General features: G+C 47.7%; 3 protein-coding genes across 6 annotated transcripts; 1 reads left to right on the top strand and 2 right to left on the bottom strand.

The window, feature by feature from the left end:
* The first annotated feature begins 44,529 nt into the window (after nucleotides 1-44,529).
* On the top strand, nucleotides 44,530-73,088 carry CTSB (cathepsin B). The gene is made up of 10 exons (XM_082842991.1): nucleotides 44,530-44,637; nucleotides 65,646-65,796; nucleotides 66,757-66,842; nucleotides 67,763-67,877; nucleotides 69,445-69,563; nucleotides 70,314-70,399; nucleotides 70,689-70,832; nucleotides 71,163-71,279; nucleotides 72,298-72,426; nucleotides 72,761-73,088. Exons 2-10 carry the CDS (start codon nucleotides 65,671-65,673, stop codon nucleotides 72,844-72,846), a joined length of 1,008 nt encoding a protein of 335 aa, XP_082699117.1. The 5' UTR covers nucleotides 44,530-44,637; nucleotides 65,646-65,670; the 3' UTR covers nucleotides 72,847-73,088.
* Nucleotides 73,089-73,172: 84 nt separating this feature from the next.
* On the bottom strand, nucleotides 73,173-115,063 carry FDFT1 (farnesyl-diphosphate farnesyltransferase 1). 4 transcript variants are annotated; one of them, XM_082842990.1, is made up of 10 exons: nucleotides 114,944-115,063; nucleotides 104,259-104,356; nucleotides 103,272-103,455; nucleotides 98,368-98,496; nucleotides 94,201-94,392; nucleotides 88,873-89,049; nucleotides 87,601-87,753; nucleotides 75,656-78,016; nucleotides 74,429-74,519; nucleotides 73,173-73,503 (listed from the first exon to the last, which is right to left on the bottom strand). In XM_082842990.1, exons 1-8 carry the CDS (start codon nucleotides 115,040-115,042, stop codon nucleotides 77,795-77,797), a joined length of 1,254 nt encoding a protein of 417 aa, XP_082699116.1. In that variant the 5' UTR covers nucleotides 115,043-115,063; the 3' UTR covers nucleotides 73,173-73,503; nucleotides 74,429-74,519; nucleotides 75,656-77,794. The 4 variants fall into 4 exon arrangements, with proteins under 4 accessions (XP_082699116.1, XP_082699113.1, XP_082699115.1 ...); XM_082842987.1 differs by lacking the exon at nucleotides 114,944-115,063 and having other exon boundaries at nucleotides 104,259-104,692; XM_082842989.1 differs by lacking the exon at nucleotides 114,944-115,063 and having other exon boundaries at nucleotides 74,435-74,519; nucleotides 104,259-104,692.
* Nucleotides 115,064-121,836: 6,773 nt separating this feature from the next.
* On the bottom strand, nucleotides 121,837-136,488 carry NEIL2 (nei like DNA glycosylase 2). The gene is made up of 5 exons (XM_082842031.1): nucleotides 136,356-136,488; nucleotides 134,373-134,512; nucleotides 128,304-128,638; nucleotides 123,909-124,108; nucleotides 121,837-122,206 (listed from the first exon to the last, which is right to left on the bottom strand). Exons 2-5 carry the CDS (start codon nucleotides 134,508-134,510, stop codon nucleotides 121,845-121,847), a joined length of 1,035 nt encoding a protein of 344 aa, XP_082698157.1. The 5' UTR covers nucleotides 134,511-134,512; nucleotides 136,356-136,488; the 3' UTR covers nucleotides 121,837-121,844.
* Between the last annotated feature and the right edge of the window lie 6,391 nt (nucleotides 136,489-142,879).

Here is a 142,879-nt window from a genome sequence, read left to right as displayed (position 1 = left end):
TGCGAACGTGCACTCGCATGCCATCACCTAAGTTAGCTCACGTGACTGGTGTACAGTGTCACGGGGCGTGCCTCCTCTACAAGTGGTTGTGCTTTTGTGTACTTTACTGTACAGGACTCTATAGAGTACAGTAGTACAGTATCTTTATTTCAAACCCAGGATGTCTGGAAGCAAGAGTAAAAGCAGCAGGGATGTACCTGGTACTACTGTACTTTTCAAGGTACTGTATTGTAAGAGAAACAATTAAAACAGTTTTAAACATTAAAAATGTTTATTTTTTGTGTTTTTTAATGTATTTTTTGTGTGAAAAGTATTATAAACCTATTACAGTACAGTACTATATAGCCGCTTGTGTTAGTTGGGTACCTAGGCTAACTTTGTGGGACTTACAAACAAATTGGACTTAAGAACTCACTCTTGGAAGGGAACTCGTTCGTATGTAGGGAACTGACCGTATGGGCAAGAGTGCTGGTCAACAGGAACTGTCACCCCTTGCTGGGAGCAGTGAAAATTGAAACAACCTTTTTTGGGGGGAGATCGGACTCCACGGTTCAAAACACGTTAAAACCATGACCCCCAAATACTGCAGTTCTTCTCCCTGACCCTCCCTTCTGCTTCCAAACCTCTTCGTGACCCAGCTCCTAATCCCAGCTCCACATTAAAGCTTCACTCCTGCTTCTGGCCCAGTTTGGCATTTGGTTTTCCCGCTGTTTGATATTTAACCCTAGATTCTTTTATAGAATTCCGCCGTGGACCCCAGTGTATGACTCTTCCCAGTCTAGACAGGCTGTGCTTGGACTTGTGCAAGTTGTGGCCCTCACATCCAAGCTCAGGGCCCCGTCACACGGCTGTCACTGGGGTCAGGAGGCCGATGTGCGGTAAATCAGCAAGTAAAAAAGTCTGAGGGTTTGGGGTTTCAATCTGACTGGAGAATAGAAGGCTCAGACTATTTCTAAGGAAAAAGCCAGCAGATTCATCAACTAGTGCTGGGAATATTAGGCTTATACACACACCCAGCCCATAAACCCCTCAAGCCCGCCCTTAATGTCTAATTTCCCCTTCTTAACCTTATTACACCTGGAGGCTCATGTTGGGGGCTAAGCAGGGCATAAATGTGACTTTCTCTGTCTCCCGTCTCCCTAAGGATGCATACAGGGGCCTGGGCCCCAGGAGAACACAAGGGATACCCCCACCTCGTCCACCGAGAGGGCGCTTGCCAAGCTCCCGTGGATGTGACCCGTGGCTGGGCCCGCATTCCTCAAGTCCAGAGACGTGGGTTCTTCCCTTCCCAGCTGTGCCGCCTGGGGCAAGTCATTTAACCTTTGCAGGCTTCAGTTTCTCACCTGTAGCAGATGTGAGGAGCCCTGCCCCTCCCGCCCAAGTGGGAGGACCAGACGTCATCAGGACGGGCCACCTTCACGCTCTGCACAGCCTGACAACATCTCCAGGCTTCCAAGCAGAGTCTCTCAGGCTCCAGCTTCTCCTTCTGAGCCCTGGATGCGGGGAGGTGGAGCCGTGTATTCCTCTGGCCTCAGGTTCGTCGCTGCTGGTCTCCCATGTGCCCGTCTCCAGGCTTTTACTTCACAAATAGCAGTAAGGACTCAACACAGGCATTGTGAGCAGCCTGATGTATCAGTGGCACCGAGACCATGAACGTTGGACACAGCAGCAAGGAACACGGGGCAGGGAGACATGGTCTAGGATTATAAAATAATTATAATGCCAGAGGGATCTGAGACACGTCTCCAGACCATGAGGTACTTGAGGGCAGAAGTGAGCACTTAACCGTGTTCCGTTTCCTTTAGGACGAGCAGAGTCCCTGGCACTCAGTAACCTATTGCAGAAGCCGCAGCGTAGAGGCTGACAGGGCTGGTAGAGGCACCCAGAGTGCCTGGTAGACAGAGCGGAGGAAGGTTCACACACCTGTTGGACGCACCCCTCAAGCTTGGCCACTTTGCATCCTCCCTTCCAGGCCACAGTGATAATGTGGGCCCCTGGGGTTACTCTCATTACTCTGATTGGCTGCTGCTGTTCCCAGGTGATGCTGGGCACCGGGCATCCCCAGCTACGCCGCGGTCATGGCTGTGACCCCTGCTCCTAGGTCCTCCTTGCTGTCCGCCCGCTCATTGCTCAGAGCTGCTGGCCCAACCCAGCCGCAGGCACCGCCGTGACGACTGGCTTCTCAGGACGTGGCTTCTCGGGACGGGCGGGCTGAGGGCTGCAGAGAAGCTGTCAGCTGGAGTATTATTGTCCAGATGTGGGAGGCCACTTATCTGGGACGCCCACACGGGGAAATGAGATAGTTTGCGGCACTTTTCCCACCAATAGTCTTATCTTGACTGGAAAGAAGATTGCGTTTGTGTGTGAAGACGTGTGTGTGTGATTTGACAAATTTCCGTGGATGCCTGTTTGAGTGATTTTCACTCCATGACTTCTGACCATATGGATTACGTTTGTGTGATTTTATGACTTGAATACAAAGTATGAGTCTCTGAAGTGTGTCTGTGTTTGGTGTGTCGGAAGAGAGGCCGATGGCACAAAGGGATGGAGAAGTGGGAGAGTAGTGAGAAACAGCGTCAGGGAAAACATTGAAAAGATGAAAACAACCGGTTTTGGTGAAAGGATGAAGATATAGGTATTGTTATCATTTTTTTTAATTGATATATCGTTGATGTGCAGTATTATGTTGGCTTTTGGTGTACTACCTAATGATTTGACATTTGCATATATTATGAAATGATCACCGCAATGAGTCTGGTAATCCTCTGTCCTCATACAAAATGCGCGGGCTTTCTCTAGTTGCAGTGAGCAGGGGCTACACTTCGTTGCAGTGTATGGGCTTCTTATTGCAGTGGCTTCTCTTGTTGCGGAGCATGGGCTCTAGGCGTACGGGCTCAGTAGTTGTGGCGCACGGGCTTAGTTGCTCTGCAGCATGTGGGATCTTCCCGGACCAGGGCTCGAACCCGTGTCTCCTGCATTGGCAGGCAGATTCTTAACCACTGCGCCACCAGGGAAGTCCTGGTATTACAATATTAATGGCCATATTCCTTATGCTGTATATTAACATCCCTATGACTTATTTATTATGTAACTCAAGGTTTGTACCTCTTATTCCCCTACACCTGTTTTCACACACACCACCCACTACCCTCCCTTCTGACAACCACCTGTTTATTTTCTGTATCTATGAGTCTTTTTGTTCTGTTTCTTTGTTTTGTTTTTTAGATTCCACATGTAAGTGAGATAATGTGGTATTTGCCCTATTCTGTCTGACTTATTTCACTCAGCATAATATACTCTGGATCCATTCATGTTGTTGCAAATGGCAAGGTTTCATTTTTTATGGCTGAGTAATACTCCATCGCGCATATATATGTGTGTGTGTGTGTGTGTGTGTGTGTGTGTACCACATCTTCTTTATTCGTTCATCTATCAATAGACACTGAGGTTGCTTCCATATCTTAGTTATTGTAAATAATGCTGCAATAAACATTGGAGTACATATATCTTTTCAAATTAATGTTTTTGTTTTCGGTGTGTAAATACCTAGAAGTGGGATTACTAGATCATACAGTAGTTATATTTTTAACTTTTTGAGGAAACTCCATACTGTTTTCCGTAGTGACTATACCAATTTACAATCCCACCAACAGTGCACAAATGTTCCCTTTTTCTCCACATCCTTGTCAACACTTGTTATTTGTTGTCTTTTTGATGATAGCCATTCTGACAGGTGTGAAGTGGTATCTCGTTGTTTTGATCTGCATTTCCCTGATAATAAGTGATGTTGAGCACCTTTCTGTGTATCTGTTGGCCATCTGTATGTCTTCTTTGGAAAAATGTCTATTCAGGTACTCTGCTCAGTTTTTAGTTGGGTTGTTTGGGGTTATTTTCTATAGAGTTGTATGACTTCTTTGTATATTTTGAATATCAACCCCTTATGAAATATATGATTTGCAAAGATCTTCTCCCATTCAGTAGGCTACCTTTTCAACTGTTAATAGTTTCCTTCACCGTGCAAAAGTTATTTTCTTTTTTTTGGCTGCGTTGGCTCTTTGGTGCTGCGCGTGGGCTTTCTCTAGTTGTGGTGAGCGGAGGCTACACTTCGTTGCGGTGCATGGGCTTCTCTTGTTGCGGAGCACAGGCTCTAGGCACGCAGGCTTCAGTAGTTGTGGCACACGGGCTCAGTAGTTGTGGCTCACGGGCTCTAGAGCACAGGCTCAGTAGTTGCGGTGCACAGGCTTAGTTGCTCAGTGGCATGTGGGATCTTCCCGGACCAGGGCTCGAACCCATGTACCCTGCATTGGCAGGCAGATTCTTAACCACTGTGCCACCAGGGAAGCCCTAAATTTATTTTTTAATCCTGTTTAGGACTGTGTTTATTGAATCTAAGGCTACTTGTCTTTCATTAATTCTGGAAAATTCTTAGATACTACCCCTTCCAATATTGCCTCTTCAAATAATGCATTTTTTGCATTCCCTCCTTGTGCTTTAGTTTAGGTGCAAGTGAGGTATGGAGAGTGAAGCAGGAAATTCAAAAACGTCTGCATTATTGAACTAGTTACCACTGTGACCAACTGGGACTCAATCCTGCAGCAGATTCTTTAGAGAACTTTATAGCATATACCCCCAATTGTTTCAACAAAGGACAGTTTAATTGAGACATTTATTTACTTACTCCCATCCTCCATTGACTGAAGGCTGCTACTGGAAGTGTTAACACCTTCAAACTTCCAGCCTGTGCTTACGTGTAAACTGAGTAGGCTTTTGCAGTGTTGGTGAAAGCCCAGGTTCAGAACAGAGAAGTGGCACATGGTTGAGAAAGGATGTTGGCACTGGGCTTGGAATTATCCACCACCACTGCTCTAAATCAGGTGGGTCCAGGGACTAGCGCAGGGCACCACCAACATCATCTTCAGATTTATAGTTAAACTTCTCATTCCATCTTTCATGCCTCTTAAACTCACTTTTATATTTTCCATCTCTTTTTTGTTCTGGACCTCATTTGTCGAAGTTTCCTCAGACCTGTTTTCTCATTTGCTAATTTTCTCTTTAGCCATATCTAAACTGCTATTCTTCTGTATATAGTATGTTTTAATGGTTTCTAGTTCTTCTTTCATCTCTAAGATATTTATTTTCTTTTAGATTGTCCCATTATCCCACTCTCTTGGGTGGTAATCCTGCTGTTTCTCTATCGAGGTAGGTGATTTTCCTGTGTTTTGTAATTTATTACTATGAAACTATTTTCTGTGAGGATTCACCCTACCCCATACCCTGTCTCTCCACTCTACTGTGGGAACCAATACACTCTGAGAAGAGGATGGTTCCTCCAAGTAGAATTTTATTTCATTCTGCCAAATGCTCCAGGGATACCATAAACTTGGGACCAATTTTTTTTTATCGTGGTAAAGTATACATAATATAAAATTTACCATTTTAATCATTTTTAAGTGTACAGTTTAATGGCATTAAGTACATTCACATGGTTGTAAAGATATCATCACCCTCCATCTCCCAGAACTTTTTTATCATCCCAAACTGAAGCTCTGTCCCCATCAAACACTAACTCCCTACTCTCCCCTCCCCTCTGCTGCTGGTAAACACCATTCTATTAGTTTGACTCTATGTCTCTATGAATTTGACTACTCTAGGTACCTCACAGAAGTAGGATCGCACAGTATCTGTCTTTTATGTGACTGACTTATTTCACTCAGTGTAATGTCTTCAAGGTTCATCCACATTGTATCACGTGTCAGAATTTCATTCCTTGTACAGCTAAGACTAATACAATGTTATACATAGATTATATCTCAATTTTTTAAATAAATAAACAGAATTTGTTCCTTTTTAAGGCTGGATGCTATTCCACTGTATGTATATGCCACATTCTGTTTATCCATTCATCCATGGATGGTAGTTGAGTTGCTGGGAACTGATTTTTAAGTGAATTTCTCAGCTGGAGTTTGGGTTATCCTGGGAGATGTTTTGCCACCTAGAGCCCCAGGCACACAAAGTCTCCCTCACCAGTGGGCAGGCGATTTCTAGTCCCCCCTTTCACTGAGCAGGGGTCTCAGGTCCAGCTCCCCTTTTTCACAGGCCTGGGGCCCCATCACCTGTCCCTGTGAGAATGTTGAAACCCAAGCCTTTAGCCAATCAGATCCATTTCCTGGTCAGAATCCACCCACCCAGACTCCAGGGCCCACAGCACCAGCTTTCACACCAACACTCTGGCTTTCAATTCCCTCTTCACCCCCAGAAACTTGGGGTTTCCCTTTCTTGCTTTGAAGAAGTGGTTTTCAACCTTGGCTTATAAGAGAATCAACTGGGGACATTTTAAAAATCTCAGGACACAACCAGACCAATCACATTCAGATCTCTGGTAGTGAAAAGTGAGTTTATGTAAATAAAAATATACTGTGTAAATAAACTACAAGAGGTAGCCAAACATGTAAAAAATTATGAAGGTGAACCTGAATTGTCAAAATATGGTGATCCCTGCAGACTTTGTTTTTGTTTTCGTTTTTTGGCGGTACGCGGGCGTCTCACTGTTGTGGCCTCTCCCGTTGCGGAGCACAGGCTCCGGATGCGCAGGCTCAGCGGCCATGGCTCATGGGCCCAGCCGCTCTGTGGCATGTGGGATCTTCCCCGACCGGGGCACGAACCCGTGTCCCCTGTGTCGGCAGGCGGACTCTCAACCACTGTGCCACCAGGGAAGCCCAGCCCTGCTCACTTTGTTAGGCGACTTCTGGGTTATAGTCCCAACTGTGGGAAGCTGTGGTCTGTGATCATCCCTAGGCTGCAACGTTAATCTGGAGAGAGTACTGACTGTCAGTTGTAACCACCTCCTTCAGCCTCCTACATGAGATCTTACGTGCAAATCCCAGATTCGGTGCCAGTAACATTCTGACGTTTTACACCACATCTCCTTATGGAGACTGGACCATTCTTCAGCAACAACGAAGAAATGAGTCTGTCCAGTATCAAACCAGCAAATGCATGTATCATCTTCATCTCGTCACCTCTACTGAAGAGCGCCATTCATCTTTAGCCCATACATGAGTCTTTGGTTGCTATTCAATTATTTGCATCAACTGCGGTAAACCTGTTAATTATAATAATAGCAGCCAGCAAGTATTAACAACTTTTGCTATTTAAGCTGCTCTGCTGCCATCAGTGCCAAAAACCTGGACCCCAAATTTTACATTCTTATTTTTTATTGTCCTTACATACATGTAATTATACAATACACCGTGAATATATAACTTTACCATATAATATAGTACAATAAACATATACTATATAATAATCATTACTATTATTATAACCTATACTAAACGAAGAGATAAGTGCAGAAAAACACTCCATTATTACCTCCTCCAAGATTTAATTGATGTTGGCACTTTTTCATATCAGCTTCAGATTTCTTTAAAGGAAAAAAATCATTATTACATACAGAGCTGAAACCCTTACCACACTCTCCATCTCTACCCTCCCCAGAGGTAAGTTCTATCTTGAAGGTATGCTTGTCATTTGAAGGCATATTTTATACTTTTTCTGCATGTGCTTATATTCATGAATAACATATGAATTGCATGCTTTTACACTTTTTTACACACTATAAACTGTTGGAATCAAGGGACGACTCGTTGCCCGGCGCACATGCACTGCCTACAAATTCCGGTAGATGTCGCTAGCGCTCCAGTCATGGGGATCCGGTTTCTCCGCTCTCAGTGCCGGGCTTGGGATTTCCTTCTGCGCAAGTTTCAACTCTCGTTTGCAGTTGGAAGCTGTCTACAGGTAAGATACCGGAGCGGCACAACCGTAAGCAGTGAGACCTCCGATGATTTCTTTCAGTTCTTTCCCTAGAGGGAAGGCCTGTGAGCTCTGGGGTGCGCAGAATGCTTTCAGCAGCGCCAACCTGGGCAGGCACGTTGGGTCCCTGGGCCTCGGTGCCAAACCCCCCTCACCACCCCCTCACCCCACCCCGAGAATCAGTGGTAGCAAATCGCTGCATCTCCCTGAGGCACTCCGGTCCTTTGATAGAGGCTCCCTGGGGGCTGCTCTGGGCAGAGGAAGGAAAGATTCCCTAATGCACGAGGACATAGGGGAACTGGCCGCCTGCAGCCCGGTGTTCGCCATCCCAGAGGTGATGAGCTCTGGGGGGGGGTCCTTCCGGCTCGAATCCACCTCCCACCCTCCCCAGGTGCTGTGTAGCAGCCCCCAGCGACTCGCAGGCCCGGGCCGTGACCATCTCCCATCGTGGTTACACGGGTTTCTATTTATCATTTTCTTTTTGAAGTGGCTGTGGCTTGAGTCCCAGGAAGGTTTAGCTAAGATGAAACCTTCTCAGTGGCGGCTTCAGGGTCAGAGCACAGAGGTTGACAAAATGTTTGGAGCGTGAACAGGCCTTGGCTTTTCCTGAAACCACCGCCCAGATTAACCCCGGGTACCGCCCCACCCCATCCACAGCAGGGCCCTGAACACGGAAGAGACAAATCGGACTACATGCTGGATCTGGTTCATTTACTTTAACCTTTGCTTTCCGCTGCTTTGGTTCACTGAAAAGATACTGTGTATACATAATGGCCTGCCTCGGGGAACCCTGCCCCTCTGCCTGAATATTGAATCAAAGTGCCTTTGTTCAGGGAAGCATCAGGACACTGTTCCACCTGGGGCTGGCAGCAAGAAGGAAGAAATTAACACATCCCCTCCCCGAGGCTGGCAATTCCAGATGATATTTGCAAAACTTACTGGCCTTTTAACTTTAACTTCCTCATCTCCTCCCCGTCTCTGTGCTATAAAAGAAACTGACATCCAAACCCCGGTAAGATGGTTATTTGGAGACTTTAGTCTGCCATCTTCTCGGTCCCCCTTGCCTCGACACCTCGGCTCCGATTTATTGGCCTGTCGAGCGGCGAGCAGAGCGAGCTTGGACTCGGTAACAAATGCCCGAATCTACTTCCCCACATGCTAAAATCTGCCAACAGATACAGCAAATTGCGATGAAACAAGAAAAAGTCCAGGGAAGGAAGTGCTGCCAGTTTGACATCTTCCCAGGAGTTACTGTGGCCAGTGGTCTGCCCAGCACACGTCCGTGCGTCCTAACAACTGTTTGGCCTAGAGGCAGGGGCTTGGACCAGCAGTAAGGCCCTGAGCCCTGGAAGCCTGGGCCCCTGTGGGATCTCCTGAGGACCCCCTCCTGCTGGCCCTTCACTGACCTGCCCCCTCTCTGGCCTCAGGGCCCTGGGGGAAGCCTGCCCAGGCCGTGGGAGTTTGGCTACCATTATCCGGCCCTTATCTGGGCCCACTTAGTTCAATGACCAGGAGCCGACCTGAGGGTCACGCCTGTCTCCAGGGAGCCAGTGCTATCTCGGTGACCTGCAGAAACCCTGGCGTGAGCTCATGTTTTCTGACGACAGAGAGGACCCCGCCGTATCGCTGCCCTGCATCCCCACCCCCAGCGTCTGGCAGGAGCCCGGCGGAGGCTCCATGGCTCCTCACTGAAATAGCAACGTTGATAACTGGGGCAGACAGAAACACATTGATGAATTTCCATTGAGAAAAGTGCCCCCTCCCATCCTCCCCGCTGTGTTCCCGAGGTCCCACTCCGGGGGACATTCGGGGCTCACAGGCGGGACCTTCTTCACAAGGGTCCTCAAAATTGTCCTCACCCCTACCACTGCCACCATGAAGTTGTGCGGTGACCCCAAACCCCTAGAAAAAGGATGTATCCAAGAATTCCTGCTGAAACGTACTTGTTCCTCGTTTAGGATAAGTAAGGATAGAAACTTTGTTTTCACCCGTCTGTATGTTCCAAACTCTGACACCACCCAGCACGCAGTGGGCTGCTCAGTACTGAGAGACTGGGTTTGATTGGACTGGGTAGGGCTGGAAGAACACAGGACTAGGAAGCAGGGTGCTGCCCCCTGCCCCCGGACTCCCTGGGAACTTGGGTAAGTTAGTTTCCTCTCTGGTCCACACAGAGTTACTTTACACCGACTTAAAACCTTTGTTACAGGAGCATTTAGTGCATTTACATCTAATGGGATTACTAACATATCTGAGTTTACATCTACCACTTCTTTTGTGATTTTCTTTTGTCTTGGCTACTCTAAGTTTGTTTTTCTCTCTCTTCTGGGCATCACTTGACTTGATTAATTTTATCATTCCTTTTTTTTTTTTTCTTCCTCTACCACCTTGGAAGTTATAAGCCCTATTTTTATCATGATTACCCTGAAAATCACAGCATGCAGAGTTAACTACTTATCAAAGTGTAAAGTTGAACAATATGTTTATTCCACTCCCAGACAGTATAACAACCTATAACACTTTAATTCCACTAACCCGCCAGCTGGCGTGCTATTGCTATATATGTCCGGTTTCCCAGTTCTTCTTTCAAATTAGTATTTTGGTTTGATACAGTGTATGTTCATTTACATTTACCCATATTTTCACTCACCTGCTTGGATCTCTATTATTGCAGCTCAGTCCTTCCATCTGGGATTGTTTTACTGTCAGCCTGTAGAATTCCCCTACATGGGTCTAATATTGAAAAATTCCTCTGGTCTTATTTATCTGAAAATGTCTTAATTTTGCTCTTATTCCTAAAAAAAATTGTACTGTATAGACTTCTAGATCAGCAGTTATTTTCTTTCAGCACATTGAAAATATTGGATTACCTCCTAGATTCCATTATTACTGGTGTGATCATCTCTGTTTTTTCTCCCTCTGGTGATATTTAAGATTTTTTTTTCTTTGTCTCTGGTTTTCTGCAGTTTTAGTAAGATGTGTCTAGTGTGGATATATGTTTTCTTTATCCACCTAGGGATTTATTCTGTTACACTTGAACCTGTGGATTGGGACCTGTTACCAATTCTGGGAATTCCTTAACTATTGTTTCTTCAAAGATTGTCTCTCTTCTATTCTCTCTTGTCTCCTTCTGAGACTCCAGCTATACATATGTTAGACCCTCTTATTCTATCTTCTATATGGCTCACCCTTTCTTCTCCATTTTCCATTGTTTTGTCTCCCTGTGTTTCATTCCAGATGATTTCTTCTGGCTAATTTCCTGTTCTTCTACTTAGTTGTGTCTAATGGACTGTTATTTCCAGCCACTGAACTTTTAATTTTTGGTTAGTGTATGTTTCATTCATAAACATTCTGTTTGGTTCTTTTAAGATCTGTTATGTCACTTTGGAAAATTTCCTGCAGATATTTTCAAGCTTCCCTTTTATTTCTTTAAGTGTATTTAGTATACTTTTTGTGGGGATACACTTGGAATATTCAGACAGAGAGGAGAGCGACGTGTTTGTATATCTGTTTCTATTATCTGTTATTTATGCTGGTTCTCCTCATGGTACCTTGTTTTCTTTTGGTGCCAGTTTATCTTCTATTGTGAGCTGCTCATTGTACTTGAAAAAATATTTATAGCAATAATTTAAGATCTGGGGTCAAACTACCATTCTCCAAAGAGGATTTTGCTTGCTTCTGTCAGGTATGTAGGGACTATGCACCTCCAGAGCTGCCTTAAACTAAGTTCAAAGCTTAAGGTTCCTTGGACCACCCAGACAATGGGAATGCAATTTCTAACCCCCAGTAGGATGACTGTACATCAAGTTCACCCTTACTCTAGGGATGTAGCCCTTTGTGATGCCAGCATATTGCGGGAGAAATTTTCTATTAGACTTTCCAACTTACATGGGCTTGGACTTTTATTTCTGTCCTCTATCATCCAACCCATGAGACTGTCAAAGGAAAGTCCAGATTTTCCAGGATCAGCAAATGCCCTCAAGGCAAAAGTTGTTTCCAGATTCTGCTTACATCTCTAGGTACTTGTTTATACTTCAGTTTTGACCTGATAATTTGTTGCTGTTATAGCCATACTTAAATGCTTTTAAGACTTTTTTTTTTCATTCCAGAATTTGTTGTTTTCGGGGGGGGGGGGTGGTATTTGGCCCAAATAACTTATCAATAATTTGCTATGGCCTGATGTCTTGAACTTATTTAACATTCATTTAATGAACGGTGGTTTCCGTCAACCAAAGAACATTCTGTCTGTCTCAGAGGACTATTTAAAGACAGTTAACTACGTACATCTTTGAAAGGACAGTTTTTGTGATTTTGTTCAAGATGTTTAAAACTAAAAGTAGTGTATCTTAATCTTTAACTTAACTGGATAATATGATTCCCATAGTTTTTCATGGTATTTGATGTACGTCAGTGTTTGCTACCTATTGCCACGTAACAAATGATCACAATCTTAGGGACTTAAAAAAAAATGACATGTATTTATTATCTCACAGTGTCTGTATATTGAAGTCCAGGAATGGCTGACCTGAGTCCTCTGCTTCAGCTTCTCTCAGAAGGCTGCAATCAAGAGGTCAGTCAGGGGCTTCCCTGGTGGCGCAGTGGTTGAGAGTCCGCCTGCCGATGCAGGGGACACGGGTTCGTGCCCCGGTCCGGGAAGATCCCACATCCTTTAGATACAAGGGTACCTTGAGCAAGTCAGGTAACCTCTCTGAGCCTCCGTTTCTGCATCTGTGCTGAGATCCTTGTCCCACCCACCTCCCAGGGGAGGACCTCCTGCTAGATGGTAAATTTGAGCTCCTTGTAGCTAAAGCATTTTATAACGCGGGTTATGTTCCCCTCCTGTTCCCCAGCTCCTCCCTGCCAACCCAGGCAGCCGGCACGACCCTCCGGGGACCTCCACAGACTGCATGGAGGATGCTGGCCAAATCCGAGTCCCATCCCCATTTTCAACGCGATAAGTGTCCCCTCTCGTGGCACCCGCTCCACCCTTAGACGTACTGAACTGCCCCGGGAGCCTGTTTCAGGGTTCACGTCCTACCCGTTCATTCACTGAACTGACACTCTGGATGTCCACTGGGTGTCTGTCCCCGTGTTAGGCCTCTGCCACCAATGGAAGACACAGCTCACAGGGCCGCAGTGGTCAGGGCAACCAAGTGAAGAAGTGCAGGGTCTCTAGAGCACGGGGGAGGGTGTTCCACCACCTCGCCAGCCAGAAGAGGAGGAGAGGCAGTGCTGCCCGGGCCCAGGAGGGTGGCAAGGGCCTGTGAGGGGACCGGTCTGTGCTGTAGGAGACGGGGGAGGGCCCGGGGGTGGAGCTGGCCCACTCTCTGAAAGGGGGCCAGCCCCCTCCCCCTCCCAGGGACCACGGCCCTCTCCAGTGACAAGGATGGTGGATGCTCAGAGCAGGGACAGCAACGCTGAGACGCCACCAGCTGAAAATCTGAGACCCAGGCTCCCTGTCAGGTGAAACGTTCAGGATTGGTCCCCCCAGATAGGCTTTTTTTTTTCCTTTTCCTCTTATCTGTGTCAGTACCCACACACGTTCCCCCGTTCCCCTCGGCTGAGAACCAGGTCCAGCGACCTCTGAGTCTTTCCTTCCTCGGCACGGCCTCCCCCCTGCACCCCCCATCTCAGCCGTGTGTCTGCAGCCACATCCGACACCCGGGTGTCCCTGAGGACAGGCAGATGTGTGGGGAGACCTTGGGGAGATCAAGGGTGAGGATGGGAGAGGAAAACAGGAAGGTGGAGGTGATAAGGAGAGAGTCTCAAGGGAAATGGAAAAACAAACTTGAAAACAGCAGGTTTGGGGAAATCCTGGCCTGAAGAGTAGCAGTCCCTGGTCATCAGAATGACAGCAGAGCTGGCCCAGGAACACTCTTTGGTGCAGGACAGGGAAGGAAGACCCTGACCCCTTCATTTACTCGATATAACATTTATGGGGACTTCCCTGGTGGTCCAGTGGTTAAGAAGCCACTGCAGGGGGCATGGATTCGATCCCTCACATGCTGCATAGCACAGCCAAAATATATATATATATATATATGACATTTATAGGCAGCCTGTTATGTTTTGCACAAACACAAATGTGGCAGGTCCCCATGGGCTGAGGTGTCTTTTCCTGAACATGCCAGGTACACGCCCGCCACAGGGCCTTTGCACTTGCTTTTCCCTCTGCCTGGAATGCTCTTCCACAGATAGTCACATCACTCCTTCCCTCATCTTCCTCAGGTCTTCAGTAAAATATCACCTTCTCGGTGATGCCTTCCTGACATCTGATCTAAAATTGCAGTGAGGCTCCCTTCCCCCCAAAAAGTCCCTATCCTTATTTTCCCGGGCCTGACCCTAACAGCTGTGGAGCTTGCAGCAAGAGTAAAACGGTGGTCCCCCAAATATAGCCCCTCCTTTCTCTTCCCACCCCCATTTCCACCTGGCCCCTCAAGATCTTCACCCACACATGTGAGCATCCCAGCTGTGTCCCCAGCAAGCAGCCACCTCCCGATCACGACGCGGACTTGGGGGTACACACACCTGTGTTCCATTCTACCTGCTAAGATCAGACCTCAGGGAGAGCCATACAAGCCCTGGATGTGGACTCTGCGCCATTTGGGCAGGAACTTTTGAGATTCTGGGTAACCAGGGTGTGCTCTAAAAAGGGGGTTCAGGCTCCCAGGGGTGCATCTCCTTGGCTTGGCAAGCTCCTCCCCCTGGAGGAGACCGGGCAGGCTTCTAAAGTGTGGGGCTTAGGGCAGGGGTCCTTCTAGCTCAGTCTAGGGATGGGACTGTCCCTTCCTTGCTTTGTTTTTCTCCATTTGATACAGTATATATTTTACTTGTTTATTTGGCTTATTTTCTGGTTCCCTCCAGTAAAATGTAAGCCCCAAAGAAGGCAAGGATCTGTTTTGTTTGTTTGTTTATTAATTTTTTTTATTTTTATTTTTTGGCTGTGTTGGGTCTTTGCTGCTGCGTGCGGGCTTTCTCTAGTTGTGGTGAGCAGGGGCTACTCTTCCTTGCAGTGCGCGGGCTTCTCATTGCAGTGACTTCTCTTGTTGCTGAGCGTGGGCTCCAGGCGCATGGGCTTCAGTAGTCGTGGCACATGGGCTCAGTAGTTGTGGCTCACGGGCTTAGTTGCTCCACAGCATGTGGGTTCTTCCCGGACCGGGGATCGAACCCATGAGCCCTGCATCAGCAGGCGGATTTTTAACGACTGCGCCACCAGGGAAGTCTGGCAGGGATCTGTTTTGATCACTGTTATATTCTCTGTTCTTACAATAGTATCTGTCACGTAATGAGCGTTCAATAAATATTTCTTGAATAAATAATGGATTAGGGGGGTATGAGATACCAGGATAGAAGCCAGGCTGGGGGTCTTCATAAAGTTCCTGTGTCCTACAGAGGGCTTCTGGCATCAAGGGTGATGTGATGCAGGTTGCCAAATTCCTTCTTTTCAAGTTTACAAACTCTGGAGAGGAAATTATGAGTTTTGCTGTTAGAGGGTAGTTTAAAAATTCGGTGGCTTGTTTTTAATTTTGTGCGTGATATTTACTTCAGTACATACATACTCAGTGGATGTGTTTTGTGACAAAGACTCTCTCCTTGACCAAACATTACAGTCAGGCTCCTCTGAGCCCTCCTCTCAACTGTGTCTCGACCTTGGCCCCCATCCTGTCCCCAGGCCGCTTGACTCAGTTTAGCAAGAATCCCCCCACCCTTGATAACTGATCACCCTGATATCTGATCAAGTTCCTCATGCCCCACCCTTGCTATCTAAGTCCTTGTCCTGTCTTTAGCAAGAATCCTGTTAGATCAGTTTAGCAAGACTCTCCCCTACCCTTGACATTTCCTCTTAGTAATTTTCCATCCATTACCCCCACTCTGCTCCTTGACTAGAAATCCCCGCTTGTCTTTTTTTTTTTTTTTTGGCCACGCTGCATGGCTTGCAGGATCTTAGTTCCCGACCAGGGATAGAACCCGTGCCCCCTGCAGTGGAAGTGTGGATTCCCCCCAACTTGTCCTTGTTGTAGTAGGAGTTGAACCCCATCTCTTCCTCCTACTGCCAGAGTCATAACCCCCTTTGCAATAGTCTTGAATAAAGTATTTTTTACCATTTTTTTCATTTTTTAAAATTGAAGTATAGTTGATTTACAATGTTGTGTTAGTTTTTCTTACCATTTTCACAAGTATCAGAATAATCTCTCTTTATAGGTAGGAATACAAAAATCTATCAGACAGGGTCCCAGCCTCAAAGAGTTCCAGTCAAGGTGGGAAATCAGTTGCCTAAACCAATAGTCAAATGCAAGATAATAAATATGGAAATAAAGTATGGTCAAGCTGTCGTCAACACCCAGATGAGAAAGCAGTTAACACTGCCTGTGCGAATCAGAGAGTCCTTCAGACAGGAGTGACATGGGCTGGGCTTTGCAGGGTGAGTAGGAGTTCGTGCTTTCTGGAAGCTCAATAACTAGCTTCAGAAGCATAATTTTTTTTCAGAAGTATAACTTTTGCACATTAAAAGATTGTTAAGGGACTTCCCTGGTGGCTCAGTGGATAAGAGTCCATGCTCACAATGCAGGGGGCCCAGGTTTGATCCCTGGTCGGGGAACTAGACCCCACATGCATGCCACAACTAAGAGTTTGCACGCCGCAACGAAGGAGCTGGCGAGCCACAATTAAGGAGCCCGCCTGCTGCAACTAAGACCTGATGCAAACAAATAAATTAAAAAAAAAAGATGGTTCATAGATATGATCTTATGTTTGTAAAATACATGTACTTTCACAGAAAAAATTATAAGTAGAGGAATGTACTGATTAAAATTAATAGTAGTTATATCAGGGTAGTGGTTTAATGGGTGATTCTTACTTTTTCTTGAAATGTTTTGTACAGAACAGCACACATATCACCCTTCTAATTAGAAGAACATTAAGATAATTAACAAACCGTGTCCACACGTCCAATATGAGCTTTTGGTCCTGGAGCTCGGGTGGCAGAGACTTGTCAAAGGCTCAGGGAGCAAAAGCAGAGCCTGTGTGGATGTGCAGATTTCAGGCCAAGGGAGCTGAGCTGCCTTCCAGGGGGAAACACTAGTGGGAAATTATGGGAATGTTCTGGGGGAACAGCGAGGCCACCTGTTGGAGGAGTAGGCTGAGCCAGAAGATGGGGTCTGGGATTGCGGGGGCGGGGGGGGGGCGGGCTTTGATCCCTTACCTACAGGCTCAGGGGGCTCCACAGCAGAGCTTGGAGGGTGTGAGCCAATCAAGGAAGCTCTGTTTTCGACCGTGAGCCTCTCCTGCCCCACGTGCCCTAGGTCAAGATTCTCCCATGGGGCACAGCTGTGTCTGGGTCCCAAGTCCCTTGACTGCACGCCTTGGGTCACTCAGCGGCAGACACCTGCGTGTACAGAAAACGGAGGCGTTTCATGAAAAAGAGGAAGGAGTGGGGAGGAACCGGAGGGGACAGGAATTCCCAGGAGGCCTGCGGGGAAGGCGAAGACTGAAACCCGCGCGCCGCGTGCATCTGTGAAAATGCTGCAGGTGCGGACGGGAGGCCGCCCCCACCCCGACAGACTCAGCACAGGGCTCCCCACAAGTCTCAGCCCTGGGCACACACAGAGCCCACTCCGGGGACGGGAAAAGGGGAAAACCTTAAGTCACGGCAGCAGAAGCAACGGAGGTGGCCCTAGCTGGCTTGTGTGTCGCCGTCCGTCCTCCACGGGGAGAAGGCCGCCCCCACCCCGGCCTCGGGTGGTTTCCACCCGACCCAGCGGATCGGGACCAAAGCGGGGCTCTGCCCACCGCTCCGCGCCCGGAAGCCCCCTCCTTTTCTCCGGGCGGTGGCGACTGTTCCCAGGTGAGCCGCTGGGTGGCGCTGTCGGCAGTAACGGAGGATGCCGCGGGCTCGCAGCGGCTGGAGAGGCGGCCTGGGGCTGGGCGTGGATCCTGGAGCTCCGCCGGGAAGACCGAGGCTCGTGGGGTTCCAGGGACCCACCCGCAGTCTGAATTCGAAACGAATACAAACCCCGGACGCCAGCTCTTGGCTGGCTTCAGCGTGAGGCTCCAGAAGAGGGTCTGTCCAATCTACATACGACGAGAGGGCACGAACGGCGGTGGCCTGTTTGCAGTCTCGGGGAAACTGGTCCCTTGAGATTATAGGATTTACTCGGGTTTCTCTGGCTCCGGAGTCCAGTAAGTACACTTGTTTCTCATTTCGTTTATTGTTCGGTGAACAGTGTATGTTTGTTCAATAAATAAAAATGGGAAGGCGGGATCCACAGGGAAAAGAGAGAAGATAAGGTACACCTGAAGCAGGTAAACTGTGTGAGAGGTCACAGCCATGTGATGCTGAGGCTGCCCTGGGAATGACTCCACCAGGTCTCTCTGGGCTGGAGAAGGAGTCCTGCCTCCCTCACTCCCCGCCTGACCCTCGGTCAGTTTCCCTGTAAAATGGGCACACTGACCAATGCCCTGCCCATCTCAAAGGGGAAAAGGACACTAGGCAAGGACAGACTTTTAAATCGTTGTGTGCTCAGTAAGTGTAAAGAATTATTAATATCCTCACCCCAGTCATCATTACTGGCAGATCGTTGCCCTGTGATCCACAAAACCTCCCTGAGGCAGCAGAGCAAAGACCACCAAACCCACATCCCGGCTGCTTCGGCTTTACACAGACGTCAGTTTGGTGATAAGATTAAGCTCTGGTGTTTGCACTTTGCAGCCACATTTCCTGGTAATTTGTATGTCCGTAGTTTGAGGGGATTTCAACCTGGAGCCATATAGGGGCTGGGATCAAAAAAGTGGGAAGGGGTGCCCAGACGCAGTGACCTCTCCAGATACATGGACCCTCTTTCAGAGGTTACGATGCCGTAAGATGCCCGCCAACCTCACCGCACCCCCGTCCTCTGCATGTGACCCTGTTGGCTGCATTTGCCCAGGTCCTTATAGTTCCCCTGTACCACCACCACCACTTGATGTGGGCAGCAAGCTATAAAAGTCAGAAGGAGAACTAGGCAGGGCGCACTGTCGCTGTGCAAATAATTTACATGTTTGTAGCACTCTCTAGACTTTGCATTTCACTCACTCAGAAGAAGACAAATGGCCCCATTTCAAAAATGGGCAAAAGGCTTGGATACACGTTTCACAAAAGAAGGTATATGAATGGCCGATAAGAACATGAAAAAGTGTTTAACATCACTAGTCATCAGCAAATTAAAACCATGATAAGATACAGCTGCCTACCCACTGGCCTGTTAAACTAAAGGATGACCACAGCAGGTGCTGGTGAGGGTGCGGAGGGGCTGGAACTCACACACTGCTGGTGGGAGTGTAAAAAGGTATAACCACTTAGAAAACCAGTTTGACAGTTGCTTGAAAAATCCAGCGTACACCTACAGGCGATCTAGCCATTCCGCTTTTAGGTATTTACCCAGCAGGAATTAAAATACTGATTCACACAAAGACTTGCACTCAAGTGTTCATTGCAGCTTTCTTTATAATAGCCAAGAAATGGAAACAACCCAAACTTCCATCCGTGGTGAGTGAATAAAACAAACTGTGGTCTATTCAATGGAATACTACTCAGTAATAAAAAAAAAAAAAGTGAGCATGTACCTACAGAGACAAATCGACATAAAAGAAGCCAGACAAGGGACTTCCCTGGTGGTGCAGTGGTTAAGAATCCGCCTGCCAGTGCAGCGGACACGGGTTCGAGCCCTGGTCCGGGAAGATCCCACATGCCCCGGAGCAACTAAGTCCGTGAGCCACAACTACTGAGCCTGTGCTCCGGACCCCGTGCTCCGCAACAAGAGAAGCCACCACAATGAGAAGCCTGCACACCGCAACTAGAGAAAGCCCGTGCGCAGCAACGAAGACCCAGTGCAGCCAAAAATAAATAAATAAATTTATTTAAAAAAAAAAAAAAGCCAGACAAAAAGGACCCCATACTATATGATTCCACGTATATAAAATTCTAGAAAATGTAGTTGAATCCATAGTTAGAGCCAGTGGTTGCCTGGGGCCGGGGGTGGTGTACAGAGAAAAGCAGCAGGGAGGGGTTACACAGGGGCACAAGAAAACTTTGGGGAGTGATGGATGTTTTCATTATTTTGATTAATGTGATGGTTTCATTGTGCATATTCATGGGTCAAAATTTATCAAAGTGTATACGTTAAATACATGCAGTTTATTGTATGCCAATTGTACCTCAGTAAAGCTGTTAATATTGTTTAATTTTTAAAAAGGAACAAACTCACAGGGAACTCCACTGTACAGTAGAAACTAACACAACATTGTAAAACAACTATACCTCAATTTAAAAAAGTGTTTTTAAAAAGGAACAAACTATCGATACACATAATAACATGGATGATTTTCAAAATCATTATGTTGAATGCAAGGAACCAGACATAAAAGAGAATGCACCGTGTGGTTCCAGGAATCTAAAATTCTCAAAAATGAAAATGCTCAGTAACAAACAGCTTATCAGTGGTTGTCTGGGGTCAAGGGGGAAAGTAGGGATGAATTACAAAGGGGCACAAGGAAACTTTGGGGGCATGGAAGTATGTTCCCCGACCAGGGATGGAACCTGTGTCTCCTGCATTGGAAGTGTGGAGTCTTAAGCACTGGACCGCCAGGGAAGTCCGAAGGTAGGCATGTGTTGAAACTCATCAGCCTTATGGGTGATATGGAAAGCGTTTAGTGGTCTGGATAGAAGATCAAACCAGCCACAACATTCCCTTATTGCTGTTTGATAGCCTAATCCAGAGCGAGGCCCTAACTCTCTTCATTTCTTTGAAGGCTGACAGGTGAGGAGGCTGCCAAAGAAAAGTGAAGCTAGCAGAGACGGGTTCATGAGGTTGAAGGAAAGAAGCCGTCTCCACCACGTGAAAGTGCAGAGTGACGCAGCAAGTGCTGATGGAGAAGCTGTAGAACCCAAGAGATCCAGCTCAGAACATTCATGAAGGTGGCTGTGTAATAAGGAAGACCCTTTGTATTCTCTTACACGTTCATCACTAAAAGGGTGTTTCCCAGAAGCTTAAATGATACATAATGGCCCATCTCTGGGAACCCTGCCCCCCAGGTGGTGAGCATTCAGCTAAACTACCTGTGTTTAGCTCCCAGGAAACATCCTGACCAAGCCCACATGTGAATGGCTGCAGGAAGGAAGAAATTAACCTATCCCCTGTGGAGGCTGACTGAACCAGGACTTTACTCCCACCCCTTTCAGTATAAAAGAAGTCTGAACTCTCACTAGGGGAAGATGGCTCCTTGGGACACGAGTCTACCATCTTCTGAAGCCAGCCAGGAGCCTTGCTGCTTGTGGCCCGCGGGCCCCAGATTGGGGGATATTCTGGTAAGGCCCGGGCAGCTGCTGGGAACACTTGTCCTGAGACTCTTTCCTTCAAAATTCCTGGAAGCAGCACTGGCTGCCCCTTGGCAAATGGAGCAGGGAATTGACATCTGGGAGCTGACAGGCTCAATACAATAGGGTAAGTCACTCTGGTGTACAGCCAGAAATTCTATTTCCTCTGTTTTGGGCTTTTTTTTTCTCCAGAATAAGCCAATTTGCTTTGTATTTGAGTGGGGTACCCTGTTGGAGAGAGGAATGAGTTGCTAGCCTTGTACCTGATCTGTGAACCAGTTCGTTTGTTTCTTTGGATGCTACTAGCATTTGTGTGTGCCATTTGTGTTTTGTTTGTCTGGTATTTCTGTCTTTAAAAATTGGGGAATGTTTCAACTAACCCTAAAGAAAGTCCTCTGGGGTGCATTTTGGATAAGTGGTCTGATTACAGCTATGAACCCATGACTGACAGGAAGATGACATTTTATTGTAACAATGTGTGACTACAGTACCTGTTAGGGTCTCCAGGAGTGGCTTAGGCAGGGTTATCTTGGGACCCTGTGCACCATGTACTGTCACCCTTGCTGTGTTAATTACATCGTTTGTGGCCTCCTGTATCATTGGCCTGGCCAAGGAGTCACATTGCATGAGGGTTGGGTTGATGGTTCTTGTGACATGTAAAACCCCGAGACAAAACTTGAGGGTTCTTTTAGGGTTTTCTGTTTGTTCTTTGGGTTTCTCATTTCATTTTGTTTTGGTACCATTTCTGCATTTACAGACTGATGTCACATTGAGGAAAAGAACCAAAAAAACCTGTCTGCTCTTGTCCAAAAGTGGGACATTCCCAGGGAAAAGAGAAAGTTTCCACTTGGTTCCTAAAATCACCAAAAGCCCCATCCCAGAATTCAGCCCAGTTGGTTGATGCCAAGGCAAAAAGGCATCCTTTTAATGAATGGTTAGAGATGATCAATTGCTATTTATGGTTTCACGGTGGCCTTTGAGTGGCTCTATAGTTGTTCTGTGAAGACGTGAGGAAGAATGATGAAATCCTTTATGAGAAAGCATTTGTGCTCTTATATCAGGGTGGGAAAATGTCAGACAGTTGTCACCTTATGGTAAAAGAAACCCAAGGGAAAATCTGTCATACAGGAAGAAAGGAAAGGGAACAACGTTTAGGATATGGTGCCCCAACCTCTGGCCAAGCTGGCTGTCCCAGCTGCTCTAGCTGTTATGCCAATATACCCACCCCTCCCACTGCCTCTCATTCCCATCCAGCCCCAATTCCTGACACTGGGGCTCAGGAAGCTGTGGTACTGGCTCCCCCTCCTTGTAGGAATCAATTAGAAAATCCTGTGTTAGTTCCTGGGACACAGGGACCTGGCCTGGTATCGTGATCTAAGACCCAATAGGGCACCCAGCGTGGGCCAGGAGCCGCTCCCAGGGCAGGGCGGTTTCCTTTCCATCATTGTCCTATAGGGGCCTAAATGCAGTGTGAGCTTGGAGTCCATAACAGCTACACTAAAGAACAGATTTTCAGTGTAGATGAAATGCCTTATATTGGAAGAAGGTGCCACCTAGGAATTTCATAGCTAGAGAGGAGAAGTCAATGCCTGGCTTCAAAGATTCTAAGGACAGGCAGACTCTCTTGTTAGGCTCATGCAGCTGGTGACTTTAAGCTGAAACCAATGCTCATATACCATTCCCAAATTCCTAGGACCCTTAAGAATTATGCTAAATCTACTCTGCCTGTGCTCTATAAATGGAATGACAAGGCCTGGATGACATGACATCTGTTTACAGCATGGTTTACTGACTATTTTAAGCTCATGTTGAGACCTACTGTTCAGAGTAAAAGATTCCTTTCAAAATATTACTGCTCATTGACAATGCACCTGGTCACCCATCATCTGATGGAGACGGACAGTAACATTAATGTTGTTTTTATGCCTGTTGACACAATGCCTGCAGACTATGGACTGAGGAGTCTTTTTGACTTTCAAGTCTTACTATTTAAGAAATACACTTCATAAGGCTATAGCTGCCATAGATAGAGATTCCTCTATCTATGGGCAAAGTTCATTGAAAACCTTCTGGAAAGGATTCACCATTCTAGATGCCATTAAGAACATCCATGATTCATGGGAAGAGGTCCAAATATCAACATGAACAGGAGTGTGGAAGAAGCTGAGTCCAGCCTTCATGGATGGCTTGGAGGGGTTCAAGACTTCAGTGGAGAAAGTCACTGCAGATGTGATAGAAAACGTAGGAGAACTAGAATTAGAGGTGCAGCCTAAGGATGTGACTAAATTGCTACAATCTCATGATAAACCTTGAATGGGTGAGGATTTGCTTTTTTTAAAAAATTAATTTATTTTTGGCTGAGTTGGGTCTTTGTTGCTGTGCGCACGGGCTTTCTCCAGTTGCAGCGAGTAGGGGCTACTCTTCGTTGTGGTGTGCGGGCTTCTCATTGCAGTGGCTTCTCTTGTTGGAGAGCACAGGCTCTAGGCGCACGGGCTTCAGTAGTTGTGGCACGCGGACTCAGTAGTTGTAGCTCGCGGGGTCTAGAGCACAGGCTCAGTAGTTGTGGCTCATGGGCTTAGCTGCTCTGCGGCATGTGGGATCTTCCCGGACCGGGGATCGAACCCGTGTCCCCTGCATTGGGAGGTGGATTGTCAACCACTGTGCCACCCGGAAAGCCCCGAGGATTTGCTTCTTATAGATGAGCAAAGAAAGTGTTTTCTTGAGATGGCATCTGTGAAGATTGTTGAAACAACAGCAAAGGATTTAGGATATGACATCAACTTAGTTGATAAAGCAGTGGCAGGGTTTGAGAGGATTGACTCCAATTTTGAACGAAGTCCTACTTTGGGTAAAATGCTATCAAACAGCATTGCCTGCTACAGAGAAATCATTCATGAAAGGAAGAGGCAATGGATGAGGCACACTTCACTGTGGTCTTACTTTAAGCAGTTGTCACGGCCACCCCAGCCTTGAGCACCCACCACCCTGATCAGTCAGCAGCACCCACATTGAGGCGAGACCCTCCACCAGCAGAAAGATTGTGATTTGCTGAAGACTCAGATGAGGGTTAGCATTTTTTTAGCAAGAACGTATTTTTTAGTTAGGGTATGTACATTGTTTTATTTTATTATTATTATTTTCTCTTCTGCCTGAGCCGCACGGCTTGTGGGATCTTGGTTCCCCAACCAGGGCTTGAACTCAGGGCCCCGGCAGTGAGAGCACAGAATCCTCACCACTGGACCGCCAGGGAACTCCCTGTACATTGTTTTAGACTTAATGCTGTTGCACACATAACAGACTGCAGTATAGCATAAACATAACTTTTATGCACCGGGATACACATTCATGGGACTCGCTTTATTGCAGTATTCGCTCTATGGTGGTGGCCAGGAACCAAACCCACAGTACCCTGAAGTATGCCTGTACTGGTTTTGGTGTAATCGGTTGCTCACACTGTAGTTAGCAATGGGCAGAAGCACTAAACCTGAGACCCAGGGCTGAGTTTCAGTTCCTGCTCTTCCCCTGGTTCTGTGTCACTCTACACTTTGAGCCTGGTTATCGTCCTAGTCCATTCAGAATCAATAACAAGGATACCGTAGATTGGGTAGCTTACCCAACATTTACTTCTCACATTTCTGGAGGCTGGAACCCCAAGACCAAGGTGCCAGCAGATCCAGCGTCTGGGTGAGAGCTGCCTTGTCACTGTGTCCTCACGTGCTGGAGAGAGAGTTCTGATCTTTCTCCTGTGAGGACACTCAACCCATCATGCGGGCCCCAATCTCATAATTTTATATAAACTTAATTATCTCCCAAAGACCCCCACCACCTAATACATCCAATGGGGGTAAGGACTTCAACGTATGAATTTGGGGGGTGGAGGGAGGAACATAAGAGTTGTCTTTTAAAAAATAGCATGAAAATACTACTTGCCTCACAAGTTTGTTTAAAGGGTCAAGCGTGTACGGAGCACCCAGTGCCGGGCAAGGCCCAGAGAAGAGTCAATAAATAAATACCAGCGTCTTCTCTGACCACACTTTTCCCACCCCTTTGTCCCACTTGACAATGGACCATCCCCTCCGTCAAATGGACTTGGAGCGCCTGCCCGCAGGGTTGCTGCAGGAATCATATGGGAGTGTGTTTGGAGAAGCTTCGTAAACCAAAGCAGCACGTGAGGGCTGTCATTAGCGGGTCAGGGCCTGTCTCAGGACAGTGTGTGCTGTGGGTTCCTCTAGGGAGGCTCAAATCGGGGCGCCCCAGGAGTCACTGCACTCACGTGGACGGATGGAGAGCGGCGGAGAGACTTGTCCACACTGCTGACCTCAGGCCCACACGTTACCTGTGGCCAAAGAGTTGGGGCGTTTTAAAGCTCAGACTCCAAGGTAGAGAAAGGCATGTGACTCCACAGTCAGGAGACGCTGAGGTCACTGCATGGGCCAAAGATACAGAGAGGAAGCAAAAGTGCCAAAAATAAAAGACCCTTCCTAACCACTTCCGAAGAAAGCAGCAGAGTTTTGCTGCGCTGTGAGGTTTGCGCCCTGCCCTGAGCCGTCCAGGGGCTCTGCCCTCGGGTCTTCCTGAAATGGGAGCCGGGCTGGGCAGGCTCAGGTCCGGTAAGCGCGCAACCCTCTGAAATCATGTCCTGGCAGCAGGCGAGGAAGTACGCAAACAGGGAGGGAAAGAGGAAAGAAAACAACCATGACTTGGTCAAATCATGCCACAGGTCCCTGTGTGCAGAGTTTGGCTCTCTGAAAATGTTGTCTCAAAATCTTATTTTCCTTTTTCCCCACCTGTATTCCTTTATTCCCAAATACCTGGACAAAGCCATAAATGAATACATTTGTAAAGCAGGCTATACAGCCACGAAACTGAGTGCAGAACAGCTATATAAATCAATATGGGTCAGCGTTAGGCGTATAACATTGAACCAAAAAATATGTCCCAAAACTCGGATGTATGCCATTCTAATAAACCTCAAAATAAATAGGACTGAACAGTTACCATTTACAGATTCATAATTCACAGCAGTACTATTTTTTAAAAGGTAAAATAGTGATAGAAGTTCAACTTTGAATATTTATTATCTCTGAGAGGGAGGAGGTAGATAGGGAAAAAGTATACAGGTGATGCACTTTCATGGCTAACACTGTTATTGGGTGGGTAGCGGGGTCACAAACTCACGTCATTATCGTGTTCCACCACCTACGTGTTTCACGTACTCTCTTAAAATCTGGATTCCTTCTATGCAATTTTCCTATAATATTTTCCACAGAAGTGAATATAAACATATTAAAGAATTTTGAAAACTTAAAAGGGAGAAAATCTTCCACAGTCCTACTATTTCAGCTTTCCCTCTGCAGTGGGTCTCCTTTTTACCCGATCATAATCACACTGTACATAATTCTGCTTTCTGTTCTTAATTTGGAAAACTGTTTATAATAGTACCTGAAGATCTTCAAAGTCATCCTTCTTCATGGCCACATAGTGGAATATCTATACTTAATGAAAATTCCAAGAATATCAATGACTTCTGTATAGTATACTTAAATTTAAAAGAAAATAAATATGCTGTTGTATGAGTCTCCTAGGGCTGCCATATCAAATTACCACAAACTGGACTGAAAACAGTAGAAATTTATTCATTCACAGTTCTGGAGATCAGAAGTCCAAAATCAAGGTGTCAGCGGGTCCATGCTCCCGTCAAAGGATCTAGGAAAGAATCCTTCCTTGTTTCTCTCGTAGCTTCTGGTGATTCCTGGCAGTCTTGGATTCCTCAGCTTGTAGCTGGCCACTCTCATCTCTGCCTCTGTCTTCTTATCTTCATATCCCCTTCTTCTCAGTGTGTCTCTGTGTGTCCTCCTCTTCTTTTTTTTTTTTCCTGGCTGTCTGGTGCGGCTGTGTGGTACGGTCGGGATCTTAGCTCCCCGACCAGGGATCGAACCCAGGCCCACAGCAGTGAAAGCACCGAGTCCTAACCACTGGACCACCAGGAAATTCCCTTCCTCTTCTTATAAAGACACCCGTCATTGGATTTGGGGGGCGGCAACCGTAATCCAGTAGGATCTCAACCTAATTACATCTGCAGAGACCCTCCTTCCAAATAAGGTCACACTCTGAGGTTCTGGAAGGACATGAATTTTGGGAGATACTATTTGACCCACTCCAGCTGCCTTCTTCAAAACTCTGAAATGCCAAACACTGGCTTTTAAACAAGGTGTCAATGGGCTGCCACAAGCCAACCAACCCAAGTGCGCTGGCTGTTGCCTCTTAATCATATCGTAGAAAGTTGGCACCAGAAGAGACCTTGGAAATCTGTCCAAACTTCTCATTTCATCTATGAGGAATTTGAGAGTCAGTGGAAAGGTGATTCATCCCAGGAGACTCCAGTTTCCAGGTATAGTCAAGGAGTCTGCCTCAGGCCAATGTTAACTGGGCCCAGAATAAACTCCAGCCTCCATCTCAAAGAGCTATTTCAGGATTGTGTTATTTACCTACTGCCAAGTAACATTAGCACACCATTCCTTAAAACACATCTACTATCGCACAGCTGCTGTGGGTCAGGAATCTGGACACAGCTTTGCTGTCCTCTCCTCAGGGTCTCTCACAAGGCTGTAGTTGGCCAAGGTTGAGGTCTTGTCTGAAGACTCAGCTCAGGGAGGATCGGCTTCCAAACTCACTTCTGTGGTTGTCAGCAGGATTCAGTTCCTTTGGGGCTGTTGGACTGATGAGGGCCTTAGATCCTAGCTGGCTTTTGGCTGGAAGCCACCCTCAGTTTCTTGACTTAAGCAATAGAAATTAATTTTTTCACAGTTCTGGAGCCTGGAACTCTGAGATCAAGGTGTCAGAAATGTTGGTTTCTTCTGACGCCTCTCTCCTTGGCTTCCGGATGGTCACTAAATTAGGTTCCTGAACCCAATTCTAATGGGGGTGGCGGTGGTCCCCCATACCAACAAACAATCCTCAGACACCACCAGGGTATCTTACAATTCAACTCAATTCTAACATGTCTACCCAGAGATAGCATCAGATCCCACAGGTTAAGGATTCAATCCTACAAGACTGCCCCTCTCCCCCACTTCAGACACAGTTAATTTGCTAGAGCAGCTCACAGAACTCAGAGAAACATCTTACTTACTAGAGGGCTGGCTTGTTGCAAAAGAATGTAACTCAAGAACAGCCAGGTGGAAGAGGTGCACAGGGCAAGGTATATAGGAAGAGATGGGGCACTTCCATGCCCTCTCCAGGCACACGGCTCTCCCTGAATTTCCTCGTGTGCACCAACCCAGCTTTCCAAACTCCATCCCTTTGCGTTTTTTGGATACTTCATTACATAGGCATGGTTGATTAAATCATTAGTGACGGCAGCTGATCCAACCTCCAGCCCCACCCACCTCCCCAGGGGTTGGGGGCAAGACTGAATGTTCCAACCCTCTAGTCACTTGGTTGGTCTCCCTGGCAGCCAGCCCCCATCCTTAGGTGGGATCCAAAAGTCACCTCATTCACATTTATCACTCTCAACCCTTAGGAAGTTCTGAGGGTTTGGGGAGCTGTGAGTCAGGGACAGAGACCAAATATATGTGAGGAATATATTTTGGTCATCTGGGTGACCAAATATGTAGTTTTTATATATCACAGTGTCACAGTCTCCTTTTCACCGTGTGCTCATGTGGTCTTTTCCCCTCTGAGTCCTCTGCCTGGTCTCTACATTTTTTCTTCTTATAAGGACAGCAGTGAGATTGGATGAGGGCCCACCCTAAAGGCCTCATTCTAACTCAGTCACCCCTTTGAAGACCTTATCTCCAAATATGGTCACACGCTGAGATATCGGGGCTTCAACAGATGAATTTGGGAAGGGGCACAATTCAGCCCATAGCGGGGACCTGGCCTCATTTTGCAGCCCTTACCACCCCTGGCTCTCACCAGAACCCCGGCCCCAGCGTCTGCCTGACAGGATGGCTGGACCAGCAGCCCTGGAGCTCAGGGAAGACCCTTCCCCTGGGGGAGAGTCCAGCGTACTCTGGAAGTCAGCCCCAGTGCCCGGGGCCCGCAGGGGACACCTCTGGACAGCTGTTTATCCTCACCCACAAATTCCCACTCACTCGTAGGGGCCGCTCCCCTCACACCCCGGCCCTCCCTGAACTGCTGCTGAATGCGGCCCCCAGCTCCGTGCAGCTCGCTGGCCCACCAGGGACCCTCACCCCGCAGGTCTGTGCGGCAAGCGATTGTGTAGAGCTCCTTGGAATGCATTCTTCATGGGATTCCCCAAGGACACACCCTCCTGGTCTCCCTTCTCTTTACCACCAAGAACTAGCTCACTGCTTGAGGACTAGTAAGGGCACCACTGCATCCAGACTGACTCATCCCTTTTTTTTTTGCGGTACGCGGGCCTCTCACTGCTGTGGCCTCTCCCATTGTGGAGCACAGGCTCTGGACACGCAGGCTCAGCGGCCATGGCTCACGGGCCCAGCCGCTCTGCAGCATGTGGGATCTTCCCAGACCGGGGCACGAACCCGTGTCTCCTGCATCGGCAGGCGGACTCTCAACCACTGCGCCACCAGGGAAGCCCCCTCCCCTTTTTTTTTTCATTCCTTTTTTTGACTGCACTGCATGGCATGTGGGATCTTAGCTCCCCAATCAGGGATCGAACCCACGCCCCCTGTGTTGGAAGCACAGAGCCTTAACCACTGGACCACCAGGGAAGTCCCTAGACGGGCTCATCCCTGAGATCAAATGTCCCAGCCTTGCTGTGAGGACAAAAATGTGTTCATCAAGAAATTATGATATATATATATGTAACTGAATCACTTTGCTGTACACCTGAAACTACGACATTGCAAGTGAAGTATACTTCAACTTTAAAAAATGGTTAGAATTTTGTTTTAATTAAAAAATAAAAAGAAATTATGAACAACAAGGTCCTACTATATAGCACAGGGAACTATATTCAGTAACCTGTGATAAACCATAATGGAAAAGAATCTGAAAAATAATGTACATACATATGTATAACTGAATCACTTCGCTGTACAGCAGAAATTAACACAACATTGTACATCAACTATACTTCAATAAAATAAATTTAAGAAAAAAAAAAAGGACGTTATGGAACCAAAGCAGGGAGGATGGCGCCATCATTAGAGGAAAATCCTGCAGGTCCCATAGGTGCTGCCCGGCCAGACAGCCTTCAGAACTGCATTCTGCTGCCCGAGAGAATGTCTCCATCCCATAGGTGCTGCCCGGCCAGACAGCCTTCAGAACTGCATTCTGCTACCCGAAAGAATGTCTCCATCACTCTGATGACAGTTTTCTTTCTCTGTGTGGGCGATGAGAACCACTCACTTCTATGGCCAGAATCTTCCAGAACTGAGCAGAAGTTATCCCTTTCTTTAAGGCTTACATGCTCTATTTCTCCCAACTCCTCACCACCCTCTTAGTTTCTCCCCAACACTGAGGCCAAGTATTAGTTACCACTCCGTCATAATCCCTGAATTGTTTTTTCTTCTGATAGAGAAATAGTTCTCTGAGCCAGACTCTTCTCAAAAACGGGAAAAGGACCTCAGAGCCGCCAGCTCAGGGAAGCCTCTGATGGACTCTGACGTGACAAAGACAGTGTATGAAATGCAGAAGGGGGCCCACGACGTGGTTGTGTACCTTTGTGCATTCACCTCCTCATGTCTGTGAATGGCTCCCCCCAGGGTCGTGCAGTGAACAGTCTGCACAGCTGTTCAGTGTATCCTGGAGAAAGATAAGATACAGCAAGAAGGATGCAGATGTGGCCAGCGGACAATGGCCCCCACGTGGGGCTGGCAAAGTGCACTAAGGCTGACAGAGGAGCCCTTTCAGCTTTACTAGGATAGAGAAGAGGAACGAGGAGGCCTTGGGCTGGCAAAGCACAGAAGGAGGTGAAGGCCTTTAACTCCTTCCTCCTTTCATTTTCACCAAAGCGCGTGAAGCTCAGAGGGGAGGGGCAAAGCAAGCATCAGGTGGCCTCTGATGTGCAAGGTTAGCGATGTGCACCTTGCCCTTGTTCGTGCAGGGGCTGGCGCCGCGGAGGACTCCGGACTCAGGAGTGAGTCCGGCACAACTGGCCTCCCTGGGTGAGGCCTCACCTCCACACTTTCTGTCACAGTGAGAAGCAAGTTTCTGGACAGTAAGAGACAGAGACCAAATGGCTTTGTGTTCCCTTTATTTCCTGACCTCCCGACTCTCCCTGGGCCACAGGGTGAACCTTGATGGGCGCCCAGGACCTGCAGCCAAACTCAGGGGCAGCACACTGGGGAGTGGCTTGGAGCCCCTCTGTCCTTCCCCTGGGGCAGGAAGGGGGCCCACAGAGATGCACTGCCGTAATTCTGCTGCATCTGTGATACTGAAGGGCAAGTGTCCTGGGTTTGAACTGTCCAACAGAAACAATAAAATGCCAGTGAACTTTGTAGACCCAGAGGGGCTCCTGCAAGAGATCCTGCCGGCAGGAGGCAAGGTGTTCCCCCTTCTCTGCCTGGCACGTTTGCTGGGAAAGGGGAACGCAAACCGTGTGAGGGTCCAGACTAGACAGGGGTCCAGCTTAGCTCCGTCTGCCCCCGAGGAAAGAAGCTTATTGCACAGTGAGTGCCGCGGCCTGGGGCCGGGGTGGGTGAGCGGCCAGGGGGCTCCCGGGGCGAGTCCAAGGACTTATTCAGAGGAGGGCCTGGGATGAGCACCACGTGCAGGGACAGAAACAGGGTCCTGGAAAGGGACAGAGGTGAGCAGGGCACCATCCCTCCCTCCCGGGGCTCCCAGTGTACTTACCCTGAATGACCACAAGCCATTAGCTCCAGTAGCTCAGGAGGGTGAGGTCCTTCCCGCCACGGGATCAATAAACGCTACAGGGAAGAATTGCGTTTATTCTTAGCCTGGAACTCAGGTGGAAATAAAGAGGGGGAGACCATTGGAAGCAGAGGGTGCTGCGAAGACAAATTCCAAGTTCCAAAGGCACAACAGGGAAAGAGCGTATGTAGAAATTCTTCGAAACAGGAGCTGTGCTGGGTCTACCATCACCCCAGCCCTTCCCCTGCTGAGTCCTCTCCCCCAGGCCCCTGGCCACACCCAGCCCTCCTCAAGATGTGCCTGCCTCGTCCCTCGGCCCAAAGCTTTGTTCCTGCTGTTCCCTGCCTGGAGGGATCTGGGGCCTCTGCTCCCCAAGTCCCTTCCTCCTGTTCAGACTCTACTGTCTTTCAAAGTCTAACTCCGAGGCCACTTTGGTAAAGCTGTCCCAGATTCTCTCAGTCAGAACCCCAGTCCTGCTCTCTTTCTCCCCCTCCTTTGCCGGACACGGACGTGTGTGTGTGTGTGTGTGTGTGTGTGTGTGTGTGTGTGTGTGTGTGGTGTGTGATGTGTGTGTTTGTGGTGTGTGTGTACACGTGTGTACTTGTGTGTGTTGAAGTACACAGTTCATCTGGCTCCCCAGTAAAATGCCACCAGCCGGTTGGGCTGCGCTCTGGGGCCCCCCTGCCTTCTGCCCGCCACCTTCTCCCGGCACCTGGCTCTAGGAGGGCCCTTGGTGGCGCTGGTTACTGCTCCCGACTGATTTGCTGAATCGCAGCCAGACGAGCAGATTCCGTGTCCCGGCTTCAGTGCTGACTGGCTCTGGGTCCTTGGCCAGGTTACCTCACTGTTCTGCCTCCGTTTCCTCATCTGTTAAAAGATCTCACAGGGTCGATGTAAAGACTGAATGACATTGTGCACTGCAAGTGCACGTAGACCCTTATGATCTTTCTTTTGGCCCTGTCTCGCTGCTTGCAGGATCTTACTTCTCTGATCAGGGATTGAACCCAGGCCCTTGGTAGTGAAAATGCGGAGTCCTAACCACTGGACTGCCAGGGAATTCCTTACTATTATCATTTATATTTACTTGTTATGTATGTATAACATATATTTTAAAATCTGTCTTGGCGAATTCCAAAGTCCCTTTCCCCTGGAACCCAGAGATAAGAATTTGCTTCAAGGACTGCCGTTGAGCAGAAGAGGCTGGCCTGTCCTTGGGCTCACAGCGACCTGGGAGTGTTCTGGAAAGACAAAGGCATACCTGTCATCCTCTTTGCAGCTCAAACCACAGGTCAGGCTTTTAGAAATCCATAAAATATTTAAGGCAAGGCCTTTGTTACACCATAGCTGGTCAACATTACTATAAATAAATGAACATTATCATTCATCACAATAAAGGGGATGAGAGACAGGTGACTTGATTGTGTAGCCCTAACCCAACCCTAATGCAGAGAAGGGAGAAAGTCAAGTGATTTAATGAAGAGTCTGGACATTAGGAATTTGAGAAAAAAGACTCTTGCCTTTAGAGAAACCATCCATGAGCGCACTGCTTGTGGAGAAAATGGCCCTTGGGTCTTGGTGGGGAGGGCTGTCCCCCATCCCACCCCAGGCACTGCACTGTTGTGGGTGGGGTCCATACTGGTGGCCATGCTTTCAGGGAGATAGTGGTAAATGGTAAGAAACCTGACCAGGATGAGGTCAGGTCTGGGAACCGAATCCCAAGAGCATGAGCTGATGGAATCGAGGCCATTTGGCCCAAATCAAAGGATGTGGCGGCCTCACCTGGGCAGAAAGTGATACTTGAACCTGGGGGGGGGGGGGGGCGGGGCGAGTAAGACAGAGATCTAACTCCGTATTCAGATGTCAGGGAGACCTGGCGAGGTAGCAAGCATCCTAGCACCCTCGCTGTTCAGGCACAAGGCTAGTGACCACCAGCCAGCGTTCAAGTTACCTATAGAAAGTACTACTGCCTTGTAACCTTTGGCAGTGGATGTATGGGCTATTGTAAACAGTTGACCTCCGGGAGAACAGAGAGCCTGTCGAGACCCTCTCTGTATTCCCAACATCCAGGACAGTACCTGGCACGTACAAGGCCCTCAGTCACGTTGAGGTGCCTTTCAATTTTAAGATTACTTAGACTTTTTCAAGGATGACAAAAATAAATAATAATGCTACCGGACTTCCCTGGTGGTCCAACGGTTAGGACTCCACGCTTCCACTGCAGGGGGCATGGGTTCCATCCCTGGTTGGGGATCCCACATGCCATGCAATGTGGCCAAAAAAAAAAAAAAATGCTACTAAGAGAGACCTCACCAAAAAGGCTCCACTAATGTGGATGTAGAAATATCCTCTAAACACGCTTTCTTCATTTATGCAGCAAACACCCCATCACAAAAGGCACAAGAGGTCGGTTGTAACCACCAGCATGTTTTTGACCTGGGAGTAACACATTTTCCACATATTCAGAACCAGCGACAATTTCTCTACTAGTAAGACTAGCCCAAGGGAAGTCCCTGAGGGTAGACTGTAAAGCAGTGCTGAGCAGGCTTTTCACGTTTCCTCTCTTCTTGCCATTAATTAGTTTTTACTATTAAGCTCTGTGAAAAATACTACTGTCACCCCCTGCATAATTATCAAAAGCACAAAAACATTCCAGAATTAGGAGCAGGGAGAAAGAGGCTGGGGGAAGAAATGGCAGGGTCTCATAATAATGAGGATCTGTGGAGGCCACTACTTGGCTAGAAGCTTTCCCTGGTGTTACGGGCTGAATCGTGTGTTCCCCCTGCCGCCCAATATTCATATGTTGAAGCCCTAATCCCCAGTGCTTTTTTTTTTTTTTTTAATTTATTTATTTTTGGCTGTGTTGGGTCTTTGTTTCTGTGCGAGGGCTTTCTCTAGTTGCAGCGAGTGGGGGCCACTCTTCATCGTGGTGCGCGGGCCTTTCACTGTTGTGGCCTCTCCCGTTGCGGAGCACAGGCTCCAGACGCGCAGGCTCAGCGGCCATGGCTCACGGGCCCAGTTGCTCCACGGCATGTGGGATCCTCCCAGACCAGGGCTCGAACCCGTGTCCCCTGCATCGGCAGGTGGACTCTCAACCACTGCGCCACCAGGGAAGCCCTCCCCAGTACTTCTGAATGTGACTGTGTTTGGAGATAGAGCCCTTAAAGACGTGATTAACTTAAAATGAAGCCAGGCCTTGAGGATAGGCCCTAATCCAACCTGACCTGTGTACTTATAAGAAGGTGAAATTGGAACACAGAGAGACACCAGTGGTGCTCAAGCACAGAGGAGGGACCACCACAGGGCTGAGAGAGATGGCGGCCATCTGCAAGTCCAGGATGGAGGCCTCAGAAGAAACCAACCCTGCTGACGCCTTGATCTCAGACCTCCAGCCTCCAGAACTGTGAGAACACAAACTTCTGTTGTTGAAGCCCCCGAGTCTGTGGTTCTCTGTTGCAGTAGGCTGAGCAGACGAATGTACCTGGGATACTCCCTTTCACCCTTATAACCACTCTGATTATGTTGCAGAAGAAATCGAGGCTCACGGACATCAGTTAACCTGTCCCAGTTCGCACCGTGAGTGAGTGGCAGAGCCTGGATCTGGCATGAGGTTTGTGGGCTGCAAAACTCACATTCTGGGCTTCTTCCCTGAAGAGTAGGCCCCGCTCACCACAACTAGAGAAAGACCGTGCGCAGCAACGAAGACCCAATGCAGCCACAGAAAAAAAAAAAGAAAAAGAAAAGTGAACCCTAATATAAACCGTGGACTCTGAGTGATAATGATGTTCAAATGTAGATTCATCACTGTAGCTAATGTACCATCTGGTGGGGGATGGCGGTAGCGGGGGAAGCTGTATGCTTGCTGGGGGCAGGGAATATATGGGAAATCTCTGTACCTTCCCATCAATTTTGCTGTGAACCTCAACAGGCTCTAAAAAATTGTCTATTAAAAAAACAACTGAGGCGTTCCCTGGTGGTCCAGTGGTTAGGACTTGGCGCTCTCACTGCCGTGGCCCTGGGTTCAATCCCTGGTCGGGGAACTAAGATCCCGCAAGCCCTGTGGCACGGCCAAAAATAAAAAATAAAAAATAAATTTAAAAAACCTGAAGAAATCTTCAGGGCAACCTTGGTAGGTGTGTCTGGAACATGTTCCCTTGCCTGGGAGGGCTTCTGCAGCATGAGTGCCTCACTCGTGCCAACTACGAAGGAGCTGCACCTCCACGCCCCTCCCAACGCTGGGCTCCCCTGGGGCACCTGGAACCCGGGAGGCCAGGACAACGTGGAGGCTCCACTCGCGCACAACCCCACAGCAGTCCGGCCCTGACCCGCTTTGTTCAGCTGAGCAAGATTGGGATTTGCAAAAGGAACTCGCCTGGAGAAATGAAATTAAAAAGAGAGAGCACAGCTGAACCCAGAACTCCGACCGATACAGGAAGGATCCTGAGCTAGGCCAGGGTGGGACAGATGAGACCTTGTGGGGTGGATGAACGTCAGCAAGGACCCCGACATCAGAGAAGCGGGGAGGCAACTGTACGTGAGGCAGGGAAGGAGAGGAGAGGTCGGGGCGACGTGAAATCCAGCACGGCGGGGTCGGCAAAGAACATCTTATGGAAGGAGATGCCTCGGGTTCTGGATGGCTTTCTGCAAGGTACAGCCCTCTTCCACCTCATGGCCTCCAGCTGCCCATCCTCGCGGTCTGTTCCTAAATCTCCAGGAGGGTTTACTAAACTCACCAGGTTCAGTGTGAGCTTCAGAACTGGAACAAGGGTGGTGGATCTTCCCTGGCGGTCCAGTGGTTAAGACCTCGTGCTTCCACTGCAGGGGGTGAGGGTTTGATCCCTGGTCAGGTCACTAAGATCCCCCGTGCCTCACAGTGTGGCCAAAATAAATACATAAATAAAATAATAAAGAAGTTGAACGAGGGTGGAGTTTTACGTCTTCAGAAAGCAAGCACGCCCTCCTCCCTCAGTATCCTCCTTCACCTGGAGATTTGCAACATCTAGGGACACCTTTAACATCCAAAGACCGTCAAAATGGAAGTTTTCCATTCATTTTACCTGAATCTAAAGGGAGGGGAGGTCCGAGGTGAAAACCTAAAGTGCAAGAAAATAGAAAAGCGTAAAAAGGAGCAAGGATATTTTTGCTAACAGAGCACAGATATTTTTGCCTTTATTAACTCAGGCTTGTCTCAGACACACAGACCCTGGTTCCCCTCCTGCCCCTGGGCTTGAGCTGATGTGCCTGTTCATGACAACGGCTGGCTGCAGGCTCGAGCTCAGCCTGTCCTCCTGCCCTCGGCTTCCTCAGGGACCTCTGGCCCAGCGCTACCAGCAGATTGCTGACAGCTAGAAGCCGGCCTCCTACAGGTCACATTCGCTCTGCTGGCACAAGGCACCATTCTTCTTTTTTTTTTAAACTTTATTTTTGGCTGCGTTGGGTCTTTGTTGCTGTGCACAGGCTTTCTCTAGTTGTGGCGAGCGGGGGCTACTCTTTGTTGCGGTGTGCGGGCTTCTTATTGTGGTGGCTTCTCTTGTTGCAGAGCACGGGCTCTAGGCATGTGGGCTTCAGTAGTTGTGGCACACGGGCTTCAGTAGTTGTGGCACACGGGCTCAGTAGTTGTGGCACACAGGCTCAGTAGTTGCAGCACACGGGCTGAGTAGTTGTGGCTCGCGGGCTCTAGAGCGCAGGCTTAGTTGTTGTGGCTCACGGGCTCAGTTGCTCTGCGGCATGTGGGATCTTCCCGGACCAGGGCTCGAACCCGTGTCTGCTGCATTGGCAGGTGGATTCTTAACCACTGCGCCACCAGGGAAGCCCAGGAGGCACCATTCTTTTATGGGTTCACGAGCCTGTTACCCCAGCCACGAGCATGTGTGAAGCTCCTGCTCCAGGACTGAAGGCCACTCCTGGCTGAACGGAAGGCAGAAAACTGGGATTCAGGCTGGACCCTGGCCCCAGTGGATGCTCAAGCCCTTCTCAGCTCTTGTTGCAAATTCACCAACTTCCCCCACCTACTCCCTGATGACTAATCCACTACTTCCCTTCACACACACGCAAATTAGATGACTAACAATCAGAAGATACTTTATTCATCCAGTCACAGACCAATGCCAATTAGAGGAGGTTTTCTCACCTCCACAGAACCCAACATAAATAGACTAAATAGATGAGGATGGGAGCTCACACAGGCAGACATCTGGAGAAAACAAAGGATTTCATATCTCACCATGCATTTCTTTTCTTTCTTTTCTTTTTTTTTTTGAATTTTTTTGACTGTGCTGGGCAGCATGTGGGATCTTAGCTCCCTGACCAGGGATCGAACCCGTGCCCCCTGCAGTGGGAGCATGGAGTCTTAACCACTGGACCGCCAGGGAAGTCTCCTCACCATGGACTTCTAAAATCTAAAGAACATCCTCAAGCAAAAGAAGAATTCATGAGAAATAAAAGATCTTCTCTGAAGATTAGTTGATTTTTGAAAAGTACTTATTGGCCATCTACAGCAAACAAGCCTTCTGAAATCGATAGAGAAATTACACCATCCGTCCATGATGACCTCACTGGTCTCTAAAATGAGCCAGAGCAATGACTGTGCATTTAAATGGGAACAGTTTACTCTTTACCTTCCCTTAGCAAAAAGAATCTCATACTCAGAAACGATTTCTGCTGGTGTACGGTAATAAAACTTTTCTCCCATTTGAGCCCCAAATGATGGAGCACTCCGAATTGGGGTACTTCCCTATTGTCACTCTTCCTGATGACTTTGCTGATTGTATGTTCTGTATTCACTGCTGACGGCATGGAGCTGCTTTTTCACAGAGAGCTAAGTCAACAGATCTGTCTCTAGGGGAAGCTTAGTACCTACGACAGAAACAAGTCTGACACATTCCAGGAGACCCCCAAGTATGGGACCCAAAGCAGACTTGTCAATTCTCTGTAACTCAGACCCCTTTGCGAGCTCCTAGGCAGCCTTGGAGTGGGTCCGAGGGGACACATTTTGCTAAAAGTGGTGCCGGTGACCTGAGAAGAAGAGACAGGAAACACATGGGCTGAGTCAGGAGACTTAAGTGCACGTGACTTTGGCAAATGGCCCAGCCTCTCCTGGGTTTTCTCATCTGGAAGAAGCCTACCTCAGAGGGCGGCTAAGAGGCTCCAAGTGGGAAAGATTATGAGGGTGAGACTGCTTTGCAAACTGTAAAGAGCTATATGAGTACAAACATACTCACATGTGTGGTCAGCACTCTTGATCTGGAGTGTGTTTCCTGTGCTGGGCGCTTGGTGCCTTACATGTATTAACTCCCTGCCACGGACTGAATCGTGTCCCCCCAGATTTCACATGTTGAAGCCCTAACCCCCAGTGAGATGGTATTTGGAGATGGGGTCTTTGGGAATTAGCTAGGTTCAGCTGAGGTCCTGAGAGTGCCCTTATCAGAAGAGACTCCAGAGAGCTTGCTTCCTCTCTCGCTCTACTTTTAATTAAAAAAAGAAAAGAACCCCCATTGCTTCAAATCCTTGCCAACATTTGGTATCGTCCATGTTTTAAGACCAGAACTTTCTATATATCTTGCTCTGGCCATTAGAAAGTGGGAGGAGCTTTGTAAACTTGAAGAGTGTATTTGTGGGTGTTACCAAACCAAACTTGGTTCCGCTCACCCAGATGTGCAGCAAAGCCAATATATTGACACCGGGTTGTGGTGAAGGAAAGTACAGCATTTATGGCAGGGCCAAGCAAGGGGAATGGACAGCTCACGCTCAAAAGACCTGGACTCCCCACTGGCTTTTAGGGAAGGGTTTTTAAAGACAAAGTGAGAGGGAGGGTCTGGGGTACATGATCAACTCATGGACATCCTTGTAATTAGTTGGTGAGGCGGTAACAAGGTGATTTCAATTATCAGTTTTCTGGCTCCAGCCGGTCTGGCGTCTAAGTGCTGCTGGTGGTCCGAATGTAGTTAGCATCTTCCACCTGATGGGGGGGTTTTGTCTCTGCAAAACAACTCAAGGATATGGTTCAGGATATTATCTATAGTCCTTGAGGAGGAACTAAAGGTCCTTGACTCTGTTTTATGGCTAAACTATTATTATTTTGTCTTGTTTCACTGTTTTCCTTTGTTTCTGCATTTTTAAATTTCTCTGATTAAATCTGCTGTTTGGAACTTGAGGAAGACCTAGGAAGTTAAAGGTTTTTTACAAACAAGAGGTGGGGAACATGGGGGGAGTTTATCACCGGGAAGGCCCCATAGTGTCCTGCTCGGTTTCATGGGCACTGTGGTTGGTGCACTACACAGAATCTAACTTAAATTATCCCCTCATAACAACCTGTTTAGAGGCTGGGAAAAGTGAAGAAACTTTGGAACTAGAAATCAAACCCAGGTTTTTCTGGCTCTGTTTTTTTTTTTTTTTTTCCTACCCTGGCTAGGACCAGTGGGAAAAAAGAGTGTTGATAAGGGAGATTGTAAGCAGATAGGGTAGGGGGTCCTGGAGAAAGGGAGCCAGGAATGGTTTTCTTGATACAAGAGAACCCATTTTGGCCTAAGCCCTTTTGTGATCTAAGCCTGGCCACAATGCTTGCCCTTGAGTAGGTCTCAGTAATTAATGATTTTAAGGGAACAAAGGAACGCAGGAGCAGAGAAAGGGCAGTCAAATAGTGCAGTGATAAAGCAGAGTCCTAGTTTCTCCTCAAGGGGTATACATAATAATATATCCTTTTAAAAAATTTATCTCTTGTGGCTGAATGGCATGTGGGATCTTAGTTCCCCGACCAGGGAAGTCCCACCAATATATCTTAGAGTTCTGCGGGAAAAAGGTCCCTACCCAGGTGGAGGACAGAATGATGACGTTGACCCTCCCGACTTCAGTCAGCTTAGCCCCAATTCTGTGCTAATGGTCCTCTGCTCAAGCCCCTTCATTAATATGTATGTACCCTTAGCTTAAACCTTCCCCAGTTTTGCTGTTTGGGGAGACACTGCTTTGGGAAAGATCCCCAGTGTTCTCCTTCCTTGCTGCAAGTAATAATACATCCTTCTCTTTGTGATCTTTGACTTGGTTGTGTCTGTTGGCTCAACATCCACCAAGAGGTGAACCCAGCTTTCAGGGAACAAGATCTCTGTGCAGGAGACTATTGTCAACTCTTCCCATTGGTCAGAGCCCTCCAGGAAGCTCAGAAGATTCTGGTTCATGGTAGAATCCAGTGCTTCTGGCCCTGTAGGCTTGAGTGAACTGGGGGCAGGGCATAATGGGGGAAAGAAATCCTCCTTCAAATACTTCCTTCCTTCCACCTGCTAGAGGTCTCAGGAGATCATGCTCTCAGGCTCATAAAAGGCCTAAAGTAAGAATTAGGGGCCCAAGGAGACCTTCAAAAGGTCTTATCTGTGGGACTTCCCTGGTTGTCCAGTGGCTAAGACTCTGCGCTCCCAATGCAAGGGGCCTGGGTTCTATCCCCAGTCAGGGAACTAGATCCCACATGCATGCTGCAACTAAGGAGCTGGTGAGCCACAACTAAGGAGCCCACCTGCTGCAACTAAGATCCCACACAACCAAATAAATAAATAAATATTAAAAAAAAGAAGGTAGAGAGAGGATTCGCTCTTATCAGTTGTCACTCTTTGGGTTAACACCTGGGAGGAAGAACTAGCTGATGCCCAAACCGTCAGACTCCACTGTCAGCTACTAAAGAGCCCAGCAAATATCGACAAACCATCCATTAAAAATCTCTCCACCACCAGCCTAACTCCTCTGGATTTAGAAGCTGGCAGAAAGAGGTCAGAGGAAAATGAATTTACAAGTGTTTACAAAAGAGCGAGAAACAGATCAGGTATTTCTTCAGAAAAGGGACTTTTTAAAGGACAGCCAGAAAAAGTGGGGGGGGAGGGTTGTTTCTACTTTAGCCTTTTCCAGTACTTCCTTAATCAACCCTCTTTTTAAATTTTTTTTGTAATAGTTTTATCGAGATATAACTGACATACCAAAATATTTACTCATTTAAAAGTGTACAATTCAATGTTTTTTTTTTTACTATGGTCATAGGGTACATATATATCCATCACCACAATCAATTTTAGAGCACTTTTATTACTCAAGAAGTCCCATACCTTTTAGCTATCACCTCCCAAATCTCCCATCTCCCTGTCTGCCCCCCAAGCCTGAGACAATCACTAATCTACTTTCAATCTCTATAGATTTGCCTCTTCTGGACATTTCATATAAATGGGATCATATAATATGTGGTCTTTGTGACTGGTTTCTTTCACTTAGCATAAATGTTTTCAAGGCTTATCCATGCCGTAGTATGTACCAATATTTCATTCCTTTTTATAAATGAGTACCATTCCGTTAATATGGGCATATGGCGTATTGTGTATCAATTTATCAGTGGATGGGCACTGGGTTCTACCCTTTGTTTATTGTGAATAATGCTGCAATGAACATCTGAATCCAAGTTTTTGTGAGGATATGTTTTTATCTCTTTTGGTTGTATACCTAGGCCTCTTTTCCAGAAGCTCAACAGGCAAACATCTTCTGCACATACAGGCCAAGGCCCTTCTGTACATTCTGAGAGCTATTCCCTGGTCCCAAACCTGGCAAGTTAAGCCAAAATTCTATTAACCTTCAAAGTCCATTTCATTCATTTATGAATTCACTCAGTGAACAAGTGTTCATTCTCTACTAGGTGCCAAGCACGCTACTATGTGCTGGGGACGCAGAGGGAACAACACAGGCAAAATCCTGGTCCTCTTGGAGCTTAAGAACCAGTGAGAGCAAAGAGGGAAGTAACATAGATCCTGTGGCATGTTGCTTCCTCCACGAAGCACTCCTGGATCTCCCAGGAATGGTTCAATTCTACTCTAGTAGTACCTGTTTATTTTTCTTTTGCTCTATTTCAAAAGGGATTTCTATCTCTATAATGGCACCCATCCAAAATCCCGTAAAATAGAGAATGCATAAAAAGCACTTGGCACTCCTCTTGTCATGCTATAAAGAAGAGAGAGGGAGAGAGATTTATCATGATCATGGGCTTGTCCTCCTACTTTGTGCCTCTTCCGAGCACTATTATGGAATTCAAGAATGACTGATGTCATATGAAGGTGACTTGGCAAAACACTGACTTGCAGTCTGGAGTCCAAGGCTGGAGTCTCTTGATCCCCTGCTTACAACTGCTGTTGTAAGTTCCTTGGATATTGCACACACTTGAGGATGCAGCAACCATGTGTGGACTGAGTCTTTTTTCCTTCCACTCTTACCCCTAACTGGGACCAAACAGGTGCGACCACGTGTCCGGAGCCTCTCTGAAGGGCCCTGGCATGCACAGGGACTGTGTCACAGCTCATGGCCAGGCATCTGCAGGACACAGCAGACATCCAGGGCCTCCTGGAGTTGGCCAGATCTACAGCTTTCTTACTACAGGAGCACCAGGATAAAATACCAGACTTTTCTGAGCCCGTTGAATAATACTGGGATCATACCAACCTCGCAAGATTGTCATGCGTGTTAGAAACATCCAGGGGACTTCCCTGGTGGCGCAGTGGTTAAGAATCCACCTGCCAATGTAGTGGACACAGGTTCTAGCCCTGGTCCGGGAAGATCCCACATGCCACGGAGCAACTAAGCCCGTGCGCCACAACTACTGAGCCTGCGCTCTAGAGCCCGTGAGGCACAACTACTGAGCCCGCGTGCCACAACTAATGAAGCCCACGCGCCTAGAGCCCGTGCTCCACAACATGAGAAGCCACCGCAATGAGAAACCCTCACACTGCAATGAAGAGTAGCCCCCGCTCGCAGCAAGCAGAGAAAGCCCGCGCGCAGCAACGAAGACCCAACACAGCCCCAAAGTAAATAAATAAATAAATTTATTTTAAAAAAACATCCGGGGAATCATGGAACCAAGTGGGACTTGAGCCCCTCCATCAGCCTCCATAGGGACCCCCACCCCCAAGTAAACTTCAGGTACAACAGTGTGCTTGCTGTGTACGACCTCTTCAGGACCGGCCTCCTGGCAACCACTCTTCCAAACAGATTTTTGCCTCTCAGGTGCTTCTCTATAGAAATCCTGATGCAGCTCCTGAAATTAGTACTCAGTGGTAATTAACTACTACCTTTTTTTTTCTTACATAGCTGGACGATCTGATAGGCACAGTCTCAGAATAGTAAAGCTAACAGCCTTTTAAGGCTCTTCTGGGAAGCCTGCTGTCTCGATACCCCCATCTCTGGCAGTTGTTTCTGGATCAACGAAATAAGAAACAGCTGTCCCCTCCCTTAAGTAGGAATTCGGGCTTTGGCTTTGATGCGCTGCGTCTCGGTCGGGTGGGCCCCGGGGAATCTCTCCAGGCGGAGTGAGGCCCCGAGGGCCGCCTCCAGCACCCTTCCGCTCCGCACGGGTCCCAGCGCGCAGGGTGGAAGCCGGCGGCACTCAGAACCCCTCTTCCCAGGCGGCTGGAGGCCCGGGAGCCGGGCGGGCGCGGCGGCGGGGCGCCGGCGGTCACGTGGTGAGTCAGCCGGGCGCGGGGCGGGGCGGGGCGCCGGCGGTCACGTGAGGAGTCAGTCGAGCGCGGGGCGGGGCCGGGCGTTCTACTTAGCGCGGGGGCGACCCTGAGGAGCTACAGCTGCTGCTCAGGCACCGGCACCACCACCAGCGCCGGCCAGGGCGGTCTCACGCTGCAGGCCCAGGCCCTCTGCGGCGGCGGCGGAGCGCGGTGAGTGAGTGCGTGCGGGCGGGTCGGGGGGATGGGGAGACCGGCGTCCCTGGCCGGCGGAAAGGGGGACCCTCGGGCAGTCGCAGCCGGGCGAGCCGGGGCGGCACGGCGTCCTCCCGGACGTCGTTGTGGTGAGAAAAGCAAAAATGAATCCCAGCGCGGGTAGCCGGTGCTCCTCCCCCATTCCCACCCACTCCGGCTGGGAGGCTCGTGTTCCCCCCCCCGCAGCCCCCAGTCCCCGAGTCGTGTTCTGACCCCAGGCCGGGTCATCCGGACCCCACGGTCCGCCGTCTTCAGGGCCGGGGAGGGCCGGGCGGTGGGATCCGAGGGAGGAGCCTGCGAGGAAGAGCTTGGCCCGGGCCCCGCTGACTTCGGCGGCAGCTCGGCTCCCCAGCCCCTTTTGAGCTAATGGGCCTCAGTTTCCTCGGTAAATTGCTGGGATGATAATATTTACCTGCATCAGTTTTAGGTGTATTCTTTTTCTAAAGGGTTTGCCCGGGCAGTTTCTTGCACACAATCACACCCAAGTCCGGGGACCCCCAGAAGAGAGAAATTGGAAAACAGGAACCTGGAACTGGGTGGAGGAAGGTGGGACCCACAGAAAGAGTTAAATCCACAGATGGGAGGAGAAACTAAGCAGAGGGGGGGACAGGAGGCTGTAGGACCCGGGGTGCCAGCCCCGGGAGTGTGGGGGGAGGGAGAGGCTGGGCCCACCCCTGGTTTGCTAAGGAAGGGAGCCGGTCTGGGCCCAGGGTGCTGCGGGAGAGGCGAAGGCAGGGCAGAGCCCCGGGGGCATCGCCTATCGCTCAGCTGATGACCGTGGAGGCCTCGGAGAGGGAGCGTTGTGGGGTGACCGAGTTTGGGGGTCCGCCGGCTGTCCAGGTAGATGTGAATTGGATTTGTCTTCTTCGTGGGCCTCGGTCAACCCCTTCCCCCGGCACTGAGGAAGCCAGTAGGCTGGCACGGGGAGAAGGACAGTAGCTCAGGCTCCACATTCCCTCCCTCTGACCCAGGAGAGACTCGTACCCAGTGCGGGGAGGAGGGGTTCAAAGGGAGGCCTAGAACCTTTGGTTACCTTTGGAAAAACTGACCCTCAGATGCCTCACTAGAGGCGAATGCAGCTGAGGTGCGTTCATCTAATTGAATCTATAGATGCAGGGTGATATGAGGAAGAGCCTTAGCAGGGCGTCTGCTTTGGTAAAGGCTACTTTCCTTTTCTTTCGTAACATCCTTAACTTCCTGGAGGATTGTTTCCTGTTGGCACTGGGGATGGTGACTTAGCGCCTTTGAGCTTCATAGAGAAAGGGGCTGTGCTGCCCCCAACCTGTGTGGCTTTCCCAACGAGTTGAAGGCACCCTGGAGAATGGATTCACTCAAACCTTTGGGGGCATTTTTGTCCCAGAGCTGGGGTGCAGCCAAGTGGAAGGGTGCAGATCCCTTATCTGGGGGCGTCCCAGGCCCAGGGGAAGGCGACTTGCGCCAGACAGCCCTGGCTCCACTTGAGCTCCCCTGCTGCTGGGTCTGGAGAGCCTGTTTCTGAACTGGCCAGGCAGTGAGTGTGGAAGCCCTTTAGCTCCAGGAAGCACCTGCCTGTGTGCTGCCGATTCAGCAGCCTGAGCTGCGGCCCTCCTTGTAGATGGGCTCTTTCTTTCCCCAGCTGCCGGCGCTGGGAGTTGGAGTAGGACGTGGTATACATTTTAGGGCTGAGATACCTTGTGTTACCATTGGCAGCTGGATTGGGAAGTGAAGGAAGAGTGCTTTCAGGTGAGCCTTGGGATGTCTCTTGGGTGGTTTTCTTAAATGTGGTGATGAGTTGGGGTTGTATTGAATATCCCTGTGCTTGGGAGAGAAGAACTGAAACGTTTCAGGGTGAGGACCCACAGTGTCTGCCGCCTGTTTTGGGCAGTTTAGCATAAGGAAAGCGTTGGAAATATGTGAGGCTGAACTATATGAAATGGTAGTTTTTGTACATCAAGGAGGATTGCAGTCAGGCACTTGGATATGGTTCAGCCTCACGTGTAGAGGTGGTCAGGATTGACGGTAAATTGACGAATCTAGTTGAAGCACACGCAGCTGTGTGTTGGACTCACTGGGTTTTGGGAGGCTGTCGGCATTCCACCCCTTGTCCCGTGTCTTCATTTTTCTTGGTTCACGCTCAGCGCACACTCCAGAGCTGCCTCAGCAAGGGTGCCTGGGAGATGACTCCCGAGTCCCTCCATGCCTGGTATGTTCACATCCCAACCTAGTTTGGGTAGGAGGGGGATCTAGGGATCAAACACCATTAAACATTTAGACTTCAGTCCCGTTTTAAAGCGCAGGCCTCATCCCCACCTGCTTTTTGCAGCACCCACAGCTTCTTATCTCAGAGGGTGTGTGTGTGTGTGTGTGTGTGTGTGTGTGTGTGTGTGTGTGTGTGTGTGTGTGTGTGTGTGTGTGTGTGTGTGTGTGTGTGTGTGTGTGTGTGTGTGTGGTCGGTCTTAGAGTCAGTGCCTTCCCTGCTGGTCATGGCCCCCAGCAGCTTCCAGCTTCTTCACTCTGCAAATCTGTTACTGGTGTCTGAGGGACCTTGTAACTCTTATCTGCTCTTCTCTTTATGATTCTCCTGCCTGGTTGGGTTTTTTTCTCCTTGTTCTTTTAATACTTTGTATCAATTTGTGAATAATGTTATTGAAATTAACACACTTTAATTATACTGCATGTGTCCTTTTTCCACTTGTGTCTGTGAGATTGCTTTAGGTTAATACATAGCAGGTCCAGTTCATTCATCTGAAATGCACCGTGTATTTATTTCCTGAGGGACAGTTAGTTTTGCTTTTTCACTGTTCTCAGCACTGCAGTATCCTTGTGTCTGTCAGACACTTGCAAGAGTTTCTCTAGGGCAGAAGCAGAAGTCAGTAAGTTGCTGGGTCCTAAGGTGTGTGCACCTTCCATTTTTCTAGATACTGACAGTGCTGTCCAATGAGGTTTTACCAGCGTATATTCCCAGTGGCCTTGAGGGTTTTTGTCTTTCATATTTACCAACACCAGACATTATCGGACTTTAATTTCTGCCAGTCTGGTGCGTTTGAAATGCTGTCCTTGTTTTGATTTGCATGACTGGGAAGTCAAATTTAATTCTTTGCTCTAGGAAATCATTGATGAGGTTTTTCTATTTTTGTTGTTGATCAGTGATAGTTTGTGGGTTTTAATGTGTTTGTCCACAGCTAGAACTTAAGAAGGCTTCTTTTGATCCTAACCTAGGTATCTGGACTTGTCTGCAATTAGATAATATTTTCTGATTTTTTAACTTTGAGGATGCGTGTGGGTTTTGGGTACTGGAAGTCTGACTCTTCCACTTCACAGGTGAGAAAACTGAGGCATCTGCGAGTTTGTGACATGACAGGTGTCACACAGATAATTGTGGAGGAATCTCTACAATTCTATCTCTTGGCAGTTCTGTCCCTACCCAGGTACACCATCCAGAGCTTGCCTTGGGTCTTTTCTTAAGCTTCAGTTCCCCTCACCTGGGAAACAAAAACCTTAATCAAGACCAGAGGCCCTTTTCCATCACTACCATCTTATGAATGCTGGGTGCTGGGAAGGATGGTGCCTGCAGTCTTGACTGTATTACCTGTCTCTACGGGGCAAATCACTCACTTAGTCTGGTCATCAAGATAACCTAGAGTTACCAGCACGGATGCGGCAAGGAGGATGGGACAGATACCATCTAGATAGTGAACTGATCCAGTATAGAGCAGTGTGAAACCAGCTACTCTGCCGAGAGACCCAGCGGGGCTGAGCTTCTCCGTGACCCCCTGACCTGCTGACCTGGACTGGGGCAGGATGTGCTCACTGGAACAAACCAGTCACATGGCCTCTGGGCTTGCGCAAGACCTGGGAAGGTGATGCTGCCCAAGGGGTTCAGCTGCTCCAGGGTACAGGCCTTGTCACACATCAGCTGGGAGCAATCAGCCCCCCCCCCTCTCCAAATACTTAGCCCTGCAGGTATTTGGGGGGTACTTTGTTCTGGTGGTCAAGATAGCAGGATAAACCATCATCTGAGTAGGGGGATCCTGATTTTTCTTCCACACTGGGATACAGCCGAGAATAGAAAGAATTACCCTGCGATGGCAGGAGTTAACCGGCCTGTGCACAGGGAGCTGTATGTTCGCGCTGCTGGCGCTGGTGCGTGAGGGATTGTTTTCTGGTGGCAGTAGGGCTGTCCACACCCAGCCAGGCTGCAGGGAAGATGTCTCCTTCCATCTCCCAGCAGCCTGGTGAGGGGAATGTATCTTCCCAGGGCCCCAGGGGAGGAAACCCAGACCAAGCCGGAGAGGCGAGGCCGTTCTGTTGCTTGTTCTTGTGTCTGCCAATCCCCCCCAGCAGTGCCCAGCCAGCAGGGAGATGCACTCCAGCCTGGGATTGAATTAGGGAGCTGCTGTGTTCCCGCGGGCTGGAGAGGCATGGCACACTCATCTCATTTGAATCTCCAGGGATTTCTGAAAGCTTTCATGAAGTAGCCCCAAGGTCCTTCAGGATCCAGGCAGCACGCCCGTTTTAGAAGCTGAGACACAGGGATGAAGCACCTCTTCAGCATCACACTAAGTCAGGGTCAGCGTCGGGGAGCAATCCAGCAAGCAAAAGCCTCCAGAACTTTCCAGAACTTGGCCCAAATGGTCATGTTTCTAAAACTACAAAATGTTTTGACCGCTGAGGGCCTTCTTGGGGGATCCATGGTTTTAGGCCTAGGAGAGTAACTTTCTAAGTGTGCAGGTTATGAGCTGCTGTGGATGACCTTAAGCAGTGTCCCATTTGTGGGCAGTGTAGCCGCGCGGTTTCCAGGCACCATGGGAGAGCAGCTCGAGGAGGCCTCCCTGCTGAGCCTGGTGGGAATCAGTCACTTATTTCAGGCAGACAACCGGCAGACGGGGAGCAGGGGAGTCCCTGTGAGTGTCCGAAAGGGTTCAGGTGCCGGAGGCAGGTGGGGCCTTCTCGCAGCTCCTGGAGCCTGCAGTGACGCGCTGGGTGCCTTTTCTGGGCCACACAGCGCTTGCTTGGGCGCATTTAGCTGTGGGGAGCCGGGCTGTAGGGGCTGGAGAGCCAGCGATGCCTGGCCATCTGTCTCCTTAAAGCTGTGAGGATGAAGACTGGCAGCTGTTTTTGTTTGGTTTTGGTTTTGATTTAAAGATTATAAGCCAGAAAGCAGCTTCACATGTTTCCATTAGGAACCAAGACGTAAAACAGAAAGACCACGTCAAGGCTGTGCTTCGGACTCAAGGAGAGGTCCTGGGTGTCCTTCGGGTCGATCAGAGCACATCTGAGGTCGGGTCGCTTGTACCGCTCCAACATGGAGGTGTAAGTGGGCGGCTGACATGGAGGGGAAGCGCAGGCCTGCCTGCTTCTGTGTGGGTGAGCTGAAATGGCCCAGGCTCCCGGAGCCAGTGCCGCGGTGACAGCAAGGGGCAAGAGCAGCCTTTGTGGAAGAGAAACACAAGCTGTAGCAAGGTCCCACTGAACCTTCACAACCCTCCAGCCCTTCCACCTTCCCCCCGCCTAGAGCCACTTTGCTGACATGTAAGAAACAGCCTTAATTTGTGGCTATTGGCAAAATGAAGGCACTCAGTTCTTTAGAGCCAACAGTGAAAGGGGTCAGCAGTATTTAAGCGGCAGCAGTGGGTAAGGGAGAGCAGAGGACCTGATGAAAGACTGTGGCTGGACATGCATCCATCTTCTTCTGGATTGGTCAGAAGATTGCAGCTGGCTGATTTGGAAATTTCAGGTACATGTCCTGTCTCCTTAGATCAGATTTAGAAACCAGTCTACAGAGGATTCTTAACTGTGTAAGAAGGCTGTTTTAAAAATCAAGCTTGCCGTATGATTATCTCAAAACATGCAGAGAAAGCTTTGGACAAAATTCAACACCCATTTATGATAAAAGCCCTGCAGAAGTAGGCATAGGGGGAACTTTATTCAACATTAAAAAAGGACATATATAACAAACCCACAGCCAATATCGTCCACAATGGTGAAAAAATGAAACCATTTGCACTAAGATCAGGAACAAGACAAGGTTGCCCACTCCCACCAATCTTTTTTTTTATATGGCATTTTTTCTACATCTTTATTGCAGTGTAATTGCTTTACAATGGTGTGTTAGTTTCTGCTTCACAACAAAATGAATCAGTTATATATATATATTTTTTTATATATATATATATATATATATATGTTCCCATATCTCTTCCCGCTTGCATCTCCCTCCCTCCCACCCTCCCTATCCCACCCCTCGAGGCGGTCACCAAGTACTGAGCTGATCTCCGTGTGCTATGCGGCTGCTTCCCACTAGCTATCTACCTTACGTTTGGTAGTGTGTATGTGTCCATGCCTCTCTCTCACTTTGTCACAGCTTACCCTTCCCCCTCCCCACATCAAGTCCATTCTCTAGGAGGTCTGTGTCTTTATTCCTGTCTTACCCCTAGGTTCTTCATGACCTTTTTTTTCCCCTGAAATTCCATATATATGTGTTAGCATACGGTATTTGTCTTTCTCTTTCTGACTTACTTCACTCTGTATGACAGACTCTAGGTCTATCCAGCTCATTACAAACAGCTCAGTTTCGTTTCTTTTTATGCCTGAGTAATATTCCATTGTATATATGTGCCACATCTTCTTTGTCCATTCATCCGATGATGGACACTTAGGTTGTTTCCATCTCTGGGCTATTGTAAATAGAGCTGCAGTGAACATTTTGGCACATGACTCTTTTCGAATTACGGTTTTCTCGGGGTATATGCCCAGTAGTGTCATTGCTGGGTCATATGGTAGTTCTATTTGTTGTTTTTAAAGGAACCTCCATACCGTTCTCCACGGTGGCTGTATCAATTTACATTCCCACCAGCAGTGCAAGAGGGTTCCCTTCTCTCCCCACCCTCTCCAGCGTTTATTGTGTCTAGATTTTTTGATGATGGCCATCCTGACTGGTGTGAGATGATATCTCATTGTAGTTTTGATTTGCATTTCTCTGATGATTAAGGATGTTGAGCATTCTTTCATGTGTTTGTTGGCAGTCTGTATATCTTCTCTGGAGAAATGTCTATTTAGGTCCTCTGCCCATTTTTGGAGTGGGTTGATTGGTTTTTTGTTATTGAGCTGCATGAGCTGCTTATACATTTTGGAGGTTAATCCTTTGTCAGTTGCTTCATTTGCAAATATTTTCTCCCATTCTGAGGGTTGTCTTTTGGTCTTGGTTACGGTTTCCTTTGCTGTGCAAAAGCTTTGAAGTTTCATTCGGTCCCATTTGTTTATTATTGTTTATATTTCCATTTCTCTAGGAGGTGGGTCAAAAAGGATCCTGCTGTGATTTATGTCATAGAGTGTCCTGCCTATGTTTTCCTCTAAGAGTTTGATGGTTTCTGGCCTTACGTTTAGGCCTTTAATCCATTTTGCACTTATTTTTGTGTATGGTGTTAGGGAGTGATGTAATCTCATACTTTTACACGTACCTGTCCAGTTTTCCCAGCACCACTTACTGAAGAGGCTGTCCTTTCTCCCCTGTACATTCCTGCCTCCTTTATTAAAAGTAAGGTGACCATATGTGCGTGGGTTTATGTCTGGGCTTTCTATCCTGTTCCTTTGATCTGTCTTTCTGTTTTTGTGCCAGTACCATACTGTCGTGATTATGGTAGCTTTGTAGTATAGTCTGAAGTCAGGGAGCCTGATTCCTCCTGCTCCGTTTTTCGTTCTCAAGAGTGCTTTGGCTGTTCGGGGTCTTTTGTGTTTCCACACAAATTGTGAAATTTTTTGTTCTGGTTCTGCGAAAAATGCCAGTGGTAGTTTGATAGGGATTGCATTGAAGCTGTAGATTGCTTTGGGTAGTAGAGTCATTTTCACAATGTGGATTCTTCCAATCCAAGAACATGGTATATCTCTCCATCTGTTTGTATCACCTTTAATTTCTTTCATCAGTGTCTTATAATTTTCTGCATACAGGTCTTTTGTCTCCTCAGGTAGGTTTATTCCTAGATATCTTATTCTTTTGGTTGCAGTGGTAAATGGGAGTGTTTCCTTGATTCCACCGTCAGATTTTTCGTCATTAGTGTATAGGAATGCCAGAGGTTTCTGTGCATTAATTTTGTATCCTGCTACTTTACCAAATTCTTTGATTAGCTCTAGTGGTTTTCTGGTAGCATCTTTAGGGTTCTCTGTGTATAGGATCATGTCATCTGCAGAAAGTGACAGCTTTACTTGTTCTTTCCCGATTTGGATTCCTTTTATTTCCTTTTTTCTCTGATTGCTGTGGCTAAAACTTCCAAAAACTATGCTGAATAAGCGTGGTGAGAGTGGGCAAAGTTGTCTTGTTCCTGATCTTGGTGGAAATGCTTTGAGGTTTTCACCGTTGAGGACGATGTTGGCTGTGGGTTTGTCATATATGGCCTTTATTATGTTGAGGAAAGTTCCCTCTGTGCCTACTTTCTGCAGGGTTTTTATCATAAGTGGGTGTTGAGTTTTGTCGAAAGCTTTCTGTGCCTCTGTTGAGATGATCATATGGTTTTCCTCCTTCAGTTTGTTAATACGGTGTATCACGTTGATTGATTTGCGTGTATTGAAGAATCCTTGCATTCCTGGAATAAACCCCACTTGGTCATGGTGTATGATCCTTTTAATGTGCTGTTGGATTCTGTTTGCTAGTATTTTGCTGAGGACTTTTGCATCTGCGTTCGTCAGTGATAGTGGCCTGTAGTTTTCTTTCTTTGTGACATCCTTGTCTGGTTGTGGTATCAAGGTGATGGTGGCCTCGTAGAAGGAGTTTGGGCCTCTTTCTCCCTCTGCTATATTTTGGAAGAGTTTGAGAAGGATAGGTGTTAGGTCTTCTCTGAATGTTTGATAGAATTCGCCTTTGAAGCACTCTCGTCCTGGGCTTTTGTTTGTTGGAAGATTTTTAATCACAGTTTCAGTTTCAGTGCTTGTGATTGGTCTGTTCATATTTTCTATTTCTTCTTGATTCAGTGTTGGCAGTTTGTGCATTTCTAAGAATTTGTCTATTTCTTCCACTTTGTCCATTTTATTGGTATAGAGTTGCTTGTAGTAATCTCTCATGATCTTTTGTTTTTCTGCAGTGTCAGTTTTCACTTCTGCTTTTTCATTTCAAATTCTGTTGATTTGAGTCTTCTCCCTTTTTTTCTTGATGATTCTGGCTAATGGTTTATTTATTTTGTTTATCTTCTTAAATAGTCAGCTTTTAGTTTTATTGATTTTTGCTATCATTTCCTTCATTTGTTTTTCATTTATTTCTGATCTGATTTTTTTTTTTTTCCTTCTGCTACTCTTGGGGGTTTTTTGTTTTTCTTTCTCTACTTGCTTTAGTTGCAAGTTTAGGTTGTTATTCGAAATGTTTCCTGTTTCTTAAGGTGGGATTGTTTTGCTATAAACTTCCCTCTTAGAACTGCTTTTGCTGCATTCCATCGGTTTTGGGTCGTCCTGTCTCCTTTGTCATTTGTTTCTAGGTATTTTTTTATTTCCTCTTTGATTTCTTCAGTGATCACTTTGTTATCATGTAGTGTATTGTTTAACTTCCATGTGTTTGTGTTTTCTATAGATCTTTTCCTGTAATTGATATCTAGTGTCATAGCGTTGTGGTCGGAAAAGATACTTGATACAATTTCAATTTTCTTAAATTTACGAAGGCTTGATTTGTGACCCAAGATATCTATCCTGGAGAATGTTCCATGAGCACTTGAGTGAAATGTGTATTCTGTTGTTTTTGGATGGAATGTCCTAAAAATATCAATTAAGTATCTTGTGTAATGTATCATATAAAGGTTGTGTTTCCTTATTTAGTTTCCGTTTGAGTGATCTGTCCATTGGTGAAAGTGGGGTGTTAAAGTCCCCTACTATGAATGTGTTACTGTCAATCTCCGTTTTTTAGGCTGTTAGTATTTGCCTTATGTATTCAGGTGCTCCTATGTTGGGGGCATAAATATTTACAATTGTTATGTCTTCTTCTTGGCTCGATCCCTTGATCATTATGTAGTGTCCTTCTTTGTCTCTTCTAATAGTTTTTATTTTAAAGTCCATTGTGTCTGATATGAGTATTGCTACTCCAGCTTTCTTTTGGTTTCCATTTGCATGGAATATCTTTTTCCATCCCCTTACTTTCAGTCTGTATGTGTCTCTGGGTCTGAAGTGGGTCTCTTGTAGACAGCATATATATGGGTCTTGTTTTTGTATCCATTCAGCCAATCTGTGTCTTTTGGTGGGAGCATTTAGTCCATTTACATTTAAGGTAATTATCGATATGTATGTTCCTATTCCCATTTTGTAAATTGTTTTGGGTTCGTTATTATAGGTCTTTTCCTTCTCTTGTGTTTCTTGCCTAGAGAAGTTCCTTTAGCATTTGTTGTAAAGCTGGTTTGGCAGTGCTGATCTCTCTCAGCTTTTGCTTGTCTGTAAAGGTTTTAATTTCTCCATCTAATCTGAATGAGATCCTTGTTGGGTAGGGTAATCTTGGTTGCAGGTTTTTGTCCTTCATCACTTTCAATATGTCCTGCCAGTTCCTTGTGGCTTGCAGAGTTTCTGCTGAAAGATCAGCTGTTAACCTTATGGGGATTCCCTTGTGTGTTATTTGTTGTTTCTCCCTTGCTGCTTTTAATATGTTTTCTTTGTATTTAATTTTTGACAGTTTGATTAATATGTGTCTTGGCGTATTTCTTCTTGGATTTATCCTGTATGGGACTCTCTGTCCTTCCTGGACTTGATTAACTATTTCCTTTCGCATATTAGGGAAGTTTTGCACTATAATCTCGCCAGATATTTTCTCAGTCTCTTTCTTTTTCTCTTCTTTTTTGGAACCCCTATAATTCGAATGTTGGTGCGTTTAATGTTGTCCCAGAGGTCTCTGAGACTGTCCTCAGTTCTTTTCATTCTTTTTTCTTTATTCTGCTCTGCAGTAGTTATTTCCACTATTTTGTCTTCCAGGTCCCTTATCCGTTCTTCTGCCTCAGTTATTCTGCTATTGATCCCATGTAGAGTATTTTTAATTTCATTTACTGTGTTGTTCATCGTTGCTTGTTTCATCTTTAGTTCTAGGTCCTTGTTAAATGTTTCTTGCATTTTGTCTATTTCCAAGATTTTGGATCATCTTTACTATCATTATTCTGAATTCTTTTTCAGGTAGACTGCGTATTTCCTCTTCATTTGTTAGGTTTGGTGGGTTTTTATCTTGCTCCTTCATCTGTTGTGTGTTTTTCTGTCTTCTCATTTTGCTTATCTTACTGTGTTTGGGGTGTCCTTTTTGCAGGCTGCAGGTTCGTCGTTCCCATTGTTTTTGGTGTCTGTCCCCAGTGGCTAAGGTTGGTTCAGTGGGTTGTGTAGGCTTCCTGGTGGATGGGACTAGTGCCTGTGTTCTGGTGGATGAGGCTGGATCTTGTCTTTCTGGTGGGCAGGTCCACATATGGTGGTGTGTTTGGGGGTGTCTGTGGACTTATTACGATTTTAGGCAGGCTCTCTGCTAACATGTGCGGTTGTGTTCCTGTTTTGCTAGTTGTTTGGCATAGGGTGTCCAGCACTGTAGCTTGCTGGTCGTTGAGTGAAGCTGGGTGCTGGTGTTGAGATGGATATCTGTGGGAGATTTTTGCCATTTGATATTATGTGGAGCTGGGAGGTCTCTTGTGGACCAGTGTCCTGAAGTTGGCTCTCCCACCTCAGAGGCACAGCACTGACTCCTGGCTGCTGCACCAAGAGACTTTCATCCACATGGCTCAGAATAAGAGGGAGAAAAAGTAGGAAAACAGAATTAGTAGAAGTAGAAAGAAAAAAAGGAAGGAAGGAAGAAAGGAAAGAAGGAAGAAAGGAAGGAAAGGAAGGAGGAAGGAAGGAAAGGAGGGAGGGAGGAACAGAGGGACGGAGGGAGGAAGGAAAGAAGGAAGGAGTTAAGGAAGGAAAGAAGAAAGGAAGAAGATAAAGTAAAATTAAATAAAATATAAAGTTATTAAAATAAATGAATAGTTATTAAGGAAAAAATTAAAAACAAAAAACGGACAGGTAGAACCCTAGCAAATGGTGGAAGCAATGCTATACAGACAAAATCTCACACAGAAGCATACACATACACACTCACAAAAAGAGGAAAAGGGCAAAAAATCATAAATCTTCCTCTCAGAGTCCACCTCCTTAATTTGGGATGATTCGTTGTCTATTCAGGTATTCCACAGATGCAGGGTACTTCAAGTTGATTGTGGAGGTTTAATCCGCTGCTTCTGAGGCTGCTGGGAGAGATTGCCCTTCCTCTTCTTTGTTCTCACAGCTCCCAGGGGCTCAGCTTTGGATTTGGCCCCACTTCTGTGTGTAGGTCGCCAGAGGGCGTCTGTTCTTCGCTCAGACAGGGCGGGGTTAAAGGAGCCGCTGATTCGGGGCCTCTGGCTCACTCAGGCCTGGGGCAGGGAGGGGTACGGTTGCTGGGTGAGCCTGTGGTGGCAGAGGCCGGAGTGACGTTGCACCAGCCTGAGGCGCGCTGTGCGTTCTCCCTGGGAAGTTGTCTCTGCATCCTGGGACCCTGGCAGTGGCGGGCTGCACAGGCTCCCGGGAGGGGAGGTGTGGAGAGTGACCTGTGCTCGCACACAGGTTTCTTGGTGGCGGCTGCAGCAGCCTTAGCGTCTCCTGCCTGTCTCTGGGGTCCACGCTTTTAGCCGCGGCTCGCACCCGTCTCTGGGGTCCGCGCTTTTAGCCGCCGCTCGCACCCGTCTCTGGGGTCTGCGCTTTTAGCCGCGGCTCGCACCCGTCTGTAGCGCTCCTTTAAGCGGCGCTCTTAATCCCCTCTCCTCACGCACCAGGAAACAAAGAGGGAAGAAAAAGTCTCTTGCCTCTTCGGCAGCTCCAGACGTTTTCCCGGACTCCGTTCTGGCTAGCCGTGGTGCACTAGCCCCTTCAGGCTGTGTTCACGCCGCCAACCGCAGTCCTCTCCCTGCCGTCCGAAGCCGAGCCTCAGCTCGCAGCCCCGCCTGCCACGGTGGGTGAGCAGACAAGCCTCTCGGCCTGGTGAGTGCCGGTCGGCACAGATCCTCTGTGTGGGAATCTCCCCGCGTTGCCCTCCGCACCCCTGTTGCTGCGCTCTCCTCCGCGGCTCCGAAGCTCCCCCCCTCCTCTACCCGCAGTCTTCGCCTGTGAAGGAGCTTCCTAGTGTGTGGAAACCTTTCCTCCTTCACAGCTCCCTCCCACTGGTGCAGGTCCTGTCCCTATCCTTTTGTCTCTGTTTTTTACTTTTTCTTTTACCCTACCCAGGTACATGGGGAGCTTCTTGCCTTTTGGGAGGTCTGAGGTCTTCTGCCAGCGCTCAGTAGGTGTTCTGTAGGAGTTGTTCCCCATGTAGATGTATTTCTGGTGTATCTGTGGGAAGGAAGGTGGTCTCCGCGTCTTACTCTTCTGCTATCTTCCCCTCCCTCACCATTCTTATTCAACATAGTTTTGGAAGTTTTAGCCGCAGCAATCAGAGAAGACAAGGAAATAAAAGGAATCCAAATCGGAAAAGAAATAAAGCTGTCACTGTCTGCAGATGACATGATAATATACATAGAGAATCCTAAAGATGCTACCAGAAAACTACTAGAGCTAATCAATGAATTTGGTAAAGTAGCAGGTTGCAAAATTAATGCACAGAAATGTCTGGCATTCTTATACAATAATGATGAAAAATCTGAAAGTAAAATCAAGAAAACACTCCTATTTACCATTGCAACAATAAGAATAAAATATTTAGTAATAAATCTACCTAAGGAGACAAAAGACATGTATGCAGAAAATTATAAGAAACTGATGAAAGAAATTAAAGATGATACAAATAGATGGAGAGATATACATGTTCTTGGATTGGAAGAATCAACATTGTGAAAATGACTCTACTACCCAAAGCAATCTACAGCTTCAATGCAATCCCTATCAAACTACCACTGGCATTTTTCGCAGAACCAGAACAAAAAATTTCACAATTTGTATGGAAACACAAAAGACCCCGAATAGCCAAAGCAATCTTGAGAACGAAAAACGGAGCTGGAGGAATCATGCTCCCTGACTTCAGACTATACTACAAAGCTACAGTAATCAAGACAGTATGGTACTGGCACAAAAACAGAAAGATCAGTGGAACAGGATAGAAAGCCCAGAGATAAACCCTCGCACATATGGTCACTTTATCTTTGATAAAGGATGCAGGAATGTACAGTGGAGAAAGGACAGCGTTTTCAATAATTGGTGCTGGGTAAACTGGACAGGTACATGTGAAAGTATGAGATTAGATCACTCCCTAACACCATACACAAAAATAAGCTCAAAATAGATTAAAGCCCTAAATGTAAGGCCAGAAATTATCAAACCCTTAGAGGAAAACATAGGCAGAACACTCTATGACATAAATCACAGCAAGGTCCTTTTTGACCCACCTCCTAGAAAAATAGAAATAAAACCAAAAATAAACAAATGGGACCTAATGAAACTTCACAGCTTTTGCACAGCAAAGGAAACCATAAACAAGACCAAAAGACAACCCTCAGAATGGGAGAAAATATTTGCAAATGAAGCAACTGACAAAGGATTAACCTCCAAAATGTATAAGCAGCTCATGCAGCTCAATAACAAAAAACCAATCAACCCACTCCAAAAATGGGCAGAGGACCTAAATAGACATTTCTCCAGAGAAGATATACAGACTGCCAACAAACACATGAAAGAATGCTCAACGTCCTTAATCATCAGAGAAATGCAAATCAAAACTACAATGAACTATCATCTCACACCAGCCAGAATGGCCATCATCAAAAAATCTAGACACAATAAACGCTGGAGAGGGTGGGGAGAGAAGGGAACCCTCTTGCACTGCTGGTGGGAATGTGAATTGGTACAGCCACTATGGAGAACAGTATGGAGGTTCCTTAAAAAACTACAAATAGAACTACCATATGACCCAGCAATGCCACTACTGGGCATATACCCTGAGAAAACCATAATTCAAAAATTGTCATGTATCAAAATGTTTATTGCAGCTCTACTTACGGTAGCACAGAGATGGAAACAATCTAAGTGTTCATCATTGGATGAATGGATAAAGAAGATGTGGCACATATATACAATGAAATATTACTCAGGCATAAAAAGAAACGAAATTGAGTTATTTGTAATGAGGTAGATAGATCTAGAATCTGTCATACAGAATGAAGTAAATCAGAAAAAGAAAGATAAATACTGTATGCCCACACATATATATGGAATTTAAGAAAAAAAATGTAACGAAGAACCTAGGGGTGAGACAGGAATAAAGACACAGACCTACTAGAGAATGGACTTGAGGATATGGGGAGGGGGAAGGGTAAGCTGTGACAAAGCGAGAGAGAGGCATGGACATATATACACTACCAAACGTAAGGTAGATAGCTAGTGGGAAGCAGCCGCATAGCACAGGGAGATCAGCTCTGTGCTTTTTGACCACCTAGAGGGGTGGGATAGGGAGGGTGAGAGGGAGGGAGACGCAAGAGGGAAGAGATATGGGAACATATGTGTATGTATAAGTGATTCACTTTGTTATAAAGCAGAAACTAGCACACTATTGTAAAGCAATTATACTCTAATAGAGTTGTAAAAAAAAAAAAAAAAAGCTTGGCTGTGTGTCCCTGGGATGTCAGGATGCCTGTGTTCATTTCCCTCCTTCCTGAGCCCCAAGGCCCATGGTGGTCCCAGGACTGGATTCAGCGTGGTGTGGGGAGCAGCTCTGTTCCTAGGGGAGGCTCACAGCATCACCTGGACGCAGGCCCTAGTTTGCCCAGGACAACATTCTGCGAAGCTCGAGCGGAATGTGCTTTCATATAAACAGTCAAGTGCTCTAAGGATTTGGAGTGGAAAGAAGTGACAGAGCTCCCCCCCCCTTTTTTTTTTTTTTGCTCTCACTGTTGTGGCCTCTCCCGTTGCGGAGCACAGGCTCTGGACACGCAGGCTCAGCGGCCATGGCTCACGGGCCCCGCCGCTCCACGGCATGTGGGATCCTCCTGGACTGGGGCACGAAGCCGTGTCCCCTGCATCGGCAGGCGGACTCTCGACCACTGTGCCACCAGGGAAGCCCGAGAGCCCCTTTTTTAAAGCCAGAGAGTAGCTTGGAAAAGGGCCAGGGGGTGTAATGGATCCCAAGGTCTTCCCAGGAAGTAAGCTGACTGAGGGCTGCAAGTCACATCTGCCCACAGCCGCCCTTCCTCCTGTCCACACCCTGATGGGGATCTGGTGACTTGCAGGTGTCCTAATCCTGTTTGGGGCCCTCTTCCCTCACAGTAAGGACTTTCTGTTCTTTCTCTCTGGTTTTTAAGGGGAGAAGAACCGCCACAGAATTGAGAAAAGGGAAGTGTTTGTTCAAAAGAGGGGAAGTGGAAGCTGGTGGTGTTTCATGCTGAGACCACGAGTGGGATCGTGACTGGCTTTGTAACAGCATAGCTCATGCTTTAAACCATTTGTACTTAGTTTGTCCTGTTTCAGGATGCATGTGGATGTGGACAGAAAGCAAGAGGTGGTGTTCACTGGAATGCAGGGGCATCTGTCTGTCCCCACAGGAGGAGAAATCTGATTCCGTATTCTCTGGCATCTCAGCAACCTCCGGACCCTTAGACGGAGAGGTCCGTTGGGAGATTGATTGGAGTTAAAATCTCAGTTTTAATTGGGGCTCTTTGTGATGTGGAGGTATTTTGGGCGGGTTTGAGTGAACTGGACTTGTCTGGCATGGACTGCAAGTGGGGAGAGGAGAGGAGACAGGGAGGAGGAGAAGGGTGGGGCCTCTGCTGCCTTCTGACTGGCAGGCACCCTCCTTTCACTCTGGACTTCCACCCGGGGACACGAGTGCTCACCAGCTCCATTTCACAGGTGGTGAGACTGAGGCTCAGTGAAGGCGGGTACACAGTTGTGAAGTAAGCGGAATCCAGCCCCACTCTCATCCTCTCCAGCGGCTCCAGCGGCTGTTGACCACTTGAACTCCAGCCCAGATGCTCTCCTGTGATGCTGTGGCCCCGGCGGGCGGGCTGCGGCTGCAGGGAAGGCCCCAGGACCAGACTGGAGTGGTGATTCATACTGCACCCTGACCCCAGGCTCACGGGCCCGGTTCTCACTGAGGCCAGGGATGAGCAGGGAGAACAGTTGGCAGGAGCCGTGGAGCAGGAAAGGAGGGTGGACCGTGGGGCAGTTGTCAGCACGGCAACTGAGAACCAAATGGGAGCTGCCCACGTTCCCCGCCCCCGCGAAACCAGAGAATCCTTTCGTCTTTTTTTTGGCTGTGCCACGCAGCTTGCGGGATACCAGTTCCCGGACCAGGGGTGGCCAGGGATCGAACCCAGGCCCTCGGCAGTGAAAGCGCCAAGAGCTAACCACCGGACCGCCAGGGAATTCTAGAAACCAGAGATCTGTGCCGTCCGGTTGCGTGGAGGGGTCCCACGCTCCACGTGAGCGGCCGGCTAAGTCCGCAGGGGGCCCTGGGGACGCTCCTGTTTGACACACGGGGAGTGTTCTGCGCGGATGGCCTCTGATTTCCTGAGGACCCTGCCATGTTCCTGACACCTGGACAGGTAGTGGTGAGAGCCTAGGGTGGCGACCCTTCCAGGTGCGATTCTGACGGGCCCATCAGCCAGGCCTCCCCCTGCCTGGTGGGTCCAGACGCCCTCTTGTGGGGAGCACACTTCCCATCTTGGGGCAGTGTTAAGATGCCAGGGGTAAGTCAGGGTGTCGATATAAAGGAACCCTCTGCTTTGCGTCTCTGCCCAGAAGACTTTTAAAACAGGCCCCGGACAGCTCTGTCGCCCCTCCTGCCACACGCGGACACGGCAAGACGTTTCCTAACAGTTCGGAGGCTCCTGACACAGGGTCACGTGAGCACCAGCTTCCCCATGAGTCACTGAAAATGGGAAGGTTAAGCATTCTGAGCAGGAAGCCACTGGGGAGAAGGCATCTGATTGGAAACAGAGCGTTTGGGGGCTCATCAGAACAAGTGTTCTTTCAGGTGGGTGGCTCCGGGTCTTTGGTAGCACCAGCTATTATTCTTCCTTAAAAAAAAAAAAAAACCCACAGATATAACTTGCTCATTTTAAAAATATATATATATATATGTAACATGCTCGTTTAAAAAAAAAGGCGGCTATATAGTGAAAATCAGTTTCTTGGGACTTGTGTATGTTTTTCTCAATGTTTTGCACGAATGACAGGGATAAACATGTACGTGGCTTGATGGGCTCACACTTGCCATGACTCACCTGCTGCTTTGCTTCCCTTCACTTACTGTCTGTCTTGGTCTTTTTTATCAGTACAGTGTGATTCACTTCAACTAGTTCATTTCTTAATGGCTGCTTTTGTATTCTGTTATTTAAGCATTTACCACAGCTGTGACAGTTAATGTTATTAGTTGCTTTCTTTCCGGTCTTCTGCGAACACCAAGAATGTTTAGTGAACACCCGTATACCGGTATCTTTCGTCTTGAGGCTTGTGGGATACATTTCTAAATGTCAAACTGCTGAGTCAAAGGGCATGCAGTTAGGAGAATTGATAGAGTTTGGGTCATACCTACCACTGGGTATTCATCAGCGTTAGCGTCTGTTTTCTCTACACGTCTAACCCCAGCTGAAAACTTTCCACCCCTGCCACCTTTGCCAGTCTGAAAGATACATACCTCTTTGTTGAGCATCTTAAAGTATCTGTTGGCCTTCTATAGTATTTTCTGTACATTTACTGTATATGTCCTCTGGCCATTTTTCTATTATGCTTTTTCTGTTCTGATTTTTTGAGTCCTTTGCGTATTAGGGAAACAGAACCCTAAGTATTTGTAAGGACTGGTTTTTGTCCATTTGTCACTTTATATTTTGTTTTTTTCTAGAAGAGAGGCTTTATTTTCATGTAATCATTTTCCCCTTTAAGATTCTATTTTATGTCGATCTTAGGCATTTCTCACGCCAATGTTACATTTTTAAAAGTGCCCTTATTTTCTTCATACAACTTCTGTTCTTATTCAAGATCTTTGTTTCATGTAGCACTTTTTGTATAGTAAGGACTTGAGGCTAAAGATTGAGTCTTTTGGGGTTTTTTCCCCAAAATGCACAGCCAGTTGTGCAGGCATCATCCACCAAGATGTGCTGTTTCCTCCCTCATAGGATGTGCTTCCAAATGGCCCGTTTAGTTGATGCAGCTCTTCCTGGGCTGGCGTCACCCAGGGTTTATCATACGTTTCCCACCCCAGACCTTCAGGCCTCCATCACTGTTCTTCTCCAGAACCGTCTGGCTATCTTCACACATGGATTCCTCCAAGTTAATTGTTGCTTAAGCAACAATTAAGTTAGGTTTTCCCTTGAATATAAGTCACTGTGTGGAAGGCAGCATATTCAGTGCTGTCACCTACGTCATCTTCATGTACCCCTCACAAAAACCTGTGACCCGAGGTGACCCAGTGACCCTGCTGTTCCAGCCCGAGGTCAGGGACAGGAGATCCCAGCACGCGCACGCGCGCATACACACACACACACTCTCTCACTCTCTCTCTCACTCGCTTACTGAGTGGGCATCTCACGAGGCCCTGCAGTGCCGTGGCGCCCAGGTCACATTTCTTGCTCTCATCAGAGCTTCTTGCCTAAGAGTGTGCCTCAGAGGCTGAGCTGGAAGTTGGCAGTCTCCTGACCTGCAGGCCAATCCAAGAGCTAAGGCCTTGGTGGTGATGGGATGGCTTCCCTTCTCGGGAGCCCCGTCTCTGAAACTGGAAGCAGAGCCCTTGGCTGACTGGAAAAGCCACGGACAGTTCCGGGAGACCTGTGCCACCGGCCAAACCAGCTGTTTCCCAGCTCTCGAGACGGCACGCGCGGGGCTGGAGGTGGGCTTGTGTTTGCTTGTTAGGTGTCCAGAACGTGGCTCATGAGATCGATCTTCTCTCGCGTATTTGTCATCCCACTGGTCTTCCACTTGAGACATGATCACGGGGAAAGGCTGTTTATTCCTTGGGAGCACAAACTTGGGAGAAGTCACAAACTTTGTTCCAGGAACCCATGGAGAGGCAGGTTGACCACAGTGGGGAGGGCACTGGATTCGACTTTGCCTGAAGGTCCGGGTTTGTCCATTTGTTTGGGATGGACTTGTTGAAACTGCTTGTCGCCTGGGCCCTGGGGTGGGTTCTGACAGATAGCAGAGCGGCCTCGGCCCCAACCTCCCAGCTCACGAGATAGTTGATCCACAAACCATGTAGGGACCAGCATCATTTCAGACTGTGAGCCCTGCCCTGGCCCTGCAGCAGCTCTAGAGACCGGGTGACGTGGTGTCCTGCCGGCATCCAAGGGGGCCTCACACACACAGCACAGCCCTTTCTTGGCTCTCTCTCTCGTGCATGCTCCCAGCCACCTGGAGGAGAAGCACACAGTCTGTCTCAGCCATTCAGGCCATTACAACAGAATGCTACAGACGGTGGCTTCCAAACAAACTTACTGCTCACAGTTCTGGAGACTGGGAGCCCCAGATGAGAGGCCAGCATCGGCCAGTGAGGACCCCCTGCCTGGTCAGACTTCCCCTGTGTCCTCACATGGAGGAAGGGGGGCCAGCGAGCTCTGTAGGAGCTCTTTCATAATAAGGGCACTAATCCCATTCATGAGGGCTCCACCCTCATGAGCTCATCATTCCCCAAAGGCCCCACGTCCTAACACCATCACCTTGGGGGGTAGGATTTCAACTTGAATTTGGGGGCGTGGGACACAAACATGAGTCCATTTCACAGTCCTGGATGCTATAGGCAGGGGCTGGGACTTTGAGACAAGGCCTGAGAGCACATGGTCACCGAGGCTTGAAGGCTGTCTGCTGACACCTCAGTTCCAGAAGAGGAAACTGAGGAGCACAAGGGGGCAGCTGGTAGAGCCAGGACGGAATGGGATCTCTTTGACCACTGGGTTGTTTGTGGCCCCAGAACAGTGCTACCTGAGGTGACACCTTGTGTGTGTCAAGCACTTGAACTGAGGGAAGAAGCATCCTGATGTCTCATGTCCTTTCCTTTCCAGGTTAATCTAGGATCCAGTTTCCAAAATGTGGCGGCTCCTGGCCACACTCAGCTGCCTGGTGGTGTTGACCAGTGCCTGGAGCAATGTGCATTTCCCGCCTCTGTCAGATGAGCTGGTCAACTTTGTTAACAAGCAGAACACTACGTGGAAGGTGGGCTGGGGGCCCCTTCTGTGTACTCTGACTCCTGAGGGAGGGGCTGCAGCTGTGGCCCACGGGACAGTGTGTCCTAGACAGTTGATCTGATTCATAGACCTGGCCGCTGAGGCCCATGCGCACCGCCCTGTCCCCTTCCCTGGTGTATGTGTTGTCTGTGTGTGAGAGTGTGTGAAGGTGCATGGGGGAAAACCAGCTCTGGAAGAGTTCACCACTGGGTAGACACTGTAACCCCACTGTGGTAGGTGTCACAGCCCATCAGTACCACCAACTCCGTGATTCTGCCCAGCCCTGAGGCCCGAGGCTACAGGAACAGAGGGATGAGGGATAAGCCATGTTCAGGGCATTGGAGGGTCTCTCGTGACGTCAGCAAATGGTACAGCTTGGGGGAGATCCCCACTGGTCTGAGAGCTGCCCACTGCCCGTGCGGTCACTCTGGGCCACTCCCCGCCTGCTCTGCAGATGCCTGTCTTAATCTGTTCAGACTGCTGTAACGAAAGCGCAGAGGTCAGTGCCTGTAAACCGGAATGTGTTGCTTGCAGTTCTGGAGGCTGGAGGTCCAAGATCAGGGTGTTGGCACGGTCGGGTTCTGGGGGGGGGCCCTCTTCCGGGTTGCAGGTGGCTGACCTCTTGTGCCCTCACTTAGCCTGAGGGGTAAGCTAGCTCTCTGGAGTCGCCTTATAAAAGGGCATGTCCACCCTCATGACCTAAGCACCTCCAAAGGCCCCACTTCTTAACACCATCACGTTGGGGCTAGGTTGCCACATGAATTTGGGGGGGACACATTTGTTCTGTAGCAGTGCCCCAACCCCCTTGCTCTGCGGAGGTGGAGGGGCCCCCGGCCTTGTCAGGGCTTGTGTGGGTGGTGTGCGTGCTCCACCCCGTCTCTGGAAACAACCCCACCCCGCTGCCGCCCCCTGTTGGTGGGTGACTGCTGTGGGTGCGGCTGTCTTCCAGGCTGGACACAACTTCCACAACGTGGACCTGAGCTACGTGAAGAAGCTGTGTGGCACCTTCCTGGGCGGGCCCAAGCTGCCCCAGAGGTGAGTGCCCACTACTGGGGAGGACGCACAGCTACACCAGCACTGCTGCCATGGGAGCAGAGATGCTTGGCACAGAGGGAAGGGGGAGGCAAGAAGGCTTCCCTGGCATCTGTAGGCCTCACTGCCCCCAGAGCTGCAGGGACTCTGCCTGAGGTACAGGGGCTAGCCACCGATGCCAGAGTTTCCTACGGTGCTTCTCCAGGTGTCCCAGCTGCAGTGGGAAAGGCCCCAGGTCTGGGTCTCCAACATCTGAATGGACCCAATCTTGAATAATTTAAGGAAAATCTAAGAAAAGCCATATGATCTGCTGTTAATGTTTTGTTTTGTTTTTTTTTCTGGAAAAGTCTGCAGTTTCTATTTTCATGTAGATATTACTCTTGAAGGAAGTGTTAGAAAAACCTAACAGTGAGGATGGGATAGTTACGTTATGGGGACCATTACACAGTTGTGAAGGTATTTTAAAAATGATGAACCTGGGCAGATGTTTGATTCGGGGTCGGGTTGGGGAAGCAAGAGATACAATTATCTGGACCCTGTGGCGAAAACTCTTCAAAGATATCCATAAAATGGGTGTAGAAAGAAACGTACAGAAGAGTAAGTTACGTGGAGCAGTAGAACCTATTTTGTTTTAGAAATTCCAAGGGGGGAATTCCCTGGTGGTCCGGTGGTTAGGACTCCACGCTCTCACTGCTGAGGGCCCGGGTTCGATCCCTGGTTGGGGAACTAAGATCCTGCAAGCTGCACGGCACAGCCCAAAAAAAAAAAAAATTGTGTTTAAATAAATAAAATTCCAAGGGGACACCCTTGCATACGCCCTCCTTTGCATGTCCTTGTGCCTGGCCCCTTCTAGGTGATCTTTGCGGGGATAGGAGAGTGGGTTCTAAGGTGACAGCTTGTGACGGAGACCTTCCTTTTTCCAGAGCTGCCTTTGCTGAGGGCATGATTCTGCCTGAAAGCTTCGATGCCCGGGAACAGTGGCCAAACTGCCCGACCATCAGAGAGATCAGAGACCAGGGTTCCTGCGGCTCCTGCTGGGTGAGTACCCTGCTGGCCGGGAGGGCTGGGGCCAGGGGACAGGTTGGGGTGGGAGAGACCAGGGGAGTTGAGGTTAGACCAGCTGTGACTAGGCAAGTCACAGAAGGTTCCCAAGTCTCAATCTCCACCAGTATAAAAACAAGAAGGATCCCTAAGGTCGTGAATCATTGCAGGACCAGGCGGAAGAATCAGTACATGCAGAATGCCCTGTACAGGGCGTGTCCCACGTATGGGTTGTGAAGCAGTTTTTATTTCTGTTTGACACACTGTCCCAGGCCATCAGCAAATACCATTAACTTTGAAGAAGCATCCCATCTGTATCAATGACTACCTTAATTGTGTTTGTTTGGGTAAAATACACGACATAAATTTAACCATCTTAATCATTAAATGTACCACCCAGTGGCGTTGGGTCCATTCGGGTTGCTGTGCAGGTATCGCCACCTCTGTCCACAGAGCCCTTCATTGTGCAAAACTGAGACTCTGTCCCCACGAAACACTGACTCCCATTCCCCTCTCCCCAACCCTCAACAACCACTCTTCTGCTTTCTGTCTCTTGTGGTTTTTTCTTTTTTTAAATCAGTGTATTCCAGGGTAACTCGCAGGGTGGGATTGGGAGGAGGGGTTGAGTGGGGACGGCAGTCCGGAGGCACGTGCAGTCACATTCTGCACTGCTGAGGAGCCCCTGGGACATTTTTTTTTTTTTTTGCGGTACGCGGGCCCCTCACTGCTGTGGCCTCTCCCGTTGCGGAGCACAGGCTCCAGATGCGCAGGCTCAGCGGCCATGGCTCACGGGCCCAGCCGCTCCGCGGCATGTGGGATCCTCCCGGACCGGGGCACGAACCCGCGTCCCCTGCACCAGCAGGCGGACTCTCAACCACTGTGCCACCAGGGAAGCCCCTCCCTGGGACAGTTTTATAGCTCACCCAGGGTATGGGGGGGTAGGTAGGTACTTGGAAAGGGAAAGTACATTCTTAAGATTCATGAATGGGTAACTGGTCTGTTTCGTGGGTACCAGGAATATGTCAGCGAAGGTTTTCATCATTGTTTGGGGACTAACAGAACATAGAGGCTACCAGGCCCTAGTGATTATTAAAATCTAGTAAATACTAAAACCTTTGATGACACAGAAGTGATTGACTGCACCATGCATTCCTGGGTAGGGTCAGCAGAAGAATCGGAGGAACTGTAAGGGCCCAAGGGGGAATCGGTCACGCTAACAGCTCTGTGCTCCACCCCCCCCCCTTTTTTTTTTGGTCTCTCACTATTTTAACTAGTCTGGGTACCTCATATGTAAGTAGATTCATACAGTATTCGTCCTTTGTACAAGCTATATTTTTATGTCAGAAACCAAAGACCGCATGTTTCAGCAGCGAACTGAATGCCCAGGTAGAGGTTTGGGGTGGACTTGTCTCTTGATTTAATGCCCAGCTTGAGTACCAGGCCCCTCCGCTGACGTGGAGAGGGACCAGCCACCAGGAAGGCACGGGGTGCCTGACGTCGCCCCCCGGGTGGAGGCTGGAGGGCCCGCAGTGCAGGATGGGGCTCAGTGTGCCGGTTCTTGCAGGCGTTCGGGGCGGTGGAAGCCATCTCTGACCGGCTCTGCATCCGCAGCAATGGACGTGTCAACGTGGAGGTGTCCGCCGAGGACATGCTGACCTGCTGTGGCGACGAGTGTGGGGAGGGGTGAGTCGGAGGCCCTCGAAGCCGCCCAGCAGACCTGCGGGTGGGCGCTGGCCGGGGGGCTCCCTGCGGGTGGGAGCGCCGCTCCCTCAGGCGGGATGACGCCTCTGCTGAGACACGATGGGGACCCGGGGCGTCGGAAACCAGGCCGGCCGCGCAGAGCTGGGTGTGGGCCATGGGGGCCAGACACAGGTTCTCCGCACAGGCGGCTTAGCTTCTGGGTTTTGTCGTGCTGGTTCCCTTCCTGCTTGAGGAAATGTAGTGGTCTCTGGGGCCTGTCTCCTCTGTAATTAAGGGTGGTGGGCTCCCAGATAAGCCACGTTCGTAACCAGATCCTGTCTTCTGCCAACTCTGCCCTTGCTTCTGCAACAGTGGTTCTCAGATGCGGCTGCGGATTAGCAATACCTGGGAGTTTAAAAAAAAAATGCCCAGGTCTCACCCCACAGCAATGAAATGGGAATCCCTGGCATTGGTGTTCTGTAAGAGCCCCAGGGGATTCTAACGTACTGCCCTTCGAGAACCGCTGTCTAGACAGAAGACAGAGCCTGGTGTGGACGTGATTATGAAAGTACTTCCTGTCTGCTGGGGGCGAGTCCCTGCAACAAGTGGCTGTCGGGAGGATGAATGGGGCATTTGGGGGTCTGGGAGAACTGTCGCGCCAGTTGCCAAAGGCAGTGGTGGTGCACTGGGCTGTGGTCTGGGAGCAGCGAGAACCACTCTCACCATAAGTTTAACCAGTGGTTCTTTTCTCAGCTGTAATGGCGGCTTCCCCGCTGGAGCCTGGAACTTCTGGACGAAACAAGGCCTGGTGTCCGGGGGCCTCTATAACTCACATGTGGGTGAGTGTCTGCCCTCAGCCCCCATCTGGCCAGATAGATTTTATATGCAGGAATAATAGTGGTCTCATTTTCCCCTATAAAGTAGAGGTTAAGGGTTGAGGGCAGGAATGCTGGGCTGAAAATCCAGGTCGAAAAGACAAGGCAGCCTTGTGTATGGCAGTTAGCAACAGGAGGACAGGGTCAGTGCTGCAGACTTGAGGCTTCTGTTCCCGCGAGCCGTCGCCCCGATTCTTCACTCTGGCCTCGACGGGCCTCGTCCTGACACCCACCTTTGTCCTTGGCCCTCCAGGCTGCAGGCCCTACTCCATCCCCCCCTGCGAGCACCACGTGAACGGCTCCCGGCCCCCGTGCACGGGGGAGGGCGACACCCCCAAGTGCAGCAAGATCTGTGAGCCCGGCTACACCCCATCCTACAAAGAAGACAAGCACTTTGGTAAGCGGGGCGGGCGCCCCCAGTGCACCGGCCGGGGGAAGCCAAGGAGGGAAGACCAGGGCTTTGGGGTCTTAGGTCAGGAACACAGAATGGGGCCTATCTTACGGGAGGGAGCAGCACACTGCATTCTGCGCGTTTCCACCCTGAAGTCTGCGGGAATGGTGTCTTAGAACTCCAGCCTAGGAAGGAAGAGACCAAAGGTCTCATTTCATGGGGGAGTAGTCTGCCCTAGAATCCTTCTGGGTGCTGCCTGCCCTGGTTCCAGGGTCTCAGGCCCCGTGCGACCCTCTGTGGGAGGCGCCCTGCCTGACTTGGCCGGTCTCTTTGCAGGATGCAGTTCCTACAGCGTCTCCGGTAGCGAGAAGGAGATCATGGCGGAGATCTACAAAAACGGCCCAGTTGAGGGGGCCTTCTCCGTGTATTCGGACTTCCTGCTGTACAAGTCTGGTGGGTCTCGACCCCTGGTGGCAGCTGGAGGGGGAGGGAGGGCTGGGTTCCCGGCTGGCAGGACCTCCTAGGGGGAGGTGGGCCTCCAGGGGGAGGTGGGGCCACACGCCCCTGGCTGCTCCTTGGCTGGTGGTAGAGCTCTCCGCAGCGGAAAGGCCAGCTCACATCTCTCCTTGGGGAGCCTTTCCATCCCCGCCTCCATTGCTTCCTCATCGCATTCACGTTGGCCTTGGCAGAGTCTAAGCGTCATGCCCAGCACCCAGTGGATGAGGAAAGAGGGAGCACCTTGCTGTGGGGATTCAAACGGCTGGGGACAGGATGGTCCCCGCCTGAGAGCTTAGAAATCCCCCATTCCAGACGAACAGTCTGTGCTGAGGGCTTCTGTCTCATTTTATATGCTGCTAGATCGAAAACTCCAAAGCTCTCCAATCTTATAGAAAAAAAACCAAGGTGCCTGGCAAGAAAAATGATAAAGTTGGTAGTTCTTAACAGTCTCCACCAGTATTATATGAGAGGACGCATCTCCAATTCGACGAAGTGATTCACCAGTGAGGCGGTAGCCTGGGGGTCCTCAGAGCACCTTAGCCAGCATCTTTCTGGGTCATCAGCACTGCCAGCCCAGCCCCTCTCCCACAGCACCTCTGCAGGGTGTGCCCCAGAGCAGCAGTGAAGCTAAGCCACGGAACCCTTTCGACACATCATTACGTGAAGTCACTGTATGTAACACAGTTAACTGTTGGTATTTTTATTAGAATTTACAACTTTAGTTTTAAAGGGAACCAACGAACACATTTGATTGGCCTCCATCTTAATATTTACCTCCTATATAGTGTGTTTGTTAGGCTTTCAAAATAAGTAATTCCAAAATGTTGTGGGAACCCCTGGAGCCTTCTTGTGGAACGCCAGGGCTGGTCCTTTCCTCCGGCCCCGTCCGTCCTGCCCGGGGTGACCAGTGAGCTGGAGGGGTGCTGTGGCAGATGGGGCGGCTGCCCGGCCTGACTGCTGTCTCCTTTCCCAGGGGTGTACCAGCACGTCACAGGAGAGATGATGGGAGGCCACGCCATCCGCATCCTGGGCTGGGGAGTGGAGAACGGCACCCCCTACTGGCTGGTCGGCAACTCCTGGAACACTGACTGGGGTGACAATGGTGAGTGCAGCCCCTTCCTGCTGAGAGCAGGGCCCCCTGAGCAGGGCACAGCGGGCGTCCTGTCCTGCTCCGACAGCTGCGCAGGTGCCAGGGAGCCGGGGCTTCCACGAGGGCAGCCTCTGATCCCGGGAGGGTGTGTGCTGGGCCTGGGTCCCCACGGCACCAGGTGCAGGGGCCGGATGCGGGCTGAACGGAAGCCGGCAGAGCACCTTGTGGGCCGGCTGGTGACAGCTTTGGGGCTGGTTTGTGACTTCCGTTTCCCCGTTTTTCAGGGGTGGGTCTGGATATGTCGGCAAAAGCCAAGCACTCTCTAAAGGCGTCTTCTGCTCTCTAGGCTTCTTTAAAATCCTCAGAGGAGAGGATCACTGTGGAATCGAATCGGAAATTGTGGCTGGAATCCCATGCACTCGTCAGTACTAGAAGATGTAACTCCTGTGGGCCTGTCTGCCGGCCCTGGGGCAGTTTTTCCCTAAATACCGCCATTCAGACTGGGGATGAGATGCAGGGGTAGGAATGTCTGAGTTTTAGCCAGGGCCTGAAGGACTGGGTCAGGCCGAGCCTCATGTCTGCCATCTGCACTGTCTTCCAAGGAGACGCAGCCAAGGCCAGCCCAGCGGACGGGCTGCTGTCACGACGCAAGCACTTAGGCAAGTAAGCCTCTGCTGTAGACCAGCTGTGTAGTGCCTGCTGCCCCCGCCTCTGCGTCACCAGGGAGCAGGACAGACCGGATGGGTTTGTAGTTTCTGGATCCGGAATAGGTTGAGAAGAGATAGTGGGGGCAGCCCTTTGGAGAAAGCCACGTTCTCCCAGGGCCCCTGCGTTTGTCGAGGTCTGCAGCGATGCTAACCCTCGCTGGTCTTGTCCTTGGCATGATTCTTAGGTTTTCTGTTGTGTGCTCCTCGGCTGATCAGGTGGATGAGAGTCTGCTGCTGGTTGGAAGAGCTGTACTAGTGGTACAGATTGTCTCCTTCAAACTCAGTGGTTGAGATTTCTCTTACCTGCTGCTCTCTGATAGCCCTCTGATACCACAGTCTGGGGAGAAGCCGGCTTTTACTGTTTTGAAATCACTGTTTCACCCTGTTAATATAACAAAGAAAAGAATAAAATGCCTCTTCTTCAATGTGAAGTCTGCGTCCTGGTGGCATCTCGAAGATTGTTTGTCACTGTCTGTAGACATTTAGCTGCTGTCTCTCCTCATGGATCTGGGTGCCCTTGAACCTCTAACCAGGGATATCTTCTTGCCTGGGTTGAGTGGAACAAAATAAATACCTAATTTTTAACTTCACTGCTGCAGCCATACCTTCAAAACCACAGCACCTCCTCTCTTCTTACTTTCCTGTCATTCTCATCAACCCTTTTCTATAAATCTACCACCCCACACTGCCCCAACCCTCGATGAACTCTGTGCCTGCTTAATTAAAGAGGCAAGAACTCTTACCTCTTTTTTTATTTTACCAACCGCACACCAGCAGTGACCTGAGGGTTCCTGCAGGCGTGGTGTGCTGGTGGTGTAACCAGTCCTGCTGGAAGACCAGCTCCTGCCTCTTGGGACGCTTGTTAAGAACTGCTGCTTTGCATCATCCTAATTACCCGTACCCCAGTTAGTTCTCCAGGGAACAGGAGACTGAATCTCCACCTCTACCCGCACCCCGGCCTGTCAATACCCCAAGTCATCTCCCTTCCACAACTGGGAGTGGAACCAGCTCTTTCCAGAAGCACAGGAGGTTTAACTTCTGATGTGCCCCAGAAATTAGGATCAGAACTACCTCAGATACGCTCTTGAACACCTGGTGAACATCACTGCAGGAAAAACTGGTGAAACTCATAGTACTTACAGAATGTTTAACAAGGGTTAAAGCTACAAATTCTTCATTGCAGTATCTGTACAGTTTCAGCTAGGATACATTCATAAGCTCAGTGAAGTTCTGACATTTTCTACCCGCTCCCAAATGCGCTGAATAATCCTGTTCACTACTTTCTCCAATTCGCACCCCTTACCCACCTGCACCTCCATCCTCACCCGAATGCCAGCAGAGATACACTAAGTGAACCGACCTGGACCTCGGGGCATCTTCGTGCTTGGCTTGAGGAGTCTGTTAGAAAATAGAAAGCAATGTTTACGATTGGGATTGACGTCACTACTTCAGTACACACTACCCCACTACCACCACCTCACTGCCTCAGTTCAGTAGGGGGGAAGTTTTTCTTGGGTGCCCCCAAACAAGATGACAGTTGGAAGTGACAGTGCCTTTTCGTTCTTTACATGGAGAAGGGCGTATTTTTGTTCAGATTTAGAAGGGTGAGCAAAGGTAGTCCAACCTTCCCCGTTCCTTTAATAGGCATCAGAAACTGTACTTGGGAGCCTCGGGAGTGGTCCATGGACCAACAGCATTGCCATCTCTGAGGTTCTTGCAAGAAATGCACAATTTGGGGACAGACCTGAATCTGCATCTGTAGTTAACCAAGACTCCAGGTGACACGTTCACTATGGTTTGAGGAACGCCTTAGAGCAGTGGGGGTCTCCTGACCAGCAACATTTGTGTCACCAGGGAACTTGTTAAAAACATAGGTTTAGGGGCACCTCCCCAGATCCACTGAGAAATCTAGCAATCTGGAACCTTCAAGCAGTTCACTAAAGTTTAAGAACCAGCCTTAGAGCTCTGTTTCCAAAACTAAGAATAACCTAGGGCTTCCCTGGTGGTTAAGAATCCGCCTGCCAATGCAGGGGACACAGGTTCGAGCCCTGGTCCGGGAAGATCCCACATGCCGCGGAATGGCTGGGCCCGTGCGCCACAACTGCTGAGCCTGCGCTCTACAGCCTGTGCCCTGCAACAAGAAGCCACCACAATGAGAAGCCTACACGCAGCAACGAAGACCCAATGCAGCCAAAAATAAATTAAAAAAAAAATAATCTAGAATGCCTGTTAATTAACAAATGTCTAGCCACCCCTCCTCCTCCCCCTACACCCGCGGCCACAGAGAAGGGGCTCAGTAGATAGAAGAGTGGCGCTTGCAGGTAGTTGTTTCCCAGGGCAGGGTGTGGGTGTGTGTGCAGGTCTCAGCTAGGGCTCCAGAGAAAGTTCCCCAAATGGGGTTAGGCTGTGTTAAGTTTCTTGATTTAAAGCCCTGGATTCAGATAGGTCAGATATTCCTCTGAGGAAAACTTAAAATCTCCCACTGTATGAGTCACGTAGACTATGCCAGGGATGCTGTACATTTAATTACTTACCTTAAAAGTGTGGAGTAGACGGTGGGGTTGCCAGATTAAGCAAGTAAAAATACAGGATGCCAGGGCTTCCCTGGTGGCGCAGTGGTTGAGAGTCCTCCTGCCGATGCAGGGGACACGGGTTCGTGCCCCAGTCCAGGAAGATCCCACATGCCGTGGAGCGGCTGGGCGCGTGAGCCATGGCCGCTGAGCCTGCGCATCCGGAGCCTGTACTCTGCAATGGGAGAGGCCACAACAGTGAGAGGCCCGCGTACCGCAAAAAGAAAAAAAAAAAAAAAAATACAGGATGCCAAATCAGATTTGAATTTCAGAAGTCATTTTTTAGTATAAATATGTCCTGTGCAGTATTTGGGACATAATTATACTAAAAAACCATTTTATCCGAAATTCAAGTTTAACTGGGTATCCTGTATTATCTGGCAATTGCAGTAGAGAAAACATTTAGAAGGGAAATGTTCTTCCAAAGGAGTGGGCATGCGAGCTAAGACCTTTATAGCTTTACAGCTGGGAGGGACCTAAAAGATCATACAAACCACCAGAAGCTCAGAAAGCCCCACAGCTGAGCCAGGAGAGAAGCTTCCAACGCATCCACCTCAGACCAAGGCTCTTTCCAGCGGGTTGTCCCGTGTCCTACGTGAACTGCAGCAGAACTAATAGATTTCAACACACAAATCTTAACACCTACCTTGGAATCGCAAACCAAGTTTTGATGCTTAAATTACTCACTGCTGAGTCTGGCTTACAGCTGGGCTCTAAGTGGTAAGTGACTTTGGCTTCAATGTGGTGACTGGTTCATCCAGGACTGAGTCTCAAATGAACCAAAAGAGTCCACGGTCAGGCGGCGGCCCACACGAGAAGAATCAGTGTGGGTACGTGTGTCACAGTGCAAACCCAACGTTACTGCTGGAACATAGCTCCTTCAGTGACTAAGTCACACACAGCTGCAGCAAAAGAGGACTGACAATACACTACACACCAAGAGCACAGCTTCGGGAAAGTACTGTAATGCCCTGCGACAGGGATTCTCGGCCCGAGGGGCTTTTTCAAACACCCCTCTGAGCTGAGACTCTCAGGGAGTCACTGGGTGGGCACAGCCCAAACGTCGGCGATGCTGGGGGGAAGAGGGAGGTGGACCACCGTGCTGGGGGAACTGGGCTAAGTGCCACTTGGCTTTCAAGCCAATCACCCGGAAACATCTGCCTTTCTTGAGAAACAAACAGAAAAAAACCCCAAAGCTGAAAATACCCTCCGAATGCAATAAAATTTCTGAATGCAGCTAAGAGAATTAGCTAGAAGTAGAGCAGGCTGGTGGAGGTGATGCCCTTGCTCCCTTCCCAGCAGGCGCAGCGCAGGGTGGGGAGGCCGGGTCCCTGCTTCCCAGTGGCAGCAGTGGCCACCGTCCCTCAACCAGTAACTCCAGCCTGGAGTTCCGTACCTGCCACGCTCACCCAGGCTTCGAGTGAACTGCCCTTGACAAATGCCGAGTAATTCAGTTCTTTATTATAAACGTCTCAAAAACGTCAGCCTGAGCTGGAAACCAGCCTGCTACGATGGGACCAAAGGCAATCCTGAAACCTCAACTTTTAAATGAGGAAATAATGCTAACCCCACCCAGAAGTTACTTCCTAGCCTTCACGTGCAGAAGACAGTCTGCATCCTTAGGAAACGGGGGAATATTCCTAGAACTCTAAACATTCACATCTACTACATTCAAGTCCACTGAAGAAAACAAAAGGATGAGAAAAACAGGAACAGAACAGAAAGAAAATGCACTTCACTTTCTACTAGGATAGGTATTCAAAGGTTGCTTCAAATTAAATACATTTAATTCTAGCCCGTATTCACATTAAGTATGATCTCTCTGCAGGCCTGGATGCAGCCCTGACTGTGACCCACAGCAGTGGACGCTCAGCCCTCAGTCACCCCGCCCAGGTGGGCACAGGTGAACACAGGTGGCCAAGGCTGAAGTGTCCTTTCCCTTTAATCTTATCTTCACCACATGTCACAGTTTCTAAAGTTCTAGGCCCACAGAGTTCCTTGAGGAATTAAAGCAGGAGGGGAAAAAGGGGGGAAGCCCACATCCATCCCTGAAGAGAAGGTCAGTCCATTCCCCAGGGTGTTCTGTCTCCCGACCAAGCCCAGTCAGCGTTCTCCGGTCTGAACATAGTCCTCTGTGACCTGGGACAGGGTGCTCAGATACTGCCAGCTCAGGGCCGCCAGGAGCATGACAAACGACAGGTAAATGGGTGAGTAGTGGCTCCGAGAGATGAGCTGACAGTTGGGAAGATTCTGTGACCTGATCGTGGAGATGATCTGCCTTGTTTTAGTAGAACATGGGTCGGAGTTGGGGATTCTGTGATAAATCTGTGGAAGAAAGAGAAGAAAATAGTAAGTCCTAGGAACTTTATAAACATCTGTGTTCACTTCTTACCACAACCTGAAACAGGTAGGCATTTTATGCCCATTTTACCAATGAGAAAAACTGAGGCTCAGAGAACACAAAAGCAATAACCCAAAGCCACTCCACTAATAAGGCAGGACGTCAGCGGGGCCTGTGTGATCCCACGGGCCATCCCGGAGCAGCAGGGTGGCCCCCGAGAGCCCCACCCTCGGAACCTCGCAGAGCCAGTGACGTCCACGTTGCTCGCTGAGGCTACAGCAGAGCCACGCGGAGGAGGAAACACCCTGCACAGACCGGGCACGGGCACTCAGGAGAACGCGATGGACTCTGAGGTGTGCGCAGCAGGCGAGAACAAAGCAGGGCCCCCGAGAGTCACCCTGGAGGCCTCCCCGTCCTTGCACACCCTCCCCTCCGAAAGCTCCAGAATCCCCGCTGAACCCAGGCCTCCTCCCCAGGCCTGCAAACACTGCTCCTGCTTAGGTTAGGCCCTCCCACCGGAGCTTCCAAATCGAGCTCCTGCCTCTGTGCTCGAACCCTAAAGCCACTCACCTGCCCCACCACGCTGTCACCAAAGAGACATACAACCCCTTCGGCGTGACAGCCTCGGGGGTTCCCTATCCCCGGCCGCGCGAGGCCTGAGCTCCTGAGCGTGCACCTGGCCCTGGCCAGGCCCCCGCGCATGCCAGCAACAGTTGCCGGTGATCATCTTCCGTGTGCGATGCTGCTGTTTCTGTTCCCTCCCCACTCACACCATTCCCTCTGCCCCCGGGAACGCTCCTCCCACGTGCCGTCGCCGGGCTGAGTCCCACCTCCACCCAAGTCTCGGCCTAGGTAGCTGTCTTCCATGTCACGCGGCCCGAATGCCTGGGTCGGGCCGAGGGCCCCCTCGGGTATATACTCTCACCCCGTCGCCCACGCCGGGCCACCATCTGCGCGTCGCCCTAAATGGACCGAAGGCCTGAAGGCACCGTGGCTTACTTGCCTTTCCATCTCCGGCCCAGCCCTGTGCCCGGCACAGAGCAGGCCCTCGATCAACGTTTCCTGCCTCAAACCAACCGACCCAGAGGTCATTAAGGTGGGAAGCGATAGGGACCTGAGCCCAGACGGAGGCAAAGTGGATGAAGAGGACAGAGCAAGCATCTGTAAAATTATCATCTTCAATTTTTCCATTACACAATGGGTACGCTTTTCCCACAAACGTTCTCTTATATTCTTGCCCCCGTAACCCCAAAAAGCACAGCTACAATTTAGTATAGCGAGGAAATCAAAGAACATGCTGACAGGAACACGCCAATGACATCTAACATCTAACGCGGTACTACGAAGCACAGCTACAGAGAGAAGACCACACGGAGAGAAACTATACTGTCTTCTCAAAACACTGTAGATGATGGAATTATGCTTACAAAAATAGGCAAAACAAAAATAAAGAAATCAAAATTCCCTTACATTATCCCCCCTCGCTTTGTACTTATCAGCCTATACATATAAACGTACAAACAGTCACATATTAATACATACATTAATGTAATATGATATAGTGGTGTAGTTGATTCCTGGGTTTATTCCAGGAATGCAAGGATTCTTCAATATATGCAAATCAATCAACGTGACAGACCATATTAACAAACTGAAGGAGAAAAACCATATGATCATCTCAATAGAGGCACAGAAAGCTTTCGACAAAATTCAACACCCATTTATGATAAAAACCCTTCAGAAAGTAGGCACAGAGAGAACTGTCCTCAACATAATAAAGGCCATATATGACAGACCCACAGCCAACATCGTCCTCAATGGTGAAAAACTGAAAGCATTTCCAGTAAGATCAGGAACAAGACAAGGTTGCCCACTCTCACCACTCTTATTCAACACAGTTTTGGAAGTTTTAGCCACAGCAATCAGAGAAAAAAAGGAAATAAAACGAATCCAAGTCGGAAAAGAAGAAGTAAAGCTGTCACTGTTTGCACATGACATGATACTATACAGAGAGAATCCTAAAGATGCTACCAAAAAACTACTAGAGCTTATCAATGAATTTGGAAAAGTAGCAGCATAAAAAATTAATGCACAGAAATCTCTGGCATTCCTATACACTAATGATGAAAAATCTGAAGGTGAAAGCAAGGAAACACTCCCATTTACCACTGGAACAAAAAGAATAAAATATCTAGGAATAAACCTACCTAAGGAGACAAAAGACGTGTATGCAGAAAATTATGACACTGATGAAAGAAATTAAAGATGATACAAACAGATGGAGAGACATAACATGTTCTTGGATTGGAAGAATCAACATGGTGAAAATGACTCTACTACCCAAAGCAATCTACAGATTCAATGCAATCCCTATCAAACTACCACTGGCATTTTTCACAGAAGTAGAACAAAAATTTTCACAGTTTGTATGGAAAAACAACAGACCCCGAAGAGCCAAAGCAATCTTGAGATCGAAAAACGGAGCTGGAGGAATCAGGCTCCCTGGCTTCAGACTATACTACAAAGCTACAGTAATCAAGACAGTATGGTACTGGCACAGAAACAGAAAGATAGATCAATGGAACAGGAAAGAAAGCACACAGATAAACCCACGAACATACGGTCACCTTATCTTTGATACAGGAGGCAGGAATGTAGAGTGGAGAAAGGACCGCCTCTTCAGTAAGTGGTGCTGGGAGAACGGGACAGGTACATGTAAAAAGTTTGAGATTAGATCACTCCCTAACACCATACACAAAAATAAGCTCAAAATGGATTAAAGGCCTAGATGTAAGGCCAGAAACTATCAAACTCTTAGAGGAAAACATAGGCAGCACACTATGACATAAATCACAGCAAGATCCTTTTTGACCCACCTCCTAGAGAAATGGAAATAAAAACAAAAATAAACAAATGAGACCTAATGAAATTTCAAAGCTTTTGCATGAAAAAGGAAACGATGAACAAGACCAAAAGACAACCCTCAGAATGGGAGAAAATATTTGCAAGTGAAGCAACTGACAAAGGATTAATCTCCACAATTTACAAGCAACTCATGCAGCTCAATAACACAAAAACAAACAACCCAATCCAAAAATGGGCAGAAGACCTCAATACACATTTCTCCAAAGATATACAGACTGCCAACAAACACATGAAAGAATGCTCAACATCACTAATCATTAGAGAAATGCAAATCAAAACTACAATGAGATATCATCTCACACCAGTCAGAATGGCCATCGTCAAAAAATCTAGACACAATAAACGCTGGAGAGGGTGGGGAGAGAAGGGAACCCTCTTGCACTGCTGGTGGGAATGTAAATTGATACAGCCACCGTGGAGAACGGTATGGAGGTTCCTTTAAAAACTACAAATAGAACTACCATATGACCCAGCAATGCCACTACTGGGCATATACCCTGAGAAAACCATAATTCGAAAAGAGTCCTGTACCAAAATGTTCACTGCAGCTCTATTTACAATAGCCCGGAGACGGAAACAACCTAAGTGTCCATCATCGGATGAATGGATAAAGAAGATGTGGCACATACATACAATGGAATATTACTCAGCCATAAAAAGAAATGAAATTGAGCTATTTGTAATGAGGTGTATAGACCTAGAGTCTGTCATACAGAGTGAAGTCAGTCAGAAAGGGAAAGACAAATACCATATGCTAACACATATATATGGAATTTAAGAAAAAAAAAATGTCATGAAGAACCTAGGTGTAAGACAGGAATAAAGCCACAGACCTACTAGAGAACGGACTTGAGGATATGGGGAGGGGGAAGGGTGAGATGTGATAAAGCAAGGAGAGGCATGGACATATATACACTACCAAACGTAAGGGAGGTAGCTAGTAGGAAGCAGCCGCATAGCACAGGGAGATGAGCTCGGTGCTTTGTCACCGCCTGGAGGGGTGGGATAGGGAGGGCGGGAGGGAGGGAGACGCAAGAGGGAAGAGATATGGAAACATAAGTATATGTATACCTGATTCACTTAGTTATAAAGCAGAAACTAACACACCATTGTAAAGCAATTATACCTCAATAAAGATGTTAAAATAATCTCTGAAAAAAAATAGGTTATCAACAAGGACCTACTGTATAGCACAGGGAACTCTTCTCAGTATTCTGTAATAACCTATATAGGACAAGAATCTAAAAGAATGGATATATGTATCTGTATAAATGAATCACTTTGCTGTACACCTGAAGTTAACACAACATTGTAAATCAACTATAATCCAATATAAAATTTAAAAATATTTTAATTAAAAAAAAAACACTTATTGCACGATGTAAAAAAAACCAAAAAACAATCCTATAGTTGTTTATAGTTTAGTTTTATAGTTTAATTATTTTATTCTTTGTCCTCCCCCACCCCGCAACTTCTATCTTAGCAGGCTTGAAATAACTAAATCTACTTTACCACAGAGTAGTGCTTTTATAGGAAATAACCCAATAGTTTACTTCTGTACCTGCCTCATCAGTATCAGCTGGGAATACCCTGTAATCGTGACATTTTATTAACCTCTGCTGTAAAAGCAGGAGAAAGAATACTCATGGTATTTTTCTGTGGAAATGGTGGTTAGAATAAGGGGTGTTGTAGGGGTGTGAGGGGAAAAGAAGAGAGAGTTAATGAAACAGAGTAAAAAAAGAAAAAAAAGAAAAAATTGTAGATGATGGAATTATGCTTATAAAAATAGGCAAAACAAAAATAAAGAAATCAAAATTCCCTTACATTATTCCCCCTCGCTTTGTCCTTATTAGCCTATACATATAAATGTACAAACCGTCACATATTAATACATACATTAATGTAATATGATATACTGGTGTAGTTCCTTTTATACCTCTTGCTACACCCATATAAGCCTCTATACAAACACAAAATGTCATAGAGATGTATTATATATTATACGTACTATATACGATTATATATGATATACAAATATATATCATTCTATATTATCCATACCAAGTTATACATACACACAATTTTATTTAAATTGTATACCTATTTTAAATTTTATTTAAATTGTAAACCTATTAAATTAATAGGTTACAAACATATTGTTCTATAATTTGACTTCCTTCACTCACACGATTTTTTATGGACATTTTTTAACGCTAGAACCCACAAAATAATGTCATTCTTTTTTTAAACACAAGCTGCATAGTATGAATGTACTACAATTTAATCACTTCATTCCCAACAAGGCATGAGGACAAAATGCTCCAATAAGCACTGCTGCACATTTTCTGGTTATTTTTTTGTAGGTAAAGTTCTAGAAGTGCTCGGTCAGAGGGGAATGCGCACAAAATTGTGACAAGTATGAAAGCATAACCGGAACAGCCAGGACGTGGAGATTCCTGAGGCGGGTTAGGGAGAACAGAGGAGGACATGCAACAGCCTCCAGGCTACCTGGATTCCACGATTAGGTGAAAGGTAATGTCATCAGACAGCAAAAAGAAGTTAATGACCAAGGCCAGAGCTGGGGGAGCTGGAGAGCCCTTATGTGGTGAGGAAACACGAAAATCAAGAACGAACCCCAGGAAACACCAGCACCAGGAGCCAGAGGAGAAAGGAGCAGGCAGAGGGGTAAGAGGTTGAACTGGGGTCAAGTGTCACAGAAGCCAAAAAAGGAAAGGGCTTCAAGGAGAGAGACCCACAGTGGATACAGTGGGATCAGCGAAGAGTAAAGAAAGTGCTCATGAGATCTGTGCGCGGGGCGGGGGCGGCGGGGGGATCATCAAATCACTTAGGTAAGAAAAGTTCTAATGACAAAGGTAGGAAACAAAAGTTACAATGAAGTAGGCTGAGAAAAAAAAGGGAATCAATAACATTAAGAACACCTGCCCTGGGACTTCCCTGGTGGTGCAGTGGTTAATACTCCACGCTCCCAATGCAGGGGGCCCAGGTTCAATACCTGGTCCGGGAACTAGATCCCCCATGCATGCCACAACTAAGAGCCCCTTGAGCCACAACTAAGGAGCCCACCTGCCGCAACTAAGACCTGACTCAACCAATTAAATAAATAAATATTTTTTAAAAAATGAAGAAGAAGAACACCTGCCCTTTCAAGAAGCTTAGCTGTGAAGGAAAGGAGAGGGAGCGGGGAGGCAGAGAGCTGAAGCCCAGGAGGAGTTGGGATGTGCCTGCTGTCTGCAGGGACTGACCTGAGCGCAGATATACACCGAGAGGCAGGGGCGGGGGAGAAAGGCGGAGGAGCTCAGGCAAGAGGGCAGGAGGGAAAGAGTGCTTGGATGGGGTCAGGACACAGACAAAAATGCAGCGAGTTCAGACATCCGATCGCAAGTTCACAGCATCCAATCCTGAGCTCACAGCATCCAAACCCAAATTCACAGCATCCGGTTCCGTACTTGCTCACAGGGTTAAATGCACAGCTGACTGAGAACGAGGCGGGGAGCTAGAGCCGTGCTCTGCAAACTGTGTTCACAGGCGCCACCTGGGCCTCCTGCTATGGGCACATTCTGACTCAAGGACTGAACCGCTCACATGCCGGCAGGGGATGCAGAAGCCGGGGGGAGGACCACACTCTGAGTCACAAGGACCCACAGGGACCGAGAGTAGGGCGCCGCTCTACACCGACCACAGCCAAACGGGAAGCCCCACCCGCTTGAAAAAGTTGGGCCTTGCCAAGGAATCATCTTTGGCAGAGAAGGAAATAAATGTTTCTGGCTGTTTGCCAGAGCATTTGTTTCTGCCCCGGAATAGCTGGTTAGCTTCTCACCAGCTGCCAGGTAGCCAGACTGGTTTCCAGCTGGGGCTGCTCCAGAGGATGAGGGCCTGAGGGGCAGCCCCCCTGCTCAGAGGATCCGGGCTTCACTCCACCTCGTCCTTTACACCTTAGAGTTGCAAGAGGAGAACTCTGAAGTCCCCTGCAGGTGCGTTCCTGCTACAACCAGGGACCTGAGGGGTAAATGTCTTCCCGTCTTACTGCAAAGGACAGATGTGGTCAGTGAGGAGATGCAGGAGTAGAGTTAATGTCTGGCCACCAGCAAAAAGCCTGACAACTTGTGGACTTCATACAAAAAGTCTTCATTTGAAATTGTATTGACGGAATGTCCTTGGGCTCCCCTGGTGGTGCAGTGGTTAAGAATCCACCTGCCAAATGCAGGGGATACGGGTTTGAGCCCTGGTCCGGGAAGATCCCACATGCCAAAGAGCAACTAAGCCCATGTGCCACAAGTACTGAGCCTGCGCTCTAGAGCCCGAGAGCCACAACTACTGAGCCCACATGCCACAACTACTGAAGCCCATGCTCCGCAACAAGAGAAGCCAGCACAATGAGAAGCCCCCGCTCTCCCTAACTAGAGAAAGCCTGCGTGAAGCAATGAAGACCCAATGCAGCCAAAAAAAAAAAAGTCCTTAAGGCTGATATTAAAACCATTATCACATTCTATTACTTGAGACTTAGAAATTTTCAGTTTTTTGAGTCAAATCAAATTAGTATTTCCTCCAAAATACCCTGAGTTTCACTATAGTAGTTTTATAGACTTTTTAAAAAAATATTCATTTATTTATTTGGCTGCGCCGGGTCTTAGTTGCGGCATGCGGGATCTTCGCTGCCACGTGTGGGATCTTCGCTGCGGCATGCAGGATCTTTTGGTTGCGGCATGCGTGTGGGATATAGTTCCCTGACCAGGGATCGAACCCAGGCCCCCTGCATTGGGACCGTGGAGTCTTAACCACTGGACCACCAGGGAAGTCCCTAGAGTAATTTTAAACAAAATAATTCATGCCCTAGATCAGAGGTCAACAAACTTTTCCTTAAAGGTCCAAGCAAGTATTTTCAGCTTTGTGGGCCCCCTCTGTTACAGCCACTCAGCTCTGCTGCTGTAGAGCCCTGAGAAGCCGCGGACAATACGGAAACAAATGGGCATGGCTATGTCCTAATAAAAAGGCATTTACAAAATCAGGGGGTCAGCCAGCCCTGCTTTAAATTAAACTGTGAATCACAACTAGATTTAATTCCAGTAGTTAGGAAATTCCAGTAGTATTAGGAAAATACCTAATAAAATCTGAAGTTTAATATAGTATGGAACTGCCTACCAGTTTTTTTAAACATCGTTTTCTAAAATCAGTGATCAGAATAAAACTGCAAAACTAAAATATTCTCTGAACTACAAACCATACAGAATGTTTCTAATTTACATAAAATGGAGAAACAGCGCCTAAAAAAGGCACTGTTCAGTTTAGAAAGGGTAATTCAAGCCCTCAGAATCGTGGTGAACAGTGTAGGCTCCGAAGCCAGCCAGACCTGGGTCCAAATTCTGGCCCCAGCCGTGGGGTTAGGGCCTCAAATTTCCTTGACGTTAATAGTATCCACCTATTTGGCTGCTGTGCCAGGCACAGAGTACGCCCCAAGTAAGTGCTGGCTAAACAGTGAACCCCAATTTCCCAAGTCTCGTCAGTAGCAGTTTTTTAGTCAATGGCTGAACATAGTCATCTAGTCAGTAAAAGAATTTTAGGATTTTTTAAAAATCTGATTTTTCTCTTATATCTTCTATAGGTGCCTCGGGCAGAAATGCTGAGGTGCAAAACTTGGCAGGTGCGAGACAGGGAGGAAATACAAGGAGAAGGTGCAATATGCAATGGGAATCAGAGGAAAGAGTTGTTTTGTAGAATTCTGTTTAGATGAAACTGCTGCTACAAATCTCACCCTGTCAAAGCGTAACCGGGGGACTGGAAGGGTCAGAAAACTAGGCGCAGCAGTGATCTGCGGGGAGGGAGACCTTATGTTTTCATCTCCTTCTGCAGTATTTCAGTCTTCACCAAGAACCAACCTAAGGATCTCGGGTGTCTACGCACCAGATGGTAGTAGCCACTCACACCCCAGCGTGACAATCAAAAATGTCTCCACACATTGCCAAGTGTCCCCCAGGGGAGGGGGAAGCCAGATCACCTCCATTTGAGAAGCCTTACTCCAGGGCCTGGCAAGTAAGAGTTCTAGCCTCTAAGAAAAAGTTCTTCTGAACCAAGTCATGGATTACACCCTCCAGAGTTGGAGATTTGACTAGAACAAGCATGTTGTTTTACAGGATGGTTTTGGGCATCTGAAATGGGATCTGCATTAGAAAATTTAGAAATAGTTGCAGCTTGATGGTTTTCCTTTGCTGAATTCCCCACAATGGTTTTCCAACTGAGGTCCCTGCCATAGTGGAAAGTACTGGACCGGGTGTCGGGAGTGTGGCCTGGGGTCCTGGATCCACTCAGTCAGACGCTGCGTCAGCAGCCACAGCCTTGGCTTCACACGCCTCAGCCGTGAGACAAGAAGCCTGGTTGGCCTCTAACTTCATCTTCCAGCTCAAAAAATATGATTCTCCTGGGAGCTCCATCCTAAGGCCTGGCTTCCTTTAACCCCTCTGACCAGGGTACCGGGCAGCTCCCAACACTCGGCGCTCTGTGCCTATTCTTCCAAATAAAGGACACCAACCCGTCCAACACCAATGCCGTTAACACTGTGAGCTGTTAAGATCATCTAATATCCAAATACGAAATGTTTAAATAGTGATATTATTAAATGAAAGCCCACCTCTTCCATGTACTGGTGTATTATAGCTTTTACAGCGGGCATGTTGGTGGCATCCATCATCAGGGTGACTGCTTGCCCTTTTCGTATCTTCACCACCCCTTTGAATACCTGCTGATTATTATAACAGGCGGCCAAAGTGGCAATGGCCATGACCTACAGATAAGGAGAGAGAGAGGAAACACTAATTCATCTCATTTCATGAAAAGAAGTGAGAAACTGCACGGTAAGCAATCATCATGAGAAGGGAAGAGAACCTTCGGTAGAAAGTGCCGAAGGGCTAAGATGCAACTAACCAAGAGAAAAGACCCATAAAGAAAGCATGTCATGACCTCTCCCTTTCCCATGTTTCCCCTTCTCAGCAAAACACAGAATCAAGTACCCTTTGCAGTCTTGAGTAATTCTATAGTTTAGTCACGATATTTCCTTTTTATTTGGAAAAAACAAACACAAGCCAATGTAACGTTTTCCATGCTGGGGCAATGGGTTATTAGATCTGAAAAATAGATATTCCAAAATAATATCTGGAAAGGTTTTTCTATTTTGTTTTTTCTCCCCATTTTTCCTACAATGAACATAATCATTATACATTAAAAAAAAAAAGTAGCATGGGGGTGTGGCAGGGGACAAAAGAAAGGGGGCCGTGTAGTTTCCCACGCTCAAAGGTAAATTATTTCTAGGATAGATGGAAACATAAGTCTGGCATAAAGAATTTAGTTCCATCAACTGGTCAGACTGGTCATTAGAACAAGACGAAACCATGCTTCCAAATCAGTTAAATCTTATAACTTTCTTCATTTTATTTGAGTTAAAAATGGAAATAACTGGTAAAGGCATTTTAAAAGTATAAGCTCCTAGGTCCACAGGACCAGGTTCTGTTATCCCAAGATCTGGAAAAGGAGAGCCAAAATTAGGTGCTTAAATAAGACTTTTTAGTAACAGCTTCACCTGTGTTTCACCCAGCACTCCTCATAAATCTGACTCAAAGCCCTAGATTTAATTGTGAAGATAAACATCAAACTAGCTCGTTTAGAAAAAAGGGTTCTAGAAGGTTCTGGAAAGAAGCAGGTTTACCCTCAAGGCTGACCTGAGTGTGATGGCCATGGGGCAGAGGGGAGGTGTTGTGAACGTGCCTGCCCCTGGCAGAAGAAAATACACTAGAGTCGTTTTTTTGAGGAACCACATTCCGGAATACACAGACCAAAACAGTACACGCATTCCAGGCATGCCATCCCCAGCACACCACCCTGACCCCTCGGCCTCCCCGATCCACACCTGTGGAATAGCACAGAAGTTGAATATGCTCTGGTTTCTGAGTCGTGAAAGGTAAGTGATGACGTCAGGGATGTGGTGCAGCGTGCTGGCTATGAGCTCATTCAGGCACTGCACGGCCAAGTCCATGTTCTCTGGCTTGGCAAAGTCACCCAGCTTGTTCACATACTTGCTCCAAGCCTAGGCAGATAAGATCGAAAGACGAGTCAGCACATGCACAGGGGAACAGTGTACAAGTCACATGAAAGGATCTTTGTGTATAAGAACTATGATATACAAAGCCTTTCTTAGCTGCTGCCTCATCTTTCACCAAGACCAAGTCCGTTTTAACCTCTATGCAATGTCTATTATGACTACAATCAAGATCTAGTCATAATCAAGAGTCAGTTAAGTATTTGGGAAAGTGTCCCTTTGGGACAATTAGTGCAGCATGTACTAAGCCATACTTTGATGACCTCAGGCCAAAGAGGCCTCCTGTTATGTGCAAGGCATGGGTCTGTTCCTGAAAAGATAACCAGCTTTAACAAAATCAGCTACAACAGCACTACAAGCTGAACACTAAACATTCTCAAGATGGCCAAGGCGTCAAAATAATTAATGATTAACATTACATTCCCAGTTCTGATAAGAACACTGCTGAACAAGCGTATCTGGGGAAATGAGCTGAGTCTCTACTGTAAGAACATTACCTCCTTGACCTTAGTGACCTGAAAATGAAATAACAGCCTCAACTCCAACAACAGAATTGGTCTGATGATCTTTAATAGTATTTAGAGGATTCTCTGAAGCTAGCAAATAACTTACTTTTATCCTTGGGTATTCTTAAGCTTCCTAAAGAATAACGCTTATTGTAACTTTATACACTCCCCAAAATAAATGACTAGGCCTAAAAGGACTAAGAGATTCTATGGTAAGTCACATTTGCTATCCATTCTTAATTTGCACCTAAACTCACTCAGATTGCTGGTACTAGACTGTCCTGCAGAACCTGGAGAAAAACGCTAATGGGCGCCTACATATCCATCCACCAGCTTCAACAGTTACTGACACTTGGCCAATCTTGTTCCAGCTATATGGCCCCAGCCCCCAAATTATTCTAAATTAAAGCCCTAAGGTATCATTTTATCCACAAATACTTCATTATGAATATCTAAAAGACTAGGAACCTTTCTTGTACATATATCTTATCACAACTAAAAGTTAACGACAAATATTTAATACAAATTATCCAATTAGCAGTCGTATTATCCCACTGTCTAATTTTTCTTCCACTTGGTTTCTTCCAGTAAGTACCTAAACAGGATTCATATGTTGCATCTGGTTGATGTCACATAGGTCTCGCTGCTCAGTTTTTATTTCACGCCTCAAGGTGGGCCCAATCCTGGAAGAGAATCCTGACTGGTCTGTGTCCACGTCCAGTTCAAGGGGGCCAATGCACTCCAGCTCTTCCAGGCTTCCCCTTGGCCCCCGTGGACTCGCCCAAAGCCAGAGAAGGAACACCCATTCCTGTTTCACCTGCTCTTCTCAAATGGGTCCATCCCACTGTCCACTCCCGCTCTCGGGTCTGAGACACCTGTAGCACCTTGGCTTTGTTCTGCACAGGTTTTGCAGGTTTTGTTTTCGGAGCTGCTGTTTTGTCTGCACCCATCTGTGTTTTGGAGTTCCTGGGGGTGCTTTGTCACTTGTGCTTCTGGACATGCTATCCATTGTTTTGGATACATCTGTTTCAGTTTTTTGGTTGAGTTTTTGTCACCTTTTTTTTTTTTTTTGGGTGAGAATCTGGGAAAATCCAAACACTATGATGCTACCATCATCACAGTTTTGCAAAATCCAAAATTCCAGCTAATAAATGCAGAAAGGATGACAGAATTAAGATAGCACCATTTAGCATCTCCATTGATAATGGATCTAGGCAGTGACCACCAAGGAGGAGAAAAAGAACCCATAACGTATACGGAAAAGAAAAGTAAGTTATCATTAGATTTTCAACAGCCAGTCCTAAAGCGGGAGAACATGGAGTAACACGTTTAAGAAACTCAAAAATGTGAGCTAAAAACTTTATATCCAGAAAAAGTGACCTTGAAGTATAAAGGACAAACTATTACCAACATGTATAAACATAGGGAAGTATCGTTCTTTTTTTTCTTCAAAATTCATAAATATTAATGGACTTCCCTGGTGGTGCAGTGGTTAAGAATCCACCTGCCAATGCAGGGGACATGGGTTCAAGCCCTGGTCCAAGAAGATCCCACATGCCGCGGGGCAACTAAGCCCGTGCGCCACAACTACTGAGCCTGCGCTCTAGACCCCGTGAGCCACAACTTTCTCTAGTTGCAATGAGTAGAGGCTACTCTTCATTATGGTGTATGGGCTTCTCATTGCGGTGGCTTCTCTTGTTGTGGAGCACAGGCTTTAGGCGCACAGGCTTCAGTAGTTGTGGCACGTGGGCTCTAGAGCGCAGGCTCAGTAGTTGTGGTGCACAGGCTTAGTTGCCCCGCGGCATGTGGGATCTTCCCGGACCAGGGCTCAAACCCGTGTCTCCTGCGTTGGCAGGTGGATTCTTAACCACTGCGTCACCAGGGAAGTCCAGTCTTAATGGCTATCTGATCTGACAATTTAGATATAAATACAATATAAAAATAAGGAATTAGCTAGCATATGCGAAAACATATTTTCAACTGTGCTCAGTAGTCGTACTTGGTAGCAGTAGCACTAGAGTCACTATTCAGAGACTGCGGTAATGTGTAATTACATCTGTAATGTGGGAATAAAGCAAGTGAGTCATTATGGGATATACTAATTCTATCATCTCCTATTTTCCTTGAGAAATATGACTGTGGATGAGGAAGAGGTAGGGATGTAATACAGAAGAGACTAGGTAACAGTCCTGAGTTTGAATTGGAAATATCAATATAAACTACAAGGTAAATATTTTAGATTTAAAACTAAATATACACGACGACTACTCCGAGAGCAATGACCACCCCGAGTGCCCAAGTGTGGTCTGGAGGCCCCATTTCCCATTAACAGAAAGCTTAGGCTTCCTGAAGAGCTGGGTGAGTCCAAATCCCAGTCAAAAAATGTACAAAATGAGCTTGGAACATCTTGACATACCACCAAATGGCACGGCAGCTACCAAAGACTATTAGGGTCCCATCAAGGGGACTGAGGAGCCACTTGAACCTCTTTCTACAATACAACTCTTAGTGGATGGAGCTAGAATTTTCTAAGAGAAACGATATCATGAGTTCATACTGATATTTCCAATCCAGTTTAGGATCACTGGAGTTTTTGCTTAACTTCAGTGTTTTCTATCTTTGCAACTTTTATTTTAGACTGAAAATCTTGCTTCCTAATGATACGAACAAAATTACCTATTTTCTTTAAGCTGTAAAGTTTCTATAATAGTTTCAATATTATTATTCACAATATAATTACTGAAAACTTTATTCCTTTCTGGTTTATCCTTCCTTTGGAACTACACATACTGTTATGCACCTTGCTTTTTTCACTTAGTAATATAACCTGGAGCTCACTCCACAGTAGGATCGCTCTTTTGGTGCTCCACTGCGTGGACAGACCATAGTTCATTCCCTCCGTCCCGTACGGACGGACATCTGAGTCGTTTATAAACGTAACTATTACAAACAGTGGCTGCGGTCAGTAACCTCCCACAGCCGTCACTGGCCAAGCTTGCGCTCACCACCCGCACGGGAGCACCCATTTCCCCAGCATGGCTTACGGCTTACCAAACTTCCGACACTTTGCCAATCTGATGCAGGAAATAGTATCTCACGACTGTTTTTTGTGGTCGTTAAGCTGCTTGAACTGACGTTTACTAAGCACTCTGCGCTAGAAGTTTTTCTCATTTTATTCACACCACTGCCTGGTGGTATAAACTATTCTATTTTACAGAAGAGTGGGCAGTGAGGCACCTGCAGGGATGCAGAGCCTCGTCTGAAAGGCGGTGTGGTTTCCTGGACAGGCACCGGGCTGAGACCCAGGAGACAGAAGCTCCCCTTCTGGGAGTCCTGAGACAAGCCCCTTCTCTTCTCTGAGCCTTGGTGTCAAAGGAGGGTCGTCAAGAGCCGTTTCTCGACCTCGCTGCACACCACAGTCACCTGGGAGGATTGAAAACCTATGATGTCTGAGGTCAAGGGAGGTTTAATGTGAATTTCACCTATCAGGAGTAAGGTTGATCACTTCCCAGATATTTAAGGATCATTTCCATCTTTCTTTCTGTGAACTACCTGTTCTTATCCCTTTACCCATTTTTTCTGTGCAGTTGGTCTTTTACTTAACTTTTGGCAGTTCTTTTAATATTAGGAATATTAACTCTTTATCTGCAATATAAATTCCAAATATCTTTTCCACCTTCTCACCTGCCTTTTTTCACCTTAAAAGCACTTGGTTCTAGGAAACCGTTTTTTTTTATCTTTTTAAAAAAAAAAAAAAAATTTATTTATTTTTGGCCGCATTGGGTCTTCATTGCTGTGTGTGGGCTTTCTCTAGTTGCAGAGAGCGGGGGCTACTCTTGGTTGTGGTGCGTGGGCTTCTCATTGCGGTGGCTTCTCTTGTTGAGGAGCATGGGCTCTAGAGCGCAGGCTCAGTAGTTGTGGCGCACGGGCTTAGTTGCTCCGTGGCATGTGGGATCTTCCCGGACCAGGGCTCAAACCCGTGTCCCCTGCACTGGCAGGCAGATTCTTAACCACTGCGCCACCAGGGAAGTCCCTAGGATACCATTTGATGGATTAAAACAAAAGGTAAATGCTGGAGTAAAATCAGCAGATAGTCATAAGATTTCCTAGCTTTCCTTCTGAATAAAATCAATGTCAAAGCCCTTCCTTTCCCTGTCCATTTTAAATTAAGTCAAAGATCCACTCTTGTCTCTGATAATGAACATCTGTAGTGGGTGCCCATCTGGTGCCCCTTCTTGCCACCGAGTCCTTCTTTCTTGGAGGAAATCCATTCTACATGTGTGGGCAGACATACTCCAGGTCTAGACTGAGTGCTCAACGCTCTGGCTACTAACTGATTAAGGGATGGGCATAGGAACCAAGCCTATGAGTGAGTCATGGGACGTTATACCCACCACTGGACAAAGCCTGTCCAAGAGGTAGAAAGGGGACAAAGCCTTATTACACAGTCTGAATCCCTGGATGCAGCCCGTCCCCCTGAAGCAAACTAAATCCTAACCTAGTCTACACCGTCTCCTATGCTGTCTAAGGGAGCTTGATTTGTGTTTCCGACACTTGCAACCAAAAGGGTTTAATGTTTTGTTGTCAGAGAGCATTCAAAATTATTTCTCCCCAAATCCCCTGAACCTATTACCTCTTGAGGCCAAAACTCTCTTCCTTCTCGCTGGTCTTCCAGATAATCACGGATGATGTTTGTTTTCTGCAGAAACAGGCCCATAGAGTTGGCAAGCTCTGTGTCTTCACCAATTAAGGGATCTTCTAACTCTGAGGCCGAGAACAGACGAGAAAGGCCAATTCCCACCAGCCCAGCAACATAGTGACAGTACTGTAAAAGATGATTTTTAAAGTACTTTAATAATGAAACTTTTACTAAAACAGAAATGCTACAGATTAGCTATAAAAAACCAGGTTCCAAAAAGAACGTAAAAGATCTCATTTTGCTTAAAAAAACCACATTATACACCATGTACATGTAAAGAGTAAAAAACATTCCAAGAAGGATGTGCACAAAAGACTTTAACAAAAGTGATCTCTGGCTCATGTGATGTTTCTATTTTTTTAATTTAATTTTATTTTTTACTGTATTTTCTATATCTGTACAATGCACATGCACTGCTTCTAGAATAAAAGGTTATTGAAAAAATATACTAGTACAGTAAACTTTTTGATATCCCAAATTGGGAGTGAAGGCCTTGAGGGAATAAGGAATATTCTAACAGAAACTAGAATACTAAGGAGAATTTAATCTTGAAGACATTTTAAGATCTTGCAGTGTCTCAAAATCCTCATTAAGTAAAAGAACGTAGTGGTACTACTTTGTTTTTTTACATAACAAGGATGTGTTTTATTTATTTTTTAAATATACTTTCCTAAGTTTTTCACTCATTTTTTAAAAGATTTTTTAATTTATTTATTTAGGCTGTGCTGGGTCTTAGTTGCGACACTCGGGATCTTCAGTTGTGGCATGCAAGATCTTTGGTTGAGGCATGCAGATTTCTTACTTGCGGCATGCATGTGGGATCTAGCTCCTTACCAGAGTTCGAACCCAGGTCCCTTGCAGTGAGAGCGCGGAGTCTTACCCACTGGACCACCAGGGAAGTCCTCAATGATGTGTTTTAAGCATGCTGCATATTCGGTCCTCACAAACATCTTCTGGGGCACATTCACTAATTATCACCATTGTGCAGATGCAGAAACTGAGGCACAGACGTCACTTAACTTGCACAAGATCACTCATCTGGCGCGTCAGAGGCCAGGGATTCTCAGCCAAGCCATATGGCTTCAGAGGCAGGTTGAACAACTTTGCTAAAACTCTGCCTTTCTCTCAAATGAAGTCTGAGTAAATGTAAATCTTAATTGTCAAAGAAGTTTTTTTCTATACAAGTGGTTTGTCAAAGCTGTCCTCCCCGGAGAAGAGTATTCCAAGACAACTCAATGGAATACTCTTTGTTTTTAAATTGAAATATAGTTGATTTACAATATTGTATTACTTAAAGCAATACGTTTATAAAATGAATGTCCACTAGACAACTTAAGAAGTGAAGAGGAGTTAAAGAAGGTACCCTCTGCAGCAGAGTTAGGGGAAGACCAGAGTAGAGAGTGTCTCTGGTTTAAAGTAATACAGGGCTTCCCTGGTGGTGCAGTGGTTAAGAATCCGCCTTCCAATGCAGGGGACGAGCGTTCGAGCCCTGGTCTGGGAAGATCCACACGCCACGGAGCAACTAAGCCCATGCGCCACAACCACTGAGCCCGCGTGCTATGGCTACTGAAGCCCGCACGCCTAGAGCCCGTGCTCTGCAACAAGAGAAGCCACCGCAATGAGAAGCCCGCGCACCACAATGAAGAGTAGCTCCCGCTCGCCGCAACCAGAGAAAGCCCGTGCACAGCAACGATGACCCAACGCAGCCAAAAATTAATTAATTTTTTTAAAAAAGAAAGTAATACAAAGTCACAGACTAATAATCAAGGGGTACGATGAAATGGTAGAAAAAGCACTTGAAATATGTTCCAGGAGAGGAAGGATCTGGAAAGAGTAAAGATATGCTGAAATCAGAGAGAAAGCAGCTGTGGACAACTACAAGAAATTTTTAAAAGACTTATTAGAAATTAATAAAAAGCATTACATATTACATTACAACATCCATAATGCTGTCCAAGGAAAAGTATATTTTATGTTAAGATAACAGTTCTTTGGGTAGAAATACTCCTAGAATGGAGGTATTCATTTTCCTCTCAAGTTGAAGGAAAAGAAAAATATTTACAAGTATTCAGTTTTATCTGATCCGAACTTCTACTCAACAGCCTATAATTAAGTTTCCTGAATAGATCTGCATGGCAGAAAAGGAAGTTACTGTGCTGATAACCAGCGCTGGTTCGTGGCCAGGAGTTTCAGCTTTAACTTTAAATTCATAAACTGATATTCTAGCAGCAGCCACACTCACACTAACTTGTGGAGCATAAACCACCAGTTCCAAAGATGCTGTCATCAAGTTTTGAGTCGTGAAAAATGAGGAGGCCAGACCTTGGACCTACACTCACTCGATGAATATGCAGTAGCATCTCTTTTGGGATCCTAACCTAAACACTATTAGAGACACAAAATATGTACGCAGTTTAGACATTTAAAATGTCTCTGCTTCCACTGAGGTGATGACTAAGTCTCACAGAGGCCATTCCTATGGAAAATGGGCAAGACCCCCTCCCCTCCTATCTTGTATTTTGAGTCAAGTTTAGTCCCCGTAGTCAATTACGTCACTTTGTCCACAGAAGCAAGCTCTCCCCAACCCCTGGCCAACATCCTTCACAGCTGCTGGTCAGGGATAACCTCTGGCCAAATGAAAGCCAGTGTAATTGTATCTGCCACATCATCTGCTCTCACAGCCCTTTCCAGCCGCTCTGTCCCTAGAGGAAGACAACCTGGGCCCCCCCGGGGCTCCTCCGTGTACCTCCATGTATGTGCATCTACAAGCACCATAAAAAGAGGTAGGTGGACGTCGAGAAACCTGGAACTTCTCGCATCATCTTATTTCTATGAAAAGATGATGGGGAAGGAGAAGTGGGTATTAGAAAGGCACTCACTCCTCAGCGTAATGCAACTATGATCCAAGTTAATGCCTTGGGATCCTCGTGAACCGTTTTGTTTCTGAGGAAACAGACACAGAATACAATTTAACAGTCTGATACCTACTGCTAAGTAAATGGGGCCAAGGTGGCCCTGAATTTAAAAGTAAGCTCGTGGGGACTCCCTGGTGGTCCAGTGGCTAAGACTCTGCACTCCCAATGCAAGGGGCTTGCGCTCAATCCCTGGTTGAGGAACTAGATCCCGCATGCCACAACTAAAGACCCAGCATGCCGCAAGTAAGACCCAGCACAGCCTAAATAAAGAAATGTTAAAAACGAAAAGAGGGGCTTCCCTGGTGGCGCGGTGGTTGAGAGTTCGCCTGCCGATGCAGGGGACGCGGGTTCGTGCCGCGGTCCGGGAAGATCCCACATGCCGCGGAGCGGCCAGGCCCGTGAGCCATGGCCGCTGAGCCTGCGCGTCCAGAGCCTGTGCTCCGTGATGGGAGAGGTCACAACAGTGAGAGGCCCGCGTACCACAAAACAAAAAAAAAACAAACAAACAACAAAAAAAAAGAAACCCAAATTTCATTTTAAAAAAAAGTAAGCTTGTGTTATGAAGGAACTGGAAATGACTCAGAAACACACACGCGTGCTCAGTAAAGGAAAAAACATAGAAGACACATTTTAAGATGTGAAAACTATTGATGTCTCTATATTACATGCAATAATTTGGTCATTAACCTCAAATTTCACAGCAAGTCAGAGACACTTTCATCAGCTTAATGTTTGCACCTCTGGGACGAGTTATATCTGCTTTGGCCTAACTCAGTGGTCCCCAACCTATTTGGCACCAGGGACCAGTTTCGTGGAAGACAGTTTTTCCACGGACAGAGTGGGGGTGGGGGGGATGGCTAATGCGAGCGACGGGGAGTGGCAGATGAAGCTTCGCTCGCTCGCCCACCGTGCACCTCCTGCTGTGCGGCCCGGTTCCTAATGGGCTGTGGACCTGTACCGGTCCACGGCCCAGGGGTTGGGGACCCCTGGCCTAACTTGACAATAAACTCCCCAGAGCAACGATTATTCCAGGTATGACGACACGTAAGCCCCTATTAAGTGTTTATGTGGAGACATTACAGCTGGGCTGTGAAACCACCCCTTGTCCCTCGGCCCGAATGTCATGGTGAGCACTGCCAGTTCATCAGTGCCACTCACACCGACAACGCTCCACAGGGACACTAACCTTGTCCCACTCCCGTTCAGACATCACACGCTTATCCAGAAACTCTGCCATCCCAAATCCCATCTTCCGGCAAATGTCAACAATCACTGTTTGGTATTTCTCAGCCAGATTTCGAAACTCCAGGGAGATCTGAAATGGAGGTCGTAAAAAAACAGAAAATTTGAAATACGTATTAAAACTGGGAACCAACAGGGTACCTACAGATCATAAAGCAAAGCAACAACAGAACGCATTAGGGAAGACTCCCAAACGATCCAGCTGTAAGTCTAACATCTAGGTTATGCTAGCTTTCTACATATAGAATAAGTTCGGCAAATTTCATAAATATTAAAATAGAAGGGTACAGAAATGCTAAAGTTTCTAGACTCAAAATAAGATTCAGGGAATTCCCTGGCGGTCCAGGGGTTAGGACTCTGAGCTCTCACTGCTGAGGGCCCGGGTTCAACCCCTGGTCAGGGAACTAAGATCCCACAAGCCTTGGGGCAAGGCCCCCCCCCGACCAAAAAAAGAAAAGAAGATTCATAGTCTTATTATGCGCTCATCTTCCCACCTAGTGAGCAATGAGATAATTCAACATAAAACCGGACACACGTGCAAGAATTTTAGGAAGAATGCCTCATTTGCAGACAAGCCTCATGATAATGAAGATTCATTTGTGCAAACATGTCTTGGCCACTTCCTATGCAACAAGCACTGTTGTGGGCACTGGGAGTGCACAGCCGGGAGATGACCAGAAACTCCGCCCCCAGAACTTATGTTCTAGCAAGGAGACCAGCCAACCACTGTCTATCCTCAGTTCCCGAATTCATACCATGAAGCTACAGTGTCTCCCTACTATAAGGCTACACTTTCTAATTCCTTAACCAACTCAGTTTAGTTCAATCTGCAGCAGGCTATCCAACATTTATTTTTCATAGCCCAAGCTTGAATGTCGAAAAGTACTATTGATGTTCTTAAAAGTCACTGCTACTGTACAAGTATCTTGCTTAAGTTCAAAGAAGTGTCTGTAGGTTATCAAAATAGAATATACTGGGTTGGGCAAAAAGTTCGTTCGGGTTTTCATCCCATCTTACAGAAAAACCAGAACGAACTTTTTAGCCAACCCAATAAAACACCAGGAAACTTCTCAAATAACATGCTATCAACACACAATACTGAAAACAGTGAATAGACTCTGCTAAGCTTCCGAAGTGTGAGAAACACCTGGTCTATGTTTACAGAAAGGTTAGAAAAACTCCCTCAAGGAACACCTAAATTTAAGGACCTGAGAGAAACCCAGAGGGTTGCAGGGCACTGAAGGGGTTCAGAAGCCTAAGATCCTTTAGGATTATTCTGATGAACATAAACTGTTAAACCCCCAAATTCCATAAAACCAAACTGATCTCTCCAGAACTCTTCTCTACAGAACAGCTGTTCCAAGACAGAGCCAAAAGGTAATTCCCACGTGGACTGAAGCAAACGAACAGCTCTACCAAAGGTCATGTGAATCCCTGAATCTCCCAAGGACCTGGTCTTTCAACAGATCCCAGGCTGGGTCAGTTCTATTTATAAGAGGGGAAAGGCCAGCGAGCTGGGGGAGGAGCAGCTTAGGCTTGAAAACAAAGGCTCCAAAATAAACACTTCACTGCTGGATGTGAACCAACTTCAACTCCTTGGTACTTACTACATCATTATATAATTCAAAACATGAAAACAAAAATATCTAGGGAGGAGTGACCATGAAGAGCTCTACATTCTCCCAGAAACCTGAGGGGGGGGGAGGGGGGGCCCGACTCCCCCAGGCAGCTCTGCCCGCGAGGTCAGCCAGGAAGGGCTTTTCCTTGTCCCTCCAGGGAATTCTGTTTCCCAGCTACAGTACACTTCTAGGTCCTGGGGTCACTCTCCAGTGATTCCAAGTAGGAGAAGGAAGGACACCACGGGGAGTCCACTGATACAATGGAGAAAGGCCAGCCCCGAAGCAGGGGCAAGGGGAGCATGTACACAGAAATCTCCCTGATTATAAACCTTGGGGTGTTATGATCAAAACACTGGGTGGGGCTTCCCTGGTGGCACAGTGGATAAGAATCCACCTGCCAGTGCAGGGGACACGGGTTAGAGCCCTGGTCTAGGAAGATCCCACATGCCACAGAGCAACTAAGCCTGTGCACCACAACTACTGAGCCTGCGCTCCAGAGCCCACAAGTCACAACTACTGAGCCCGCGTGCCACAACTACTGAAGCCCGTGTGCCTAGAGCCCATGCTCAACAAGAGAAGCCACCGCAATGAGAAGCCCGCGCACCGCAACAGAGAGTAGCCCCTGCTCGCCACAACTAGAGAAAACCCACGCACAGCAATGAAGACCCAACGCAGCCAAAAGTAAATAAATAAATTTATTTATTTAGTTTAAAAAAATATTTTTTAAAAAATGGTTTCCTAGAACCAAGTGCTTTTAAGGTGAAAAAAGGCAGGTGAAAAAATATTTGGAATTTACACTGCAGATAAAGAATTAATATTCCTAATATTAAAAGAACTGCCACTAAGCCCATGTGCCACAACTACTGAGCCTGCAAGCCACAACTACTGAAGCCCGTGTGCCTAGAGCCTGTGCTCCACAACAAGAGAAGCCACCGCAGTGAGAAGCCAGCGCACAGCAACAAAGAGTAGCCCCTGCTCGCTACTAGAGAAAGCCCACGCGCAGCAATGAAGAGCCAACACAGCCAAAGGAAAAAAAAAAAACCACCAAAACACTGGGTGATGCTACCTTCACCTATATGCAAAGTTTTATTTTTAACCATTTTCTAAAGGGGCAGTAGAGTGTGCCAGGGATTAAGCACAAGGGTTCTGGATGTAGGCCTTTTGTGTTTGAATCCTGGTTCTGCCACTTAACTTCACAGGTGATTTGAGGCAAGGGGCTTAAATCTCCATGTCTCAGTTTCCTTATCTATACACACGTGGTTAACAGTGTATCACATCCATTACATGTTAAAACTATATTAATATTAAATAAAGCAAATAATAAACCAATAATGAAATACATTTCGTAACTCATAGCTCAATAAATGTACGCTATTATTGCCATTATCATTTAGAAGTAACCCTTTCTTATTTCTCAAGCTGTGTTTGGAGGTAGATCTCTAAGACTACCAGTCTCCACTAGTACCAGGTGAAAAAGATGTACTCTAATTTAACCCATATTATACAATGAGTGTTCTAGAAAGCCTGGTATCAACTAATGAGCACTGAAGCCTTATTACACCCCAGGTCCCATGTCAATGCTGACCAGAGGAAGCCTTCAGCCGCTTCACTCGGTGAGAAGGCCCCGTGGAGGCTCAGCCCCACCTTCCACCGGGCCTGGGGCAAGAGCACAACGGTGGCCACACGCCATGTGGCTCAAAATCTTAAACCATCAAGCGAGCTAGTAACTTACCAAGTGCAGTATGTTCTCTTCTCCCACCCTGACAAACATACCTTCACAACCACCTGAAGGGCTCGGGTGTGAATTTACAATTCTTGGCCCCTCAGGCTTCTGTTCCAAAATTAAATAGTGCAGAGACTGCCAGGAGGAGGAATCTCACACTCGTGTGTAAGGACACCCCAGACAGCAGGGTCAAGCTTCATCCACGACCCTCCTGAAGAGCCACCCTCAGGCCAAGGGTCACAGTCACTGGTGCACAGTACACCCTGGAGGAAACGGGCCCCAGGAAACGAACTGCAAGCCGGTGTGTGTGTGGGGTGTCTCAGGGAATTAGGGGCACGCAACCCCAGACCCCCAGAAGATGGTCTACAGGGGGAGCTGCACAAGCTCGGGGCAGGCACGCTCCCACGGCCCCCCTTGAGGGTGAGGTGGCCCAGAGGGGGGCCCTCTAAAGTGAGGGGCAGGAAGGGACTTCCCTGGCGGTCCAGTGGTTACGACTCTGGGCTCCCAATCCAGGGGCACAGGTTCGAACCCCGGTTGGGGAACTAAGATGTCGCATGCCACACCGCGTGGCCAAAAAAAAAAAAAAAAAAAAAAAGATGGACTTAAGAAAAATAAATGAGTGAGGGGAGGGGGAAGAGCCCTTCTTGCCCCTATCTGAGAGCAGTGCTGTGTGAGGGAGGCCCTCGCCCCAAACCCACTCACTGTACACCTAACCCTCGGCAACCGGAATCTGTGGGATCTTCTAAAGCTCAAGATTTTAATTAGAACCCACTTTACTCCAACTGAGTAGACTAAATACCCAATATTTATAGAACACTATTCTAAGTACTCTACGTGTATGAACTCATTCAGGCCTCGCAGCTCTAACTTTACAAATGAGGAAACTCAGGCACAAGGAAATTAAGGGGTGTGTCCAGGCTCACACAGCTGCGGGTGGCAGAGATCATCCTGCTTCAGTCCTCAGCTCAGCTGAGAAGAGCCCACGCCCTACCTCACAGCTGCCACCGATCATGAGCTGCAGCTGCACAGCACGCCACCAGGTTCAGGGTGCCCCAGAGGCCAGCAGCGCGACACACCTAGGCTGCGTTCTCGGGTGCACTGGCTGGAGAACCCATCTTTCATGACACTGGCACTGGAGTACTCTTTCCACAGGAAGGAAGGCTGGACTTCCCAACAACATCCTGGTAATGACAGTAGCCGCTAACACCTAAGAGCTCCACCTACGTTAACTCTTTCCATCCTCACAACCACACTGGGAGGCAGGGACCATTATTCTCTCTGTCTTACCGATGAACAGAGGCACAGGCAGGCTATGTAACGCAGCACCAGTTAATGAGTGGGAGCATGGGGCCGCCAACCCAGGCAGTCTGGCTTGAGACACACCATTGCCACATTATGCTACACTGCCCTGAGACTGCTGGTTTTGCAGTTCCCGCCAGGCACATGGGCCAGCTGACAGCCACCCCACCAATCATGCGCACGACTGCATCCCGTTAGTCCCGCTACCGTTGGAAAGTCCTCCAGGACTTGTCGGTCCTTCTCCTTGCTCTCCGTGAACCGCCAGTCGGGCTCATAAAGGTACGAGTGGAAGTTGTGTAACAGGGGGACCTTTCTTTCTATACTGATGGTCATGTCATCTTCCAGAGTGTCCAGCGCTCGGAGAACCAGATAAAATATGCATACTGCGTGGCTGTAAGAAAGGAATAACTATCAATACATTGGAACAAACGTTCAAAGATATTTGTTTTAAAATCACATCTCATTTTTGTTGGGCCATTTTCTAAACCCTCCTACACCCTTAACTCTACAGAACTATGAAAGGATATCCAAAACTTTTCGTACTTAATGCAACTTCTTGGCTTCTCTTTCTTAGATGGGAGCAATGGACTTCTGTAGTTTATTTATAAAAATAAAGAAATAAAGAACCTGCCACCTGCACGTCACTACTACTCCCACAATGAGTAAACATTTAACTAATGCAGCACAACTGTAGAAAGACCAGCAGACCATTTGGAAGGAACTATTATTTTGCAGATAAAATAAAGTCAAAAGACACAATAACTTCTCACTATCAATACTATCATACCTAACGGCTAAGTCATATACATAATCTGCACAGAGGCAACTTCAGAAGAATTAACCCAATATACTAGAAATGCAAAGTAGCATAAGCGAAGCCAAGGAAAATGCATGAGCCGCTTAGAGACAGGTCCAGCTGCCAGCACTAAAAAAAGTTAATAAACATCCCCTCCCCCTCCCTGAAAGAGCTGGGCCTGCAGGGAAGCTATGAGATGGCCAGGTGCCTGGAAGGGCATTCTAAAGTAAACACAAGCGTGTTTCAACCCCGAACATTTCCTTCACCCACCGGGGCCTGTTCAGGCTACGCCACAAGCACGGCGACAGCAACGCGAGGGGCCGTGTCAAAAAGTGGCTTCGAATGGCCCGTGGCAGTTTTCTTCCCCCAGGTCACAAAGAGCTGCCTGCGCCACTCACCGCATTTCTCCATCCAGCGCCTGGATAACAGCTGCGAAACTGCGACTGGTCTGATTCAAGTACTTGTAACAAGTTTTCAAGCTGCTGCTGAGCGAGTCCTGCGGGCAGAGGAGACACACGGCGGTGGGAGACGCGGAGGGGCTGGAGTGGGGCTGGGGCGGGCGGCCGGCTACCGCGGGGCTCCGCAGCCGGCCGCACACGCCCTCTCCCCGCGGCCGGTCCTTGGTGGGCCAAGCGGCGGGGGGCAAGGGGCAGCCGCGCGGCGGAGTGCCCGCGCCCCTGGGCGCCGCGCCGGGGCTCAGCACCAAGGTCCGCTTGAAAAGGGACATGGCCTTGGTGCCGCAGGCGACTGCGGCCATGGGAACCGCGGGGCCAGCGCCGTTTTTCCTCCATAGACCCGAGAGGAGCGGAGGTGCGCCCACCGAAGGGCGGGACCGGCTCTTGCTCCACCGCAATAGGCTTGGGGAGGCGGAGCAGTGAGCTGGCGTCCGCCGCCCCGCCCGCCCACGTGCGAGCCGAGCACCGCCCCACACGCCCCGCGGCCAGCCCCGCCCGCCCACGTGCGAGCCGAGCGCCGCCCCACCCGCCCCGCGGCCAGCCCCGCCCACCCTGCCCAGATGCGAGCCCCGCCCCGCGGCCTATGGCTCACCACCCGCGCCTTCCTCACCTTGTTCCCCTTCTGCCCAGAACCCGCAGGCTGTTGACGGAACCCCAATCTCTCCTCGGCCAAACTTTAGTCAGGCTCCTCAATCCTCCACCTTTGTACTTCTATGTTTATCTTTTGCGTCGCTCAGCTTTAGCAGGAACTCTGCTAAATTGGTTTAGCCAGAATCCCTCATCCGTCATGTATGATCACTGCACCATCTGACCCGTTCCTCTTCCCCCACCATCCCGGCGCCCTGACCTGCCTCCAGCAAGAATCCCGGTAGGTCGTTTCAGCAGAATGCCCCTTACCCCAGAGGTTTCCTCTTAGTACTTTTCCATCCACCCACACCCACACTCTGCTCCTTGTTGTATTCGGAACCGAGCCCAGTTCTATACTGAGGTCTCTTTCCTCTATTGCAGTTACTTTTCTGAATGAAATCTGATTTCACCCCTTTAACTACGGTCCAGTTCTGGTTTTCCTTTAACACCTGTTAAACCTCTATTATCCTCTGGAAAGCTAGCTATTCCTTTTAAGATTTCTAATCATCTTTCCCTTTCAAATCAGTGAGCTGTAACGATCTTTACGAACCTTATTAACTCTTCCCTAAGGAAGACAAAAACTGTTTTTCCAGAAAAAAAAAAGCCATGTTCTGATATGCAAGCATATCAGAAAGAACTGCTGGCTGTTTTGTATATTTTTTTATGGAGACTTTATATTTTAGAGCAGTTTTAGGTTCAGGGAAAATTGAGTGGAAAATACAGAGTCCCCATATACCACTCCTCCAAGTCTCCCCCACTCTCTTTTTAAGAGAGAAGCGGGAAACATTTGCAATATCTAACAACAGGGGGGATGGTTTAAAACAAATATATGTACACACATATACATGTGTATATATATATACATATATATATGTATGTATATGGAAATCCCATAGTCACTTGGGAATGTCAACAAGTGAACCTTGGGACCCTGCTGGGGTCCAGGTGAACTATCTTTTCATATGTGTTTATTTCCTACCATGGATACATGTTCTTCTGTCAAGAGAATAAAGCTTTTCTTTTTACATCACATAACCATGAGAAATTATTGCCAAGTTCAATTAAAAAAATTAGTAAAAATTAACATTTACTAAGCACCATATATTAGTAAAATCATTTCGTACATACAGTCTGGCATATAAAAATACTCAGTGAAGGTCGGATGAGTAAATGAATAAGTTCAAAGAGTATTTAAAAACAATTCACCAACTCCTTCCCTATCAAAATGTGGAGAGGCAAGACTTCACAATAAAATAGAAGGAACAGAATAACAGCTCTTTTCTAAGCTCTAAGCCAGCTCTTCACATACAACTGTTGTTATCAGGCCACAATGATTCCTTTCACTGCACTGCCAAATGTTCTAATCCCCGGATACAACTAAGGGTTTGGGGGCTGATGTCAAAGGTGCATCACACATTGGGACTTCCCTGGTGGCGCAGTGGTTAAGAATCCACCTGCTAATGCAGAGGACACAGGTTGGAGCTCTGGTCCAGGAAGATCCCACATGCCACGGAGCAGCTAAGCCCGTGCGCCACAACTACTGAGCCTGCGCTCTAGAGCCTGCAAGCCGCAACTACGGAGGCCACGCACCACAACTACTGAAGCCCCCATGCCTAGAGCCCGTGCTCTGCAACAAGAGAAGCCACCGCAATGAGAAGCCCGCGCACCGCAATGAAGAGCAGCCCCTGCTCGCTGCAACTGGAGAAAGCCCGCGAAGCAACGAAGACCCAACACAGCCAAAAATAAATAAATAAATTTACATATTAAAAAAAAGGATCATCGCACTCGTTCTGAAGAGCAACAATCTTGAAGGACACCCCCTCCTTTCCAACACACCTTCTCCACTCTTCTTTTTTTAAAGCAGTCATCCTTGTCTTTTTTTTTTAATATAAATTTATTTATTTTAGTTTTGGCTGCGTTGGCTCTTCGTTGCTGCTCGCAGGCTTTCACTAGTTGCGATGAGCGGGGGCTACTCTTCGTTGCGGTGCGCGGGCTTCTTATTGCGGGGGCTTCTCTTGTTGCGGAGCACGGGCTCTAGGTGCACGGGCTTCAGTAGTTGTGGCACGTGGACTCAGTAGTTGTGGCTCACAGGGTCCAGAGCACAGCCTCAGTAGTTGTGGCACACGGGCTTAGTTGCTCCCCGGCATGTGGGATCTTCCCGGACCAGGGCTTGAACCCATGTCCCCTGCATTGGCAGGCGGGTTCTTAACCACTGGAGCGAGGTCACGAAATCACTTCACATCTCCTTACCCCATCATTCTTTTTTCCTGGCACCTATTTGTGTCAATACCTCATTCTGTAACAATAATTTCCTCAAATTGCCAAGAACATACAGGGAGATATAACTATGAAACACACTATGGAAAACACCACTGTTAAAAACATTTCCACTGCTTGCTTCCCATGAGCTAACGGAAAAAATTTTTTTTTAAATAAAAAGCTAAAGCTACTGTGGCCTGTCCCTAGAGCCTCCTGATGTTTTTCTTTGCTGTCTGAGATGAGCGTGCTCACAAGAACTCTCCAGTGAGAGAAAACAGGGATGAAGGGCATTGAGAGGAAGAGTGTGCAGTGGTGAGAAGGACAGGACTGTCCTCCCACGACTGGGGCTCCACCTGAAAGACAGTTCCACAAGTGGACGGAAACCAACCCGCCCCACGGCCTTCCATTCAGATTAAGTAACACAGGCTCCCTGAGAAGGGAGGGAAAACCTCACAAACTTGAGAAATGAAGTTACGTAACAGCAAGAGTAATACCTGCCACTTGCTGGGCAGCTACTACATGCCAAGCACATACAAACATTACGCAACCTTTTAAAGATGATACGATACAGACCTGCAGTCCACCCAAGGTCTTCATGGCCAGATGTGTAGCACAATTCAGAATCTGGAGTGTTTTAGAAGACAGGCAATGAAATGCACACACAGCCTGTCATTGTGGAATGGCTCCCTGTCACTGATTATCGACACTTCCTCAGCAAAACATTTAGAATAGTTATACTAACTGGGATCACTTTATCATATATCAGAGCACATTGTACTGCCAAGTGACCTTGAGCCAGACTTATTAAAAACCTCTTTGTTTTCAGACCATTTTGGAGTTGGGAAATTGTGATTGACAGATTGTGATCCACTGTCTCTATTATATGGAGGAAGAACCTGTTGCTGGACATTAAGTCACCAAAAGGAATAGAGTCAGGATTAAACTTCATAGACATTAGTCTAAGTAATAGGATTTAGACTTGATAGAAGCCAGAAGTGCATGATTACAAAACACTGAGTTTTTCCATTATGGTCTCTCTTAGTGATGTCACATAACTTGCAGGTGGTAGTATGATGCCAGATCTACTTATATGCTCCTAAAAATTCAGGCTAAGTCAATTTAGGGAACCCTGAACTCCTACAGCCAAATCCTTCTGTGACTGAAATAATCTCAGCCCTCCATGTCTGCTAAGTGTAATTTTTTTCCCCCAGCTTCTTCGTTACCCAAGAGAGAAACTAAGGTAATGTTAAGGAAAATGGTTTTTCCTATGTTTCCTCTAACTAGAGGTATACTCAGCTATATTTAAAAAATGGTTCATGGGGGTTAAAAACGGCTCAGGAAAACTACAACTAACAAAATAGTACTGCACTGCATTGCTCATCAAATCTTAGAGCTAGGAGAGGAAATAGCCCAGGTCTCACTTTTTAAAAAATTTAAAAGATTACACTGTGAAAAGTCTTACCCCTACCCCTTACTGTGGCCACCCATTTGCCTCTAGAGGTATCCAATGCTACCATTTTTTCCAAGTCTCATTTCATAGAGAAGAAAATGTGACACAGAGAAGTCTCTGGACCCAAATCACAACCCTATAAATTGTGTCCCCTGACTTCAGACACTCAGCTCCCTTGCCCTTCTATCATTTTCCTTTGTAGTACTTCTCTCCACCTGAAATATTGTATATTTGCTTTTTTTTCCTTCTCTCTCTCTTCTATTAGAATGTACGATTCGCAAAAGCAAGGTCTTCACCTATTTGGTTCACCGTTTTATCCCAGCACCCAGAACAATATCAAGCATGCAACCGGCGGCCAGATGTTTGTTAAATGAATATAGGAAGGATAGGAAGGAGGGAGGGAGGGAGGAAATGCACAACAGAATTGGGAAGGGCAGATAGAAGCCAGAAATTGCTGTGTGCCCGTGAAGTGTCTGGTGCACACGTGACAGCACTGGAATGTGATCAGCTCTCTGGGACCAGTCAAAGCCTGTGCTCTTTATTCTGGGTGGCCTCCAGAGTGGAAACATGAAGGTCTTCAGACAGGCCAGGGATGGCATCATGGAACCACCACTCGAGAGCTTCCAAATTCAACTCCTTTATGCCACACTTTCCTAATGTGTAAACTGGCAGTAACAATAGCACTTACCTCTTTAGCGTTGTCATCAAGATCGACTAAGTATGGTAAGTTACAAAATGGCCACAAAGTTTGTGGCTCTTCCCATCAGGAGGTGGAGTCTATCTCCACCTCTTCACACCTGGGCTCCCCTTGTGACTTTTTTTGGCCAAGAAGACAGTAGCAACTGTGAGTCAAGCAGAAAGCGGAAGAGTGCGTGCACACTGGGGTTTGCATGATTCTAGTCAATAGAGGAGAGTTCCCAGGCTAGCCTGCTGCATGAGACACACAGGGCCCAGCCTCCCCTCAATGTTCCAGCCTACAGCCTGCTAATCAGATGGTCCAGCCACATGCCAACCAGCCAGCTGAGCAAACCCAGTAGAAATCACTCAAGTTGGCCCAGACCAGGACACCCCAGCTCTCCAAGAGAACTGTGAACTAAGTAACAGTTGTTATTTTAAGTCACTGAGTTTGGTTTTTTACTTGCGGTAAAATATACGTAACATGAAATTGACCATCTTGACCATTTGTGAGCGTGCACTTCAGGAGTGCTAAGTCACACTGTTGTGCACCCAGTCTCCAGAATTAAGCCACTCCGTTTTGGGGTGGTTACCCAACGAAAGCTAACTGATAACACTGACATAACAGACTTCAAGAGCTTCTCCAGTGCCTGGAACACAGAACTCAATAAATGCTGTCTATTAATATTACTATTATCGTTATTAATTTGATTATTCTCACAGTTTAATCCCCTAATTCCATTCACCTGCCAAACTACTGTTCCAAAACTACTGCTTTCATAGTGCCACAGGTGCATCTGACCATTGCCTGCTTCACGGAATACAGCTCAGCTCCTGGACTCCCACATGTACCCACTGCACTTTGCAGTCAATTCCAGCCACACACACTGCGCTTAGTCCTACCTACATGACTTCGCTCATACTGGCTTTCCCCACAGAGGATCCTCCCCCACTAATCTAAATCTAATACCTCTTTTCAAGGCCCTACACTTTGCAAAGCACTTCTGTGTTTTTTAAAAACTTTTCACTGTAAAACAGTTCTACTTCACTAAAATTTCCTGAAATCTCAATGCACTTAAGATGACTTGGCACTTCCTAGGTATCTTTTGTACACCTGCTCTCCATCAGGCTGGGAACCGACTGAGGATACACGGTTTCCAGTCTGTGTCCATCACACAAAGCGTGTTCAGCTTTTAGCTGAATCTGAACGACCCTCTGCTTAATGTGACTCTCTGGCCCATCACCTTAATGACCAGCAGCATGATGGGGTCAAGAGAGTGAGCTCTGGACTCAGACTGCCAGGGTCAAAGGCGGTCTCCACCAGTGAACAGCTGTGGGACCTCAGGCAATAACTAACCTCTCTGTGCCTTTTTTTTCATCTATAAAAACAGGAGAAATAATAGTAGCTTCCTCACAGGGTTACTGGAAGGTTTAAATAATACACGTTAGGAGGCACTGGGCACACAGTAAGAGCACAATAAATGTTAGCCATTATTATGACACCCTTTACCTAAAAGGTAAAGATCTAGGTTTAAAAAGTCTTTCAGGAGGACATCAAGATGGAAGAACAGACCTTGAAGGGATCTGGGCTGACCATGGTTCTAAGTCCACAGCATGGTGAGACTGCCTAAAAAAGTCAATGAACCAAACAGACTTAATTGATATTTATATAATTAAAGTGGCAGGATACACTTTCCTCTCAAGTACTCACAGAATATTCTCCAGGATAGATCACCTCTTGGGTCACAAATCAAGCCTCTGTAAATTTAAGAAAATTGAAATCGTATCAAGTATCTTTTTCAAACCACAACGCCATGAGATTAGAAATCAATTACAGGAAAAAAATTGTAAAAAATACAAACACATGGAGGCTAAACAATACGCTACTAAATAACCAAGAGATCACTGAAGAAATTAAAGAGGAAATAAAAAAAATACCTAGAAACAAATGACAATGAAAACACGACAACCCAAAACCTATGGCACGCAGGAAAAGCAGTTCTAAGAGGGAAGTTTATAGCAATACAATCCTACCTCAAGAAACAAGAAAAATCTCAAATAAACAACCTAACCTTACACCTAAAGCAGCCAGAGAAAGAACAAACAAAACCCAAAGTTAGTAGTAGGAAAGAAATCATAAAGATCAGAGCAGAAATAAATGAAATAGAAACAAAGAAAACAATAGCAAAGATCAATAAAACTAAAAGTTGGTTCTTTGAGAAGATAAACAAAATTGATAAACCTTTAGCCAGACTTATCAAGAAAAAAAGGGAGAGGACTCAAATCAGCAAAATTAGAAATGAAAAAGGAGAATTTACAACTGACATCACAAAAATACAAAGGCTCATAAGAGACTATACAAGCAACTATATGCCAATAAACTGGACAACCTGGATGAAATGGACAAATTCTGAGAAAAGTACAACCTTTCAAGACTGAACCAAGAAGAAATAGAAAATATGAACAGACCAATCACAAGTAATGAAATTGAAACTGTGATTAAAAATCCTCCAGCAAACAAAAGTCCAGGACCAGATGGCTTCACAGGTGAATTCTATCAAACATTTAGAGAAGAGCTAACACCTATCCTTCTCAAACTCTTCCAAAAAATTGCAGAGGGTGGAACCCTCCCAAACTCATTCTATGAGGCTACCATCACCCTGATACCAAAACCAGTCCAAGATATCACAAAAAAAGAAAATTACAGGTTAATATCACTGATGAAAATAGATGCAAAAATCCTCAACAAAATATTAGCAAACAGAATCCAACAACAGATTAAAAGGATCATACACCATGATCAAGTGGGATTTATTCCAGGGATGCAAGGATTCTTCAATATACGCAAATCAATTAATGTGATACACCATATTAATAAATTAAAGAATAAAAACCATATGATCATCTCAATAGATATAGAAAAAGCTTTCAACAAAATTCAATACCCATTTACGATAAAAACTCTCCAGAAAGTGGGCATGGAGGGAACCTACCTCAACATAATAAAGGCAATATATGACAAACCCACAGTAAACATCATTCATAATGGTGAAAAACTGAAAGCAATTCCTCTAAGATCAGGAACAAGCCAAGGGTGTCCACCCTCGCCACTATTATTCAACATAGTTTTGGAAGTCCTAGCCATGGCTATCAGAGAAGAAAAAGAGATAAAAGGGATACAAATTGGAAAAGAAGTAAAACTGTCACTTTGCAGATGACATGATACTATCCAGGGAAAAATCCTAAAGATGCAACCAGAAAACTACTAGAGCTAATCAATGAATCTGGTAAAGTTGCAGAATACAAAATACACAGAAATCTCTTCCATTCCTATACACTAACAACGAAAGGGCAGAAACAGAAATTAAGGAAACAATCCCATTTACCACTGCAACAAAAAGAATAAAATACCTAGGAACAAACCTACCTAAGGAGGCAAAAGACCTGTCCTCAGAAAACTGTAGAACACTGATGAAAGAAATCAAAGATGACATAAACAGATGAAGAGATATACCATGTTCTTGGATTGGAAGACTCAATATTGTGAAAATGACTATACTACACAAAGCAATCAACAGATTCAATGCAATCCCTATCAAACTACCACTGGCATTTTTCACAGAACTAGAACAAAAAATTTTACAATTTGTATGGAAACACAAAAGACCCTGAATAGCCAAAGCAATCTTGAGAAAGAAAAATGGAGCTGGAGGAATCAGGCTCCCTCCCTCACTGTAAGATAACACCTCCTAAAAACCAGAACTCTCTGGAGATGGGCAGTCTCCAGAGGTAGTGAATTACCTGTCACAGGAGGTGTTCAGGAAACTGTATATCCTGGATTGTAAAGCAGTGACTATTTTTCTGTTTTGGGTCACAGATCCCTGGAAGCATCTGATAATAGTGAACAGAATTTTTTTTCCCCCAAAACCCACAAATACACAGTAACATAAATATCTGCAAATAATTTCAGGAAAGGGCCAAGTAAGAACTCTTAGCCAGAATCTCCTAATTAAACAAATATCTATTGATCAAGGCACAGGAGAAATTTAAGGCTGTATTTCCTTTAGGCATCCCTCAAAAGATTAATCCCCTATCCCAGCCAGCGGTGATTTTTCCCTTCTGTGAATTTCCTTATGGCATTTACTATATTCTGCCACAGTTACTTAAGTTTCTCTTGTTTAAAAACCTAGAGGTATCTTGAGGGCATTGCATCCACCTTTTGTTCATTAATTCACTAAAGGTACATCAAACAAGACTCCTGTTTTCAAATAGCTTAAAGTCCAGAATCAAACATAGAATCTTAAATCTGAAAGGTACTTTGGGAACATAAAACCCATAGACAAATAACTGCAATACAAGACTATGGGACTGATATAAGGTGAAACAGTGCTAGAGAAAATGGTCGAGGGAGGGTCACAGGTAACATTAAAAGGCATCTCGTTATGGTGACTTCCTAAGCTTTCTATGAACAATTTTATAACATTTTATCGACCTGACAAGACAATGAGATCTTTGGGTGTCTTATTTGTCTATACATGTTATCCTGCCCTTCTGCACCCAGTATAAAGCCTAAAGCGGAACAGATGTTTAATAAATATCTGCTGAATGGTCAACAGAGGTGGCATTCACAGAAGCCAGACCTTGAAAGATGAGAAGGATTCTGAGTTATAAGACAAATGGAAAACTTTTCTTTCTGATGAGAAACTAAAGTGTTTTAATAAAGGACAACAACTAAGAGTATAAACACAGGACGGTATTTGTGTTACTTCCGTTGGGGAAAAGAATTTAGAACTTTTGATATAACCCCACTAATTCAGTTGAATGTATCTATTTATTCAATAATCACTTAATGATTTTCTTGTTGGAATAAATACCTTTGTAAGCATTCATTTAACAAAGGGTACAGGAGTGAGGAAGGTGAAATATAAATAAAACCAAGTCTGGCCTTCAAGCAGCCAACAGGGTAACTAATCGACAGATATAGAGAAAATTAATAAGACCTTGCAAAAGTAGACAAGTATTCTAAAAACCTCAGGGAGCACTGAGGAAGAAGGGCTTGATCAGACTGCAGGAAAGGGGGAGAAGCTTATGGAGGTGGTGTAACTGAAAACTGGAAGGATGAGTAAGGTTTCATTCCAGAAAAGGTATTCTTGACATTTGCATAGTTCATTACGTTCACAAAATTCTTTCACACGTCCTCTCCCACTTAATCTACCCATGCAGTCTCAGTTTTGTAACCCACATATGAGAACCCAGAAAAACATCTATCTCAGGGACAGAACGCAATATGAAACAAAACTACTTGAAAACCAATGTCGTGAACGAACATTAACATTTTAGGCAGCAAGACAACTTGGGGATGGGGGCGGATGCCTAGGAGACCAAGGGCAGCTGGGCCCGACATCTGATTAAGGAGAGGGGAACCAGGCTGGAAGGGTAGGGCCGCCTGACAGGGGTCAGGGGATTGCTCCCCCGAGGGAAGGAGGGAGCCCGAGGCGTTTGGCACCCGTTGGCCGCAACCCTGGCCCTGGATTCTGGGCCCTGCCGGCCAGGCCCAGAAGCCGGCGGTCGCGCGCAGCCTCCCAGCTCCGCCGGGATGCAGGGATGCTCGGCCCACCTGGTCCATCTTGGGCATCACCTTCCGCCGGCCCCCCATCTGGAAGCGCAGCAGGTTGTAGAACTCCTCGGGGTGCCCCAAGCACTTCACGAACTCCATGCTGGCTGCGGCGAACTGTCGGACCTCTGAGCTCACCTCGCGGATACCTCGGGATGGCCCCTACCCGCAACCAAAGAAGGATTAGTCGGCGGTTGGGGCGGGGCGGAGGCGGGCCCTGCGCGGCGAAGGCGAGCCCCGCGCGGCGGCGCCACGCCCACTTCCCAACCAACTTCAACAGGCCTAGGTCTCTCGCGCCGCTGCCCGTGGGCTCGCAGGGTGGACCGGCGAGCGCTGATTGGCCTGGGCCGCTCGCACCAGCAAGATGCCGGCCAATCGGCGGCGGGATGTGTCTGGCGTGAGGACCACATCCTAGAAGCTAATTGGAGGGAGAGAAAGAGGCAGGCGAGCGGGATTGGTGCTCCTAATGGGGGCGGGCCTTTGCTTTCCTCTGTTTTCCCAGTGCAGGGCTGGAGGAGCGAACCGAGACTTTGAGAAGCCCCCCGAGGCGGAGCTCAGTGCGTGGGAGGCTGGCTCCGGCCGGGCTTTCGCTGAGAGCCCAGCGGGCCAGAGCCCGCTAAGCCCTCCACGTGTTTGTCCTGCCAGGCAGATTAGCTCTTCCGGGACGCGCTCGGCTCACAGCCGCGCCTCGAATGGGTGCAATCAGCCTGAGGCTTCGAGCACGTAAATTTTGTCCCAAAAAAGGATCTGAAGCGTTTCTACGGCCTATCAAAGGGTGATGTGGAAATTTTTATCTCGATCCTAGAGCACTCACAAGCCCTGGAAAAATACGTGCTACCCCAACCACCAAATCTATTTTAACACCGCAATCAGTGATCCTTTTAAAAATTAAGGCAGCTCTGATCACTGCCTAAAAACCCTGCAGTATCTGTCCATTTTACTCGGTAAAAGCCAAAGTCCCCACGAGGGTCTAAAAGCTCTGCACGAATAGCCCTCCATCCCCATTACGTCTCACCTGCATTTTCAAACCCCTCCCTCCTTGGCCCCACGGCTTGTCTACACTTCCTTCTTCCTGTAATATTTTTTCCCCCGGATATGCAATTGGCTAACTCGTTCACCTCCTTCAAGTCTTTGCTGAACCCTCACCTCATTTAGGCCCATCCCATCACACTGTTTTATACTACAGCTTGCCTCACCCTCACCACTGCTGACTCCCCGACCTGCTCTAGTTTTTCCCGTCCTATTGTTACTAACTAAGGTCTTTGGACTCTTTAGTCAATAGAAATTGATGAAGCCAGATCAGGAATTCAGGCAAGGCGTTACTGGGACTCCAAGGAGTGAAGACAAGGAACAGGTTCCCTTGCTCACTCTCTGAAGGGGGGAGAGCTTGTTCCTTAAATGGGGGGAAGGTAGAGGCAGATCAGTGGGTGGTGGGTGGGGCCGGAGGGGCGGCTTAGGTGGTCTGCCCACCCCTTCGGTGGTACTGTGTGCAGGGATCATGTAGTACCTGCTTTTGTTCCTGGCACCTCAGAAGTGCCAGTTGGGTTTTGGTCTTTTTGTATCTTATTGTTCAGGATTTGCCCCAACTGCCCACGCAGTTATTTTTAGTCCCTTATAGTTTCTTTGTATTCTGTTGCTCATTTGTCCAGGTGCAAGCACTACAGGAAAGGGTCTCAGGTCCCAGCCTATCTCAGCACTGATCATGTTCTGATATAAAATACATAGTTTACTTACGATGTTTAGTGTCTGTTTTTCCTTGCTAGAATATAAGTTCAATGACGACAGACTTTGTTTTGTTTGCTCACATACCCCCAAGCCTCCAGAACAGTGCAACTCTTTGATGTCCCCTCAGCATTGCAAACTTAACATTGCCCTAACTGGAATCTCTCTCCCATTGAGACTGCTTCTCCTGTGAATGGCACTAACAGCCTCCCAGTTGCCTAATTATAAAATCCAAATGTCATCCCTAACTCCTCCTTTCTCTCCCTACACCTGCCCTTTGTAAGTCATTCAACAGTTCTCTGGAATCCAAGAAACAAACATCTCTCCTCTTAATCTTTCCTCTCTGCTCCGGCGAGGTTCAAGCCCCACCTTCTCTCTCAAACTGTTACAGGTCAGTTTACCATCTCTCTCTCTCTATCCATTCCCATGTAACAGCTTGAGTAATCTCAATCTTTCAATTTTATTTTATAAGGTATTATGATTTTAATTAGCTTAAGGTGAGACCCTGTGGGCTTCTTGACTTTGGTTCCATGAGTCCAGTCTGGCAACACAGAAAAACAGACTGAAGGGAGCTTCACTGAGAACTGACTCATTTACCTACAATTTCTTTGCGTTGTATCTGATGTTTGGTCCTTTTTTAAACTCTGTCAAGTTATAACTTTATATCTCTACTTGTATACTGCTTTTGGCCAGAAGACATAAAGCTAAGAGTTTTAGCACTCCCCTGCCAGTTAAAAGGACCCTGCAGAAAAAACATTCCCTTCTTTCAATTTTAAATTGCACAAAGGAAATGCCTTTCAAGATAAAATCTGAGAATTCTGGCATAGAATAAAAATCCTCCCATCATTTGTCACCTACATTCCCTTTGGATTTCAGCCTCCTATTCAGTCACTCGACAACTCTCAAACCCTGATCCAGCCCTGGCAGCACTCACCACACAGGCCACAGTAGTTCATACCCCAGGACTCAAGTAATTCACCTGCCCTGAATGCCCTTCCTCCGTCCTCACCAAGTTACCTGCCACGCCTTCATTACAGCTCAGGTGGACTCCCCTGCTTCAGGAACCCTCTTCTGAAGCTCCCTGGCCTCTCCTTTATCTGTTCTTCAGATTTAACAAACACCCACTGAGCACCGACAACAATGTGGCAGACACTGGAAATAACAGAGACAAAGTAGGTGAGGTTCCATCTCCCTCCCAAAGAGGGAGACAGAAGCATCTGGCACGGTGCTGCTGTTTACTAGGCACAGCTGGAGCCTCCCTCAGCTCCGGAGTCGGGTCCAGGTGCCCAGCCAGAGACTGTGGGAATGGACAAACAGACAGTGACCAGACCATATACAGTATCACAGTTCTGTCCCACAGCCTCTGCACCAACTGGCCTGGAATAGTCAGGACTTGATCAATTGCTTCTGTATTCTTTGCCTCCACTTCCAACTCAGGACCAACCACAGAAAGCCAAACATGCTCCCCAAACCAATCACGTAAGACAGCCCACTTCGAGTTAGTCTGCTTCCAGCATCCCCTTGCCAACTTCCTCCCATCAGAGCACAATGATGAGTTCATTTTTTTTTTTTTTGATAAAGTTTTCCCACTCCCTGCCTGCCTCTGAGTTTCTGCCACATGCAAGTGGTGGGGGCTGATGCCCTTGCTATAGCAGTTCTGAATAAAGGGCTTCACTTGCTTATTCTTATTTTGGTGGTCTTTATTTCCACAAACCTCAGTACTTCAATGATGTTCAGCGGTCACTCTCATCCTGAACTTTCTGTATGTTAATTATCCCTTGTCTGACTCTTCACCTCACCTTGAACCCCTCAAGGTCAGGGACAGTGTCTAAACAGGGCACCTGGCACAGTACTTGCCACTTAAGAAGTCTCCATTACTTCTTATTAAATACCAGGGCTTGAAATAGGGACTGTACTGGAACTTTTAGAACACAGACAGGCAGTCACTTATCCAATCCCCTGCCCCCCCACAAAAAGCACTTTACAATAACCTACTAAAGTGCTTCTAACACTGTTGTAACAAGCCCGCCTCCTCCTACTAGTACAGAAGTTTTCTTGTCTTGTTTATCATTGTATTCCCAGAAATAGCATTTAGGAGGCATTTAAAAAATATTTATTAGATGGCTGAGGCCACTGAAACCTCACACAAAATTGCAAGTTTTTTACAACGTCAGTAATCATGAAACTCCAGCTCATAAGTAACTCTTTACCCTGGAATCTGCTGAGTCCAAATTCATCACCTCTCTCTCTTCTAAGTGAAACCGGGATTCGCTGACTCTGTACCCCATCCCTCAACTGCAGCCTTTCCTTACGTCCAACAGGCACGCAGGCCACAGGAGTCATTCCCACTGTTCAGCTCGCCAGCCCTGTAGGTTCTGTACCACCATCCTCTTCTCTTAACCCTCATTCAGCCCACCTCTGCTATCCCTGCCTTTCCCCTTTGCAGAAGTAACTTGAGACTTTCCGCCGAGAGCCTCCTGCCAGGATGAATGATAACCTCGCAGAGGGCTGCAGTAGCTGTGCTTTCTGTTGGCAGTCCACGTTTCCGCTTCCCTGCTGCTTCCATGCGGAACCCAGTCTATGCAGTTCCGATGCAGAACTCATGGTGCGGCCATCAGCCTTTACAACTCAACTGCTAGGTGCTACTATTTTCCCCCAATACAGACTGAAGTCAGGGAAATGATGTCAGCTCCTAAGACGACAGGGTAGACTGAGGATTATTCTTCCATGTCTTGCTCTATAATCTTTTCTATGGCTTGAATCTTTTGATGTATTTTTTTAAATAATTTTAAACAACTTAAAAAAATAAGGATTCTCCTTTGCCCTCTTGGACTTCTAACGTTCATACACTGACGACCTTCAACTGTGGGTTCATCCAGCATCCCTCTTTGTTTTTGACCCTAAGCTACTGGAAACTGCTGTACAAAGTTGGGAACCGGAGCGACTACTCTGGTCTCTAGTGTGGCTCTATAACCTTCCCTTGAGCCCTAAGCGGCTCTAACTTCCCCTCGTAGCTGTTACAAACCTCCCCACTCCTACTCTGTGCCAGCTGGTTTTCTCTGGGTCTACTTTTCTTTCCCCACCGGAGCCCAGGCGTCTCTAAGTGCTGGCGCTGGTGTCTCTCTCCCTCCTGGATTTCCCCTCACCTGATCACACACGAATCCTCACATCACATCCATCCTTTCATCACTCTCCCTCCCTGACCCCCTTTCTCATCTCTTTCAAGGACAACCTTTTTTAAAAAAAACATTTATTTATTTGGCTGCGCCATGTCTTAGTTGCGGCACGCTGGATCTTTTTAAGTTGCGGCATGTGGGCTCTTAGCTGCAGCATGCATGTGGGATCTAGTTCCCTGACCAGGGATTGAGCCTGGCCCCCTGCATTGGGAGCTCGTAGTTTTAACCACTGGACCACCGGTGAAGTCCCTCAAGGGCAACCTTCTTGGAGAGCAGAGCACACTCACTGATCCCTGGGCTCCCACCCAGCCCTCAGCCCCTGCAGACCGGCTACCACTCCACACAAATGGCTCTTGAAGGTCATGACCTCAAATTCGACCAAATTGAGGTCATGATGTCAAATTCAACCAACCGTCAAACTCGAAGGCCTCTTCTCCGACGTGTGCACCACTGGCTGCCCCCCGAAGTTCCTTCCTCCTGTTTTATCTGATCTTCCATTGGCTTGCCTTCTCTTGCCCCTTGAACAAAAGACCTTCTAAAGGTTCCCCTGTGACCTCCATCCTTCTCATGCCGCATGATCGCCTTAACCTTCTCGAACCGACCCTCAGCTGTGAGGAAAGCTCCCAAATCCATACCTGCAAGCCTGCACTTGTGGGGAGCCAGGCCAATTTCCTGGGTGTGTTGTCCCCCCACTTAGGTGCAGGTGCCTCAAGCTCAGCACACAGGGTCTGACTGTCTCCTCACGGAACCTGCTCAGCTCCCGTGACTCTCTGTCTCAATGGCGAGGTGGGGGCAGCTTCCTCCAGCTCTCAGCCCCCTCCCTCCCTTGTTTTCACATCCAGCCGGCTGACGCGTAAGAGCCCATCACCGTGGTGACCCTCCCATCTCTTCTTCTTTCCACACCCACGGCTGTTTCTAGTCATGTTGCTGCTTTTCTCAGCAACTGCAACAGCATTTCCCCTTTTCTACCAATCGCAGTGGGTGCCCACCCGCACGTAGGCTGTGATGTCTGTCCAGCCCACCCCCCTCTTGTACTCCAGACCCTGACAGATGTTGACTTACGGGAAATGGCCTGTCTGGGTACCATCTTGGCCCTGAGCTAATGCCTGCCATAAGGTGGCTTTCCCCGCTGTGGACAACTCCCAGTGACTTAAGACAGACAAGTATAAGGGTGCATGTTCACCTTTCTCCCTGCCTTGCTCCTTTTAAATGGACCCACCCGACCAACTCAACAAGCCCTAAACGGCATCTTCACAAAGAGCTCAGTTATGTACAGTGAAAGAACCTTTACTGCCAAATAAAGGTGACAACACAAAGTAACAAAGAGCTTTATTTTCATGTCCTGGTTTCTTCTAGGTTTTGCTAACGACCTGGATTCCTGCACTGTTGCGCATGTCAACTGTCACAAACACGTCACCTTGGGGAGGGAACAAGACGCTTTTTTCTAAAGCCCATGGACACACCGGGAAGGTGGCCAGCTCCCTGGTCCCCCCGTTTCCCCTCCTTCTCCTGGCATCTCTGTCCCATGGGAAGGGTCCAGGCAGGAGGCTGAATCCGAGCAACACTCTCCTGTTACTCCCTCCCTCACCCCTGGATCCCTCTTGGGGAACCAAGAAGGATAATTCCCTTTCCCTGGTTCTCACATGGAGGGACTTAACACCAGCCAATGTTTCAAAACCAAAACCAAACCAAACCAAACCAAACCCCTGCAAAGCGATGCTGGCACAGCTCTCTTCCACTGGCTCTCGTTTTCGCTGCCCCACTGTCACTCCGGGAGGTTTCCCCTTAACTGCCATCGCGATTTGCCTCATCTGTCAACAGTGGTGGGATTAGATAGGAAGAATTAACCAGAACTAGAAAAGAACAAAATCGGACCCTGTGGAAACTGCCTCAGCCTGAACTCCGGTGAGATGAACACCAACAGCACTGGCATCCCGACCCCACTCCCCCAATTCCTGTCCCCAGTCCCAAACCCTGCCCACAACCCCTGCGGCGACACTCAGGCATCACGGTCCCTCAAGGGCAAGGCTCTGCGTAGAAGGGGCCCGAGCACCCGAGGAGGGTGCCACCTGCTCTGGCTCGTCCAGCGACAACCTGGGCTGACACTGGGGGCACCACCACGTGAGCCTCTGGAAGCCCCCTGGAGGTCCCAGTGCCTCCTTCACAACCTGGTGCCCAGCAGGGCACCACTCCTTCTGGTAGATCTGCGTGTGCTGCTGTCTGCCCTGGAACTTGCCCCGCAGCCAGCCTGCACTGAAGGCCACCACGTGGTCCACCAGGGCCTCAAGGCGCGGAAGACCCAGGAGTGAGCCGGGAGAAAGCGGGTGGATCCCAGCTCTGAACAGGGCCTCGTTCTTAATGATGTTCCCTGGAAGGAGGCAGGGAGGGGACAAGGGAAGGAAAAAGGACACATCCATAAGGAAAGCTGGCCACATAATTAACAAAACAGAGCGCAGCTGATACGACGGCAGCGGAGAGCGTCTCAGGAAGATCCAGCGTGGCCGAGAAGCTCTCGGGCAAGCCTCACACTGAATCATCCGGCCCGTCTGCGAAGTAGTTGCTAACACTTACCCTTTAGGTTGTTGTGAAGACAAAATGACATAAAACTCACGCGTGGCCCATGTTACAGCAAAGAGATTAACAAAATGGGCTCTGGACCTGAGTGCCTGGCTGTGAATCCCGGCCCAACCAGATCCCGGCTACCTGACCCTGGTGAATTCCCTGCCTTCTTGAGGCTTCCGTTTCCTGGTCTGTAAAGCGAGGGTAGGTTCCCCGGTTTTCGTGGGCAGTAAATGAGAATTCTCACACACACATACAAATGCTGAGCACTGTGCTGGTACATAGAGAGGAATCAATAAGTACTAGCTGTTATTATTATTTAAAATGTCAAGCATGACGCCTGAAATATAGAAAGTGTTTAGGGGGTACTATTATATTATTTTCCTACTCCTGCCTCATTTGCTGTGAAGTCAACCTCGACCTCTCCTTCCTGAATCAGTAAGTTTCTTCAAAATGTCCCAACAGTGCACTTTCTTTAACCTCTACTAGGCATTTATCACAGTCTATCTTTAGCTCCAGGGGGCTGAGTCCATGCTTGCTGGGTCACTAAACAACCCTCTCCTTCAGGAGAGAAGGTGAGCTCGGTGGAGGCCAGGCGTTTGGCACGTGTGGAGCAGATGGACAGGTGAAAAGGCTGCTCTTTCCAAGAGCTTCACAGTCACACAAAATTTCTCTCTAAAATTCGCCAGCAGACTACCTGCTTCATATCTCAGCTGTGCCCTTAGAGCAATGTGTCTTTTGCTTTAGTTTCTTCATCTGAATGAAGGGAAAACTAGTAAGTGGCCATCTTGAGGAAGAGCAATAAGGATGAACCCACGTACCTGGCACAGTGGAGTCACCTGAAAAATGTCGGCTGTTCTGATTATCGTTTGTAACAACAGCCGGTTACACAGCATTTCTCTTGCTAATTTACCCCAAAGGCCACTCCTGGAAGCCTGTGCTCCTCTGGGTGCAGGGTCTGCGTTTGTTCTACTATACTTCAATTAAAAAATAAATTAGGGCTTCCCTGGTGGCGCAGTGGTTGAGAGTCCACCTGCTGATGCAGGGGACGTGGGTTCGTGCCCCGGTCCGGGAAGATCCCACATGCCGTGGAGCAGCTAGACCTGTGAGCCATGGCCGCTGAGCCTGCACGTCCGGAGCCTGTGCTCCACAATGGGAGAGGCCACAGCAGTGAGAGGCCCGTGTACCGCAAAAAACAAACAAACAAACAAACAAAAAATAAATTAAAAAAAAAAAAAGGATGGAGGGGATGTGATCCCTGCCCTCTAGAAGGTCATGCTCCCATGTGGCTATCAGGCAGACTACGACTGATAATATAATTAGGGTAGGAGAGAAGTTAGAAATGGCCTGATCTACTCCCTCATTTTAAAAACGAGGGAAGTGGAGCTAAGGAGCCCAGGTGATCGTCCAGCATCACTGACACCAGTGGCGGGTGCCAGTTTCCTGCCTCCTGGACGAGGGACTTTTTCATTAGGTCGGTCAGCAGGACCACCCTCTGCCATCAGCCATACCTAAGCCTGAGAAGTATCTCTGGTCCAACAGCGTATAGCAGACGGGCTGCTCCCGGCCCAGAGCTTCCAGGGCCTGTCCTCGATGGAACTTTTCCGACAAGATGTCAGAGGTGGGTCTGACCACCGGGCAAGAGGAGCTCCACACCATCCGACAGTTATAGAAGGCCAAGAAGCCGCCCCCGCCGAAGTGCAGGACCAGCCTGGGAAGAGAGGAGAGTTCACAGTGCACAGGGCTATGACAGCAGCATCAGGTCACACGTGCACACACAGCTCCCACTCCGCTCAGGATAATCTGGGGAAGCTAAGGTCCCAGAGGAGAAAAGGGATGGCTCTGCTAGAATTGTTAAACTCTCACGGCCAAATGGAGTAATTGAAAGAAAATGTATACTCTCTCCTTTTTTCTGATAATAACAATACGTGTTGGCAGAAGACAACTTGGGACGTACAGAAAAGTCTCAAGTCCAGGAGGTGTGGCTATGGCACAAAGCAGGGCTTGTTAAGGAACGAGGACAGAGAAACTGATGCCAGGTAGGCACCTCTCCCAGTCCCGCGCAAGATCTACCAAGAAAGACACATACACACACCGCCCCCACCAGGGACACAGGAGAAACCTCATGAACCCTGATAAGCAATAACGGGCTACTCTGTGAGGGGAGAGACTCGGGCTGCAGCTGGACTCCAAGACTCACGTATCTGACCTGGGTGGTATCTTATGTGAAAGTAAAGGGACAGCTTGAGAGGAACAGGACTCAGAAAAACACCTACGCATAGTACCTGTGGTAATTACTCAAGGAAAAGTACATCCCAACAGAAATTAAATCAGCAAGGATCTCAAGAGGAGGGGAGATGGAAAGGATGGATGGAAAGATTAGCACTGGACTCTGTCACGTCTACTGTGAGATCCGAGTGGCCTGCAATCATAACAGTGCACCTGTAATCCAAGTGTGAGGAAAGGATTCTCTGAACAAAAAGACACCTATGTTAGTGTGTTTTTAATATTAATTAATTTAATTATACATAACTAACAGTGTAGTTAATTAACAATATGGAACTAAAATTCTAAACTATCTGAGCAGACACAAGAGATGGGGTAGAAATGGCAGGAAAGTACAGAAGTAGAAATATTTTAAAGGTCTCCTCTCAGAAGGAGGGGGGAAAGAGAGCAAAATACCATTGTTAATAATAAGGGAAAAGATTATTAATTTAATACTATTAAAATTTGATAGTTATTAACTCAGGGAAAAAAAAGATATCATTTAAAGATAATATTATTACCAAAAGAATAAAGATGAATAGCAGTACTTCCAAATTAACAGAGGTTTAAAAAAAAAGGAAGAAAAGAGACTTCCCTGGTGGCGCAGTGGTTAAGAATCTGCCTGCCAACGCAGGGGACACAGGTCCGAGCCCTGGTCCGGGAAGATCCACATGCCGCGGAGCAACTAAGCCCATGCGCCACCACAACTACTGAGCCTGCGCTCTAGAGCCCATGAGCCACAACAAGAGAAGCCACCACAATGAGAAGCCCACGCATCGCAACAAAGAGTAGTAGCCCCCGCTCACTGACTGCAACTAGAGAAAGCCTGCACACAGTAACAAAGACCCAACGCAGCCAAAAATAAAATTAATTAAAAAAAAAAGGAAGAAATGTGATAAATCCAACAGAAAAAAGAAAACAAGGGACAATAAAACTACAAATGAAAGAAAATCCAAATAGCACAGTTACCCCATTTCAAAACAAGGAGTTTGCATCTGAGTTTAAAGAGATACAAAAGCCTGCTATTTACTGTTTATAGCAAGCATACCTAAAATAAGTGAAAGAACAGACCTACAACTAAGTGGAAAAAAGACCAGGGGGTGAGCCAACCAAACACAGAGTGGCACTGTTAACATCAAAGAGAAGCAGAATTAGGGCTAAAGGCAGAGAGAGGGTCCAGGATTGTTTAATAATGAAGCTGCAAAGAACCTTTGAGAGTCAGGGACCCTGATGCCTGGGACCAAGGGCAGCAAAACACAGAAACAAAAACGAAAGACAAGGAGAAACTCTATAAAACCACAACTAGCCTGAGGGACTTCAATGATCCTCTTCCCAAGTTTTGCATATTAAACAAAAAAAAAAATAAGCAAAGGGCTTCCCTGGTGGCGCAGTGGTTGAGAGTCCGCCTGCCAACGCAGCGGACATGGGTTTGTGCCCCGGTCCGGGAAGATCCCACATGCCGCGTAGCGGCTGGGCCCGTGAGCCATGGCCGCTGAGCCTGCGCCTCCGGAGCCGCAACGGGAGAGGCCACAACAGTGAGAGGCCCGCATACCGCAAAAAACAAAAACAAAACCAGAGAAAAGCTGAGCTATCAAAACAATAACCTGTTCTTAACATTTACAGAATGTTTTTCCTTTTTTGTTTGTTTGGTTTTTGTCAGAATGTTTTACTTTTAATGAACATTCTATCTTCATTTATGTACACAAAACGTAAGCAAAGATCAATTTGTGTTTGGCTGCAAATCTTGATGCCAAAAGTAGAAAATTTACAGGCTGCCACCCTGATCGTAATCCAATAAATAAAATTAAAACAAAAAAACCCCAAAAAAGATGACCCCAAACACTCAAAGATTTGAAAAATTAGGAAATACTCTTCCATGTGGTTAGTATACAAAACTATTATTTATTTGAAAGACCAACAAAGTAGATAAAACTCAGGCAAGCCTAATAAAGAAAAAAAGGGGGTGGGGCAGGCAAAGCAAAATATGCAACATGGAAGGAGTTATAACGTGACAGGAAGAGATTCAAAAATAAGTGAATGACATGAGTTCATGTCATGTGGCGATAAATCTGAAGGCCTGCAGGACCAGCCTTGTTAGTGGAAGAGCGTTCCAATTGCCCCGGCTGGTGACCGGGTCCGGAATCAGCCCACGAGCCCAGCTTCGGGGCCATGAGAGGTTTCCTGGGGGTTTCGGGGAAAGCTCTCCTTGCTCATCTGAACTTTAGAAATGACCCTCTCTCTCCTCTCTTCCTCTTTTCTTGTGTGGATATAAGGCCTGGAACTGCAGGAGTCTCCTGCTGCTGGTCTAAGGACAAAAGCAACATGTGGCAAAGTGCAAAGTCAGGAGAATCACAAGAATGTGAAGCCAAAGGCTTGGACCTGCGTCAACGCCACAGCCCGCACTCCCTCTGAGCTTCTAACGTGGTTGACCCCTGAACAACTTGGGGGTTGGGACACTGACCCTCTGAATAGTTGAAAATCTGCGCACGTAACTTGCAGCCGGCCTCTGTATCCATGGTTCCGTACCTACGGATTCAACCAACCTCAGAGTGGTCGTGCAGCAATGTAATAGTACTATTGAAAAAATCCCCGTGTAAGTGGCCCCGTGCGGTTCAAACCTGTGTTGTTCAAGGGTCAACTGTCTGTGAGTCAAAAGAATCTCCTCACCATTCCAGCCAGTCTGAGGTTTTCTTTTTTTCTCTCTCTCTCTTTTTTTTGGCCTCACCATGCGGCTTGCGGGATCTTAGCTCCCCGACCCGGGATCAAACCCAGGCCCTCGGCAGTGGAAGCGCCAAGTCCTAACCACTGGACTGCCAGGGAACTCCCGATCTGAGTTATTTTTATTGTCCCAAGCATCTTACTGGCCTTACATAATACCATAAACAAAGACTGTAGTTCTGGACATGAAAAAATATATAATTATGAAACTAGAAAAGTATTTTGATTTGGAGGTAGAAGGAGCCTTCTTTAGCAAGAGGATAAAACTTAAGAGCTATCAAGGAAAATACTGACCACTCACTACCTACAAACTAAAAATCCTGAATGCCTAAAGGCACAAACACCATCAAAGGACACAGACAGGCTGGAAACACTAGCACCACACATCACAGAGGTTAACACACAAGGTCCGAAAGCCCCTACAAGTTGATAAAAAGGACACAAAAAACTCAGTGCTACCAATAAGAACGTTCATTCTCTTTGACCAGCAATGATTCCGCTGGGAATCTACACTAAGGAAAGAATCCTGAACATGGATAGAGTTTTCTGCACCGATATTCTCCTCAACATGAACAGACTGAAAACTGGGGCAATTCTGTCCCTAAATTCAGAGAGCACTAGTCAAGCCATAAAATGTTGTTCAGAGGCCTCCCAGCCCCAAGGGCTGTGCTTGTTGGGAAAGTACTCCCCGCTCTCTAAGCTGCCAGGTGGTCCCCATCCCTCTCTGGGTGCAGACCACAGTCGACCTGCCATCTCAGTGGGCAGAGGAGCGGGTTCTCTCTCCTAGGCGGCAGGCTGCTGGAGACCACCCAGCTTGCCCGCAGAGCCCGGCCCAGGCCCACACAGCGGAGCCCTGGCGAACCCCACAGACCCCGCACAGCTGCTGACAGTCACAGCCCACGGCCTGCTCAACCACGCCTTACCTTGGAACAGGGTCCCTCCAGTCACCCCTCTTGTTTGCTTTCTTCGCTCTGGAGAACTCGTTCCCCCAGACGCTGCCAAACAAGCCAAAGCTGACCTGCAGCCACCTCTCAGCACCTCCTGCAGGGGTGTCTCCCCACAAACACCGCAGACCATCACCTCCACTGGGGACAGCATCATCTCCTCCTGGGGACCGGGAGGACTGCTCAGAGACTTCCTGGTGGTGCCCGGCCTCTTCCTTCCACTCTTTTTGTAGACGCTCTGACAGTGGGTTGTTGCCAGGGGACACGATTTCTTCATCTGGATCAAATCTAAGGAATAATTTCTTTCCATGGACCTAGAAAAAGATGAACATGATCTAAGGCTCTGCTATAGACTTATCTGTGTCCTCCCAAAATTCATGTGTTGAAATCAACCCCCAGTGTGATGGTGTCTGGAGGTGGGGCCTCCAGGAGGTGATTAGGTCATGAGGGTAGAGCCCTCCTGAATGGGATTAGTGCCCTTATAAAAGAGACTTCAGTGGGCTCCCTCAACCCTTCTTCCACATGAGGATCCAGCAAAAAGATGGCTGTCTACAAACCAGGAAGTGGGTCCTCACCAGACACTGAATCTGCTGGCACCCTGACCTTGGACTTTCCATGCTCCAGACTGTGAGAAATAAATTTCTGTTGTTTGTAAGCTACCTGGTGTGAGGTATTCTGTTACTGCAGTCAAAACAGACTGTGTCTTACCCAGAACGGGGAAGACTGGAAGAGGTGTATACAGACATTTATCCTAATGCAAATGTCTCCCCTCTTGCCTCTTCCATGAAACTTTCCCAACTTGAATATTTGGGACTTGCCTTTTCCTTTTTGCTCCAGCCATGTGGGCACTTAGTACATGGTTTTCAAAGTGATTAGAAGCAAGTGGAAGAATCAGATCAGCAATGAAATAGATGCATGCTAGATGCAGGGCCACCCTAGAATACCTGAGGGGAAATACTCCCAATTTTTTCATGAATTAGCTAATAAGTAAATACTAATTGTCATTCCTGTATTCAATTCATAATACTTTTTCTTTGTTAGAAATAATCAGCATACCTACACATACACACCACACGCAAACTGACAGCAGCTAAAGACGACCCACTGTAAAATTCTGCAGCCCCCACCGTCCCCCTGAAATTGGATTTGATAGAAGGAATGGCCACACGAGACCTCACAATCAAAAATGACGATCAACACGATTGCAGTAGAAGAAAATGAAAACAGAAAATGTGTGTAAAAGAATGTTCCAGCTGCTGAGTATTCCATCTCCACATTGCTAGTCCTGGCAGGTAATGTGTACATGGCCCGATTCCAGGATAAGCCTGTTCTGCAAGACCCGAAATTCAGGCAGTCTTTCCAAGAACTAAACCCCAAACATCTGGCATTCATAATGGAACTGCCTGTGATATTTTGACCCCCAAAGGTACGTACTTAAAGATCACAGTTCTGATGAGATCTCCAATTTGTCAATTAGTATAAAAGTTAACAACTGGAGCAGTCTTTTGAAGGCCTCTCCCCCAAAGGGGGCATTATCTTTCTAAATAATTCCAGAATAGCTTAACTGCAAATCTGAGCACAGTTGTTTGCCGCCACACATCAGAAATGGCTTAACTGAGCTCACATAAAAACCTGGGCAAGGAATTAAGCAGGCATAAGAGAATCTGCTCCAGGCAACACTTTCTCGGTGCAACTCACCCACGCTGGAATAAGGCTGATGAAAATATTTGTCAGATGACCCTCAAGGTCAAAACATTTACCAGGTCAAAAGGCCTAGGTCAGGAGACCCTTGCACCCTTCCCAACAGTGGCAATTTCCGCCGTCCCTCTTTTAAATTCCTCTGACACTATGGACAGTTCAGTTCTAACTGCTAACTGGGTTTATACAACGTGCCAGACAGCGTGCTAGGTGCTGAGGGTCACACAGATGAGTGAGTCTCTGCTCCTTCCCTCAGGGAATTCAGGATTTAAAAGGAATGAAGTTCTGACACAGGTTGTAACAGGGATGAACCTACGAAACATTATGCTCAGTGAGAGAAGCCAGTCACACATGGCATGATTCCAAGTATGTGAAATGCCCCCCCAAAAGGCAAATCTGTAGGATAGAAAAGAGAGTAAAATGGTCGCTTAGGGCTGGGGGTGGAGAGTTGGGGTGAAAGGGAAAGGACTAATGGGCACAAGGCTTCTTTTGGGGGTGATGAAATGTTCTGAAGTTGATGATGGTGATGGTTGCACAACTCTGTGTCAAGAAACTGAATTGTACACTTGAAATGGGTGAACTGGATGTGATGTGAATTACACCTCAACAAAGCTGTACATATTTTTTAATTGGAGGACTGACATAAAGTCTAAGTATACAGTGGGATTTGATCTCCAGATGTCCCACCCACCCAGACTAGGATGGGACAGAAACATTAACAGGCGGAAAGGACTCAGTATTTACCTCCCACCCCTAATGCTTTCTTAGGCAGCTCTGGAGTGTGTGCTCTGCAAAATGAGAGGCTAAAACAAAAGAGAAGATGATATGGGACCAAGTGTGGAGAGACTGCCGGCTGCCTCCCAACATCCCTCTCCCCTTCTCCCTACCAACAAATCTACTGATTTACAGGAACGTCAACATACTCAGCTAAAAACCTACGTCTCCCAGCCTCCCTTACAGATGGGGAAGCCAGTGAGATTGTGCAGGAATGGTCAAATGTGGTTTCCAGGAAATCTCTTTAAAATGGATGAACCAGTTTCCAGCTCTCTCCTGCCTTTTCTTCCTGCCTGGAATGTGGATGTAATGGCTGGAATCCCAGCTGCCATGTTATCATCATCATCATGAGGATGAGGGCTAGACCAGGGAGAGAAGAGCAGGAGCTTGGGCCCCAGTGATCTTGCATCACTCCTACACCACCCTGGACCGCCTCCTCTAGACTTCCCATTATGGGAAGCGGGAAAAAAACCTCCTGACTTGTATAAGCCACTCAGAATTCTGAGTCTGTTATGAGAAATAATACATAATTCCTGACACAGAAACTGGAGAGCTTATAAGGAAGGACAGTGAAGGGCCATGCCAGATAAACAGGCAGCACAGAGTGGAGCCAATTTTCCTCTGCCTCACGAGCCCACCCTGCTCATTCCACCTCCATGTTTGAATCTGTAACTGATTCTCAAACCTGAAATGCCCTTTCTTCTCCTTTTGACCCACTTAAGTCCTCCATCCTTCAAGGTCCAACTCAAGTCCCATCTCCATCATGAAGGCTTTTTCTCCAGGCCACAGGACCTCTGCTATGTCGAGGCCCCCAGCTGGGCCTTAATCACACGCTCCCTTCCTCCATTCATTGCTACCTAACAGCTTCCCATTTAGGGACACAGGTCTAAACTTCCAAATTCAACTCTCAGATCCTGAGAATAGGACCCACGGACAGAGGAACAGAAAGGGAGCCCACTGATGGGGACCCACATGCCAGGCAGCTCCCCAAGGCCACCTCCCTTAGGCTTCTGGGCTCCCAACACTGACCCCTGCCTTGGTTTACTGGGAAACCAGTGCCCAGATCCATCTCAAGGCTCCCTTGCCTCACATTCTTCTGTCCACTCAGCTATTGAGTAAATATTTCTGCAAGCCAGCTCTGTGAAGGCAGGTGCTAAGATCCCGGCCACTGGGACCCAGAGGCAAAGGGACATTAATCCTGTCCTGCAAACTCTGCAGGACAGTCTGGACAAAGAGTCCAGGTGCTCTCACGGGAACAGCACAAAACCTGGAGGTCAGGGGGCCTGTGCTCCAGTCTCTGTTCCTTGCTAGCAATGTCGGCTTGGGCTAACCGCTCCCCCTCCCTGAGCCCCACCTCCAAATGCAGAAAACACACATGAAGGTGTAGCAGACCTCTTCCAGTTCTAACCAAGAATGGTTTTATAGCCTGTGTGTGTGTGTGTGTGTGTGTGTGTGTGTGTGTGTGTGTGTGAGAAGGGCAAGGTGGAAGACAGAGAACTAGTATTTACTGACCACCTGTTACGTGCCAGGGGTGTGTGTGTGTGCGTGTGTGTGCGTGTGTGTCTGTGTGAGAAGGGCAAGGTGGAAGACAGAGAACTAGTATTTACTGACCACCTATTATGTGCCAGGTGTGTGTGTGTGTGTGTCTGTGTGTGTGTGTGTCTGTGTGTGAGAGAAGGGCAAGGTGGAAGACAGAGAACTAGTATTTACTGACCACCTATTATGTGCCAGGTGTGTGTGTGTGTGTGTGTGTGTGTGTGTCTGTGTGTGAGAGAAGGGCAAGGTGGAAGACAGAGAACTAGTATTTACTGACCACCTATTATGTGCCAGGTGTGTGTGTGTGTGTGCATATGTGTGTGCGTGTGTGTGTCTGTGTATGAGAGAAGGGCAAGATGGAAGACAGAGAACTAGTATTTACTGACCACCTATTATGTGCCAGAGGGGTGTGTGTGTGTGTGTGTGTGTGCGTGCGCGTGTGTGTCTGTGTGTGAGAGAAGGGCAAGGTGGAAGACAGAGAACTAGTATTTACTGACCACCTATTATGTGCCAGGTGTGTGTGTGTGTGTGTGTGTGTGTGTGAGAGAAGGGCAAGGTGGAAGACAGAGAACTAGTATTTACTGACCACCTATTATGTGCCAGGTGTGTGTGTGTGTGTGTGTGCGCGCGTGCGTGTCTGTGTGTGAGAGAAGGGCAAGGTGGAAGACAGAGAACTAGTATTTACTGAGCACCTATTATGTGCCAGGTGTGTGTGTGTGTGTGCATGTGTGTCTGTGTGTGAGAAGGGCAAGGTGGAAGACAGAGAACTAGTATTTAGTGAGCACCTATTATGTGCCAGGCATAAAGTCGGCTTAATTCAACAATTTTAACTGGTAGGTGTTTACCCCCATTTTACAACTCTAGCAGACACTAGAGCCAAGAGGTTATGTAACTTGCTTAGAAACACACAGCCAAGAAGCAGCTGAAATCCTTGGTTTTTCTACCGCCAATTACCAAATGGCTCCTAAGTGCCGGGCACTCAGTTAGGTGCCAGGAATACAATATCGCGCCCTGTTTACTTGTCTCCTCCACTCAACAGGCAGGACAAATTCAGCAGTGAGCATCCAACAAGAGGTACAGGGTGCCCGGGAAGCACAGCAGAGTCTCTTCTCCAACTCAGAGCAGGCAGGGCAGGCTTCTCAGAGGATGTGATGGCAAGGCTGAATCCAGAAGGAGACCAGGAATTACCATGGTAACATGAAGGGACAGGAATGGGGGTGGAGCTGGGAGAAAAAGGAAGACCTGCCGGCACAGGGGAGCAGCATGTCACCATGAAGGACTGTGAGAGGAGCTCTAGATAGTTCAAAATGACTGGAGAGAGAGCTGGGGCAGGGTGAACTGCAGGCCAGAGAGGGAGGCATGAGTCAGACCACAAAGAGCTCTGCGAGCCCCTTAGGGCAGGGGTCCCCTAACCCCGGTACTGGGCCGGGCCGCGGCCTGTTAGGAACCGGGCCGCACAGCAGGAGGGGAGCGGCGGGTGGAAGAGCAAGCGAAGCTTCATCTGCAGCTCCCCGTCGCTCACATTACCGCCTGAAGCATCCCCCCACCACCACCCCCGCCATCCGTGGAAAAACTGTCTTCCACGAAACTGGTTCCTGGTGGCAAAAAGGTTGGGGACTGCTGCCTTAGGGAATTCTGACTCATGCTCAAAGCAAAGATGAGTCAGGCTGAAACCCAGATCAGAAGGCTATGCTCTTTCCTCACCTCCTTGCTGGCCCCATAGAATTAAACACGGTTTCCAAACAAAGGTGCACATCAGAGTCTGCCGGAGTCATCACAACCACTCCAGACGCTGAATGTGAATACCCAGCTCGTGCACATGTATTTTTTATAGTTCCACAGGCCACTGTGCTGCTCACCCGAGGCTGAGAAATGTCAGAAGGGGAGCTGCGTGGACTCCCAGCATGGTCGCCTCAGGCTCCAGGAAGTGACAGCATGAAAAGTCTTGAGATAAATTTAGGGGCGGTACAGGGTGTGCTGATGGAGTCGGCCCGCTGGGGTGAGCTGTGGAATGAGCCCGTCAGAAGACGACGAACTCACCTGGGTGTCCTGCAGCCACAGGGACTGGAAACCAGCAGGGTTCAGCTTCTTACTGCTGCCCCCTGTCTTGACCACCTGCTGCCCCACGAAGGGGGAGACCAGATGGTGAAACTTCCTCACAGACGGCCCCTCCGGCATCCCTGCAGGCAGAAATGTGGAAAAGAGGCCATTGACTTAGCTGGTTTCTCTAGCATTTCTGATGGGTGCCAAGCTCCACACAGCCGTTTTTTGGGGTTTTTTTTGCCATCAACTTTAAGAGCATATACGGCCAAAAAGGCAATGTGCTGGGAAGCTGGGGTCGGATCAAAGAGAAAGCCCCGGTGCGGCAGGCTGTGAGCCAGCTTCCTGAGGACCGTTGCCCCATCCCAGCCCCTCTCGCCTTTCTTCAGGCACCACCAACAGTGTGCCAGGCATCACACCACAAGCGCCCTCCGCTTTGATCCTGTGGCAGCCTGGATGGGAGCCCACCCTTGTTACTTGTTTCCTGGACTGTGGTCCTAACTCATCTCCAGGCTTTCTCTGTCCTCCTTCTGCCTCCCCAAACCAATCGTTCCAGCCCACTGCTGCTGCTTTATCTCCCCTCTTTCAGTGGAGAGATGGTCGAGGTAGAGAAGGCTGTAAGGGACACAGACACAGACGCAGACCCAGCCCTGCCAGGATCACCCTGCTAGTAGCAGCACTGCATATGTGACAACAATGCAGGGCTCAGAATCATGACAGGTGCAGACACAGGGTCATGTCAGGTCAGATCAGGGAGACGCCACATCCGGCTTACCTAGAGAAGATTATCCCTGGTAACTGAGAAACAGCTGGGACTCCATTTTAACCGTGATGTAGGGTGACCTGTGACGCCCACCTCTTCCTGCCCAAAGCATCCAAGTTCACTGCGAGCTTGTGCAGGAGGCATTCATATGTTTGGGTCTGAGCGCTCGGCACCCCAGCTTCTAAGACACAGAAGGCATTCCCCCCACCCTTACCCTACTTATCCACCTGTTTCCTCACCTGAACAAGACTGCAAGTTATGATGAAAACCCAAAGAACTAAACAGTTTCCTGGCACAGTGGTAGCTACTGCATTTCAGTAATTTTAAGTAATATTTAAAAATCTCTGAAATGGCGGTGCCTCTTACAGTCCATGCTTTCTCAGAGTTTAATTAGCAGCACGTTCCATAATATGTATTTTTAATTTGATGGTGCTTTAAACTCACTAAAATGTAGTACAATTGCCCCTAATCAGACCTTCAAGTCACTCGAGAGGCTCTCCTGACAAAACTGCGGGGCTGCAGGAAGACCGGCCACAGTGCAGCCGACCTGAACCTCTATCAGCTCTGCGCCCTGGTCTCTCCAACCGTGTAAGCTTCTGGAAAAGCTCCCCTCTGAAATGCCTCTGATGCTTAAAATCTTTCGACACAAGGGCATGTTTCTTTCTCGGGTTTATTTATGGAGATGGAAAGCTGGGCAGCGAGCTGCCTCTACCACAGCCTTAAAAGATAAGAAGCCGAAGGGACACAGGTCCCGAGGGGACACCCCGCGCACCCTCGTTAACCGAGGGTTAACGGGGTAAGGGGCTGGCTAGCGGACCACACTGACAGAGGAGAGGGCGTCACCGCCGCCCCCGGGAGAGTCTAAAATGCCTGCTTTGCCCAGCGCCTTCTCGGGGTGATGCGGGGGAGAAGCGGGCGCAGAGACGGGACTGACGGTCACTGCAGGAGCCTCGGTCGGGGGGGGAATGTTAAAAAGTGGTAAACAGCCAAAAAAGAAAGAAAAATTCAACCTGGGCTGCGGGTTTCCATGAGGGACGCTTCTAAAAGGTTCGGTAACTGAGTTTTCACGCCGGTAACAAGGTGACGAGGGTAAACCTGGGGAAAGCCCTGCATTTCTGACGGGGGAGGTGGACCCGCTACAGCCAAGGACGCGCCGCTCCGCCCCCTCCCCACCCGCGCACGTCCCGCGACGCCGCAGCGGGACTCGTGGCGGGACTTACCGGCTCCCCGCCCGCAGACGCCGGGACCCCAGCGCCTGCGAGGCCCGCAGACCGCCTCCGCGCGGGCCGTGGAACACCCGGCGCCCGGTGTGCGCGCGGGTTCCCCCCGGGGTGCGCGCTTAACTCTGTCGTAGGCGGGCGGGGGAAGCAGACCTCTGACTGGAGGAGGGGAGTGGGTAGAGCGAGGCTCCTCCCTCGAGGGGGTGGGGTAGCTCGGGGCTCCGCCCCCCAGTAAGCGTAGGAGGCGGGGCTCGCCCTGCGTGGGTGGGGTTCGTTGTCCAAACAGGTGCGGGGCTCTGTCCTGGGAGGCGGGAGTGGGGGGGTCTCGCCCTTGGGAGAGCTGGTGAAGGTGCGGAGCTCCTCCCCTAAGGAGGTCGCCGGACGCTGGGCCAATGCCGAGTGTCGCGGCTAAAGGGTGGAGAGAGAGTGAGTCTGAGTAGATGCGGGGGAAGAAGCAAACCGCGTTTGGAACGTTTATTGTCTTACGAAGATAGAGAAAATTAAGTTGCTGAATAGGAGAACTTTAGGTGGTCAGGCAAAGGCAAGCCTTTGGTTTTGCTGGGCCTCCGAGCCCGGCGAGGTAATTGTGAAAAGGAAACAGATTGTCTAGAAATCTCATGAAGTTTTTAAAGGGTGGGATTTTTTTTTTTTTTACTTTATATGATTTGAATATTATTATTTGAATTTTTACCATAAGCAAATTTTGCTTTAAAGGTAATATTAAATTTTTCCAGACAATACAAAAGATAAAATAGTAGACTATTTTAAAATCAGAATGTTCCATTGTTGTTAATTCTCCAAAGAGGATGGGGAGCCAGCACTTTCCAAGAAGTCAGCAGGGAAGTTTGGGGAAACTGATCCGGATGGCAGGCACCAGGGACCATAGCTGAGAGGGCCCTGGGGAGGTCTTGGCCAGCACAGGGAGACAGGCCCAGCCCCTCCCCAGGTTGTGTCCTGCTGGTCCAGCCAGAGCAGTACGGGTGGCCCTTCTACTGAACCGGCTAGGGCAGGAAGTGAGGAGAGGAAGGCTGGAAGGTCTGTGTGCTGAGGGTGCTCAGCACAGAGGAGCCCTGGAGGGGGGATGAGGTTTGAGGGGATGGTGTTTCCATCCCCCCTGGGCCTTCTGGTCTCCCTCTTTCTGTACCTGGCGTCTTCTGGGAACAACATACCCACCACAGGATGCCACCTGCTATAGGATCAAGCACACCCTAACAGTAGCTTCTGGAGCCCCTAACTCCCCATTCTGTAGACTCTGGCTGAGCTGGGAAGGAAGCCAGAGACACAGTCCTTGCCTCACCTCTTGGACTGAATGCCTGGTGCCTAAGAGAGCTCTTCTGAGGCCGAAGGGTTGTAGAGTTGAGCAACCACGTGGTTCACAGCTTACCTCTGTCATTTACAGCATAGCTGTTGTTTGCTGAGCACATGCACTGTTCTAAGCTCCTTACATATATTGCCTCAATAGTAGTTATGGGGAGACAAGCAAGTCACAGTACCTCTGAATCTATTCAGCATGAAGTGGGATAGCTATTTCATGGTGTTATTATGGAAATATCACAAAGCAAGGTTTGTAGCAGGGCCCAAGATTTTGCCTTTTCCCCACAAGCTCACGGATGCTGCTGCTGCTGGAGGTCCAGGGACACAAGGTGGAGCAGCGAGGACTTAGGAGCACAGTGGTTGGCAGTTGGTGGGCACTTTGTAAATATTCTTTGAATGAATGGCTACATGAGGTCTTAGATACGAAACTCATAAACTGTAAAGTGCGGTGCAAATGTATGCAATCACCATTCTAAGACAATAGAGCTGGGGAATCTGCCTGGAGAAGGGCAAGCTTCCAGAAGCGCAACTACAGGATAGCAGTGAAGAACACTGTTGCTGCCTCAGACTACCTGAGTCCAAATCCCACCGCTCAGTGTGCAGAGCTGGGCGAGTAATTTAACCTTTCCATACCTTAGTTTCTTCGTCTGTAAAATGCAGTGAAATGCCTACCTCACTGGGTTATGGTGGGATTTACTGAGATGATTCACCTAAATCTTTTAGCACTTAGCCTGACATATAGCGATAGATCAATATGTTCTTAGTTATTATTAGTTGCGTCCTGGACGGGGACGGGGGGCAACCTCAAAGCCCACAGGAGCCTGGGCCTCAGCACAACGGGGGTCAGCACCCAGTTTTCTAAGGGCCGTGGAGCCAATTTCTCCCTCTCCCTTTGTGCCGGTGACATCTTAAACAGGATTAAAGTTCCAATGACCATGAAAATCGATTAAAGCAAGAAAGGATGTAATGGAGAAAAGCAGTACGATGTGGTGAGGAATCTGACTGCCAATGAACGAGCTTGGGGTCCTGAACCACATGGAGGAGGTTTCATGTGTCTCTAGGAACACCTGGGGAGCCTGGAGAGCTGAGAGTGAGGCTCCCGGGTCCATTCCAGTTGCCCCTCTTTTTTGGACATGTGACTGTGGACGGTGAGCCCTATTTTCCAGTGGTTCTAGGGCCTTCTTTCATCATGTCTAAATTGGAGAATTCGGAACCAAGGATTCTCCCCAACTTCTAGAAAGACGTTGAAAGACTTCAGCTTGGAGTGGGACCCCAGGTTGTGTGGGGTTTTCAGCTTTTAGGTTTCCACTCTTTGGGAGAGGCAGGGGGGCGGTGTAAAAACTCAGATTCTGCAGTCAGGTTTGAATCCTGGTTCTGCATGTACTAGTTCTGTGGCCTAAGGGAGCTACTTAAAATCCATGGGCTGTATCTCCTTCGTGTGCAAAACGTGGTTGTGAGGATACAGGAAAGTTTTAATGGATGTATAAGGCTACTTACTAGCGCAGCTGATTTGCAGGAGTGCTCGATACGTGGCAGGTACTTTTTTTAGCACAGTTTCCAGGGTGGTCTCAGATTGAATGTTTGAAAATCAGGCTGTTGCATTCTGGAGGCCACAAGGAAGAGAACGCCGGTGCCCCCAAATGGTGAGCACATTAACTGCAAGGGAGGTATCTTTATGCCAGTCTCGGCCTCCTTAGTGAGGGTAGGTGCTCAGTAAGCGCCCCTCTTCCTCATGCCGGCTCTGTGGCCTTGGGCAATTTCCCTCGACGATGGTGGGACAAGAGGGTTTGGACCCGATGATCTCTGAGACCCTCATGATCTGTAAATAAGTCAGGCATGGCCTCCCAATCCAGGCATCCTTTTTCCTTGTGGGGTTATTTCCTTTCAATTCGACTTGCCCTGGTCAGCTGAGGAAGGAAACCTCAGCAATACTACCCCCAGTCCTTAGCAGTTCGTGTCCTGTAACCCCCCCTGTACTCCCACAGACTCCAGGCCCAAACCCTCCTGTAAGGAAGGGGCTACCAGGAATTCCTCAGCCCTGTCCCTGTGCAAACTGCTAGATTTTAGGCTGCAGGACCTCCAGGGGGGCCTAGGGCCTTGACAACTGCCCTGGGACTGTCCCACTGCTTTACTTCATAGCTAAATGGCAAGGTTTGCTCTGGGTCCCAAGTACCAGGACACCCTGGTCAGATGGAGCTGACCTAGTCAGTTCGACCAACACAGCCTTGCAGCCCTGGACTAAACTGGAGCCTGAGTGTAGGCGTTCTTAACCTGGGGAAAATGGAGAAGTTTCCAGAGTTCATAGAACCCCTGAAATTGTGAATGGTGTATGTGTACCACTCATATAGGTGTACCTTTCTAGGAAAGTGGTCATGGATTTTGTTACATTTTCAGAGAGGTCTGGGACTCCAAAAATTAAAAAAAAAAAAAAACACTGCCCCAAATTGCAGAAATGACTTTCTTCAAGCATTCTCCAAGCAGGACCCTGTTCCGGTCCCATAACCTGCAGCGCCTCTCAAACCTCATCAACGCAGCTGGGTAGTGAGGGAAGACACCAAGGTCATTTGATGGACGTAAGAAAACACAGCACAACTACAGCATGGCATTCTGTCCCCATCAGTGTGACAGTGGTAAAAGACCTGAAAATGTTTCCCATCGATCTGCTTCCTCCAGTGAAATCAGCTTTCAGAGCCTACAGTCCTTTCTTCAATAGCTCTTCATGATGGCAAATTTCTATTCTTTGAAGGGGGCGTTTAGGATCAGGACAGGTGACAAAAATTGGTCAAGTGATGTAATTCTATTTGGGACCCCCAAATTCTGTTTGTGGCTGAGAAGCAATAAGCTTGGTTCTTTTAGGCTGATCTGAGCAGGTCTGGAGAGCCTCTAAAGGGAGTTCCAACCTATGTTTTCACCGTGGCTGAAACAGTGGAATTAGTAGTTTCCAAGGCAGCAACTTTGAGAGGCAATGCTCATTTGGATGAAAAGCTTCTGAAACATTTTTAAACCTCATTACTTGGGTCACAATAAAGGTACTATTTTCCGCTTGGAGAACATCCGTCCGGAGTCTCCAGAGGGAGTATTTTCAAATCTTGGGGCCCTGAGATTTCATCTGTACCAACAAGAGTATGTTAAGACTCAGAGAGATGAGCCACTTTGCTCAACTTGTGGTTTCAGAGCCGCTGGTCCAAAGTCCTGGATGCTGTATCAAATTCAGTGTGACCCCAGGGATGAATTTCTTCATGTCTTTTCCTGACCATCCTCACAGCATGACACCAACCAGCGTGGGACTTGTGCTCCCTGCGTGATACCAGATAGGGCAAGGATAATTTCGGATTATTTCTGCTCTCACAACTGCTTAGAGCTTAAAGAGAACTTAAAGATTCCCTCCTCCAAAACGTTTGCAGATGAAGCTGCTGAGGTGAAGAGCAGTTTGGTGAAATGCCCAGAGTCACACAGCTAGACACTGGCCAAACCTGGGCTAGAATTCTGAAACCTCAGAATCCCGTGTCTAGCTCTTTCTGGTGGGCTCCTCCCTTACTTTTCTTTTCTTTCTTTTTTTTTTTTTTTTTTGGCCGTGCCACACAGCTTGTGGGATCTTAGCTCCCCGACCAGGGATTGAACCCGCGTCCTTGGCAGTGAAAGTGTGGAGTCCTAACCACTGGACCGCCAGGGAAGTCCCTCCCTTACTTTTCAAGGAAGCAGAAGCACAGGGGGAAATGGGTACAGAATCTGTTCCAAGAAGTGATTGTATGGTAGTGGTCCCCTCCGAGAGCCCCCGGGACCCAGAGATTCACCCAATAGGACCCCATGAGCCATTTTCAAATAGTCAGAAAAGCCCCAAGGTAACCGTCTATCCGATAGCCATACCAAGAGTGCAGAGCAACCTAAATCGAGCATCTCTGCCTAAGACGGGAATTCAATCAGCTTAGTGTTACGGACTATCTGGTAGTACTTGTCAGCAGAGATGAGCAGTTATGCTTTCTGTTCTTTAAAAAACTGAAGTGTAATTTATATGCAGTTTGGGTTTTGATCTATAAAAAGTGAGAAAAGCCCAAGTAATTATGTAGACAAAATAATTTCAAAACGTAGGGGTGGGGTAAAGGGGGAACTTTGGCTGTGGTAAGGCTGGAGGCCACGTTAAGGAAACCTGCAAGGATGTTAAGGGGTGGGGGGACAGGAAGACTTCCTGAAAGTGTGTCTAGCCCATACCACTACAGAGAAGTCTGGGGGATTCTCTGACTAAGTACAAAGCGATGGCTTTACACTGTAAAGCACATTAGCTGGTATCACTCATTGCTTTGTTCAGCAGAGTCCTGGTCAAAGGTCTGTTTAGGATTCTGTTATTTCAGTCTGACCTCTTTTGTTTCCCAGCCCAGCCCCAAAGTCTTAAGAGAATCAAGAACCCTAGAAATAACGGATCTTTTCAATTTTTTATTTTCATGAGTTCTAAAGGAAAAGGACAGAGGAGGGATGATAGAGCTAAATGTTTCACATGTCTAATTACAACCCAATTCATCTGAGTAAATCTATCTTAAAGAAGCAGTGGCACAAGAGACTACAATATCTTGGTTGTAACAGGGGTCTACTGGTAGTGTTCACTAATATCATTTACTAGTAGTGAACTTCATCTGAATTAAGTCCTGCAATCAGAGATTCACTGATTTGGAACTTCCAGACTGCCCAGTGATTTGAACTTCAAGTACATCTGGTTAAAAACCTATGCAGTCACGTGTTTATTTCTCAGGTGAAGCGAGGCCACCACAGCTGTAGGACAGAAGGCAGTCACCGCAGAGCAGGGAGGGGATGGAGTGTGTGCGTGACGGGGTGTGGGGATCTCATGTATCACCCTTCACTCAAGAGAAGCTCCCTCTTTGGGTCTGTCTGAAAACCCCCTCGCACAGGGCCTGCCACCGCTGCTAAGCTGGGGCTCAAGAGTACCACCTGGTACCTTGCAGGCTTTTCCTGGTTCCACTGTTCCTGTTAGCCCAGAGCACGGCTGTGTATGATCGCCTCTTTCTGTAAAACTAAACCCACAATCCCCCAGGCTTCAACCAGTGATCTAGTCATGCACAGACCTAAAGAAAACTGGACTTTGAGAAACTAGGTCTGTTTTAATGCCATTCTTGCTTGGATTATTTAGTTCTCCTTGTTATTGAAGTCTTTTTGCAAATGTTACAGCTGCAGCTATTGGAGGGGAAATAAAAATTGCA

Source organism: Leucopleurus acutus, assembly GCF_964270905.1.
Source record: "Leucopleurus acutus genome assembly, chromosome: 7".
Lineage (NCBI taxonomy): Eukaryota > Metazoa > Chordata > Mammalia > Artiodactyla > Delphinidae > Leucopleurus > Leucopleurus acutus.
The sequence above is the reverse complement of the archived record's forward strand: the minus strand, read 5'-3'. Positions and strand labels throughout refer to the sequence as shown.

Bases quoted from the DNA above. Each gene is read 5' to 3' on its own strand.
- FDFT1 (XM_082842987.1), bottom strand. From the start codon at position 104,617: ATGGCCGCAGTCGCCTGCGGCACCAAGGCCATGTCCCTTTTCAAGCGG. The intron at 98,497-103,271 runs GTAGCGGGACTA...CCTCCATTTCAG, and splicing joins TCCTGGAGGACTTTCCAACG to ATCTCCCTGGAGTTTCGAAA. The intron at 87,754-88,872 runs GTGTGGATCGGG...CCTTATCTGTAG, and splicing joins ACTTCTGTGCTATTCCACAG to GTCATGGCCATTGCCACTTT.
- CTSB (XM_082842991.1), top strand. From the start codon at position 65,671: ATGTGGCGGCTCCTGGCCACACTCAGCTGCCTGGTGGTGTTGACCAGT. The intron at 70,400-70,688 runs GTGAGTGTCTGC...TTGGCCCTCCAG, and splicing joins CCTCTATAACTCACATGTGG to GCTGCAGGCCCTACTCCATC. The intron at 72,427-72,760 runs GTGAGTGCAGCC...TCTGCTCTCTAG, and splicing joins CACTGACTGGGGTGACAATG to GCTTCTTTAAAATCCTCAGA.
- NEIL2 (XM_082842031.1), bottom strand. From the start codon at position 134,510: ATGCCGGAGGGGCCGTCTGTGAGGAAGTTTCACCATCTGGTCTCCCCC. The intron at 128,639-134,372 runs GTGAGTTCGTCG...ATCTTTTTCTAG, and splicing joins TGTGGCTGCAGGACACCCAG to GTCCATGGAAAGAAATTATT. The intron at 124,109-128,303 runs GTAAGGCGTGGT...CTCTCTTCCCAG, and splicing joins TGGAGGGACCCTGTTCCAAG to GCTGGTCCTGCACTTCGGCG.